Genomic DNA, 144,179 nt, shown 5'->3' on the forward strand with positions numbered 1-144,179 from the left:
GAGGAAGGATGGAAGAAAGAGAGATGCAACCATACCTAACAATTCTCGTTCTAGATGCGACCATGGTTGCCCCTTCTCTTATCTTTCCTCTTACTTTAACATCAAACTGTGTTAGAATTCGGGGAGAGTACAAATTTGAGGATTGAGAAGGGGGAACAATGCGTAACATATTAGACACGTTCTGTAACGTCCCGGATTTTAATCCAAAACATTACTTAAATGTTACTTATTCTTTAGAAAATATGAGTATATTTGCTTTTGAAAATAAGCTAATAAAAGATAATTAATAGAAAAGATGTTTAAAAGGTAACTATTAAAATAAAATAATAGAAATTAAAATACGATCTTTATGCAAATGATGCATGAGATGCAACTTGACCATGATCCAGATATCGCCCCAATTGGCACAAGAATAAATCGCCCTTTCGGCACATAATAAATGGCCCTCTTGGCACAAGAGTAAATCGCCCTTACGGCACCAAAGTAAATCGCCCTTACAGCACATAATAAATGGCTCTCTCGGCACAAGAGTAAATCGCCCTTACGGCACCAGAGTAAATCGCCCTTACGGCACCCTATGACACAACTACATGCCATGCCATGCATGATTCACACTCTTTGAAATCATCACCATTTTCACAACATCAACTAAGATATTCAAACTTTCTTTCAAAATATTCATCACATTCATCAAAGCATTTTCTCTAAAGCACAAGAGAGTCAAATCATAATGCCATGCTATGCCACAAAAGATGAGACCTTTTCATCAAACATGAAATGCAATAAAAGTTATCTATTTCATTCTTTTATTTATATTCAAGTCTTCTCATCTTATTAGGATAAGGGCTCTACGTTCAAATTAGCTTATGAGATTATGAATATATAATTGTACGGAATACCGCCCTTACCTTTGAGTGTTCTTCCTTCCAAAAAGCTCCTGCTAAGATTGTATTCAAATGGAACGCACACGCAAGTCTTTGAGGTGATTAAGCCTTTGCGCTGAGGTGAAATCAATAGTTGCTGCTAATGGCTGGGCGTGGAAGATATTTAGTAGGTTGTATGTTCTAATGGTTTGGATGTGTAGTTTTGTGAATGTCGGATAGATTTAAGATACTAAAGCTGAATTGGAATGAATCAAGGACACGCTACAATCAAAGAGAATTAAAGGAAATTGATGAAAATTTAACAAGTATTGATGGGGAATATTTTGGTCAAGGTAATCATAAAATAGAATGAGGAAATTAGACAGCATATAGTTTTGACTATTGAGAGAGAGTGAGATTGAGAATGTACCTTGCCACAATTTTAATACACTACAAGAGAGTTGTAGTAATACCCCATCATAGTGATTTAATATAGACATTAAGGAGAGTCAAATGTATGATTGCCAATAAAAGAAACGTATTGGTTCACACTCTAGTACTACAGTCTATGTACGTCTAAGGGCTACTTATAAAGTTCTTACTACTAACACTTATGGATTAACTTCACTAGACTCAAACACTCGCTAATCCAACTAAACCGGTTTATTGTTTGCTTTATTTCTAATCTCTAATTCTACTAAAATAAATTAGATTAAAATTTATGTATAATAAATCAATAAAATTATTAAAAATATTGGGGCGTTACACGTTCGATTCAAACTTCGGATACTTTACTCCTTGGCATTTCATTTTCATTTAAAACGTGTGAGTTACAGTCATCAAACTACTCCATCTAAAAAAATAATCAGAAACCATATTTGATCGAACCGTGTAAAATAACTCATTTACATAAATCTAAACTCCTTATAACATCCATTAACTATTTTTTCCAAATACACTATTTATTAATACTACTACTAATTTTAAATAATATTTATTTAAAAGAAAAATCATTTAAATGATGTGACTAAATTGTTTTTCTTTTAAATTTTATCTATGTGTATCTAAATACTTTTGATTTAGTGTTGTGTCCAACAAAGTATTTCTCCTTGATAATCTTAGTTTGATATGAGTAGTACAAAATGAGAAGCCATCATTTTTATTGGAATTATGATACTGCTACGGTTACAAACGAAGGTAGTCCAAGATTCTTACGATTTTGACATTACTATACAATGGAGGTAGTGGAAGTGCAAAATAAAGAGTTATAATCCACTTTATTTATAAAAATAAATGAAGATTGTCATTTAGAAAAATATACACATAATTTGATGGTGTGGTCCATGATGGGCATGGAAAAAGTAGTTTTAAAATTAGTGCATTAATAAAGGCAATCCGGGTATTAATAATAAAGTACTTTGTAAAATCAGAGCTTACATCGAGCTTGAGCTATTTAACTAGCAGTAAAATCAAATAAACATATCCGATTTAAGTGAGTTTGTGATTTTACTTTTTAAAAAATAGGTTTGAAATATATATTTAAGATGTCTGTGATAGAATATTCCTACAACTCAAGGAGTCATAAATCCATGCACATTTTAGAAAATTAATGGCATATTGGTTAATATATTTAAAAAAATTGAGAATGATAGCCAATGTAAATATCATGAATTAACATTTTCTTTAAGTAGAAAAGTGACTAGCAATAATAGTAATATTTTACCAAACAATTTTTAGAAAATATTACACTGTTCAAAAATTGAATGCAAAAGATAATTGTTAATTAATACAGAGCAATGTTATCATTTTTCACTAATAACATTTGCAACTAGGACCATCCCTGCTTGAGGATTGAGAATGAATACTGAATACCAATATACAATGTGGTGTAGTAACGAGTAATATTATACAAAATACATACTTACATGACTTGTGGTGAATGATACAAAATGGTAGATTAAAACAATGTGGTCCTATAGTTATCTTCTACTATGAAAAAATTGTAGGATTTCTATGCAGCAACTATTTGTTCTCTCTTTTTGTGGAAAAAGAAGTAGGATTGAATTAGGTCTTTACAATCTCTATGAAAGCTGGATCAAAATATTGAACTAAGCATGGAGAGCAGCAGCAACTTTCTCCGTCAACTCGTCCACCGCTTCATCATTGGCCTCTGGAATTGCCTCCTCCTATGGAAAAGCAATGCCATTTACAGAATCCGGAGAAAAACACGTCAGAAAGTGCAGATTTAGATATAAACAAAAAGGTCATTTGAAAACATTGATGAGCAAAACCAAAACTTTAAAAGAAACAATAGTTAAACATTGAGCTTATCAGCTGACATAAGCAATCGTGCTACTGTTTGAGAGAGCTTATGGGAAATACTCATGACATGTTCATGATCTATTTTCAGCTTATTTCCATAAGCTCTCTAGAATAGCTTATAGCTTTCTGTGAAAACAGTTCGACTTTATTTTACCTTTTGTTATAAAAATAGCATATACATAGCACTTAGATGATATAAAAGTTTATGATATAAGCGTTTAATTAAGCTATTTGTTCAAGCAGAGCCTAAAAGCATGCAGTTTTGTAATTTGTAGGGACTGAAAAGCGGGTACAAAGACTAAATGAAATTTGAGATAATTATAAGGACCAAAAATATATTTAACATACCGAGAAAAAAAAAATGTAAGATGGAGATTGAAAGGACTAATTTTTAAGGATATCATGTTCACTATATGCACAATTCTGAATACAAAAATAATAACATAGTTGAGAAAAATGTTACCAATTACATTGTTACTAGACAAAACAAGGAAACCAAAATCAACTGTTGAATATATTCTGATGATTTTCTTTCTAACCAAGAAAGGAGGATAGTTGAATACCTCGGGATCTTTACTTTTTTTGACATCTATACATTTTGAACCACTAATGCTGGCACTCTTCAACAGACATCGTGTCATGTTTGACGGTCCATTTTGTGCATCTGCATCACCTGAATTTGTTGCACCAGGAGGGCTATGAAGATTTAATCCGGCTGGCTTTTCACAATCATTATTTTGATTATTCTCATCCTTGGGAGCAAGAACCCGCTCTCTGAAAGAAAAGAGAAAAAACTCCAAATTGAAATTTTCAATGCATGTTATGAAGCAAAATTCCAAGTGTTGTCTATGAAGATTGAAGATACAATGATTAATCTCAATTAAGATTTCAAACCCTTTATGGTAATACAAAATTAAAACTATAAATAAAATAAACCTTCAAAAGAACACACATAATTACCTCGGTAAGGAGGCATGTTGTCTCAGCAATGGAGAGCCTCGTTCACCTTTCCCATAATTGTCTTCAAGATGTGCAAACTGTCGTTTGAACCGATCAACCCCACTGTGTCACAGATAACAGAATTATGGATTCAAATCCAAAGAATACAACAATTTTCAAGATCGTGCATTTCTTATATGAGATGCAAGCATGGGAAATTAACCATCAGCTGTTTCTCATGAGTCAATACTATAATTTGTACAAGAATTGTTTTATCGATAAAAATGGATAATTAGGAGTTGAAATTTTAATAGTATGAAAAACTAAACTTGCATGCTATGATTATGAAGGACAGACACCGGACACGACACCGACACGTCAACGATAAAATTTTGAGAAAATGACATAATTCAATGTAATGACTAATGACAAGTGTCGGATACGATACGTGTCGGACAGCGGGACACTACTTCAATCAAAAGTGCCGGTACAACAGAGCTTGCATGCTCCTACGCAAAAAAGAAACTTGCAGGCTGATGTTTTGCTAATGGAGGCTCTATAGTTCTGCACATGTATTTGTATAGAAAATAAAAAATATCCACCAGAACTTTGGTGCAACAAACTAATAAGCGCTCATTTGATGGCCGTGATAGATATGACAAGAGAATTGGATAAGAACAGGATATGATGAGTTTGATAAGATCTTAACTGGTGTGCACCATATAATATTAAACAACACTATTGATATGTTTGAGTGGAATAGATAATGCATGATATAATAAATTGTGCAAATGACAATTATCATTTTGTGAGATGGCAGGCGGTGGTGGTGAAAAGTGAAGCGTAGTGATGGAAGGTGTCCAGCGATGGAGCGTGCCTGGTGACAGTACTGAAAGAGGGTGCTCTGTGGTAGCAATGAAAAATAATATTAGGTGAGAGAGATGGTGGAGGGTATCGAGTGGTGACAGCAATAAAATGTGTGTTGCAGAGAGTACCTGATGTAGTGGTGGAGGGCGCCTGGCAGTAGTGGTGGTGATAGTTGTAGACAGTGTTGGGTGGCAGAGGGAAAAAAGAATTGGGTAGTAACGGCGGAGGGTGTCGTGTGGTAGCGTAAGATTTCGGCAGAGGAAGCAGTGGTGAGGGTTACTAGGCAACAAGTGCTGCCATGGGGGAAGAACAAGAAAAAGGAAGAAAACGTCGCAAGTAACAGTGAAAAATAAAAGAAAAAAAATTGTTGCGTTACTTTATCCTACTCGTATCTAACTCGACTTGTTCTCCGCATAAAGTTGACGATAGGATAAGCAAACATGACAACCTTATTCTATCCTATTCCCTCACAAAACATAGGAGCATAATAAGATAGGATAATTATTCTTATCCTATCTTCCTTGTCCATGCCGCCAAACAAATCCTTAATGTATACAATACAAAGGATCCTGATAATGGTTGCAAAACTAGGTCAGTTGAATGTCTTGTTTCGTTTAGGAGAGACCATGTCTAGAGACAGGACAGATATGTCATCTAAGCAAATTTGCTTCCACTTATATGCATCAGGCCATAATTTACAAATGCATGCTGGTTAAGCAATAGAGAACTAAGTATTTAGCTTACGTTATAAATTATTTAAAAACCACTATGAAATCATTAGCATTACATCCCTACCTTGGATACATGAAGCTTGTTTGATCTCCACCACTAAGATATTCTTGGAGCATCTGAGGATGATACTCTAAAATCTGTTTAGTGCAAATATATAACAAGTTATTAACAAGGCACAAAGCAGAAGACAAAAAATCAAACCAAGTCATCGAAATGAATGGTCAGACCTCTCGATAAATCAGTTCTCTAACATCATCTTTGGTCAATTTTCTTCTCTCAAATTCAAACTCAAGTTTTGAAATTGCTTGAGTGGATGGTTCACGGTCAACATTTGACAAACCGTGAAAGTAGGGATCAGATAGTGCCTGCAATCACAAGCATGACAAAAAGATAAGGAAGTCGGTGTGCTGCATCAGCCATACTTATTTTACAACTACTTTGTTTGGTGCATTCGACAAGGTTAGTAAATTTCAACCTCTTCAGCTGTAGGACGATCTTTAGGGTCAAATGCAAGTAAACGCTCCAGCAAATTAAGAGCCAATGGATCTACATTTGGAAATTTTTTGGTGAATGGAACTGGTTGCTTTTTTCGCATGCTACTAAGGTACCTTCTAGCTTTCTCGTTTCGAATCTGTAAAATTAAGATTAAAATTATTCACAAGAGGACAAGAGAGAGTTAGTAAAGAAAGCCTGAAAGGCATTTACGGAAACAAATCATATTACATAAGATATCGAGCCTTTTAAAACTGGAAAGTAGAAGTTTATAAAGAATTAATAATTAAATATTATTCAGAGTTGTCAATCGCGGATTGTGGATAATAGCACTTTGTTCAAATTCCGCTGTGCAGCGGTGCTATAGTACCTCTATGTCCGCTATTTGACAATATATTGTACTGAATAGCATATCGTGCAACAAAAGTGATTTGTTCAGATTTTGATATGCTTAAGTGTTATAGTTGCTATTTCACAACACCGACATCGTTAGCAATTAGATTCATCACAGCATGTCATAAGCTTGACTACTGATATTACAAACTACACACTAGATTTGGATAAACTAACCTTTGAAATGGATTCAGTAGGAGGAGTACCAAGCAAATCAGTCATGAGGTCTAACTGGTGCACCACATTTTTCCCAGGAAACAATGGCTTGCCACTAAGCATTTCTGCAAATATGCATCCAATGCTCCAAATATCAATCGCTGGAGTATACTGCAAAAGACAAGAATTTGAAATTACATACATATTTCAATACTTTCAATTTCAATTTTTTATACACCACTATTGTCAACCGTGGATAGCGGAAATAGTAATTTGTTCAATTCCGCTACACTAATACTAGAGTGTTATAGTGCTGTTATAGCCTCTATTTGACCACACTTTGTACCAAATCATATATCACAAAACAATAACGGTTTATTAAAATTTCACTACACTATAACAAGATTTCCACGTAGAAAGTGTTGTATATGCCAATGTCCAGGATTTAAACTTATATGTACGACATTTAACAAGAGATTATTGGACTAATATAACAGGGCATAATTGGACTTGAAGCATTAACAAGGGCTTACTTTTGAGAAAAAAGAACCACATAGTTCAGGTGCACGATACCACCGAGTCGCAACATAGTCCTTAGTACAAGTAAAATGAATCAGCAAGATTATTAAATGGATAATTTTTGAACAAACAAAATAAGTGCAATAGATTGCCATTGTATGCACCATAGAATGCTTACGGTCCAGAATATAGCTGACGGAGCATCATTGAATGAAACACGAGCAAGCCCAAAATCACATATTTTTAGTTTGCAATCAGCATTAGCTAGAATATTTTTTGGCTTCAAATCACGGTGAAACACATTCGCTGCAAGAAAAATATCATCTTAGTTTAAGATCACGGTCAGCACAGGCATGGGACTTAGTTACAAGCACACCTGTATGTGTATATTTCAGGCCCCGAAGAAGTTGGTACAAGAAAAATTGATAGTGCTCAGGAGTAAGATCGTCATTTGCTTTAATTACTTGATGAAGGTCAGACTCCATTAACTCAAACACGACATAGACATCCTTGAACTCTCTTCGTGAAGGAGGAAGCATTATATGTTTAATTTCTACTATATCAGGATGTCGTAGCAAACGAAGGAGTTTAATTTCTCTTAGTATCCGTGTGGCATCCGATACATGCTCAAAAACATCATTGATTTTTTTAATTGCAACTTTTTCCCCAGAAATAGTATCCACGGCAGAAACCACTACACCGTAACTTCCTTTTCCAACCACTTCTTGGACTTGGTACCGACTTGCCTCTCCATACTCGGTAAAAAATTCTACCTCTCCTGCACCCTGCTCGATAACCAGAAACGATTATGTAGAAATAATTAATAACATGTAAAGATAATTTAAGGACCAGAGATTCATTTGATCTTCTCTTTTGAATAATTGCAAATTCTACATTAACAGGAACAGGAAGCATCATGAAACAAAAGGATAATACTATGAACACATTCTTGCAAATTCGCATATACTAGAGATGCCCTTAGTGTTGGCACTTCTTCCGATTGTACATCAAAGTCAGAACACAGGAAATTTCAGAACACATGCCATCAAGCAATGCCTTAAGATAAGCCATTAATGAGAATAAATCAAAGCCATGGTAATTTCTAACAATGACTTTTCCTCTTTATTTTCTATTGCTAAGAAAACATAACAATAAGAATAAAAGACAAACCAAGCATGATAAGGAAAGGAAGGCATGTCTGGATTGGCTTGTTTGAGCTTATACATTGGCATAAGCATTTGTGAAATTGTTTGGGAGATAGGGACTAATTCAATATTTGAGCTTACCTATTGACATAAGCACTAATATCATAAGCGCTTAATTAAACTATTTATACAAACAAAGCCTAACTCAATAACTAATAACTGAATGCTACCTCTTACCATGTAGAAGCATCAAATGAAATCAATGAAAATAATCTCTATCTAACATCAAAATCTTCTAGCATCAAATGAAATCAAACAAATCCAACCCAATTAAATAAATCAATTGTAAATCATAAAACAAAACAAACACAAAAAGGGTTGGTTAAAAAATTGAAACTTTACAACAACCACCGTCACCCAAATAAGCTGAACAACAAAACCAATCAACATTATTGCATTACAAAGTCAAATCACATAAACAAAATCAAAAAAGTTAACTTTTTTATATTAAAAACTCAAAGGGTAGATCCTCATTGAACCCAAAAACAAAAATTGAAACTATACAACAACCACCATTACCCAAATAAGCTAAACTACAAAACCAATCATCAAATCACATAAACAAATCAAAAGGGTCGATCATCATTGTACCAAAAAGCATAAAAATGGAACCTTTTTGAGACGATCCATGGAAGAAGGTATGAAAAGTGAACGTGTGGGAACTTTGAGAAGATTTAAAGAAGAAGGGTCGTTGTAATTGTTGTTGGAATCATTGTTTGAATGAAGAGGGTGATTGGCATTGTTGTGATGATGTGAATGAGAGTTAATAGAAATGGTACGATTAAAGAATCGACGAATGGCATGAACGAGTGTACCTCCACCACCCATATACACTTCCTTCCTCCTCAATCTTCGCCACTCCTCCAACCCAACATTGCATACATTGATTCTCTTTCTCTCTCTTTTTTTCTTGTCAATTTTTTTTTTTTACTTTTTTTCTTCTTTTTTTGGAATTTTCTATGCCCGAATGTTCCGGAGAACAATGATTCTTTGAGTTATTTTTTATTTTTATTCAATTTTCCTGTTTTATGATGTAATAAAAAAAATTAGGAGTAAATAAAAACATATTTTGTGGATATTTATTTAATGGGTCTTGCTGACCAGTGTCATGGCAATGGTTAAGGAACCCAAAAATAATATATTTACATTGAATTCAACAATGTTTTGACTTTTAAAAAGTTAAATTATTTATTTTTCACCATTTCTCAATACAATGTCTATATTTTTATTATTTTAGTCAATGGTACTCTTTAGAATTTCCCTGATTTAATAACCTTTTATATATGGATTATTTTCTAGGGTTAATAGCTTTTTATCCCCTGTAATATAGGTCATTTCTGATTTTTCCCTGTAAAATCTTTATTTTGATTCACCTCTCTAAAATATAAAAACCAATTTTTTTTTTAAGAAATTTTTGTTTTTGCTTGGCCTATTATGGGGTAAATCAAAACAAACATATTTTACAGAGGTGAATCAAAATAAAAAATTTATTGGGGAAAACCAATTTTCTATTTCCTTTCACCACAAAAAAAAAATATGGATTATTTTCTTGGGTTGCTAAACTCGTACGATCTCGAGTAGTTAGGCTATATATCAATACTAGTTTGGAAACCCGTGCCAAGCACGGGCTAGAATTACGATTAAAATATTTTTTTTTTTATTTTATAAAACATAATTGATCCTTGATTATTTTATATCAATATAACACATCGTTTTATTTTATTTTTTTAAAGAAATCAATATAACACATCGTTATTGTATTATGTATTGCATATTATATAAAAATATAAGTATATATACTTATTTGGATTTTTGTATCAATCAACGGAAATGATTTAACGGATGTAAAGCCGAAATATTAGTATTTAAAGTCGGTCCGGTTCCATTGCATGTGGCTCTGGAATAACCAATTTTTTCGTTTTCTCTCAACAAAAAAATAATAATCTTAAAGAAAAAAACCAACGTTAAAGACAAAAAATTGACAAAGAACCGAAAGCGCTACTTAAAATTAAGAGAAAGACGATATGTCCAAGTTTGTAAATATAGATGATGCATTCAATATATAACGTCGACTGAAAGTAAAAACAACGAAAGTCTTAGCAGGCTTACACAGTCAAACACACAAAACGCCAAGTAATCAGGATGAAGTTACGAAAATGAAACGAAACAATGCAAAGTGCTCAATGAGTAGTTGAACACCTAGTTATTGAAGCAAATTAAAAAGGTTCTTGGAAGCCATAAAAACAATCATGATCATCCTTATACATTATCTCCACGGCGCTGCCCTCCTAACATCATCATTAAAAACAGCTTTGGGGATCACCTTGAAAAGAAAACTTTGTCCACTCATTGCAGCAAATTCTCCGGTTATAGGTGAATCAACAGGATTCTACATTTTAAATTATGAGAAGTTAGTTCCATTTCATAAATATAGTTCACTAAGAGAGGCAATCCAAAAGTAAAAACCAAACGTATAGTTGCATCAATGTAATCGACTCACCAAACCATTGGCCTGAATGACATCGTCACATGACTTTCCAAAAAAAATCAGAAGCAACGCGATCAAACAAAATAAAAGAGACAAAAAAAAAAAAAAAACTCGTACACACCTGCGTCATCAGGAACGACTCGTTAAACGTTCCGAAAAACATCACGGTACACAACATTAGTGGTATCAGTACACATGCGGTTTTCTTCATCTAGAATAAGCATTTTCAATCCCTTTTTGGAAGTGACTCTCGACACAGCGACGTACAACTGTCCATGAGTAAAAACTGGTTTGGAAAGATAGATTCCAACACGAGACAACGACCGACCCTGACTTTTATTTATTGTCATTGCAAAACACAAAGCCAACGGGAACTGTCTTCTAGTAAATTTGAAAGGCAGTCCAGGATCACTCGGAACTAAGTTCATTCTTGGAATAATTACCTTTTCACCAGCATTTTTTCCGGTAATAACAGTTGCACCAATAAAGTTTTTCCCAAGATTGTCTACAATCAACCTAGTCCCATTGCACAATTCAGCTGCCTGGTCAATATTCCTCATCAGCATAACTGGACATCCAACATAACTGAAAACAACAATAGGATTTGATATCGGATAGATATCGGAAGGAACACCATTTTTGCCACACAATTTCACTTTGGTGTTAAATTGGAAATTGAGTTTGTACTCGTGCTTTGTGGTGCGATAAGATCCAAGATTCGCAGCAACACCAAAGCCACTCATAGAGTAGACCTTTCCCTCTTGCAGGTCCTTCTCAAATTTGTAGATCAGAGTTCTTCGTACAGTGGCGTGAATCTTGTTTCCCTGAAAACGCCAAGAATAAAACAATCAACAATCAACAACACAACACAAAACACTAATAATAATAATAAATAATGTAGTTTGCTCACAGATGCATCCATGAGAACCATGTCGAGAGAAAACGGATGTGCGTCGCGATTGACGTCACGAACAATCCAAGCACAGACAATCCGTACAACTATGCTCCAAGATTCCTTACCGGACTGATCTCAGATATGTTATCTGATCTTGGAACCATTTGAAAATACCTTTTTTTCTAGGTTGAGAGGGAAGAGAATAAGACAGATGATTTAACAGAATACAACATTAGTATAAATAGGCTAATTGCATAAATAATATCATTGGAAGCAATGCGAAAATAAAAAAATAACATCAAATAGCTGCAACATGATTGGTTAAAAAAAATGATATTGACACGTGTCAATGTAATATTGGAGGAATACCTACAAATGACATAAATTAGTTTTAATAATATTTTATTATTTATTTCAATGCATAAAAAAAAAATGTCAATGGAGACCTAACAAATTAATTTCGGTGCTCATTTTCTTTAGTGAATAATTTTGGTGCAGTGAATAATTTTGATTGCAATCATGGTGCAATAACTTCTCCTATCAAATGGAGATAACATTTTGGGTAAATTCTCGAAATTATGATTGTTGTTTCTATTATAAGCTTTTCCATATTTATTGTATACATAAAAGAAATCATTGGTACATTAAATAACAATTACAAATTATGACTTTTTACACAACAATTTCGGTTACCTAATCAAATTCCAATTCCATTTGTTTTTTTGAAATATTAATCAATCCTTCAAAAAAGACAAAAAAATAAGAAAAAACAACAACGTGTGTAGCAATAATCTACTAATTCCCTCAAAAAATAAATTAAAAAAGTAATCTTTCATATAACAATCATGTAGTTTTTTTTTTATTTGTTAAAAAAAAAATCATGTAGTTTATTGTTTTTTTGACAAAAAACCATCAACACAATTTCGGTGCTCATATTGGAGGAATACATTTTTTATTTTTTCGTGCTCATTTTCTTTAGTGAATAATTTTGATTGCAATCATGGTGCAATAACTTCTCCTATCAAAATATTATAAGCTTTTTCATATTTATCGTATTTATTGTATACATAAAAAAAATCATTGGTGCATTAAATAACAATTTTAAATTATAATTTTTTGCACAACAGTTTTTGTACATAAGAAATAACATTAAATGATCCTATCACTATTAAGTTGCCACGTGTACTTTTTTAAAAAAAAATAGCGCAAAAATATATAATAAAGATTGGTGTAGTTAGGGTATTTATAGGACTTAGGCATTGATATAGTATAAATTAATTGTTGAAATTAAAAACATAAAGTTAGCAGATTTATTGAATGTTTGTGTCTCCCGAGAAGTCAAAAGTTTTCTTTTCAACCTCGAGAAGCTCGGTTCGAGACCTGACAACCATAGCATATTTATTGAATGTCAAACGTAGCATGCTAGTTTTTTTTCCAAGATGTAGTATATTAGTTGTTATCTTAGTATTTTATGCATTAATATGATTCGAAACTTAAATTTTTAACCATTAACGGAGATTAGATTTAGAGAAAGGGTTGTAATCTCACATCAACTCGAATCAAAGTTCAAATCTCTACCCGGAGATGTGTTTACATTAATATCTAACTATATCTAAAATAAAATTACCTTCGATGAATGGAACATGTGAATCATAAATGTTAATAACTCTAAATTTTTTGAAAAGTTATTTCTCCCTAAAATTCTTATAAATAGTAGAAACTTAAGTTTTTATTAGTATTTTTCTACCGTTACTTCTTTTCAACGCATTTGTTGGGAGCCGAATTAAAGGATTGAATGCATAGCTAAAGAGCTCTAAAGAGGTGCATCAAATCACTCACTTGATGAGCAAAACTAAAGAGGTGCATGCAGTGTGGATCTTGATATCATTTTTCGGGGGTGTCAAATATTTGTGGAATATATATTAAAACGTTTCAAACAATATACAATATTGTAAACTGGTATGGAGGTGCAAATGTTTGATTGTAACATAAAGGACGCCTGTTCAATTCCTGCTATGAGCTATTTTTAGTATAAAATATGAAGAATTCGGTAAAAAAAATATAGAAAAAGGGTGCCAAGGGATCGAAGAGAGGACCATTAACTGATTCACAGACTGCATAACCGCTGGAACAACAACACATTACTATTAATATAATGCCTAATATGATATTTATATAAAAGTTGGGGGGTGCAGTGGCACCTGGGGGTCTCTAAAGAGATCCGCCCCTAGGTGCATGCTTTGAAACAAAGGAAAATCACCCTGCGAGGGATGGCGATTTAAGTTTAGTTGATTGATGGGAGAAACCCATTGACGAAGAAACGTCTATTCATCCAACAGACAGCTCACTCACCTCATAAGGGTACTTTTTTTAGAATTTATAAATAAAGGTTTGTAGCCTCGTTTAAGGACATTCTTTGTTTTGACAAGTTTAGAAGAAAAAAGAAAAAAAAAAGTTAGGAGAGAGAAATAAGACAAAAATGAGGTGGAAACATCGTAAATAAGGTCGGTTGATGCAACATTTTATCATCCTCTCATTTATATCGGAAGCTATACATATTGTGTGTAACTAATCTCTCTTTGAGTTGAGATTAGGGGTAATCTATTAGGAATCTAATGTAAATACTTGGTCTGACGAGTTATATATAAATCATATTTTATTATGTCGATGTCTCTATTTATACATTTTATACTTTTTCGACGTGCAATCCGAAATTGATCTTTAGATTTAGGTAATGCTAAACACATACTTCATTTGTAAGGACACGAATAAATGCATTTATAAATGCTAATTACGAGACATCTTATTAGGTTTGCAATCACACACTACCAACCATTTGTTACGAGCACCACTTTTAACAATCAAAATAGTTGAACAATTCTTTTACCAAGTCCTCGTGGATCGATAATTGTAAATTTTTGACACTACTAAATGCAAACCTATCAAATGGTGTCATAGTGAGGACTTGCAAAAATTGAACATTCTACTAACCTGTAATTGTTAGGGTCCGTTTGATGGTCATGATAGGATAAATGCATGATATGATATAAAATTGGACAGAGATATGATATGATAAGGACATGATAAACATTAATCCTATCATGTGTTTGATGTAACACCCCATTTCCCAACATAAAAATTTCGCATAAATAATCAGAGTTTTTCAACATAAACGGAATGTCACATTCTTTTCTTAAAATCATAAATTGAATAAATAACTATTTATCCTTTAAAATTCAAATACAAGATCTTTAATACTTCGCAGCGGAATTTATTTCAATAACTAAAACAGTCTTTGGCATGAAGGCCTCTTCATAAATGTCTCATAAAAATCCAATCTAAAAACATAGTCATAAATCTTCAAAAACAATACGTAAGGAATAGAAAAGCAATAACAAAGTTCTCATCCCGTTACGTATCAGAGCACCTAAGACACACGAGAAGGAAAGCTCACACGACATCAACTATTCTTGGTTACCTGTTAGTTACCCATGGTGGGCAAACAGAAGGGGTGAGATTTCACAAACAATAATATTAAGCATATAATTCATCAATTACATTTAACAACATAAGCATCATCAATCATATTCAATTATTCACTCTGACCTACGTGCAGTAATTTGACTATAACTCAAGTTCTATAAATCCTTTTGAAGTCAAACCAACGGCATTAGAAAGCTAACATTTATACCTACAACTTTCGTGTTTACACCTAAGACCAATTCTGTACCAATCAATACCAGTTTTAATTTCAAATTCGGACAAAGTTGTGCTGAAATTCATAAAAATTCACTGTGACCTACGTGCAGTAATTTGACCATAACTCAAAAACCGAAAATCATTTTCAAGTCAAACCGATGCCACTGTAAAGCTAACACAATTATCTACAACTTTCATGTTTACACCAAAGACTAATTCAAAACAGAAACGTATGAAAAAGACGCAAGAACATGAAACAGGACATGCTGTCAGAGAGCAACTCGGGAAAAACACACTTTTCATCCCAAAATCCCAATTTTAACTTCCCTATGCCCAAATTTGATCCCAAAGTTTGTCTAAACATTTATATAAATCAAAAGAGACTCAAAACCATATAAAACTTGACCAAAAACATTATTTTAGAAAATCATTAATTAACCACTTTTAACCTTAATTCCCAAATTCTCAAAAACGAAAACCTACAACATGTTAAATCCAATTTTCAGAATCAATGACTTAAGATTATTGAATGTTAGTCCCACCCTTACCTTATAGATGAAAATCGCAGCACTCCTATGTCTTCCCCCTCCTCTCGGCTTTTTCTCCCTGTTCTCCAAAATTGATCGTACGTTATGTATTTTTCTAAACTAGGTTTCTCCTATTTATAACCCTTTTTCTATTTTATCTTATTTCTCTTTCTCCCCCAAAACTCTCTAAAATCTCATAACAAACTCTCAACTCAATCTTATTTCTATTTTCAAATCTTAATCTATTAAATAACAACATAAGCCACTTAATAAATCACATAATCAAATAAATATATTTTAAACTCTTCTTAATAAATTTTAGACTCAATTAAATAATTAAATAAATCTAATAATTCAAAGAGGGCGTTACATTTGATGCGCACATGGTAAGAAACAGGATATCATTATAATTAAATGAAAAAATTGCTCTCTTAATTAAGGCTTAAATATGCAAACCGTCCCTGTAATTTGGGCGAATTTTGATTTTCGTCCCTGTAAAAAAAAAAATTTAATTACATCCTTGTAAAATTTTTTTTGTTTTAAAAAGGTCCCTGGCCCCACTTCCTTGGTGATTTGGCAAGGTTTTGGCCACGTGGCAGTGGCAGTTGCTGACTGTGCAACTTTTGCCACGTGGCGGTCCACGTCATTATTTTTTATTTTTTAAAAAAACTGATTTATTTTTTTTTTCAAATTTTTAAAAATTTGAAAAAAAAAAACTGAAAATAAATAAAAAAATCATAAAAAAAATTCCAATTTTTTTTTTTTGAAATGTGAAGAAAAAAATTGGAAATTAGTGTTTTTAAAATCTACAAATAAATTTTTGAAAAATAAAATTAAAAATTATATAATCTCAAAATTTATAACTTTTGAAAATATAATTTAATTTTCAGAATTAAAAAAAAATGAATTTTCGTCAATTTAATTTTTAGTTTTTTTTATGTTTTTTAAATTTATTTTCAGATTTTTTAAATTTAAAAAAAATGAATTTTCAGAATTTTGAAGAATTTTTTTTTTTATTTTTTTTTCCGATTTTTTAATTTTTTTTATGATTTTTATATTTATTTTCGGATTTTTTAATTTAAAAAATGAATTTTTAGAATTTTGAAAAAAAAAAACAAAAATTAATTATGTGGCATGACACGTCAGCGCCACGTGGTAAAAGTTGCACAGTCAGCAACTGCCACGTGGCCAAAAATATTGCCACATCACCAGCGAAGTGGGGCCAGGGACCTTTTTAAAACAAAAAAAAATTTACAGGGATGTAATTAAATTTTTTTTTTTTACAGGGACGAAAATCAAAATTCGCCCAAATTACAGGGACGGTTTGCATATTTAAGCCCTTAATTAATTAAATGTTGTAAAAATTGCATGTTATTAATTATGATAGAAAATACATGCTATCATTATTTTAAAAATGACAATATTTTAAAAATGGTAGAATATCAAGATAATAAATAAGGAATGATCTTTTAATCTCAGAATAATTTCTAACCCAGCCGGTACTCAGGATAGAAATTACAAAGGAAAATCATAATATGATAGGAAAATGGTTTATTTTATCATATCCCTTTGGTGCATCAAACATGAGATTTAAACATGATATGATTAATGTATCATTTCTGTCTCCCGATCCTGACCATCAAACGGACCCTAAAGTTGTATGAGTAATTTTAATTTAGTACATTTTTTCCTTACTTTTGTTAATATATTTTTTTTTTGGTACATATTTGTTTGATAATTCTTTAAAATCTTTTGCTTTATTCTTGACGAGTTTGGTATAGCTTGTTCTGCTTTGTATGCGAGGTAAAGATCCAACCGATCAATTGCTTTACGATTCAGAAATTGAGAGGACGACAAGGAAAAATCTCAAGCAAACCGAACACAAAACCGCACAATGTGAATCATTTATTTTTAATTTATTTTGATTTACCAACAACAAACAATGTGGCAAACCACGATGACCCTCCACCACCACCGGTTCAACAGATGAATATTATACAATCCAAGACAACTAGTTCATGTTCATAGGGAAGGATCTAATCATATGCAAATGGAAATGAAAACGGAAGTTCTGCAAATCTTGTACACTAATATGTTCGCTTAAATGGACCACGAGGACCCCATAACTCATTTGGATAAATTTTACGAGATATGCAGATCATTGGGCATTTCTGACTGTAAAAAAGAGTTAATGTTCATGAGAATATTCTCACGCTTTTTTATCTGAAAAGCCAAAAATTGGTACCTTGATCTACACGTTGTAGTAAGGAAGAACTAGACTAAATTGGAAGAAAGTTCATGAACCCCTTTTATCCTAAATGAAAAGTGCAATATGCAAATATCACATTTGATGTATTCTCTCAACGAGCGATTGAATCTTTATGTGAAGCACGAGAACACAAACAATTGGGACAACTTGCAAATAGAACAATTGAGCATCACAAATAAAGTACAAGGGAGTAAATCAGCGGTGCCTTAGGAATTGGGGGAGAGTGAAACAGTATTGGCAAGTCATGTGGAAGGAAAGGAGCCGAAAAGTGCTAAAAGATGCTCCTGCAGCGAGTTAGAAGCATTGTTGCCTTTTCGGTCAAGTCGGCATATGATAAGATGAAGGGTTTGGTGTTGAGTGAGGTGACGTGGCGGGTAGAAGATAAAAGGGTTTTCCAAGCATTGTGGAAAAATCCGGCACCTCCAAAAGTATTGTCTTTTGCTTGGAGGGTGCTTCTTGATCGTATCCCCACCAAGGATAATCTTGTCTTTCGGAATGTGTTATCTCCGGAAGAGTCCTCTAGGTGTGTCATGTGTGATATGGCGGAAGAATCTTCGGTACATCTTCTCCTTCATTGTCATGTTGCTAGCTTGGTGTGGTGGAGAATTATGTCTTGGTTGGATGCCTACTTCATTATTCCTCCAAACCTTTTTATTCATTGGGAATGTTGGGGGGGGGGGGGGGGGGGGGGGGGAAGGAATAAGATTATTAAAAAGGGTCGTTGGCTTATTTGGCTCTCAACTTTATGGGTGTTGTGGAAGGTTCGGAATGAGAAGACTTTTAATGGAAGAAATTTTGAGGTGGGAGAGATAGTGGAGGAGATGAAGGTGTTGTCTTGAAGGTGGTTTTTGAGTAGAACTAATATCCCGGTGTGCCTCTTCTTTGAGTGGAGTTGGAATCCGATTGTGTCTTGGGAGAGAAGGGAGGAGGTAGGTGTGGCTGGAATCTTGGACGTGTTTTAGCAGAGCTGCAGCTGCTGTTGCTTTGTTGACACGTGCAGTTGGGTGTCATGGGTTTTGGTAGTTGGGCCGGTGGTTGTTGTAGTTGTGCTGTTGTGTGCCGCTGCGTTTTGGGTATGGCTGGTCTAGGCAGTCTGCGGCATCTAAGTCTGTGGGGGTTGGGGTTTTTATGTTTTGACCCTTTCTCTGTGTTCTGTTCCGACTCTGTGCTGCTGCTGTTGGGTCGGTGCTCCTTGGGGTTTTCGAGGGTGAGGCAGGGGTATGCTCGCCCTTTACAAGTATATCTCGACCTCACTGTTTGATACCTTGGGTTCAGGATGTTCCGTGTATGTGCGGCACCCTTTGTATGTCTTCTGTTTTTTTCTATCCGCAAGTATGTTGTGCACCTTGCATTCGCTCGACGTGAATAATATTTACCGTTTCAAAAAAAAAAAAAACATTGTGCAAATTCATGTTTGGTGGCGTCGATCATGTTGAGGAAATCACATAATCCTTCTTAAGTTGATGTTTTAGTGATAACAAGATTATCTTAACATAGAGATCATAATGATTATGAAGTGTGTTGTTTTACAAGAGATTTCTTCTTCTTCTTTTTTTATAAAAAAAATGGGATATTATAAACACGCGATGCAAAGGTATCCAATGAAAAATGATTATGAACATCAAAGGGTGTTAAGAATGACTTCGTATTTGTTAAAAAGAGTTAAAAATAAGATCAAAAGTTTCTCGTTAGCATTTCAGAATTAAGACGAGCTTGACCGAGGAAATAAGAGATCAGATGCAGATCTCGTGTCAATCGAGAAATTATTAAAATTATTCATTCACATGAACTAGATGACTTAAGAAAAAAAATACGAGAAACACTTTAGATTGCATATCCGGAATATCCCAATGGCACGTCAAGAAACACTTTGGTTCAAGTTCAAAGAAGGCATATGTTCAAAAGTTCATAATCAATCTCATATACAAAGTTCAAGATCAAATTTTGAGATCATAATTGAAATCAAGGGTACTTTAGATTGCAAGTCAAGTAGATCAATATTGCAAGTCAAAATTACAACAGATTGAAATCTTGAAGATCACAATGTCCTTCGTAAAGGTAAATTCATTGTACGCCAAATTGAATGATGAAAAAACATAGCTAATGTGTGCTATAAGATCATGTTCTTGGATTAGAAATTAAGATACAAATCACGAGGCATAACAGCTAGTTCTTGAAAAACATGGTCATCAAGGCAAGACATCAAAGAACAAAATAATTGTTAATTTTGGATAAATTTGATCAAAACATTGGATGATATTTCAAAGAATATTGTTAAAAATTTTAAAGATTCTTTTTTCAACTTGGGAATCAAAAGGAGCTTTGTAAGACTCGACCAAAATGTAAATTTCCAAAAACTTCTCATTTGCAAAGAGAAAATGTTCTTTTAAAAAGTGAAGTCAAGGGTCTTAAAATTGGCTTAAAAAAGTTTTGTGAAATCAACAAAATACTTCTCAAAACAATGGTGGAACTCATGCAGGAATGATTAGCAAAACTAGTATTAGGTATCATTTGATCCGGTTTTTTTTTCAGCTTTTCTACATTTTTAAGGAGAAGTTAGGCCAAACACAATATCAATAAAGTACCTTCGAAAAAAATTACATTTTTTAGAATACATAAAATTGAATGGAATGAGCTTTAACTAAAAGTTGTTGAATACTACTTCAAAAAAATACTTCTCTGTAATTTATTTCACAAACACTTCTCTTCAACTCACGCAGACAACCTTATCTTTTATTTTTAATATTATATTTTTATTTGTTTTTTTTTTCCATTTAATTTTTTTTGAACCGGTCCATATAATTTGTTTAAAGGAGGATCAAATTAATTTTATTATCTATTTTTGAAGGAATTTTATTATCTTTTTATCACTTATATATTTAATTTTAATATCGTTTAATTATCACAACCTCACAAATATTTTTATTCATGTTGTCACTGAATGACACCAAATATTTTTATTCCCTTTCTTCAACCTCACAAATATACACACACACATCAGCGTTTAGAGTAATATTTTATGTCTGTATGTCTGTTTTTTTTTTGTTACGTTGATGCGTATAATTTTTTCAGTGTTGCGTAATGCGTACAATTATTATTTTTATAAAATTTTGATTTTAATTAAAAGTACTAGTATAGATGCCTAAAAAAATTATACTTATATATATTTTACATATTTATATTGTAATAAACTATGCATATCTTTTTCAATGACACCAACAATGTAACAAATATAATATCATATAATATAAATTCGGATCTTTTTAAATGACACCAAAAATATGATATTCTTATAACAAAGTTTGTTATACAGTATAATTGGAAACGAAAAAACAAATTATTCGTTAGCTTAACTCAGTTGATATAGACAATGTATAAATATATGCAAGGTCGCGGGTTCGAACCCCGGACACACCAACAAAAATAATAAATTTAAAGTTTTGTACAATATTTTTCCAAACAACATTTTTTTTTTTTTTGGGAGGTAGTGAGGATAACAGGAAAATTTCCTGGATCGCTTGGAGCTCTGTTTGTTTAAAAAAGGAGTTTGGAGGTCTGGGGGTGAGGCAGTTGCGGGAATTTAATTTAGCTTTGATGGGTAAATGGCGTTGGCGGTTGTTGATAGATAGAGGTGGGTTTTGGTATAGGGTGTTGGTGGCGAGATATGGTGAGGAGGCAGGGAGGTTGGAGGTTGGGGGTTGGGGGCCGGAGTGTATCATCTTGGTGGAAGGAGGTAGCGAAGATTAGGGATGGAGTAGGAGAGGATGATGGGGGATGGTTTGCAGGGAGGGTGTCGAAGTTAGTTGGGGATGGTTCGAACACTTTGTTTTAGTTTGACAGGTGGTTAGGAGATGTTCCGTTTAATAGACGTTTTGCTCGTTTATTTGATTTAACGACGGATAAAATGTGTACGGTGGCTGATATGTCTCGATTAGGTTGGGAGGAGGGTGGGGAGGCGTGGGTGTGGCGTAGAAGATTGTGGGCTTGGGAAGAGGAGACGGTAGAGGAGTGTAGGTCTTTACTTGATAATGTTCTTTTGCGTTTGAATGTTTTAGACAGGTGGCAGTGGGATCCAGATATTATTGATGGTTATACAGTGAGAGGGGTTTATCAGATTCTGACAACCTCGGTTTCCAACACGATTGTAAAGACAGACGAATTGGTATGGCATGAGCAAGTACCTTTGAAGGTTTCCATTGTAGCCCGGCGGTTGTTGAAGGACAGGTTACCGACCAAAACAAACTTGCAGAGGCGCGGTTGTCTTCAAGCTACGATTAATACTTGTGTGTCAGGTTGTGGAATAGCAGAATCGACATCACATTTGTTCTTGCACTGCGAGGTTTTCAGTTCTCTTTGGCAGCATATTCGGTCTTGGTTAGGTATATATGGAGCAGATCCTCAAAACTTAGGCGATCACTTCTATCAGTTTATTCATTATTCAGGTTATTCAAAGGCTCGAAGGTCGTTTCTTCAATTGATTTGGCTGCTCTGCGTTTGGCTCTTGTGGACGGAACGAAATAACATGTTATTTAATAATATAGAGACATCTATTGAGAACCTATTAGAAAAGGTAAAATATCATTCTTTATGGTGGCTAAAGGCCCATAATACTATGTTTGTGTATGGTTCTCACAATTGGTGGTCGGACTCTTTATAGTGTTTGGGAATCGACTGATTTTTGGTATTTTTGTATGACTGTTTCTTATCGGAGTGGCTTCTTTGGTACACCTTGTACCTAGGAGTGTTACACGGCCGAAGTTAATATATTTCATTTTGATTTCTTCAAAAAAAAACTTTAGAACTAAAAAAAATAAAGAAATCAAACAACTTTAACTTTTTCCTTAAAGAGCTTTATTTAAACTTTGTTTTAAAATAGTTTTTAGACCGAAAAAAAGTCTGACCAAACGATACCTTAGTCTGAACATGCTAAAAAATCAAAGTTATACAAAAACTTATTCGTACAAGAATTATACAAAAACTTATTTGTACGAGAAAGTGAGAAAGTTAATGACAAGTCATACAACTCATATTATAATAAATACAAACATATTAAATTTGTCTAATTTTTTTAATAAATAATGTATCTGATATATATAGATCAGATATATTAATTATTCAATGAAGATAAATAGTTATTTTTTACTTATAAATGTGATCGGAGAGAATATGTTGCATTACTCGTTTTTGGTTTGATACTAGTATTGCATTCCAAGTCAAATGAAACGCATACATGACATGAGCACCACAAAAGTCTCCTCAGCACCAATGCACGAAAAATACTTGTATAGTCATAAACACAAATAAAAAGTGGTTAGACACACGCACATACTTTATTGGGAAATGCTAACCGGTGCCTCCGGACACTAGTTAAGGATATGAAAAAGGAAATTATATAGTATTTAATGTATTGAAATTATGTAATATATTTATAATAAAGTCAAAAACAGTTTAATTTTATGGTAATAATTCCCTTTTATGATATGCTTAACCAGCGCCCTGGAACACCGGTTAGCAGGACCCTTAAAAAAATTAAAAAAATAATAATTAAATGATGAGACTAAATTCTTTATCATTTATTTTCTTCAATGTATATCTAACTACTTTTTCTTTGTGTTTGTGCTCAAGCAAGACTTAATCCCAATGCACACTGCTACTCGATACTCACAATAAATAGTTGAACACATTTTTTGTAGTTTTGCACCTTTGTGTGTGGTCCACATTGGATAGATAGCGTATGCAAGCAGTAAATGACTAAACAAGGAGAGTTCCAATTCCAAATCAAATTATTTCAATTTTGATTTTCCCAATTTGCCTCTTGTTTTTCAAAAGGGCGGGAGTATTTGATTTCATATGAAATTTGAATTATAGTTTTGGCGAACTAAAATAATTTCAAACCTTATCCAATCCAATGGATGATGTTGTGGTTTTTTTTGTCACATTACGTTACCCTTTCATTAATTCTCTTGGACTTTCCCACTTATTTCACTTTTGATCCTAAATAATTTTCCAATTTATAGTGTCTCAATTAATTAACACAAGCCCACCGTTTTTCTCTTTTTAACCTATGAATGAAATCAATAAAGTTGATATATTAGCAAGTCAAATCTTTTAAAATGATGTAATTAGTACTCCCTCCGTCCCTTAATAAATGACCTAGTTGACAATATGCATTATTGACTTGATATACTTTGACCATATTTTTCTACTAATTCACAAAGATAAATAATATCATGTAAGATGTTGTTGGATTCGTCTCGATGAGTATTTTTAAAATATTAAATTTTTATAATTTTTTTTAGTAGAGAATTGAAGATATCAAAGATAAAACATATGCATTGGTATGTGTGTCAGAGTCAACTAGGTAGGGACGGAGGGAGTAGTATAAATCAATAACATAAAATTTTTGTTAACCGATTTTTAAAGAAAGTAAGTATTTTTTTTTTTTGAAAAAAAGAAAGTAATTATGATAATTAGTAGTTTAACAAAAAGTAAATAATACAGTTTAGATAAAAATTGTTTTTATTCTAACTAAAACTATTATACACATATATTTAATTAAACGACGTCATATTGTCACTCCTTAAATATTTTTTGAGGGATAGTTTTTAAAAATTAAGAATCAAAAACATTATATATAATATGTAATTTATTATGTTTTTTAATAAGAAAGACCAAACGAGTGGTTAGTTTATCGAATATCGTTTAGATGAAATGTCACTTGTCTCTCCTAATTTAAATGATATCACAGGTTCAATCCATGCAGTCTTGGTCATACAGCAACGTTAAAACTCTTTAGGAGAGTTTGCCGCTCATTTGAGTCCCACAAAACTCGAGAGATTAATCTCTGTAATTGCGCGTGCGGAAGATACTCGATTTACACAAAAATTTGAACTACATTCACCTAAAATTTGTCGTATGTTTATCGAAGTAAATCTTGTAATTTTCTTTGGTATAACAAATCTTGTGATTTTAGTCAAATAATTGATGTCTCAATTATATTTTGACAAGCAATGTCTCATTTTATGTAGAGATCACTAAAACCATTACGTTAACCCTTGACAAAAAAAAAAACATTAGGTTCACCTAAAATAATGTTAGATATATTCTGATAAGAATACATGGATTTTGATAAAAACAGGAGGAACAAAGGAGAGAAGGGAAAAAACAAGGGGTAGAAATGCAAAACCGAAAATGGCAAATCTAAGACAGAGTAAACAAATCCAACAGAAGTAAAAACATTAGTTAGAGGTAAACAGGGAAAATGACAGCTATAGAGGGTCCACGTCACTGATCCTAGTGACTAGTGTTGTAATGAACGGTGAAGATGATATCAATTGCCAACCTCATCTATTATCATCACCGTCAATTCGTCATCATGTCATGCGTTTCATTGCTTCACTTTTAAAAGGGAAAAAAATACATTAGAAGTACTGTCAATTTAATTAATCTTGACGTAATTTTTTTTACAAAATTTTGACATATTTAAGAAGGAATTAATTATGTTTTTGGTCCCTATAAATATATAAATTTTTTACTTTAGTCATTCTAAATTTTTCTTTCAACTTTTTGTTCATATAAGATTTTCAATCACTACCTTTGATCTCTATTTTTAAGTTAAATTTTGTATTTTTTAATAAAATTGTGTAGAATATTGTAAAAAATCTTTTTTTAATAAAATATAAATTAAATATGAATTTTTAACCGTAAAAAATATAAAAAATTATGTTTTGTTGAAGAATTCTATTTTTTTTTTGAGAGATTCTTGTAATATTATGAATTTTTCAACAAAATTTTATTCAAAAATATGAATTCTAAATATGAGTTTAATTTAAAAGAGGAACCAAAAGTGAAGATGAAGAATTTATGGAAACTAAAAGTTGAAGAATTTTTTTGGAGGGACTAAAATGAAAAATTAACATAGTTATAAGGACAAAAAACATATTTAACCCTTTAAAAAAAGAAGTTATTTTATGGGAAATGTTAACGAGTTTATTCATAGATTCTTTCAAAAAAATTTTTTATTGTGTTTTTTGAAATATTTAAATTATTATTTTGATAAAATCCAAAAAAGTATATTTTAAAGTCAAATATGTTTGGACTCCCTATAAAAGTCACAATTTTCCAATCAGTTTACATAAATGTTTGTCAAAATTTAGCTCGTATTTTGATTTTAAAGGAACTAAATGCACCGACTAAAATAAGTCAATATTTGTTTTTTTTGTAAAAATACAAAAAGAAAAAGTAAGAATGAATAAATTATGGGAAATGCTAATGAGTGTTGTAAGAACACTCTTTAAGGACTTTAAATAGTAAATTTTTATGGAAAATTGAACATTCAATACATCAAAAATTGAAATTATACTTTTTTAAAGAATAATTTCTTAATTGAGAAACCTTAAAGAGTACTGTTAAGACACTCGTTAGCAAAACCTATAAATTATATATTTGAACAGAAATAAAAAAATCATATTTATAAATGATTAAAACACATCTAACTCAGTTTAAAAAATAAAAAACTCCAACTGAATATTTTATTTTTGCATTAACTAAAATTTTCATCTTTAAAAATTTAGCAAATTTTATTTTGACCAATAAATTAAAATGGGATGCTTTACCCTCCCAATTTATTTATTTTATTTTTTGTCCATTAATTTTCATATAAAAGTCAACATCTATGACCCTTCCATGTTGAAGATGTATCCAATTTTTTTTTTATAAATAAAATGTATCGAAATTATTATTTTTCACCTCTAAGAATAAGAGACTAATAGAAAAATGTAATTTTAATTCAACCTTATCCTAAAAAAAATAGACTAAAATCCTAGGAATAAGGCTAAAATCCTTCAAAAAGCGTTACTTGATTAATTACTTTGTTTGTTGTCTCATCTCATTTGAAATTTAGATTCCAATTTCCAATTTCCACCACACACCTCACACTTATTTCACATTTCCACCTAACCCTTCTATCATCTATCTCTTCATCATATCATATTATATTATAAAAAAACATTTTCACACTCTCTCTCTCTCTAAATACCCTAATATCATCTTTATTCACAATTATTCATTTCATTTCCCATTTTTCGAATATTACTCTCTCTCTCTCTCTCTCTCTCTCCTCATGGACCCATCCTCGATCTCTTCACCAGCTCCGCCTCCTAACACCGTCCCCTTCGCCGTCGAACCCAACAACCACCCTCTTCCACCACCACCACAACAACTTCCTGCTCCTTCTTCATTCAACCACCCACCTTATGCTGAGGTAATCCTCTCTCTCTCTCTCTCTCTAAACCCTCTTTATTTCTCTCTCTAACTTCCTCTTTGTTTTGTTTGTTGCAGATGATATACACAGCAATTGAAGCATTGAAGGAGAAAGATGGTTCAAGCAAAAGAGCAATATCAAAATACATAGAGCATGTTTACAGAGACCAGCTTCCAAATTCAGAATCTCATCAAAATTTGTTAACTCATCACTTGAAGCGTTTGAAATCTGAAGGTTTACTTCAAATGATCAAAAATTCTTACATAATCCCTAGATCCACTTCATTACCTCCTCCTCCCACCACCGCTTCACCTTCTTCCAGACCTCGTGGTAGGCCCAGAAAAGTCCAAACCCCTGTAGCCCAGACCCAAGCCCAAGATAACAATAACAACTTTGTTGTTAATAATAATCCATTTCCTGTTGCTGCTGTTACTAGTAATAATAACAGCAGCAGCAACCCGGCTGCGGCTCATATACAGACACAGGCTCAGCAGAATGCTTCTGCTGAGCCTGTTTGGGCCGCACTTGGGCTTAATGATGAGCCTGTTGCTATTCAGCCTAGTACTGTTTTTGAAGAAAGTAAAAGAGGACGGGGCCGTCCTAAAAAGGGGACGAGCTTGAGTTCTCCAGGCTCGACCCCAATTCAAGGTGGTTCGGGTCCGGTTTCACTATCAACAACACCATCTCGAGGGAGAGGACGTCCGCCTGGTTCGAAAGCTAAATCCAAGAGAAGACCAGGACGTCCTCCGAAGATTCAGCCGGAGACTCTAGTTTCTGGGGCTACTGTTGGTGTTGTTTTGGGTGGTTCGAAGAGAAGACCAGGGCGTCCACCGAAGAATCAACAGCAGAATCCAACTGTGATCCCGTTTGCTGCGCCTGTGCAGGAAGGGACAGTGCAGGCTGGAGTGGAAGGGGTAGCTGTTTTGACTCCGAGATCTAGAGGAAGGCCAAGAAAGAATGTGAATGCTGTTGCTGCTGTGCCTGTTGCTGCGGTTGCTGCTACTGGTAGAGGCAGAGGACGTGGAAGAGGCCGCGGCGGTGTTGCTGGAAGAGGACGTGGTGGTGGTCGTGGAAGAGGACGCCCTAGACTTAATCTGCTGGCTCAATCTTTTGGGAAAAGGCCCGTGGGTCGACCTAAGAAGGTGATTTTTTTTAATCCTTTTGATTGTTCTAGTGAAATTGATAATTTTGTTGTAATTTCTATGTTTTTCTTGATTTTTAGATGAATTAGTGGTTTTGGATATGCAAGATTTACGGAAATAATTTTTGTAGTTAATTTTTTCGATCAAATCGATAATATTGTATGATATTATGTGTTTTTCTTGATTTGTTGTTGAATTAGTGGTTTTAGATATGCAGGATTTATGAAACTGTTTTTTGTAGTCAAAAGTTTATGTTTTTTAATTTTTCTGTTGAAATTGATAATTTTGTGGTAATGCTATGTGTTTTTCTTGATTTGTAGTTGAATTAACAGTTTTAGATATGCAGGATTTATGAAATTATGTTTTGTAGTCAAAAGTTTATGTTTTTTAATTTTTCTGTTGAAATTGATAATTTTGTTGTGATGCTATGTGTTTTTCTTGATTTGTAGTTGAATTAGTGGTTTTAGATATGCAGGATTTATGAAATTACGTTTTGTAGTCAAAAGTTTATGTTTTTTGATTTTTCTGTTGAAATTGATAATTTTGTCGCGACGCCATGCGTTTTTCTTGACTTGTAGTTGAATTAGCGGTTTTTGATATGCAAGCTTTATGAAATTATGTTTTGTAGTCAAAAGTTTATGTTTTTTGATTTTTGTAATTGATAATTTTGTCGTGATGCCATGCGTTTTTCTTGACTTGTCATTGAATTAGCGGTTTTCGATATGCAAGATTTATGAAATTATGTTTTGTAGTCAAAAGTTTATGTATTTTGATTTTTGAAATTGATAATTTTGTCGTGACGCCATGCGTTTTTCTTGACTTGTCGTTGAATTAGCGGTTTTCAATATGCAAGATTTATGAAATTATGTTTTGTAGTCAAAAGTTTATGTATTTTGATTTTTGAAATTGATAATTTTGTCGTGACACCATGCGTTTTTCTTGACTTGTAGTTGAACTAGCGGTTTTCGATATGCAAGATTTATGAAATTGTTTTTTTGTAGTTAAAATTTTGTTTTTGATAATTTTGTTATAAATATAAATATTTTTTCTTTCTCTGGTTTTGAAGTTTTAAGAATGCTTTTGGATGTGCTAGACCTATGAAATTAAGTTTTGTAGTTTTTGTTTTTCATTTTTTTGATTATTGTGTTTAAATTGATAATTTTGCTATAATACTCAGTTTTTCCTGGTTTTTGAAGTATAATGAATGGTTTTGGATGTGCACATTTTATGAAATTATTGTTATTTGTGGATAAAAGTTTTGTTTTTTAATTTTTCTCTTGAAATCGATAATTTGTTACAATATTTAGTGTTTTTCTTGTTTTGAAGTTTAATGAATGGTTTTGAATGTGCAAGATTTATGAATTTTTATTTTTGGCAGTTAAATGTTTGTTTTTTAATTTTTCTGTTTTTTTTTTTTTTGAGAGAAATTTTTCTGTTGAAATTGATAATTTTGCTGCAATGTTATGTTTTTTTTTTCTTGTTCAAAGTTTTTTTCTATTTTGAATTTGGATTGTCCTAAATCTTTGCTGGATTGATTGTGTTAGTAGGATTTATTTATTTCCATGTTTGTATCCTCTTACATTTATGAAGATTTTTCCTTTTTTGGGGTAGATTAACTAGAACTGAATATGGTAATGTCAGGTTTTTGTTAGGAATATCTATGCATTATTTCAGGAAAAGTAAAAGAAAGAAAGAAATTAATATATGCATAGTTGCCATATATATATTGAATTACATTCCAAGATGTATTTGGATGTGATTAACTTTGAAGTGTAATATTTTTGTGAATAAAACACTTTGAAATGTGATTTATCTAATAACCGTTTATTTTATTTGTGTTTGTTTATGTAGTATATAGGTTAATTAAGTTAACTCCTTTTTACAATTTTTACTGCCCAATGTCATCATCTGTGGTTATATAAATAAAACGTTTTAGCTTAAAGAACCTAAGTTCTTTCACTTTGATTTGATTTTTTTATGAACTTTTATTTTGGTGGTGATAATAATAAGTTACTAATCGAGTGATTTGCAAGTGGAAAACTGAGGTTTTTTCACTTTGTAGAACTATTTTGAGATGCAGCAATTTAACATGCATAGATGGATTATGTACTTTAAAGAAAGGTTTTTTTATTTTTTATCATATTGTTGTAATTGTGTTTTTAAAAGCTGTGAATTTTAATCTTCAAATTAAAAGTTTACTTCGTAGGACTGTTGTGACTTGCAGAATTAACATGAGTAGATTTTGCAATCTGAAAATGGATTTTTTACTCAAAAAAACAGTCGACTTTTCTGGATTATGTACAATGCGTACAAGTTGTAATTGAAAATATTTTTATGATTTTAAAATTTGATCCTATATAAAATGCGTACAAGTTGTATTTGAAAATATTTGTATGATTTTAAAACTTGTTCCTAAAATACCATATCAAGTTTTTATGTCTGATTGTTTTAAGGTGAATATTGGATTATACAAAACATGAACAGGTTGTATTTGAAAATATTTGTATGATTTTAAATTTGTTCCTAAAGATACTATATCAAGTTTTTATGTCTGATTGTTTTAAGGTGAATATTGGGATTATACAAAATACAAACAGGTTGTATTTGAAAATATTTGTATGATTTTAAATTTGTTGCTAAGATACTATATCAAGTTATTATGTGTGACTGTTTTAAGGTGAATGTCATCAATTTGCTATTGTTAGCTTTGATAGTTCTATACAAAAATAAGTTTTTTTCTTGGGGTAATTTTTAATTTGAAGGTGAATAAGTGATAATAACGTTAATAATTGAAAGTATTTTGTTGTAATATTGAGTTTTATGCTTTTAAACTGCAAGTTGACTCTCTAGGATTAATATGTCATGTTGACTTTACCATGAGTGAAATATACAGACTTATAATTGAACTTTTTGGACTGGACTGGACTATAGAAAAATATGTACGATTTTAATGTCTGAGTTTCTGTATGTTTAATGTTGTTTTTGTCCTCAAGTTGTTTGAATTGCTCTTGGATTGTTAAATGTCCTCTTATTTTTGCTTTCTAAATTTCTATTTATTATTTTTATTTGCAACCCACATATTTTTTTGCATCGTTTTTAGTGAGTGATGAACAACTTCTGATACTACAATATTTGTATAAACTGATCTTTGTGTTTTATACAATATTTGCAAATTCTATATCATATTTTTTGTGCGGTTTAAATTTGTATTTGTTCCCTGGACTTCTAGTGAAATTATTACTTTGTTGTTTAAAGTTGAAGTTTTTGAAATACTTCATTGTTGTTTGATGTCTTACTTTCTGTTTTGCCTTCTAAGTTTACAAGAAATTTTATTGTTTTCAGTCTATCATATCATTTTTGTGGGATAGTAGTACACAATCCGTATAAAAGGAAGTCTGCAAATATATAGGGGAAAAACATGTAGATTTCCTATATATATATATATATTTTTTTTTTAATGATTTAAAAATATTTGGTTCCCCAAGATGATAAAGTAACTTTTGTGTTGTGTTGTTAAATAGTGGCGCTATAGTGCTACTATTGCTAGCAAAACTTGAATGAATATTTAAAATAACTTTTCTGTTGTGTTGTTAAATAGCTGCGATACACAATATTGTACGAAACATTTTGAAATACTAGTGGCTATAGCATTGTTGCGTAGCGGAATTTGAGTGAACCGCTATTTTCCATTATCCACAATTGACAACATTGCTTTTGCGTCTGAATTATATTGTCTGAACTACTTTATTAATTTTGACTTTGTTTTATATCGGCCTTGTTACATTCATTTTCACTGTATTCCCTATATGATTTATGATTATTATTAGTTAACCCTTATTGTATAATTGTTTTTGAATTTCAACAGTCGCTTAATTTTCCATTGTAAGTTTATCACTATTACACATTTTTATCTTTTTTAGCAGAGATGCTGTGAATTATGGGCTCCAAATTGAAAATGACTGTCATGTAGTGTGTTTGAGTGAGCATTTATCTAACATGATTTTTGAAAGCACAAGTTTTTGTGAAATTGTTTTAGTTAAAATTGAGTTTGAAGTGAAATGACTTGTGCTTAAAATCTTAACTGAACTTAACACATGCTTTAATCTCTATCTTCCTAAGCATTTATAAACCGTTCTTATTTGCATATTTTATTGCTCATATTGATTGGACAGAGAACAACTCCTGCTACTGCTAGTGCTCCGGAAAATGCTGCTAAAGAAGACGATCTCAAGAGGAAACTTGAACACTTTGTAAGCTGAAATAAATAGTCTTTGGTTTCAATTATCAATTATTTCTTTTTATTATATTTTCTGAGCTATCTTATTTAATCCACTGTACATTTATTTGCAGCAAGGAAAAGTTAAGGAATCTCTTGCCGCACTTAGGCCTCATTTTAACCATGAAAGTCCGGTCACTGCAATTGCGGCAATTCAAGAGTTGGAAATACTAGTAGCCATGGATCTTAGTGAACCACTAAAGGATGAAACACTTCCACAGCAACAGAACCTGTCGGCACAAGATCAGCCGCAGCAGCAGCAGCTTCCACAACCACCACCACCGCAACAACAACTTCCACCACCACAAATTGTGGCACACCCACAGGTATTTCCACCACATTATCCATTGTTGTCACAAGAGTACCATTACCAGCAACAGCAGCCGCAGTTGTACCAGCAACCACACCTCTACCAGCCACCACCGCCACAGCAGAACCAGTTTCATCCTTAGGAATCAGCATCAGCTAGGAGGAATTACATGGTCCGTTGTCAATTGGTTGTGAAGCTAGGAAGATTTAATTATGGTCTTCAATTTGATTATGAACAACTTTGTACAAGTGTGTTTTAACATAAGACACATGATGAGGTGACAGATTTGTAAAGCGAGTAGGCGGTAGCAGATCTGAATTTTCTGTGAAAATGACTGTTCAGTTTTAGTTTGTTGTTGTTGTTGTGTTGCACCGTTTTTAGATTGACCCCTTAAGTGATTTTTAGATTTTTAGAGTACTGATGATGATTCTGTTATTCAAGATATATTTGTTTGACTATGACAGCTTAAGTTTAGTCCATTATTGTCCATGCTGTTTGGCCTCTTTTAATCTGTTATTCTCTCTGCTGTTTCTTGTTTGGCTTGTGCAGCCTGATATGCTGTGTCTCTCACTTTCTGCCTCCTTGTTTGAATTTTGTGGTTGTTTTTATATGGTTGATTGATGCTTAAGGTATCAGAATGAGATTTATAGATTTGTTTTCAGTTTCAAACTTTGTGGTTCTTGCTATTGAAGTTTGATGAAACAGTGGATGCCAAAGTAAAAACATCCAAATAATTGATAGTTGCAATAGTAGCAAAATGGCTCCATTTTTTATACAAAAAGAAGGCTCCATTTTTTGTTGAGTTTTTAATTTGTGTGTCCTTGTTTGTTTGAATTCTCTTCTGATTTTGTGGTTGTGTAAACTATTTTGTTTCCTGATATTCAGTGTCACAAGTACAAATTAGATTTTATTATATGATCATAAATATGTTTTAAATGAGTTATGTGTTTGGTTTTTGATGCTAAAAGTTGCCTTTTGTTCATTGATAAATTACAAGTGAAAAGGATATAAAGTAGTTTATGCTTGTATTAATTCATTAAAGATAACAAGAACAATATGTTTGAGACTAAAATTAAATGCTTCCGTTACATCGTTGACACACAAATCATTGATCGAATAACCGATCTTTTAATTGAAATAAAATGAACACCGCAAACGTGAAATCAAACAACGTCGCATAACACATCGCTGCAAAAGTTTTTATAACTTGGTTACTATGATCGGCTATCACTCAACTAGCGCTTACAAGTTGTATGGTCCTAAGAATAAGGAAATGGTATTCAACAAAGATGTAAAATTTGATGAAGCTAGAAGCTAGCACCGGGAAAGAGAAACATCAAATAAAAATGAGAATGAGAGACAATTTTACTTCTATGAACCTGAAGAAAATGATCAAAATGAAGCTGATAATGAAATTGAAATATTCAATTGAATAAAATCAATCCAATTGGTGTTAAAGAATGAATAATTAAATACACACATGAGAATGTCTAAGATGACTCCAATTTTGATTTTGAAGGAGGATGCATAGGTTTTAATTGAAATTGAGTGATTAAAAGACCATCTTCAAGGTTTTTATTGAGTCACATGGTATACAACTGCAACACTGGAGACAAATGAAGGAAGATATATGAGTTCATATCCAATAAATATACAAATTATTCAATTTTTTATAATATATATTTTGTGATATTGGTATTGTGTGTCGTTTGATTATGAGAGATTGTTGGGCATCGACATCTCTCTCTTTTTTGTTGGAGAGGTTGGATATGTATCATGAGATAATGTATTAATTTGTTAAAATTTAACGGTGTTAATAAAGAAGAGAGATGTTTGTCTTTTAATGAAACTTTTAGTGTAAGTTTGAAAAGTCAGCGTTATTTTAAAAGAACTTAGGGGAGGTTGGTGTAATTTTCCGTAAGACTAAATTGAAGCCAAAGTGTGAAATAGCACGAAGGTAGTTGCAAGAGGTTTTTTTTTCCAAAAATATGGTCAGGATTACTACGAGGTATATGCTCCAGTTGCAAGAATTGAATAATCATATTGATTGTTGCAGTAGCTACTTGAAATAAATGGTAAATGTACAAACTAGATCTCAATTCAACTTTTCTGAATGGTGAGTTAGAAGAAGAAGTATATGTGAGTCAACCACCAAGATTTGTGGTAAAAGACAAATAAAGATCAATATATAAGTTGAAGAAAGCATTCTATGACCTAAAATAGACAGCTAGAGCTTGGAACAAGAAAATAGATGGGTTCCTTCTTCAACAAGGATTTGTGAAATGTGTAAATGAGCATAACATATACCGCATAAACACTACAAATAAGAAAAAACTAACTGTGAGTTTATACGTAGATGATAATGACATGATAGTAACCGAAAAAATAGATGACATGATAGTAATTAAATTTCACATTATCACAACTTTTTTTGTGATTGAATTTCAGATACCAGACACACACATATAATTTTAAAATATCAGCATCATAATATGCAGAAAAATAAAAAATAGATATTTGTTAAGGAAAAATTATATAATTACAAAAATTAAATGTTTTGACAGTGTATTATTAGATCTAACAGAACTCCAAGATTCAACGTTTGTTTTTTTGGAGAAAAAGGGTGGCATTTAATTTGGGAAAGATTAGTTTTTTTCCACCATGGGAAAGCTTTTTCTGACCATTGAATCTAATAAAGAACACATCTTTATCATGAACTCTCAGTATCAAATCTCCCCACCTACTCTTCCACCACCACCACCCCCTTCCCCAATAAATGGATCAACCCAATAAATAACCAAATGTGCCAACTGATGTTGAAGTGGAGGCTGCTTCTCCTGATGCTGATGCCTAGTGATTCAGCTTCTTTTCTGAACATGTTCTTGTCTAATGATCCATCAGGGAGCCTCCGAATGGAAAGGACCATTCCATCATTGTAGCAGGCCTTGAATACTAATCCATACCTTGTTCTGCTGAGTACATTCTCTTCGTCGAATTGTCTTGTGGCTTCAATTGTTTCAGCAAGTGTGACTTTGGTGTTGATCCATTTATTGGGGAAGGGGGTGGGGGTGGTGGAAGAGTAGGTGGGGAGATTTGATACCGAGAGTTCATGATAAAGATGTGTTCTTTATTAGATTCAATAGTCAGAAAAAGCTTTCCCATGATGGAAAAAAACTAACCTTTTCCAAATTAAATGCCACCTAAAAGTGAACATAAAACTTGATTACCAAATGTACAACTAAGGGACCAAAATATAAAAAATTGTTACAAGACTATTAAAGAATTTGTAGAGAGATGGGACCAAAGCAATCATTTTTAATTGTGAACTAGAATAAGCAAAGCCTTTGAAAAGTTGTGTATGTTGGGTCCCTATCATTTTGCTAAATAATATAAATGTGTGGTGAAATTTAGAAGCAGCTGTCAACTGCCCTTCATAAAAGATTTGTTAGATGCAGACATGCCATACTTTGGCCATTAGATCCAATGATCAGTAATGAAGCAGCACCACATAACAAATATGAAAATATTTAAGAGATTATGTGTTCAATTGTATATAACTTTTTCTTCATTCTCAGCCTCTAATTTGAGTTGGTGTACTTTTTGTTTCCCTATCCTGTGGGTTTGATACGTCTCTCTCGGAAATGGACCCCCTCAATTAGAAAAAATCTTAAAAAAATTGAGAAAGTAAGTAATTGATCTTTAACAATTGATCTCCACAATATCAATGAGTAAAATTAGTGATAGATTTTAGTTATTGGTAAAGAAAAGATTAATCGTCAAAATCTTCACATTATTTTTTTTCAATTGAGAGAATCCACTCTAAATAAATAAGATATATTACTCATTTATAGAATTAATATTGTCAATTTATCGATAAAACATAATTTAATTGGAAATATCAAAATTATTAGATAAAATACTTTTATCTAGGTTCAAACTTATAACTTTCCAATTTAAATATGCGAGTTTTAATAATTTTTACCACTTTGTCTACCTATTCGAAAAGAAAGTTGATAGTTTATCTACTTGCAAAATCAATTTTTTTTTATCAAACATATATAATCATAATAAATTAGGGTCTATTTGAGTAGACAATTTTGCTAAACACTTATGTATAAACAATTAATTTGAAAATAAATTTTAAATTTAAGTGGATAAACTTGAAAGTTGGACCAACTTTTTGTGGAAAAAGTGAATCCAAACCTACATAATTTGTTTAATACATACCTTTGTCTTACTTGGAAAAGTGAATCCAAACCTACAATAAGTTGATTAGCTGTTTAATTTTTCTTCCAACCAAGTTAATTTTTTATTTAGAAAATCAATCACTTGCAACCAGTTTTATGCTGCAGTCATCTATGACCCTTTTTCTTAATTTAACAACTACCACCGGTATAAAGTCGATCAATTTTGATCGTATTCTTTTGATATTAAAGACAATTTCATTAAGGAAATTTGATATATTTTGGTATCTTAACTTTCTCTCCTTACATATTTTGGTCATTTTCGTTAGTTTTAATTAAAAAACGTTAGGTTTTCTTCATCTTCTTCTCCTCTTCTTCATCTTCGTATCATCTCCATCAATCTTTAACAACAAAAATCCGAGGAAAATTTCAGAAGAAAATCTAATTTTTTGAATTAAAAGTAACAGAAAGGACTAAAATGTGTAACAGATAGAAGTTAAGATACCAAAATAAATCAAATTTTAATTACGGGACTAAAGCGATACTAATTAAATAGTTAAGAGATCAATAACATAATTTAGCCAATCAAATGGTAAGATTGCAGAAGTACAAGACAGAGTCTCTTCCATTCATATGCAATCTAAATTAACTTTAAAATAAAAATACACAACACTTTATTATTTTAATCTCTTTTCCATATTGTTCTCTCTCATCTTGTATGCTTATTTCAATATACTTATTTATCATTGTATCAATCCTAATATGCTACTTATTTCTCCCGTGACTATTTTAGAACAATCAAAAACTATTTTAAAATTTTAATACCTTAAAAATTATCACAAATTTAAGAACCAAACCTACAATTAAACCAAAAGTTTTTACTATAGAAGATGATGTCCAATCTTGTCTTGAAAAGAAATCCTTATACTTCTTTACTCAAATGGGTGATGAGTCATCCTTCCCTTTGTGTTGTGGACCCCACTTTTGTTGCCACCTTTTTCCTTTTCTCTCTCTGTTGCTTTCTTTTCTGTTCTAAATTCTTAATTCTTAACTACCATTCTTCAACGCTATTCCTATTCCTTCTATTTTTGTGCAATACTTAGAAATATATATATATTTTTTCTTTCTCAAATGATTCAAATGCTCAATGATTCCTTATATTCCTTTTTTTGTGTGGTAATAGTAACATATATGTAGTTTAGGTTGTTGAGTTACACATGTTTTGTTTGTTATATGTTGTTGTCTCCTATAAAGGAAACTTCTTCCAACCATTTGGATCACCTTAATTGGACAAAGATTCCAAAGTTTATTGCTTGGTTCAAACCCTGCATGCTGTTCTTTGGTTAAAGTGTTTTTCTTTTTCTTCCCAATAAGGTGGAAAAGAAAAAAAAAGTTTTTTGATTAGTTTTTTTAGCTAGTAACTGCTTTGCATAGTTTTCAGTTTCTTCAACTGTCTGATCTCAAATTAACGGTCGAGATTGTTTGAAAATGATTTTGTTATCGTGTAATTTGGACAGTCTGGTTTCAAATTAATGGCTGAGATCGTTTAGTGCATGTAAAAACTTTAAGAGTAAAAGATATGAAAAACATTCTTAAGAAGTTTCATAGCATGTCTAAGAAATCAGAAAATGAACAAAGGATTGCTTCATCAGAGGGAAACAAGTCAAATCATGGTTCATCATCTATGAGGCTTTTGAGTTCTAGTTGGTTGCATTCAGTTGTTAATAGGAAGAATCTTAGTTCTACATCTTTGAACCAAGGAAAAGTTGAGAGGATGGAAGTGGAATCATCTGATATTGTGAGAAATGTTGGTTTGGATGTTGTTTCGGATTCGGATAGACATGATACGGGTTGTTGTGCAATTGGTTCAAGGGATCATGAAGTGGAGGAAGAGTATCAATTAAAATTGGCTTTGGAGTTGAGTGCAAAGGAGGATCCTGAAGCTGTGCAGATTGAAGCTGTGAAGCAGATTAGTTTGGGGTCTTGTGATCCTGATAATACACCAGCTGAAATTGTGGCATACAGATACTGGGTGAGTTACTTTGTTCATTTTAAGCACATTGACTTTAGGTTGAGGATATTGGAACTTGGAAGATATAGTTTCAAGTTTGATTGTTATGTTATTCTTAAAGAAATATGAGTCTTTTAGAAGTTTGCGGAGAATTTCAGATGTGTTATTGATGATACTATCTCATTGACAGTTTAGAATATAAGAATTTGACTGATATAAAGATATGGGAAGTTATCTAATTAAACTAAAGATTATATTTTTTTTAATTGAAGCTTAAGGGCTTACGATTATGATTCTTTTATGATTTCAAGATTGCTTTCATAAAACAGCAAGTACATATTTGTCATAGAAAAATTCTTCAGATTTGAGTTTGGAAGTTGACAGGCGTTTCTACGTTGGCTTCGCACTACCGAAGAGATTTTGTCTGCCGTTGTTGGGGATTTCCTGCATTTTGTAGCTTCCCCTGATTATTCGTTTGAGTAAAAGGCCATTTTGGTCCTTGGATGTGTGATTTGTTGTCACTATAGCCCCCTGAATGTATAAAAAATATTCACGAACGTGCCTTTTTATAGTCAGTTTAGTTCTTCTATAGGTCTTTCATTGCTAAGTTTGGTTTTCGGATGTCTCTTTTGTTAGTCAGTTTGGTCTATGATTTTATAACTTTGGTTCTTTCAAGGACTATAATGACACGGCCTCACACATTGGACCAAATTTACTATTTATTCTATGTGTTTAGTGTGAATAAGAAGTTGATACTTTCGGAGGAATTCATAATTTTCCCTTGTTTACTGTCAAATTTTCCATCACTAGATTATACTAAATGTTAGTATATAACGTGGCTGGCTTGGTATACTTTGTTGGGTTTGTTTACTTAAATCCTATTATGTGACCATTGGTTTTTAAACTTGTAACCCTGATTTGCTCCTTTACATCAATAATTTCGGTTCTTTTCTGCTTGTGTTTCTCGATGTTTATCTTCAAAAGAAGGTTTAGGTTCTACATGTTGAGGTGATTAGGATTTAGGATTCAATAGATTGCTGTGAATAGCCTGGATTGTTTTAGATGATCCTTACATGAGATGATTTTGAAATAAAATGAACTTATTCTCATAAGTTTCTTGGCTCTAATTTGTCCTAGATATATAAAATTTCTAACTTATCTCATATGTTAGATTTATCCGTGCTTCACAGAATTACAATGCTCTTGGTTATGATGACAAAATCCTGGATGGCTTCTATGATCTGTATGGGATCTTAACCGAGTCAACCACCGCAAGAATTCCTTCTCTTGTAGATCTTCAAGGAACACCAATCTCAAGTAATGTCAAATGGGAAGCTGTTTTGGTCAATAGGGCTGCTGATTCCAATTTGTTGAAACTTGAGCAGAAAGCCCTTGAGCTGACTGGAAAATCGAGACGTGATTTGGAAGTAGTTGTATATGCCGATTTGGTTCACAAGCTTGCATTATTTGTGGCTGATTATATGGGTGGACCAGTCAGAAATCCTGAAAGCATGTCAAAAGCATGGAGAAGTCTTAGTTATAGTCTGAAAACAACTCTTGGTAGCATGGTTTTGCCGCTCGGTTCTTTGACTATTGGATTAGCTCGGCACCGCGCATTGTTATTTAAGGTACCTAGGCTTTGTTTGGACTGCCTTATATTGCTCTTAAAAGTTACTTTAAAATAAATTTTAATATTAAGATTCTCTTGATTTTTGTATTTGTATACTTTCTCAACATTCTTGTTTAGTTTTCAAGAAATTCTGTTATTGCAATAAAATTTACTGCGTTAATAACGAATGTAGGTTCTAGCTGATCATTTGAGTATTCCATCACGGTTGGTGAAAGGAAAGCAATATACAGGTTCTGATGACGTGGCAATAAACTTTGTCAAGATTAACGACGGAAGGTAATTGATATCAAATTTTTTGTTTCGAGTCATATTGCTCTCGTTGTTGCTTTTTGTTGATTTTTCAATCAATCTTTTAAAGACGCTACTATTGACTATCATCTCATTCTTCTCAAATAGCGGCCTGTTCAAATTCTGCTATACAACAATGCTATAGAGCCGCTTTAGCCTCTATTTGACAACATTTTGTAATAAATTGTCTATTGCGGAACGATAGTGATTTGTTAACATTCTGTTACGCTATTAGTGCTATAACACTGCTATTTAACAACTCTGTCTTAAAGTAAGAGTTGCGATGACTTGTTCAGTATCTATAAGATATGTTTGTTGTAAATTTCAGGGAGTACATTGTTGACCTTATGGCAGATCCTGGAACTCTTATTCCATCTGATGCTACTGGATCACATATCGAGTATGACGAGTCCTTTTTTATGGCAAGTCCTTCATCAAGAGACCTCGATTCGTCTCGTGTTGCATCATCTAGCAGTGGTGTTGGAAGTTCATCGGAAGAAACTTCAGATTTTGTGATGTCAGACAGAGGAAACAGATCAAAACATCATCATGCTATGAAGATCATTAAGCAGGAAGCTTCCGGTAGACCTAATCATCGATATGTGCATGCAAGATCGTCTTCATGGAGTGAAGGGAACGGTTCCTCGGTACTGACCAAAATGAAGGCCAAAAACGTTTCGCAATTTATGATTGATACGGCCATGGAAAACCCTCACTTAGCTCAGAAACTTCATGATGTTTTGCTCGAAAGTGGTGTTGTTCCTCCTCCAAATTTATTTTCTGACATTTATCACGAAGAATTAGTTTTCTCAACAGAAGAAAAAGATGAACATAAACAAGGAAGCAAACATCAGGAAACGGAATTCGACGATAATCTTGGTCCTGCTAGATTTAAGCCTATAGAAGGTTTAGGAACTAAATTCCCTCTTAATAAAAGGGAAGGAGTTGAAAAATTTATACCAACTCAGGTAAAATACGGGGAAAATGTCCCAGTTGCTGCAGCAGCAGCCGCAGCGGCAGCAGTTGTTGCATCTTCTATGGTAGTTGCAGTGGCGAGGTCAAGCATTGACTCCAACATTCAGCTTTCGGTCTCAGCAGCCGCTACTGCTACTGCTGCGGCTGTTGTAGCAACCACTGCTGCAGTAAGTAAGTATGAGCATAGCAGTCGAAGTGACGGGGATACCGAGAGTTCTGGAACAAATTTGGATGGTGAGAGAAGATCTGGTAGCTCAGCTGTAAGTAATGGCAGTGCAAAATCCGACTGTTCTTCTCTAGACGATGTTGCCGAGTATGAAATTCTATGGGAGGAAATCACGCTCGGCGAGCGTATTGGACTTGGTATTAACTGTAATTTGTATAAGATTTTCTTGCATTATTTTCTTTGATGGTGCTATTTTTTATTTTTATTTTTTTACAAATGAAAACTTGATTACTTGCAGGATCTTATGGAGAGGTGTTTCATGGTGAATGGAGAGGAACTGTGAGTTTCTTATATTTTTGAACATAATCAATTGTATTATTCTCATCAAAGAATATGTTATACACCTTTGTTTTATTCTGCTTTTTGGTTTGAAGTGAAATGTAAAGTGTTAAGACTTTGCTGCTACAGTAATACTTGTTTATACGCAATTAATTTTATTAAGGCTCTGTTTGGATAAACAATTTAATTGAGTGCTTATAGCATAAGAAATTATCATATAATTTTTTTACGTATAAGTTATTTCTATAACAAAAAATAAACTAAAGGCAAACAGTTTTCATTTAAGCTATATGCTATCATGCAGTGCTTATGGAAATAAGCTGAAAACAGTTTATGGACATTTCATAAGCTCTCTCAAATAGTATCGCAAGTGCTTATACCAGTAGATAAGCACAATAGGCCTATCCAAACATGCTCCAAATGTAATTCTTTTCATGATTGAATGTGTACTGATAATTCTGAGCTTTAGTTTCATTATAATATATACAAAATAGTTATCAATTTTATTGCCATATTTACTGCTAGGTGCTAGCGTACTTGACTACCTACAAATTTTTGTTCAATTTTTTAGGGGCAATTTTATTCCTTATTGTAGATTATTGCATTCACAGCAAAGTTTCATTCTTTGGTTTGTAGGAAGTTGCTGTCAAAAGGTTTCTAAATCAAGATATATCTGGTGAGGCACTTGAAGAATTCATAAGTGAGGTATAAGTCACTTATCCTCCTTCACTACGTGTATGTGTCTATATATAATGTATGAAGAGCCACTGTATTTCTTTTTCAACACATTAGATTATAGAGCAATCATTTGTGGTTTTCAGTAAGTTAATGTATATCTTCATGGTCAGTTCCAATGTCTTGATTATGCTACTGCTACATTTCGATGATGGGAAAACATATTTAACGTATGATATTATTTATATATACCAGAAAACTTACGGTATTTAATTGCAAATAGGTCAGAATAATGAAAAGATTGAGGCATCCAAATGTGGTTCTCTTCATGGGAGCTGTAATTCGACCTCCAAATCTTTCAATTGTTACTGAATATCTTCCAAGGTAACTTGAAATTCTTCACTTTCAAGAGTTTCATAGAGCCCCCCCATTTTTGAATCTTGGAATGCTAAGATGTACATAATCTGTATGCAGAGGAAGTTTGTATAGATTAATTCATCGGCCTAACAATCAATTAGATGAGCGAAAGCGTTTGCGAATGGCCCTTGATACTGTAAGATTATATTGTCTTACCATTTTCAATGCAATGCTGCTGAATTCAGAAAATTATTGCTGTAACCGCCGAATATTCAGGCTCGAGGAATGAACTACTTGCACAACTGCAGTCCAGTGATAGTGCATCGCGATTTGAAGTCTCCAAATCTTCTTGTTGATAAAAATTGGGTTGTAAAGGTAATGTAATCTCATAATTAGAGTTCCTTAGTATGAGAAATGCTATGTATTGACACGACAATGGCTTTTTTTTTGTCTGTTGAATAGGTATGTGATTTTGGCTTATCGCGTATGAAGCACAGTACATTTCTTTCTTCAAGATCAACTGCAGGAACAGTAAGCTATCATAAAACTCTCCATCTGGATTTGTTTATTCTTTCATCCTCTTGCTTAATCGTTCATGCTATTGAAAATCATTCTATATGTTATTGCCTATGCTCAGTTCTTGCATTATCGTTCTATGTGTATCTGCATTGCTGAATAAAAGCTTACTTCATTTTGTATACTATGTTTTAGGCCGAGTGGATGGCTCCCGAAATGTTGAGAAATGAACCGTCAAATGAAAAGTAAGGGGCTGTTGTTTACTTCCTAAATATATTTTCAATTTTCATTTTTCTAGTATTTGCGTTCATTTTAAATCTCTAACATGGAGAGAAGATGAAAGACAAGCTACAAAGAATGCATTTTCAGAAACAGTGTTTTGACAAGTTAAAAATTTATGAAAATGCTAGACCTATTTTCAAAAATTGTAAAAGAAAATGGTGATAGAAATATTTGATCTATATTTTCCTATGTTTATTAGTTGAAGTGAAAATAAGAACACAAGTTGGAAAGTAATGCCCTAATCTGTTTAACTCTTGGTCTTTGTTGTTGTTATTTTTCTTGAGAATAAGGAGGTGCGGCAGGAACCATTCCCGTCTTTCCATGTCTCTTATATTCAAAACATTGCCTTAAAATGTCTTGTTGCATATTTTCTTGGTTTTGTGATCCTAACAAGTGATGATCTATTATCCAGGTGTGATGTTTATAGCTTTGGGATCATATTATGGGAGCTATCTACTTTGCAGCAACCTTGGAGAGGAATGAATTCAATGCAAGTTGTTGGTGCCGTGGGTTTCCAACATCGCCGTCTTGACATCCCCGAAAACATCGACCCTTCCATTGCAGATATTGTCAGAAAATGCTGGCAAACGTTAGTATACTTCATTTTTCATCTTATCCTGTTTAACCGACATTTATGAATCACATTGGTTAATAGTAATAAAAAGGAGGGGGGAGTCTGAATTCTGCATATAATGTCTTCATTGAGATTACGATGAACGAAAACATTCTTAATATTAGTGATTTAAAAAGCGAACTGGACATCGAATTGGCAAGACCTCCAAGTCATAGTTCAACTGCTTTAAACTTCTCAAAAAGGGACGAAATCATGTTCGACCACCTCAAATAACTGAACTGTAGACAGTTCTGGTTCATGGTTCAATTGGTTGAACTGTCCAGTTTGGTTTGTGAATCACTGTAGACAGTGCCGGTTCATGGTTCAATTTTAGTTGTATATTTTTGTTATTACCATATGGAATAATTACATTTTTTGGTGATTAAATTCTACTCTCTTGCATTGCAGAGATTCGAAGTTAAGACCTACATTTGCTGAGATATTGGCGGCTCTAAAGCCATTACAGAAGCCAATTGTCGGTTCTCAAGTGCCTCGACCGACTACATCAGGTAGGCACGGGAAGGCGCAACCACCAGCTGCAGAAAGATAGGAAATAATCATACAACTAACCAAATGTTTGCTCATTTTACTACTAATAAAAATGGAGGACTTTGCTGTATAGTACATTTTAAATGAAAAAATTTGAGTGCTTCTCTTTGTTCTTTTCAATTCAATTTTGTTGCTTTTCTTTTCCTTTTTCTTTCTTTGTTTCTTTATGTTTTGTTGGTTTTCTTTCTGTAATCTCAATTAGCAGTGCAGTCATCTGTAATTTTGATGTTGATAGTTAGTTATGAAATTTTGTAGCTGTATCTTAAACAGTTGAAGTTAATCAATTCTAGAAATGTTTGTTGCTGTAAATAGTGTCCATATAATTTGTATCAATGCCTTGAATAATAGCATGTGTGAGTGTGAGTTAACAAGCAAGTAGTGTAGACAATTATTAGAGTGGGTGCATAGACTAATAGTTTTTTTTTTTTTTTGAGAGAACATAGACTAATAGTTGGAATGCTTTATAACTATCAATGTCATCACATTAGATAGATTATGAGCTGGTATACTAATAATTGTCTCTACTAATTGCTAACTGCTCTAACAAACTCCAAAGTTGACTTTAAATTATGATTACAAATTTACAACTAACCAATGAAGCTCAAATATCCGATACGTCGATATAAGAAAATTTTAAAATTCAAGATACAATATGACGAAGTATTTTAATAAAAAATAAATTTAAACTACAGATTAAAACTCAAAATACTATCTATGGGCTAAAACAGAAATGCAAAAAAATAAGTTGAAAACTTGGAACAAACATACATAGAACAACGATAAGGCACAACAATAAAATTGCCTTCACACGACAATCAACAATAGCATCGTTCTCAAACAAAAAAAAAGAAGACAAAAAACAGACAAGGGACAACAACAAAAATATAAATATAAGTAGTTAAAAAAGTGACAATGAGCCAATTACATACATATATGACATATTCCAAAAAGAGAACACCTTTTCTTAGTCAATTACATCTATCCCAATAATAATAGAAATATCACGTATCCGCGCATATCAATTTTCCACTGCCTATCTCTTGCGTATCCTCGATGAATCTAAAAAGTATCGGACAATTGTTTTTTAATACATTATACATATCAGATACAAATACTGATACGTCATCCATTTTGAAATATAAACTTCATAGCAAAACAAGCAACACACCCATTTTATCCAAAGCCAGTAATGATACTCCGTTCAATATCCATCTTTAAGTATTTGAACTCTCAATCTTTATTGATTTACTATGTCTGCAGCTTAAGCTTTGACTTTGTCTGAAGATGACATCAATTTAATTAGAAACTTATTTTATAAAATCTAAAAAGTTAACTTTTTTAAACACTAGAGGTTTTTTCATACTATTAAAACAAGTATATAAGCTATAATTTGTATGGAATGGAAGAAATAACAAAAAAAATGTAATAGTAATTTGATTTGGGTTTTAGATAATCGATTTTGAATGATGTGAAACCAATACCCAAATTGATAGAGTTAAGGTTTGTTTATTGAACTTTCAAGTTTATCTATTTTTAATTTGTTTAATGTATCCCTAACCCTACTTTGTAGTTGTTTGAGCAAGAGGGTGCCGGTGGAATACGCAAACCAACTCTGGTTGACTTGTGATAACGAGAGTTAAATTTATTTACTTTGCATAAACATGTTTCCTTCAATAAATCCTTAATTTTTGTTTACTATTTTTTAACAAAATTTATGATTTCATCACTAGCAAATAATCCGAAAACATATTCTTTCACAACTTCACACATAATTCATGAATTTTTGTTGAAAATCTATTGTACACATAATATAAGTTCTCTCATTTCCCTCAAATAAAAAAGAAAGAAAGGTCTCTCATTTAAATCTTATTTTATCCATATATAAGACTAATCAGAAATCAAACTCTTAAACATTTTGTTTTAAGATATCCGAGTCTCTTAGTTACTGCTCAGACTTTGTTAACAAATAATAACATCTACTAACAAATTAAAATTATATAAGAAATCAACATTTACATTTTAACTTTAATTCACCCCTTACAAATTTCCATGAGCTTGATGTATTAAATAAAATCCCAAAGTATAAGAAATTATACAAAGAAAAATAATTTATAACAAGTTAATTAATCATACTTGCAAAATAGCAAAAAAATTATGATGCAAGTTCTCATCCTGAACAACAATTGACTTGTTTAGTAGCAGTAACTTCATCAGCTATATGAATTTCCTTCCCATTAGGAAGCCCTAATTTTGTACCATTCATTTTATCTTCCAAGCTTTTATGGCTTATGATATCATGGATCTTAGTAATCATTTCTAAGAATGCATCTTCAACATTTAAATTTTGCAATGCAGAAGTTTCCATAAAACATAAACCTTCTTTTTCTGCAAACCCTTTTCCTTCTTCTTTCTCAACTTCCCTTGATTGACTCAAATCAGATTTATTTGCTACTAGAATAATCACCATGTCTTCATTTCCAAATTCTCTAAGCTCATGTAACCATTTTTTTATATTAACAAAAGTTATTATCCTAGTTATGTCATAGACTAGCATTGCCCCCAATGCTCCTCTATAGTATGAGCTTGTGATAGCTCTAAACCTATACCATAAAATTGTACATATATTAATGAGAATGAAATATAAGATCAAAATTAGGTAATGATCATAATTGAAGGATAACCAATATTTTAAAATAAAGTCAAATAAAAATCATTTTGATGGGATATGGAGCTTATAATGTAAAAAATAGAAAAGATTTTTTTTTTTTTTAGGTGTGAATCAGATATCTTATGCTTGCAATTGCTGAAACTAGTCATTCGAGTCAGATATGACCGTAATGAGACTAATCACTCGAGTCAGGTATATCCTTAGCAAGCATTTTACACAATATTTTGCTCTCTTAAGTGAATGTTCATGTTTGGTGAGCTTTATAAAGAAGATATTGATTATTGAGTTATAGATTGTGGGGTTGGTGACCAAAACCATTTTATGTCACATGGTTTTCCTCGACCTATTGATAGTCGACTTGGTTGTTTTTGTTCTTACTCACAATAAACGATCACTTCCTAACTTTGTTTTCTGGTCCATCGACTGCACATGCTCAATTCTTGTCCTAGACCCACCCCACCCAACCTTACTCTAATCAAAGATTGCATTGAATTGAAAATAACCTGGTTTCAATTTACTACACTTCAACACAGATCTAGACATTTTAAGTGGTGGGGACAAATTAATACAAATAAATTTATTGCATTTAATTCTTGATGATTGATATTCATGGTGAATACAACTCTTTTCGTTGATAAAAGTGGATAAAACTTTTGGGCTATTGCAATTGGCACTCATTCTATCTAAGATAACTCAAGAAGTGAAAATAGCAACATATTTTTTCATATGTACTGGTTTTTTTGTTAATCCGCTGGTTTTATAGGAGGAGGGTTCTAATGATCTAAAGTTTGATCAAAAGTAAATAAATTTCAATAAAAAATTGTTCCATCAAGAATTAAACTAGGGTTTGGGCGAACAATTTATCCTTATAGGATCGTTAACCACTTGAGTTAATAAAAAGATTATTAATCCATCCCATTCTATTTGATAGTTTGAGTCAATTTTTTCTTTTTCTAATTTGAAATAATATCTACACTTCCGCCTAAGAAAAGAGAAAGAAATTGTGCTGAATAGCGAGGATGACAATGAAAACCAATTTAATTTATGTACTAATTCAAATTTGAAAAGTTAAAACAAAAAATGCTTTTAAATTTTGAAAAATACAAAGATTACCGAAGTTAAATGATGTCTAAGATGAAAGAAAATTTGGACGAGGTTTCAGAAAAGCATTTACTTTTTGTTTTTTCTTTTTATGAAAAGGAAAATAAAAATAAAAAAACTAAACACGAGAAAAACGAGTTTCCAAGACATCTGCCATCACATAACTAATTAATGGAGTTGGATATTGAGTTCATGACACGTTGCAACAATCCAACTTATAACCATATTTTGCTAACCAGTCCGCACAATTATTCAAGAAATGATTGAAAGTCAAAATCCAAGGATAATCCTTAAACTTTTGAATATTTTTACTTTTCTTTAACATAATTTAGAGGAATTGAAAAGTACTCTTATAAACATTTTAATTCAAACAAACCTTAAAACGTGTTACATAATTCAATAATACACCCTGTTGATTTTTTTTGGGTGAACCATATACCGTGTTGATGATATAAGAAAAAACCATATTTTCTTTTTGACTGGATAATACCTTCAAATAGTGAGCATATGTTCTAATCAAAACTATAAAGAAATCTCATTATAGTTATTATATATAATCCCATCATCCTAAAACAAAAATTAACAAATTAAATACATAAACCTTTTATTTTGACGAAAAAAATCAAATATAAACCTAATGTCAAGCTTATAATTTAGTTTATGATAATCTCATTATCACCAAGGTCCCACCTGAAATTATTCTAGTTATCGACTTATATATATTTGATTTCACCACAAAATAACTAAAACTTATACTCAATTGGCAACCCTGGCTTTTTAAATAGTTTTTGCTTGTTTATTTTGTACATTTTCAAATTCAAGATATCGTTATCAAGGTCACGTATGAGTAGTAAAGTTGGAAAATTATTAAATGCTGTAAATATTTATTTATTTATTTATTGTTGTATGTGCTTTCCTTTAGTTTTATTTATTCACGACAACATACAAAAGCAAACAACAAACAAAGTTAGTTAACAAAACAAAATGCAGCAACAAACAAAAAGGGTGGGGCCAATGTTTGTGGGATGTAGATAAGGGATGAAAAAGATTAACACTAATAATATAAAGTCAAATAAAGTATAATTCATTTTAAAATCTTCTAGATTAAGAAACCAAAAAACGCCAACTTTGAAAACTGAATATGCTAGTGGCTAGTTTGAAAAGGATGAAACCAACTAAAGCCAACAAAAGAAAGCAAAAAGACTAGAAGTATCATGCAACGGAGTTCATATGCAATATGCATATTAAAAATTCAAAAGGGTTTATGAGGCATAGATACTCCTTAGATTAGACGTATTCGATATCTGGTGTCCGTATCCGTATATGTGCTTCTTAAACCCTTTTGAATATGAACATGCAAAGGTATAGTAATCTAAAGTCAACTGAATATGATAGATAAAATCGGACGATGATTGTTCCATAAATGATTTAAACTTGGGTTACACACACAAATTTGGTTAATTAACCATTGAAACAAAACCTTTGCTAAAGATGTTGAAGACAAGAAAAAGGGACAAAACAATTGAGAAAACAAGACTAAAGAGATGCTCTATTTAAAGAAAACAAAACATAAACATATTAATTGAAAGTAGTTGAAAAAAAGAGTTATTACCTCTCTTGGCCGGCAGTGTCCCATATTTGTGCTTTGATGAGCTTATCTCTAACCTTGATGTTCTTATAACCAAATTCCACACCTATGGTTGGCTTAGAATCAAGTCGAAATTCATCTTTTGTAAACCTTGAAATAAGATTTGATTTCCCAACTCCAGAATCTCCAATTAGAACAGTTTTGAAGAGGTAATCACACTGCTCATCAAATGTATCAGCCATATATAATATTATGATTATATATGATCCTTAATTAATTTATCTCTAAGCACTTCTTTCTCCTCTTTTGTAATACCCTTTAATTCCAAAGAAAGAAGACTAATAGGGAGGTGAGAAACACTTGAAACCAAATGATATTTTTGTTTGTTTATAAAGTATAGAAGGATATATATATATTGCTCAAAAAGAAGGATATATATGGAGTAAGTAATGAGAAGGTGCATGGTCATCATCAAAATTATATGCACGGTGACATATTAAATTATAGATTAAGCAAGGGGGCACTATCAAGTTATTGTATGTGGTAGTACTAGTACTTGCTTTACAACCATAACAGTCACATACAATAAATGAAATAACAAAGTTCTTTTTTGTTACAAAAATAACATAAAGGTTGGTTCAACTTATAATTGATATTAAAATTTGTATGTTATCCTATCAAATTTCTTCATATCTATATGTGCTTAGAGACATTTTTAAATTTATATATATAAATTGAAGAATATCCATGTAAGCAACATGATCCTCTCACATCATTATACTTGCGATATACCCCATCCGATCATTATTATAAACAAAATTAACCTTTTAATTTTATCGAATAATTTATGTATTTGATTTATAACATAGACTATATACATCAATTATTCAATGATTTTAACAAGTTGTTTCTTGCTTATAATAGTTTCAGGAAGAAGTAATTAACAACATCACTATCATTCGGGATGAGAGAGAAAAATGTTGGAGCAAAGGAAGAAGAAATAATAAGTCTTTTGTATTTGGTTATGCAGTTGATTTTTAATAAATTAATTTTGTAAAATGATTTTGACTAAAGGTGAAATTAATGTAATGTGATTTATGTTAAAATATGTAAAAATATATAAAACTAAATGAAAGATAAAATCAATTATATAAGTCTGAAATCACAATTTTAACTTCAAATTAAAACCAATTATGAAAAAAAAAATCAATTATGTTCGAGAATATTAAAACCTTTACTGCTTGACTGCTTGTACCTGGCAATCAGTTGACGATTGGTTGTGCTGCAAAGTTGTGAGCTCTGTGGGATGGATGGGGTGAATCACTTCTTACGGTTGGGAATAAGGGAAGATTTTTGATATAATAAATCGTATAATATTGGAAAATGTTACATGAACACCCTTTATTCCTACATCCCATTATACATCCCATGTATTAGGCATATTTTGGTAAGTTCATCTCACAACCATACTTTATCTTCTATTTATATGGGGTCCAAGTTACCACGTGTCAGAATTTTGTGTGGATGTAAAGGGTGTATTGCCACATGGGGTGATACATGTATCATCACTTTTTTTTTTAATAAATAATGGAGCTGTGGTTAATTGTAGTAGATTGATTGATTGTATTAAAAGTTGAGTGTGTGAGTGCTTTATTTGTTGGAAGAGAGGTGATATTTCGATAATTGAACAGTGGTTTACGCCTTCACGATGCTACGGTGTGACGGAAGCTGAGTCTTTACGGTGGAGAAGAAAAGTGTTTGCAGGCACGTTAGCACTCTAACGTTCAAGTCAATATTAAAAGACGTGGTTATGTACGAAATGTGGTAATAGTGAAGTGTACCTTGAGGGTGACGCTGCATCACTCTTATATAAGCGTTGAGAACGCTAACGGTCCCCGTAAAATGCGGTGCCATCTTTGGAGGCAGTTGGCGATGACATGGACAGTGGTGATGGAGCCAAAGCGCCACACATGACTTCACGTGCTCCCTCATCGTATTTTGCCTTCTTTGTTTTGGACTTTGACTTAATGGGTCTTGCTTTTGTGGGCTTCTAGCCGCTCTGAAACAGGAGGTAATCTAAAAAATTGTTCTCACATCATTGTTTCCTAAAAACACATGAAAATTACCAAAAACCTACAGCGGTAGTTAACTACCGCGAACTTATAAACAGAAAACTGACGATAGTTAATTACCGCTGAATATATTTAATCATTTTCTTATGTTCTTAGGAAACTATTGTTCCTTAAAAAAAAAATGGACACTATTGTTGTGAGAACAACAACTTTAGCTAATCTAAGCATACCCTTTTCTAATTGGTGGTGTCCACTATATGTTTTCGTATAACACTACTTTTTTAATGGATTAGAGTATATCATGTACGAGATCGCTATCATGTACACTTGTTAATAATATTTGGTAATAACATTTAGGCAATTACTCTCTCGTTTTCTTAACTTGCCACCCTAGCTCACTATATATATATTCCCCAAACAACTCCCATATTTTAGGAACTTTTGTTAACCACAGATCCAACTTTATTTGGGAGCTACTCCCCCTCTCACTTTAAAAATCTCATATTGTTTTAGAAGTGTGTTCCTGTTAACTACTTTTATAATGAATTAGAGTATATCATGTGTACTTGCTAATAATATTTGGTAATTGCTCCTTAGACACTTAGGAAATACGGAATGGTAGTTAATTACCGTTTTTTTAGTTTTCTTTGTGAAGATTTTTTTCCTTTTATTTATCTAGAGATAACAGAGGTCTAAGGCAATAAGCTTAACAACTAGCTTGTACGTATCTTACTGGTCAATTTAAATACACACGATTACATGCATTCACCCGGTTCCAATCGAGCATGTTTAGTATCATAGGCAATCGTATTTTTGCAGAAGTTATATATTTAGTTAAAATCACAGTGATTCATCATAATTATGACAAATTTATCGTGAAACTAAATATACACTAAGTTTATTATTTGGGGTTTTACATCAAATTATTTTGTAGGAAAATGCATAAACGACATGGTATATTTCCTTTTGTTTTGTTTATGAGCAAACATATCTAAGTTTACCCTTACTAAAATGTGTATTGTGATTATGTTCTCAATATAATAAAATAAATGTATTTCTCAAACCATTTTAAGATCATCAAATATGATTATCTTTTTAGTTTTATTTATTTGATGGTGAGAGGAAAACGTGAATCAAATCGAACAAGTTGCCCTGTTTTATTCATGTGATGCCAAAGAAACCAAGGAAAACGTGAAAGAAAAGGAGAAGCATAACATAATTAAATTGACGAAGAAATCAAGTGTGCATGAGAGTAATGAGAAAAACACAAGCCCTAAAATTGAAGAGGTGGTGAGCGGACAAGTGATAAAGCAATATCTTCTTTGGTGCGATCACAAAGCGGTATATCCTGGAGCAGCTCGATATAGACGTTGAAAATTTATAATATCCAATGTCAATACCGATTCTAATTCAGGATATTCCTATCTGTCGATCAATACCTCAATATTATGTTCACTCAAAAACTCTTTCCTCCTCTACCAAGTGCTCTCTCTTTTATATCTTCGTTCATATTTATAGTCAAAAAGTAAACTACTCTTTGTGTTATGGAATAAACAATAACTTTTACAATTATTTAATTTCTCCTTTCCAACCACATTTGTGGTGAATGTATTGCAGGCAACAAAAGCAATGGAGATCATGAGTATATAGTTGACCAGTCAATAAAAACTAGGTAAATACTCGAATGGTTTGGAGATAGATTGGTTAGATAGCTAACCGTCTTCCAATTATGCAACACCATGCATGTGGTATTTTTATGTTATATTTTTCTAAAATAAATTTTATCAACATATTGGCTTTTGTTTTCTTGTTTCTTTTTGTTTATCTGACTGCCATGCTGGCAGTAGAAATTATTAAGATAGGAAGAGATATGAATATTAGGGCAATGATGGTTCATTTGTATGCAGAGGAGCAGTGATAGCAATAGCATGTTTAAGATGAGAATGAAAAAAATAAGAACTATAACTTTAACTCAAAGCAGAAAGAGATGTTATTTTGTATCTTTTGGTCTTTTGTTTGTTTCTATTTGTTTCATGTAGGACTTGAACTTTTTTTTTTTTTATCTTATTATTTTAGTAATCAGCAGTGTTATATGTTGCGAAACATGCACTCACGAAGTGATCACGATAACAAATGGACCAACAAGTTGTTATTGGACGGAATACACCGAGACTTGTGGAAATTATGGGAGTCGATTTATGATTATCCAATCCAATATAATATAATATAATTAAAACATGGCAGTTCTGCTTTCGGAATGAATTTGCGAGTGATTTTTAGAGTTAAGTATCATTTTCCTTTAGCAATATTAAGTGGTGTTATTCATAGCAAAGGAACATTCCCCAGATGTTTCACGGATGTAGTACAACCGTTTGATTAGGAAACTTATTGGAATACATGGGCTGTTGAGGTTGGAGGAATGCTTATGCGGTTACATTTTGTGTTATCGTGTATTGTAGTGAGTTTCATTTTTAGGATGGAAAATGCTATTTATCCAGAGAAAGTAGTTTAAGACTATATCACGACAATGTATTCTAACAACTATTCGTGATAAATTTGGGACAAATTGCTTCACTACAAATAGCACAACTCTTTCAGGATATTTAGCATTTTCCCATTATTAAAACTAGACTAATGTGTTTAACAAATTTGGAGTTTATTCATTGTACTCTTGTTAACAAATTTTGCTTGCACTTCAAGAAAACATGAAATTACCGGGCATGTTTATCAGCAGCCGAAAATCCACAGAAGACTTCGACAGTTTTTATGTCATCCGCGGCAACCAAAACAGCCGAAATGGATCTGCCAAAACTCAAATTTTGTTGTTTCCGACAGTTTCATAATTGATAGTGACATCCTTGGAGAAAAATGAATTCATTTTAAGAAAAAACACATGTTTTGTGGCGGATTTAGCTGCCGATAATTTTCAGGGTCTAAAATCTAAATGCATACTGATTTTTCATTTTTAAATTTCAAACACAACCGCTACAGAAGGAACAATAAAACCATCTTAAAGGAACACACACAAAAAAAAAAAAAAAACACCGCTGGAATTGTTTTTACAAGCTCTCGGTAACGTTTCCGACTCTTTTTTAAAATAAATTCAAAACACTAGGCTGCCAAAACGTATCCGTTGCCGTCTTATAAATACTCCTTCTCATTTCTCATCATTCATGCCCATTTCTCACAATTTTCTTCTCTCTCAACAATCTCTTACTAACTTTCATTTTTGAATCTCCTTCCACTCTTTTTTTTTGTTGAATTTTTTGTGAAATATAAAAGTTTAGAGAAACTTTTCAGTCCACCATGTTGCCTGCATGTCATGTGAATAAATTAAGTGTCCATTTAGCACTACAATAGAACACATGAGAGGAGGGTGAAACCTGAAATGAATATGAAGTGAAAAGGGAAACACACATTCAATGTGTGAAGGATTCATCCCTGCATTCGATCGAGTGAAGAGGATAGGGAAAGTTTAGATCATAAGATGGAGATTTAGGGTTGTTCAATGTGTTTTATTGATTTGGGCAAAAATGAGAGTGAAAAATGGAGGAGGAAGAATGAAAAAAATTATTGACGGGTAGTTGTTTTCTTTTGAAATATGCACATAATGGGCCAGTAAAGAACAAAAATAAACAAACATTTTGTTATGAACCTTTATAATTTACATACAACACATAACAATGAGATAGATAGACTGATATAATATAATTTTTCAGAATATTCTTGGGGATTAAGCCTCTGTTTGGTTTGGCTTTTGCAAAGCCAGAATCAATTCTGGAGCATTTCAAAAGCAATTCTGCAATATTTAACATGTTTGGTTTGGCTTTTCAAAATAGCTTTTATCCTCCAAAAGCAATTCTAGTTGAAGCTACAATTCCTAACTTCTTACTTTCCTAGAATCAATTCTACACCCTCAATTCTATTAATTCCATCCCTGCCCTCATTAATTTTTCTAACCCTTCTCCAACCGAATTTTTTCTTTCTGCAGTCTTATTAAAATAAATGTTGGTGAAGAGAATAACATTTATTTTCTAAAGTTTAAATATATTTTTTCTTTCTTTCTAGGTAAGTATTATTTGGTAGATTCTGGCTATCCAACACCAATAGGGTACATTGGTCCATATAGATGTGAACGATATCATCTTCCTGAATTTAGGCGTTCTAACGGATTCGCAAATCATAATGAAGTATTTAATTATTATCACTCTAGTTTAAGGTGCACAATAGAAAGAACTTTTGGGGTATGGAAGAACATATTTGCAATCCTACGTCGAATGCCTAAGTTTAAATTTGAGACTCAAGTTCAAATAGTTGTCGCAACAATGGCTATACACAACTTTATCCGAAGGAAGGCAGAAAATGATATGGATTTTAATGTTTATGAAGATGAAAGCACAGTCATTCATCATGATGATAGCTCATCTAACTTGGATCAATCACAAGTTTTAAATGTAGTTTCGTCGTCAGAGATGGATCGCGTTCGAAACATAATCCGCAATGAAATTATTGAGCACAGGCAAAATAATTAGTATTGTACTTTAAATTATTATATCAATATTTTAGTACTATAATACACATTATGTTAGTTTTGTAATAATATTTTAATACTCTATTGCACTTTAAATTCTATTATCTATTTGTAATTTTTATTTTCATGATGTTAGTATTGTAATACCTTATATTTTAGGACTATATTGCACTTAATTATCTTAATTTAGTAATTTCTATTTATTTGTATTTAACTATGTCTATTTTGGTAATTATACATTCAAAAGTAATTTTGATCAAAACTATCCAAACAACAATCATTCTGTTTAATCAATTCTGCATTATTGCATCCAAACATAAATCAATTCTGTCAGAATCAATTCTGTCAAAATCAATTCTTTCAGAATCAATTCTGTCAGAATCAATTCTACACACCTCAGAACCAAACACACACTAAAATGTGTTTCGTTGTGATTGAAAACATTTTGTTTTAACCAACAACAACCATGCCTTAATCCACTAAGTGATATCAACTACATAGATCAGTATCACAAACCATATTTCAGTTTAACTCATTAATCTCCAAGTTCTTCCTTATAGTTTCTCTTGTTGATAATTAAATCCATCACTTGACATGTAGACAGCACGGTGGATGAAAAAGTTCCACATAAACAAAACAAAAAAAAACTCTCGGTTTTTAGATGATAGGTTATTTCGATCACTAAAACACAATAAACTAGTTGAAACAAATTTATAAGCTGTAAACAAAAAATTGTTGCAAAATATATCTATCTTGATCATATTAACTTATAAGTTAGTATAAACATTCGGGAATTTCTAATGACCACATCCAAAGTAAGGTGTACCGATACTCCTACTTTAAAAATCTTTAAATTAACTATTATTTTTATGAAATAAAGAACTATTTGTTGATATTTATATTTTAGAAAATGTTATTTCATAAGAAAAAATATCATTTTATTTTTTATAAAATTCATACTAATTTTTTTTTTTACATTTTATCGTAAAAATAATCAAAATTCTCTATTATGAGTACTAAAAATTCAGAAAAATTAATTTTTATTTCGTCGACGTTTTTGATAAATAAGATTTAAATATTATAATTATAGGTGATAGAAAGCAATTTTTCTCTTCAAAAAATAACACATTTAACTATTAATTTATTGATTTGGTATATCAATACACTCAAACTTTTGGATGTACCATAGAATTTACCTAAATCGTTATGCAATAAACTGAAAATTTTGCTTTACCAAACAGCACCTATGTCTCTTGTGCACGTTACAATTTGTGTCAATTGTTATCACAAGAGAACCAAACACACATCATATTAACTCAAACATAGAAATCTAAAATAATAATTTAATCAACCTGCTGTAATAATCATGATTAAAGAAAATAGTTAAGAACAAAAGTTTGATTCCAATTACAAATTTGATAATATACGAAATTTCTATTTTCGTCTTCGATTTAGATCTAAGTCTAAAGTTTCAGTGGAGCAATTCGCTCATTATTTATCTATATTTATTCATTTATGTTAAAAGCAAAGCGAAAACGTCTCTTACCGGAGATTCACCGGAACTTCTACCGGCGGCGATAAAGACTGAGAAAATCTCTACCGTCTAACTAACAGATTCGTTAACGGTGTGAGTCTTGACTTTCGCTGTCATCATCTTCTTGAATTCATCAAAGTTAACACTACCGTCACCGTCAGAGTCAACAGACTTAATCATATCTTGACATTCCTCAACGGAACACTTCATTCCAAGACGATCCAGTGCAAGATGAAGCTCTTCCGTCGAAATGAGCCCGTTTTTATCTTTATCGTACAGATCGAACGCATCACGAAGAGCTGAATCGCCGCCGTCGGTGGTGTCGGAGCGGCAGAACGCGGCGAATTCAGATAAGTTGATGAAACCGTCGCGGTCAGTGCTGAGTTCTTCCATGACGCGTCGGAGTTCTTCTTGTTGTGGTACGTCGGATCTGAGTGTTCGGAGTACGGTTTCGAGTTCGTTGACGGAGATCTTGCCGTCGCCGTTTGCGTCGAAGTTGTTGAAGACTTTTTTGAGTTCGTCCATGTCGCCGAGGAGTGGTGAAGGTGTTGGAGTCGGGTCGGATTCAACTGGAATGGATTCGTTAGTTGCCATTGGTTTGAATGTTTGAAGTTTATTCGGTTTGGGATTGGTAGCGTTTGGAGAGAAGATGATAATAATTTACTGAAGGTGGTACTTGAGTTGGTTTTGTCGTTAGGTACTATGGTACAAGAAGACTATGGTCAATGAATTTTTAAACAAATAAAATAAAAATGGAAATCCCAACTAATTTTGTTTTTTTTTTTTGTTAATTTTTCGATTCTCATATGAAGAGTCGTGATAATTTAAAATTCAGCTGTGAGGTAAGTATATTATGAGAAAAAATTATTTTATAAAAATCAATCTGTTATTTGATGAAGTTCATCAACCACTTGATTATTAACATTTCATCTTAATGATTGTAAAAAAAAAAAAAAATATCATCTTAATATCTACAAAAAAAATATGGAGTACGTTTACGAGTCTTAACTCAACTAATAAATATGTTGAAATTACTAGATTGATGGATGTTAAAACTTGACTTCTTCGTTTGATTATTTCATTTTGTCTATATATAACTAAAAAATAACATAAAGTTATTAATTTATAAGAAAGAGAGTTTTGCAAAATAAAGCCAAACAAATTTGTCTTTTATCCAAAATACATAATTGAATTATCTCTTTTTATTATGTCGATGGTTTTTCAATCATCTTTTAAATAATTATTATGTTGATGGTTACACTAATGATTCGACATTAACAATGACGTTAGTTAAGTGGAGTTGTTATAAAAGAGACAACTTAATCCCTAATTGAAAAGGAAAAAAAATAAAGGTTTCTAAAGTCTAGTTTAACTAATAATGTGAATACTAACTCTTAGATGAACAATTTTATCTAAATTTGAACCCAAAACATCATAATCATATGTGTGAATTTTAAATAGTGTCTGTCACTTTATTTATAGACTAAAAATGACAATTAAAAGAAAAAGTGAACGATAACACAAGACGAGGACATTTACACCAAAAATGGAAGAATGTTGTCTATGTGAAAACCCTAAGTCTTAGAGAGGAGACTATTCTAATGGACATAATCAAATATATATGATTTAGTTATTTTAAAAAGACATGATATTTAATTTCCTTTTTCTTGCTATCATTTTTAAATATGTGAGTATGCCCAAATAATAGTTACCATCAACTTCTTCCTTAAGAAAACATGGTGCTTGTTCTCTGTGTGGAGGTCCATTTTGTTTATGTTTTACTATTTCTCATTTTATTGTGTTTTGGATTTTTAATTTGTTTTTGTTGGCTGTATTCTCATTTTGATTCCTTACTTGTTGGTTCTATTCTGATGGTACCATGATATTTTAGATTTTTAAGTTGTATTTGTTGTTATACATAGTCATTTGAATTTGTTGGTATAATTCCTTACTTGTTTGCTGGTTTTGGTGAAGGGATAGTGACGTTTTTTTTTGGATCTGTCTGAAAGCAAAAGCTATTATTGAGGTGTATATATTATGAAAATTCATATTTAATTAGTCCTCACAAAATACAAAAATACAATTTTAGTCCCTTAAAAGTTAGAAAGTTATGAGAATTTGATTTAAGTGAGGAAGAAATAAAGGGAAATGAAGAAGGAGAAAGGTGATTATTTTTTATTTTTTTATTTGAACTTAAGAGCGAGAAGAGGATGATCTTCTGATTTAAGGCTTTTAAAAAATTAGAGATTTAAATTGTCTCCAAAATATAACCATTGCATCTAAATTTACCAAATTTTGGTATTACAGTACATTTGGTATGTGACATAACACCTTTGAAAGTCCAAAAACATCGGTTGGGTCAAAAATTTGATTGAATTTCTAAAGTGTCATTTTCTTCGATAAAAATAGCGGTTAATTTATAACTTATGACCATTTTATAATTATAATTGATGGTTTTTTTTTTGAAGGAATTATAATTGATTATTGATAGCCGATTAGTGATAGTTAATAAATTAGTTGAAGTGTTTGATAAAAATAACGGTTTAATTACCTGATAAATATAAAATGATATTTTTAATCATTACAAAATTACATCAATGAACATTTAGGTATTTTATGTAAATTTTTCTGTTAATTTTTTTTAATTAGTGTTTAAAAAAAATATCTGGGTTAAAAAAGAATTTTGTAATATATTGAGTTTTTTTGTAAAAATTGTGAAAAACAGCAAAGTAATTAAAAAGTATATTGCCTAATTGTATAAATTGTTGAAAATCTTGTTTAACCTATTAGGCATTTTAGTAGTTCACCATAATGAGACAGCAAATCAACTTCATCATGCTAACCTTGGCCAACAAATATATGTGTAGATGATTTGATTTTATGAATGACTATATTGACTAATGACTTTTTTTAATAAACTATTGAATAATGACATAATCGTTACTATAGGCTTATGGTGTGTCCAAGATTTTAATTTATCTGCTTAGACTATAAGTTTCATCACTGGGATGTTTTATTTGAAGTCTTGTATGGTTCATCATTTGAGCACATATATACACAATCAAATTTTTTATTTTCTTTTTACCTTTTTTTTAATGTGTGTACCCAACTAGAATGTCCAAATACTTGAGACCAATCAAATTTTTAATTTTTTTTAATTTTGTGATACCACTTATTCAACTCTGCATATTTTGTTGCGAAGAGACAACAATAAACCAAACCAGCAACAAAATTTACATAAAGTACACATATTGGTAAATCCAAATCACAATGAAATTTATATAAAGTCTATCAATTATAAAACTCTAAAATCAAATTCAAATCACAACAATTGCAAACTCATATTGGCAAATAAACAAACGTACTACTAAGATTTTCATGCCTACCCTACCTAGAGATCATTGTTTTGAACAATTCAACACTTCAAGTTCAACTACTTCCATGTGAATAAAAATCTCAACAACTACCATAGCACATGAATCAGTTACAAACTTAGAATGGTACACACAACAAGACACATAGGAGTAGTTCATTAACCTAGTACAACAAACATTGAAAGTAACAAACTATAAGCTAAATGCTAATTTGATCAATTCAAGGACAGAAAGTGACCAAATAATTAGCCATAGAACAAGTAACAATACTTGTAGGATCATCAAAGGCATAAGAGTAAGCCTTAGGGCAAGCCAACTTAAAGATTCTCGAATAACTAGTGGGCTTACAAGCCTGTGGGCTTCCATAACTACCCGTGCAACAATACTCAGGTGAGTTAAAAGCATAACAAGCACTCTTACAGCCCACCACTTGATTCATGTCACTTGACCTAACTTGAAGGCTCATGGGACACATGACGTTAAGATCCCTAACACAACCGGCGAATTCACATTTTCCGTTACCATTTAATGGCGTTATGGTTAACGGAAGATTGTAACCGTCCACAAGACTAACGTCGTAGAAATCTTGGTCGTTGCCGAGAGTGAATTCGGCTAGTGTTGCCGGTGGCGTGCCACCAAGGCCGTTACATGAGAGTATACCACCGCAGTCTCCAGTGGTGCAGTGACCGTGGCCTGTAGCGTCGAAGGAGCAGTTGTCGCGGGCCCATATGCGACCTGACCAAAGCGGTGGAAGTTGGAGTGTGTAGGCATTGTTAGATGGAAGGTTGAAACCTCCTTGGGCTATGATAGGCTTTCCTGCAGTTGGCTGTAGCCCGGGCCAGATTTGGTGTGGACACTTGTTGTACAGTGTTATTGTTGTTGCTGATACCTCAGTCACTGTTTTAAAAAAACAAGTTGTAAAGTTTCATATCGATTTTAAATGAGTAATGATATTAAAGCATTCATATTTTTATGCACATCTAATACTTTGGTTAATCACGTTTAAATTGTGGTTGGTTCAAGTTACCGTTAAATTTATTGCTAATTCAACTAATGATAAATCACAAGTTCATATTTTTCAACGTAGTCTATATTAGTCATATATTCAATTTAAATTAAATTAAGCATAATTTTGCATGTCATATATTGACCATTAAGAGAAATTGAACGTCCATGAAATTTTATTTTTTATTTTAAAAAAAGTTGGGAATGTGATGTGGTTTAGAAGAGAGAAAATTTGTGTGTGAGAGAGGAGAGGAAGTTACCTGCAATGTTAGAGATGAGGAAGAGGGTAAGGATGAGTCTTAGCATTGTGGTGATTGGAATGAAGAATGAAGTGCTTCTTATGTGTTTGCTACTTGCTTTTGATATATTATAGGGATAGCAAACCGTTGCTTTTATAGGGACAAAGGGTGTGGACCAAGTAAATGGAACTGCAAAACAGACACAACATGGAATGGAGATGGGTTTTTTTTATTATGAGTTGACATTGTTGAAACTAATTTTGATTTAAAGATTTTAGATTATGAAAAATGTGGATGTAATTTTTTATTTGGTTTTAAATACATCTATTTAGAAGGATCTTTAATTTGAAACTCTATTGTTAAAACTATTTGAGCTCTTTAAATATGAGTTTCAATTCAAATTGGGGGATGGTAACTCCAATTTTGGTATAACCCTTGACTAGATAAGGAACCTCTTTGTACTCACTTGTCGCACGTTTATTACCATGATATGAACCAGAGTATCAAGGATCGTGTTGATGGGAATGATTGACAACTTTCCTTCCTATATTCTATGCTTTCCACCAATATTATTAAGATTAATTTGGCTGCTCTTTTTTCTTGTGCATGACATTCGAAGGCTACCAGTGGTTAATAGAATCTCATACTTCGTTGCTCAGAAAAGAAAGTTGGAATTGGATTTGGCGCCTTTGTGTTCTTTCCAATATCCAATTCTTCTTATGATAATTATGACACGACTCTAATCCTTTTATATTTGTTTTTTTCTCTCTTAATCTTATCTCTTTTAACTTATGCCATATTTATAATGATGGTAGTAAAGCCAGTGTAAAAATTGCATTGATTCCTATACTTTTTATTTGCTGACTCAAGTAAGAATTGTTAACTTCTCACCCTGTCGCCTCTGAGGTTAGTGTTTTGGTTTTCCAAGAAACTGGATCTACAATTGGTTAGACTACAAAACTTTTTTTTTTTTTTTTTGACAATTCTTATATTTTTTTTAAACTATACTAAGAAAATTGTGAAATAAAAATAAGTCTTAGTTGCACTTATGATCTCATAGATTATAAATTATGTAATTTTCAACGTCCAGTTTCAATTGAGCAATTTTAACCCCATAATTTACCCCATTTTTTGTTTAAAAGTCCCATACACCGATTTTTTTTAATAAATTATGTTGATGTGACGATTCTTATTTAACAACCAATTGATATATTAATTCTTCCATATTCATCTTATTTATATATCAATTTTTGTTAAATAAAAATTCAATATATTTGTGCCAAATTTTTTTAAAAAATGGTTTGCCATTTTTTTTTTTAAACCAAGTATATTTTAGCAATCATATTTTTTTGTAAGCAACTATGTTATATACAAATTGCAATTGATTTCTGGATACCATTGAATTATAAGTCCGAATTTTATATTTTAAAACATATCCATATAATATGAGAAAAAGGATATGCATTGCCAGTGTAAATTAGTTTTTTTTGTTTTTGTTTTTGTGGTGGCTGGAGTTCGATCTCCAAATCTTGCATATTTTATTTATTGTCTAAACTACTTAAGCTAAACTCATGAGGAACTTGTATAAATTAGTTTTACACTCATGTTGAGTAAAAATAGAGTATTTGATAATTATCATTAAAAAACGGTTATAAAATATACATGTATGTATGGCAAAATGATTGGTTTCCATCGGATGACGATATAAAATAATTATATATGATAGAATATATTAATTATTTTTAGGGGTTTAGAATATATTAATTATTTTTTTTTGCTGGGAATTAAATTTCTTTTTCTTGATAAAAAATAATTTATTTTTTATTTTTTGAGGTGAATTAAATTTCTTTTTATAATGCAAATATATTGGATATAAATGTTTAGGCTTAAAATGCACTTTTGACTCCATATGTTTGCCGTTATAGCAATTATGATAAAATGTAATTGAGGGAAATATGCTCTTTTGGCCTTTTATATTTATAAAAAATTATAGTTTTAATCTTTTTTAGAACACGTGGCAGCTTCTCAGCATAGTTAGAAAAATTAGAGAATCAAATTGCATTGTTTTTGTTAGGTAGCCAAATTTGTTACGGCTGAAAGAAGTGCATTTAAGCCAAATGTTTAAGGTAGCATTGATACTACAACTACAAAGATTCTAGGTACACTTTAGTTGAAGGTTTTTCACTGCGGCCAAAGCACAAACACATACACAGCAATGTCAATTTCTGTATTCAGATCAAAGCACACTCTCATCGTTCCCATTCTCAATTCTCTTCCAATCTCCACTTTTCTCCTTCGATTTTACTCATTCAGTCATCCTCTTCCTTCATTCATCCCCAATGTCGACGACGCCGTTTCATCCTTCAATCGCATCCTCAACATCAACCCTACCCCACCCATCTTTGAATTCGGTAAGATTCTATCTTCCCTTGTTAAGTTGAATCACTTTCACACCGCTATTTCATTTTCACAACAAATGGAACTCAAAGGAATTCAACCTAACATTGTTACTTTAACCATTTTGATTAATTCTTTCTGCCACTTAAATCAACTCAATTTCGCTTTTTCTATATTGGGTAAGATTCTTAAGCTAGGTTACGAGCCGAATACTGTAACATTAACTACACTTATCAACGGTCTTTGTCTTAACGGCGAGGTTAAGAAAGCATTTCACTTCTATGATGATGTTATAGCAAAAGAATTTCAGTTAAATCAGTTTAGTTATGGGATTTTGATTAACGGATTATGTAAATCCGGTGAAACTAAAGCTGCATTGTCTTTGCTTAGAATGATCGAAGGGTTGTCTGTTAAGCCTGATGTGGTAATGTATACTACAATCATTGATAGTTTGTGTAAGGATAAACTCGTGACCGATGCTTATGAGTTGTATTCTGAAATGGTTGAAAAGAAGATTTTTCCGAATGTTGTTACTTATAGTACGTTGATATATGGTTTTTGTATTGTGGGTCAGTTGAAAGATGCTGTTAGGTTGTTTAATGAAATGATGTTGAAAAACATTGACCCGGATGTTTATACTTTTAATATATTGATTGATGGGTTGTGTAAGAATGGAGAGATGAGAAAAGCTAGGAATTTGTTGGGTTTGATGATAAAAAGTGGAGTTAAACTTAATGTTGTTACTTATAGTTCTTTAATGGATGGGTATTTTCAAGTCAATGAAGTGAATAAGGCGAAAGATGTATTCGAGATTATGGTGCGATGGGGAGTGAGTCCTAATATTCACAGCTATAATATTATGATTGATGGATTGTGTAATAGTAAAATGGTGGATGAAGCTGTGAATCTTTTTAAGAAAATGCATTTACGAAATATGGTTCCTAATACGGTGACGTACAATTCTCTTATTTATGGACTTTGTAAATCCGGAAGAATTTCGTATGTTTTGGATCTTATTGATGAGATGTGTGATAGAGGTCAAGCAGCTAATGTGATCACGTACACTTCCTTAATGGACGCGTTGTGCAAAAACCATAATCTTGACAAGGCAATTGAGTTCTTTACAAAAATTAATGATTGGGGTATTCAGGCAGATGTGCACACATACACTGTTCTAATTGATGGATTGTGCAAAGGCGGAAGGCTTAAGAATGCGCTAGAGGTTTTCAGGATACTTCTAATTAAAGGTTATCATCTAGATGTCTTGACGTATACTGTTATGATCAGTGGCCTTTGTAAAGAGGGCTTGTTTGATGAAGTATTGACCTTGCTTTCAAAAATGGAAGAGAATGGTTGCGCTCCTGATGCTATAACTTACGAAATAATTATTTGTGCTCTATTTGGAAAAGGCAAGATAGATATGGCAGAGAAACTTCTTTGTGAAATGATTGCTAGAGGTCTATTGTAAGAGTAAAAGAAGGTGAGATGCTATCTAGTTACAGATTAATTTGTTTGAATTTTTCTGACTACCATCCTATCTTTATTTCCTTTTACTGTCAGACATAAAAATGAAGATGCACTACACAGTGGGCTAACTTTGAATTAAGTTTTTTTTTTTTTTTTTTTTTTTTTTTTTAAAGTTAGAGGCTGTTAGGTACATATTGTTACTGCAAGAATAGTAGTGGTAAATTTGTATTCTGTTTTGTCTAGTCTCGATATCGACATATTGCAGTTGCTCTAGTTTGTTAATATCAGCTCTGTTAGCATATTGTAAGTATACAGTTAGTTACACTGTTAGTGTTATAGCCAGCTATATATAATAATAATAATATCAAAATACAATAATAGTATCAGCTCTCAGCAGCCGTTAAACTGATACCTCATCCACCCCCCTTAAAATATAATCAAACATGGATGTTGATTCATTCTTAATCTGTTGAACCTTTCATGCTTTTGTTTTGTTATTGGGTTCGTGATAATAAATATTCTTTCCACTAAGTTTGGATCCTCGTCTCTTTTTATATTAGCATCTAGTGGGGGGTGTTACTTGAGATCCTCAGGTCAGATTAACTAAGAGCTGCAGAAAGTATACTATAAGCTATTTTTAAGTTTTTTTTTCCTTCTCAATCTACCGGTGAACATCATCGCATCTTCATGATACCTCTTTTTTATTGCAGATTTTGCTATTTTGATGTCTTCAGATCACAACAATTTTGTTCACAGGCTCTTGAATTTGGTCCTTTCCAATTGTAAAGTTTGATTAATTTACAGGTTTATTAGTTATAGCTTCAATATGATTTTCTTCCTACAACCTGTATATAAAAACTAATGCTGCTCATCATAGTCCTCCATAATTGTTGGCCTCACCCTTTGTATTATGGTTCTGATTAGTTTATAACATCAAATAAATTGTTTCGGAAGTTTGGTGTCTAAAGCAAGTTAGTCTTTAGAGACTCAATTTTCTAATTTATATGAATTATTTTCTTATAAAGTTCATTTGCCCTGTATTTTTCTGTTTGATTGTGAAAGCAGCCAAGGATTTCAGTACAGACAGTTATATGATTGGTTTAATTTTTTTTAAACACCTAATGATTGATGTTTTGATAAAAATCAATTTGATTCGTAGAATAAAGCCAAGGATTTCAGTATAGACAGTTATATGTTTGGCTTTTGTCTCAAGGTGTTTGTGTGGGATTTCAAAACTAGAAAAAGTGTGTAGAAAAAAAGATATATTTGTTGGTATTATTCCTCATGGAGGAAAGTTCTATCGGACAGCAGTCAGACCAATGATGTTGTATGGTACGGAGTGTTGGGCGGTTAAGAGCCAACATGAGAATCAAGTTAGTGTAGCGGAGATGAGGTTGTTGTGTTGGATGAGTGGTAAGACTAGACGGGATAGGATTAGAAATGTCACCATTAGAGAGGGAGTGGGGGTAGCACCTATAGTAGAAAAGTTGGTAGAAAATAGGCTTAGATGAGTTGGACATGTAGAGAGAAGACCCATAGATGCCGTCGTAAGAAGAGTAGATCAAATGGAGGAGAGTCAGGTTAAAAGAGGTAGAGGGAGACCTAGGAAAACTATTAGAGAAACAATTAGAAAGGATTTAGAGGTCAATGAGTTGGATTTAAATATGGTTTATGATAGAACACTATGGCGTAATTTGATCCATGTAGCCGACCTCACTTAGTGGGATAAGGCTTGGTTGTTGTATTCCTCATGGATTAGATATAGATATTAGATATCGGCACTAATGCCCTCTGCTGAAATAACATACATCAGGCCAACAATTTGACATATAGATATGTTACAAAAAATTCACTCGAAATTGTAAGTCCTATGTAGTCTCTCCATTCTAGTTTGACTTTTTATGGTTTAAAAAGTGAATCTTTTTCAGTTATTTTCTCTATTAGTACATAATGATTTTTCCTCCTTAATCCTTAGAGTGTGTTTGGATAGGGGATTTTATTAACGGAATGTAATTTTCTAGAGGAGTGGAAATGATCTGTCTTCAAATATCTTTGTTTGGATAAAAATAGAGAATTTGTAAAATCCCCAGAATTTTACAAGGTATTTTGTCTTTGCAAAATTGGAAGATTTCGAATACCATCTTTTGAGAGATAATTTCAAAATTCCCACTAATCTCGTCTATCCCGTGACTCTCACGTACACAGTGTCACACGATTCTTTCTCACGGGCTTGAGCTTCTCTCTTACTCGAGTTTCTCTCTTGCCGTTATTCTCTCTAGCTCTCTCTGCCGTCATTTTTCTCTCTTTGTTCCTGATATTGTTCTTCTCTCGAGCTCCGATTGTTCTTCTCTCTGCATTTTATAGAAGCAGATCAAAAAGTCGTGTTCATTGATTTTCAGTTCGATCCATTTCTGCTGTAGTCTCATGTGTTTTTATTCTTTGGAGGCTTTTGCAATATGAATTTTCAATTGCTTCATCTATGTTTGCTTCAGGTTTTGATTCTTGGGGAGACTTGATTTCAATTTTGTTTTTTTGGAGGATATTGATTTTTGACCTTCAACTCATTGAAGTTCATTGATTTCATCTCAATTTTGTTTTGTTGTATGAATTTATAATTTTAAGTTGAGTAACTTTGGCTTTGCTTCATAGAAAGGTTGTACTATTCTTCATAATTAGAATTTCAGTTTTTTCCTACTAAACTTTGTCCTTGCTGGTACTGTATGCACTTTATTTTTTTTATATATTGTATGACAATCTTAATTAATAAACTTAAAAATGTATTAATTGTATTTCATAAATTTCTTAAAAAGTCAGCCATAAACTCAACAAGTTGGGCTATGTATTGAATGGTCGCTGGTTGTATGCTTCATGTTTTGAATGGCGTTGGTTGTATACTTCATGCTTTGAATGGTTGCAATAATATTATTTTATGGTGGTTGCTAGTTGTATGCTTCATGTTTTGAACGGTCCTGTTATTTGCTGGTTCTATGTTTCATGTCAGTCTTGATGATGAGTTATTTGATGATATATATACCCGTCACCCCAACCATGAATCAGGAAAATACCCACTTTTCTTTTTCACATGGACTTGACTTATGTTAACAGCACGGTGTGTATTTTTTTGTAAGTTACATTTGTGGGAGTCATGTATTGTGTCCGTTCTAAGATGTTGGGGTTTGAATTGTTTTGTCATAGGCAATTGACCTCTATATTCAGGAAGTGTATAGTCTGAGATTTGAGCTATCCACGAAGAGGTGCTCTGATAAGCTGTCTAGTGTCATGCAGTTGCAAAGTTTTAGTTTTGTGTCTTATGTTGCTATACACTTTGAAATTTCTCAGATATCATAAACCTTTCAATAACTGGACTCAATAATTTAAAATATTTATATATTCTGCTGCATTTGAAATAATTTGTTCTCAGGATTCAAATGATTTAACTCGTAAGAGGCATTCAACACAAGGAGATGGAATCCTCAATGATGCTGCAAGATCAAAGATTCTGAAAAAAGAAAGTAGAATTGAAAAGATTGAAGGAATTGCAGTCTGTGATTTATAGCATCAGAGTAGGTAACGTCATGGTTTATGGCATCAGAATACTATGAACCTATAAACCCGTGAAACATAGAGCTCTAGATTTTGAGTTCCACTGTTGGTATCAATGTTGTGCCATATGCACAGAATAGAAATATGTTGCTTTTCCATGATGCTCTAAAGGTCGGACAGACACTGCAGAAAGTGAAGTGAGACTTGGTGAGGAAAGTGAATCAGTCTGCAGACTTCGAATTTGCTTAAATTAGTTTTCCTGCATAAAATAAAATACATCCTGTCTGCATTACTTGATGAGTTGGACAGGGGCTCAGTTGGTGGTTAAACAGAATTGGGTAGCTGTGGTACTGGAAGTTTGAAGAAGCAGTAATTTATGAAGGAAAGGGCGAAATTGAAGATCAAAGCGTTTGGTTTTCTGAACGTGGCTGAAATATGATGAAATATGAGTTAGTGACGTGTCACCTTGATTTCATGGATTATGGTTATTTGAGGGAGTGAAGGCTATGTAGAGATTCATTCAGGAATATTGTTAGAAAGCCTGTTAGAAGAGTTACTCTCTGGTTTAGGAACTCTGCTCTGAATTAGGAGTTAGTTGAATTCTGGTTTACATACCGTTTTTCTGATTTTCCATCTTGTAAGAGCTTTAAGCTCATCCATTTACATTCAATAATACTCTGCGTACTTAAATTTCTGGGTTCTATCACCTAATATGGTAATGTGTAACACAATCATTGATAGTCTCTACAACTGTGGTTGTCAAGAAACGTGGTTCTTTCCATAAATTTGGATGCTGAGCTCTTTGATATCGACATCTATTATTGAGTTCTGTGTTGTTGGTCATGCATGTGTGTTATTTGTTTGCAGCTTGCAGTGATACTACCACTCACTGTGGTGCATACTTTGGAGAACCTTTTCACCAATGAGTCTTGGAAAGGTGTCTGTTTCATTCACTCACATCATTAAAGCTGCAGAGCTTTTCTTTTCTGTCATCCTTTCTGCCATGTTCCTTGGAAAGGTTATAATGCTATTCTTTTCTTTTTCCTTCAACCTGCCATTGCTTATGGTAATCAGTTGCAGCAGTAAATTTGATGATAATGATAAGTAATTTTGTTGCGAATTCGATGAAAATCACACCAATAACAACTTGATGTATGGAGCAAGGATAATCAAGCAACCAAACAAAGTGTATGAAAGTTATAAATACAAGCTAAAAGTAGAAAACAATGGCGAGAAGAACACAAAGAAGATAATAACACAAAAGAATTTGTTGACCCAGTTCGGTCCAAATTGACCCAGTCTGGGGGAGAGAGCAGCCCTCCGATCCGCTATATGATGAGTAACGTTACAAAAGAGAAATCAATGGGTTACAAGAATAAGTCTCCCGCCTAATTCTACCCAAAGTCCCAGCCTCTTCCCCTAACCAATTGACTCAATCCTAATAGTGTTTCCCAAGGTGAATCAACCCACAAACCCTAGTGTTTGTTCCGAAGAGACAAACTCTATACAAACTCTAATTTTGTTGTTGCCTTTCTAAACCCTTGTTTTAGCTCCCTCTATCTCTCTTAAAGTTTAGCCTGATACAAGGTCTATATTTATAGTAAAAGTATAACTCATAAATTTGGAACAAATATCACATTGAAGATACGTTTTTATTTTCTCCTTCAGTGAAAGAATATCTGCATCAAAAATATAATATTCCCTTTCAAAATATATTTGCATTAAATCGTTCTTCATACGATACAAAAATATATTTATTGTCTATAAATATATTTTTAGCACAAAATATATTTGAAACAAATCTTTTATATTTTTAGCAACAATATTCTCCATCCATCAAATTTTGAGTCATACTACAACAATTTGTCATTGATGTTGCAGTGCACTATTGTCAAGTTATTCCTTGGAATCCTACAGTGATTTTTGATTTGTGTATTATGATTTAAACAGATATATCTATATGAGGAAAAGCCTCCGGCTAATGACACATGACATAATTCCATACCTCTATTTTTCTACCATTTTATCTCTATATCTGTGCAAAATGCAGACAACCTTTTGTGTACTGCAGTTCAAAATCATATTAGATAACTTAATACCTCATGCAAGTTTATACAATTTAGGCTAAAATACTGTTTTGGTCTATGCAAATATGCCTCGTTTTGGTTTTAGTCCCTGTATTTTTTTGTTATTTTTGGTCCCTGCAAATATGCCTCGTTTTGGTTTTGGTCCCTGACCCCACTTTTATGATGATTTGCACATGTGGCACATGATGACTGGACCCATTTATTAGAAAAATAGTCCCTGCAAAATCTTTCGATTTTTAAAGAGGTTCCTGCAAAATATTTTACTTTTGAAAATAGTCCCTCCGCCTCCGGCTAATGACACATGACATAATTCCATACCTCTATTTTTCTACCATTTTATCTCTATATCTGTGCAAAATGCAGACAACCTTTTGTGTACTGCAGTTCAAAATCATATTAGATAACTTAATACCTCATGCAAGTTTATACAATTTAGGCTAAAATACTGTTTTGGTCTATGCAAATATGCCTCGTTTTGGTTTTAGTCCCTGTATTTTTTTGTTATTTTTGGTCCCTGCAAATATGCCTCGTTTTGGTTTTGGTCCCTGACCCCACTTTTATGATGATTTGCACATGTGGCACATGATGACTGGACCCATTTATTAGAAAAATAGTCCCTGCAAAATCTTTCGATTTTTAAAGAGGTTCCTGCAAAATATTTTACTTTTGAAAATAGTCCCTGGAGGGACTATTTTCAAAAACAAAATATTTTGCAGGGACCAAAAACAAAAAAAAATTACAGGGACTAAAACCAAAACGAGGATCAAAATCATATTTTAGCCTACAATTTATAACTGCTCCTCATAGGGCTACTACATCGTTGGATGCTTCGTTTGAAGCCATGTTCTATCAGGACTAAATGCAAATTTTGTTGTCTTCTTCCGTTGATGTGTACGATTTAGGGTCTGGTGCCTGTGTCGAATTGTTCAAACTGAACAAGAAACTTCTTGAGAGGGACTTAGTGATCACTCTTGGGTAGAAGACAATATCAGGGAATCTGATTCACATTATGTATAAGTAAATTCTATTAAGCTTTTTGTTAGTGTCCCAGCTCTAGAGATTCCATATAGACTTCACAATTTCCATTTCATCTCCTGTAATAACGATGAACGCATTCGTTTCAAAAAAAGGTAGGAATGACGATCTGGGTTTTACATATGTCTATAAATGTTTATTTGAAAAAATCTATATGTGTTTGTCTTTTAGTGAGCTTAAATGTGAGGTGCTCTGTTGGTTGAGGCATTGCTACTACCTAATTGCATCCTAATTGTTGGTAAACCAGATCTCAATTTATTTTCTTGTTTGAATCCAAAGTTTCTCCTGCTTACAAGAACCGTTTTTCCAAGGTCACATATATCTATAGAGATTCTTACCCAACGACCAACCAAAGGCAAACCAAGACGTACCAATTTGAAGCATCAGAACGTGTGGCCCTCAACAACCCACCAATTGTAGAGTTAGACATTACAAAAGCAAAAGAAAAAAGGCGAGCTCATATTATGGAAATAAAGTTTAAAAAGAGGGAAAATGGAAGGTTTAGAAGAATGTCTTATTAATGAGTGCCTTATAAGACACTCTTTAAGAATTTTAAAATAAGAAATTATTTTATATAAAAGTTAAATAGTTTGATTTTCAAAACATGATTACATATATTTTCATAAAAATTATTATTTAAAGGTTTCAAAGAGCGTCTCGAAGACACTCCTTAACATTTCCCTTATAAGAAAAAAATATAGGGCACCCTTCATCTAACAATTATGAATGGTTCAGAATAAAATCAAACAATGAAACACACAGTGGATCAAACGATCCTCATTTACATCTCTCTACCAAAGACATGCAACCATTGAGTTGTCAACTTAAGAAAATTTGAGGGTTTTTTTTTTTTTTTATTTTTTTTTTAAAGAATTAAGAAAACTTAGACTTCCACCTCATGAGTTATAAGTCTAAAAAAGAGTTGTATAGTTACGAGACCAAAATATAAAAAAATTTTAATCAAAAAATAAATAATTAATTTAGATTAAATTTTCCCTATAAAATCACGAATTTCTGGGGCTAGTCTTTCAAAAGAATTATTAGATTTTAGTCTCTATTTTTTGATTTTATTGAGACTACTTTGAAGTCTCTATTTACATTTTATTGGGACTACTTTGGATCAAAAGCATTATTTTTTTTTAAAAATATGGACTATTCTTACAAATTTCAATAATATGAATAACTAAAATTATCATTAAAATTTAATATTTTAATTTAGAATTATAGATAAATTAATAAAATTGAAAGATTGATTTATTAAACTAGTGTTCCTTAGAAGAAAAAAAAACTTATTAAATTGATGAAACATCACTCATTCAACTCCACATTTTACTTTATTCATAAATACAACAGCAATTCATCTTTTATACTCACTCGCTACTAGATTTCATTCATTCATTCACAACTCACTCACAATGTCATCCTATGTGTTAAGGTACTCGTCTCTCTTCTCATCTTTTATACCCTACGCTTCCGTACTGTGTCACATACTCATGTTTTTAAGCATTTTTATTTATAAAAAGAGGTATAAAAAGAAAAAAAGAAAGAAAAAAAAGAAGGTAAAACTCATTATATTGGCATCATAATTCCACCGAATTAGATGCTCAATGTAAAAGCTAAACCAAATCGAAAATTCATTTACGCTGTCAGTGTATAGAAACGGCATTCACAAACGTTGCAGCCAAGCTCAGTTATCAATGTTAAGGTATTCGTCTCTCTTCTCTGTTCCTTCTACTCTCAATTTGTTTCTTCTTCATCGTCGATTACACATTCAGCCTCTTCCTTCGTTCATTGACAATGTTAATGATGCTGTTTCCTCATTCAATCGTATTCTCCATATGAAGAATCCTACCCCACCCATCTTTGAATTTAATAAGATTTTATCTTCTCTTGCTAAGTTGAATCATTTCAATATTGCTATTTCTTTTTCTCAACAAATGGAACTTAAACCAATTCAACCTGACATTTTTACTTTAAGCATCTTGATTAATTGTTTTTGCCACTTGAATCAACTCAATTACGCTTTTTCTATATTGGGTAAGATTCTTAAACTAGGTTATGAGCCGAATACTGTAACTTTAACTACACTTATCAAAGGTCTTTGTCTTAATGGTGAGGTTAGGAAAGCCCTTTACTTTCATAACGATGTTATAGCAAAGGGATTTTACTATAGTGTTTGGGATCTTCTTGTCGAGATGCATGATATAGGCCAACCTGCTAATGTGATCACTTACAATTCTTTATTAGATGCTTTATGCAAAAACCATCAGGTTGACAAGGCGATTGCATTATTAAAAAAGATCAAAGACCAGGGAATTCAGCCAAGTATGTATTCATACACTATACTTGTTGGTGGACTATGCAAAAACGGAAGACTTGAGGATGCACAAGAAGTTTATCGGGATCTTACGATTAAAGGCTATCATTTAGATGCTAAGATGTATACTGTGATGATTAATGGGCTTTGTAAAGAAGGGTTTTTCGATGAAGCATTGTCCTTACTCTCAAAAATGAAAGACAACGGTTGCACTCCTGATGGTGTAACTTATGAAATTATTATTCGTGCTTTGTTTGAAAGCGACAGAAATGATAAGGCGGTGAAAGTTATTCGTGAAATGATTGCTAGAGGTCTACTCTAAAGAGTAAAACTAGGTAAGATGTTTTCTAGGTACAATTTGTTATTATGAATTTTAATACAACCAACCACTTAAAAATTAAATTGTAAGGTTCATATTGATGTTTAACAATAGTTGATGATCTGTTTTTTTTTTTCTTTCTACTCTTTGCATTCTATTAGTTTTTTGATGTTCAGTAACTGAGATTGTTAAGCTAATACCTCACCAATGGTTTCCTCAAAAAGAAAAATATATACCTCACCGCTAATATATGCAGATATGAACATGAATTCTTTCTCAATCTGCTGAGTCACTAATGCTTTTATTTGATTCTCTGTTTTATTAATGTGGTTCTTGCCATAAAATTTGGATACTTAACACTTTTGATATCAACTTCTAGTGGGGCAGTTACTAGTTGCTTGAGATTCTTAGGCCAGACAGACAATAGATTCGCAAAAAGTTGGTTTGAGTGAATGTTGCCCTAAGTTAGTTGTAAACATATTCATGATTTCTCTTTTATTGCAGGTTGTTCTATTTTTCTCTCTTGTGATCACAGAACAATATTGTTTACATGTTCTTCATTCTTGTTCTTGCTAAATTTCTAGTTTTATAAGTTATATAACTTCAATGCATATACAGCTATAATTGTTGGTCTGACCTCTTGTGTTAAGGCTTCTGTTAGTTTAGAATCAAGTAAATTAGTTGGTAGTTCGGCTTCCTAGTCAACGTATAGAGGTCTAATTAATCAATTAAATACATTTTTCTTACTTCATTTGCATTTTTAACTCTCCCAGTGTCGGAAATCCAAAATCTGTTCAGCAGCTTTTGCCTATCATTATATTTGATTGCAAAAGCAGCTGTACTGTTCTGATCATCAAGACTCTAATCTATTTTAAGTCTCATAATAAAACGTCTGAAGCTAGTCTATAAAACTACAATTATGCAGCTGTATAAGTTTAAAAAAAAAGCAGTTGCATGTTTATCCCTCCCAATTTCTGTTAACTGAATTTGTTGTGCGTGTTTATCATTCTGTTTGATTGGAAAAGCAGCTAAGAGGTTTAGTACAAACTGTTATATCATTGGTTTCAAATGATGAGTTTGAGAAAAACCAGTTTCTTATAGCCTGAGTGTGATTTCTTAAGCTAGGAAAATGTGTTGATTACCCAATTTTGTCTAACTGATCAACCTGGCTTTTGCGAAAAAGATTTTGAAAACAATCATCAAAGAGAAATGGCATGAATATGATTGAAGGTGCTTGTTGGTTGTATGATTAATGCTTAGTTTGTTTCTGAGTTTGATGGTAAACCTGTATTTGGTTTAACACTAGGGATTTATTTAAGGCGTTTTCTTCGGAGCTTTATAAATATAGATATCAATCTACTTTCTCAGTCTCCAATACTAAAGTTATTCATGTGTGTGCCTGTCAATTACTTAAGCACCTAATATATGGTGCATAAATCTAACGACTAATGATATCAACTTATTGATTATAAGCTTCTGTTTTAAGGTCCTACTGTCTTGGTTTTTCAATCGCACCCTTGCTGCATTCACATGAAAACATCTTAAACTATAAGAATTACTCATTTAAATTTCCTGTCAGCATCTGCTTTTACCGGTGAGTCCGTGACCAATTGTTCTTCAATTCAACAATTCACTAGTATGCAGTCTTTTTAGCATATACATCTTCTGATCTTGTCCGAATATCAATTCCTCCGATCAACTGATACAGATGGTCTAACAGTTCCAATGCTTTATTTCATTCGTTTACACTATCATATCAATGTTCACTTTCTCCTTTTTGATTATCAATGCAGACATTATTTCCATACATTTCAAACTAACAAAGTTCATTTGCAGACAAAGCATAATCAATACAAATTATTGAGCATACAAGTATTTGTATGTTCTCATTTGCATCACCACATCTGCTAAAGACCAAATTACCAGCAACAAGTCTTTGCATTCTAAAAGAATTTGTGGGAAGGGAACCATGGAGTAAGTTCTAGTTAAACTCAGGAGTTGCAGGAGATGTAGTGTAGTAGACAGGATAAGGCACTGGGAAGCTGATTGCAATTTGCACAGAGAAATAACCTGAATTAAACTGAATCCAATTGGTGTTCTTAATGATAAAAAAAAAGGCTTCTGATTTTGGATTGAATTTGTCTTAGAATTTGTGTTGTCAGATGGTCACAATTCCAAATACCATTTTGGAAAAGATTTTAAGCATGGGTTGGAATTCACAGGCTGTGAACATAGAGGGATTAAATGAATCTCAGTTAACTGGTGGGATTCACATGTGTTACTTTTTTTTTCTTTCAATAATTTACCTATAAATAATTTAATTTTTCTAAATAATAAGATAAAATTTTATAATTACTATTATTTTAGTTAGTAAACGTGGAAAGATGGACATGTTTTTTCTCGTCTTGACGCTAGTATTATTTAGAGAAGTGTTATTTGAACAATCAATTTGGTGACAACTTATTTGACAATCATACTTTACAAAGAAAAAAATGGTATTGGCACGGAAACCATAGCATTAGAGAGATAAAGTAAAAAATTATGTGATTATGAGAGAGAAAGTTGTTGCAAAAGTTGTCACTAAATAGATGTTCAAATATCATTTCTCTATCATTTATAATAGGAGTGATCAATCTCTCACAACGTCATGAATAGAAAATGAATCCAAACTTAGAGAGGTGATCACAGTTTTAGTTGAAAATGCCTCAAATACAATTACATAGCATCCCATGATAATAAACCTACGAAAGAAAAATAATCATTTATATTTTTTTTATTCCACACAAACATCAAATTATCAAGGAAGTTGAGTCTCGGTGAATGTGCTAGTAGGATATCACGTGATGAATCAAAGTTTGAACCGTAGAGATACTCACATTTTCTGTTTGTGCGAAGGTTTGCTCGAAAATACTTACATAAATTTAAAACTCAATTTTTTTACTCAAAAAAATTTAAAACTTTTGTCAAAATTATTTTATTAATTTTTTGTGATGGCTAGAGTTTGAACCCAGACCTTTGCATATATTATATATTGGCTTATCAATTTTTTTTATTTTTTTGTGATGACCAGATTTTAAACCTAAAACCTTGCATATATTATGCATTGTTTTAACGTTATGCTCACGAAGACATTGATCCTACCAACTAAGTTAAGTTCACGATGATAACTTTATCAAAAAGAAAATTAATAATAATTAAAACTCATTGTTAATTTTCATTATTTATAAATAGACGAAATGATAATAATTATTCTATCATGACGTTCAGAATATAACTAAAAGTTATGGATTTTTTTTTCTCGAGAAAATCACCAGCCTTTTATTATTTGAAAAAGAAGCCTAGCTGTATCTTGGCATCATCAAGAGACAAGAATCGTTCTTCTGGTAAAACTGATTCCAAATCCAAAATCCGTATACACTGTCAGTGTATAGAAACGGCATTCACAAACGTTGCAGCCAAGCTCAGTTATCAATGTTAAGGTACTCGTCTCTCTTCTCTGTTCCTTCTACTCGCAATTTGTTTCTTCTTCTTCATCGTCGATTACACATTCAGCCTCTTCCTTCGTTCATTGACAATGTTAATGATGCTATTTCCTCATTCAATAGCATTCTCCATATGAAGAATCCTACCCCACCCATCTTTGAATTTAATAAGATTTTATCTTCTCTTGCTAAGTTGAATCATTTCAATATTGCTATTTCTTTTTCTCAACAAATGGAACTTAAACCAATTCAACCTGACATTTTTACTTTAAGCATCTTGATTAATTGTTTTTGCCACTTGAATCAACTCAATTACGCTTTTTCTATATTGGGTAAGATTCTTAAACTAGGTTATGAGCCGAATACTGTAACTTTAACTACACTTATCAAAGGTCTTTGTCTTAATGGTGAGGTTAGGAAAGCCCTTTACTTTCATAACGATGTTATAGCAAAGGGATTTTATCTTAACGAGGTTAGTTATGGGACATTGATCAACGGGTTATGTAAATCCGGAGAAACAAGAGCTGCCCTGCAGTTGCTTAGAAAGATTGAAGGGTTATTATTGGTTAGACCTGATGTCATAATGTACACTGCAATCATTGATAGTTTCTGTAAGGATAAACTCGTAATTGACGCGTATGATTTATATTCTGAAATGATTGTTAAGAAAATTTATCCTAATGTCGTCACTTTCAATAGTTTAATCTATGGATTTTGCATTGTGGGTCAATTCGAAGAAGCAGTTGGTTTGTTCAATGAAATGATACTCAAAAACACCAACCCCAATGCGTATACCTTCAATATATTGGTTGATGGTTTATGTAAGGAAGGAGAGGTGAAAAGAGCTAAAAGTGTTTTGACTGTTATGATAAAACAACATGTGGAACCTGATGTTGTTACTTATAATTCTTTGATGGATGGGTATTTCTTGGTTAAAGAAGTGAATAAGGCCACATATGTATTCGATACACTTGCTCGAAGGGGAGTGACTCCTAATGTTCGTAGCTACAGTGTCATGATTAATGGATTATGTAAGGTTAAAATGGTGGATGAAGCTGTGATTCTCTTTAAAGAAATGCATTCCAAAAGTTTGACTCCTAATACTATAACATACAATTCCCTTATTGACGGGCTTTGCAAATCGGGGAGAATCTCTGATGTTTGGTATCTTATAGATGAGATGCAAATAAAGGACTTGGGAGTTAAGCCAGATGTCTACACATATAGTATATTAATTGACAGACTGTGCAAATCTGGAAGAATCGCTGATGCTTGGTATCTTATAGATGAGATGCACGATAGAGGCCAACCAGCTAATGTGGTCACATACACTTCCTTAATAGACGGTTTGTGCAAAAACCATAATCTTGACAAGGCAATTGCTTTATTTACGAAAATGAAGGACTTGGGAGTTGAGCCAAATGTGTACACATACAATATATTAATTGACAGGCTGTGCAAATCTGGAAGAATCGCTGATGCTTGGTATCTTATAGATGTGATGCACGATAGAGGTCAACCAGCTAATGTGATCACATACACTTCTTTAATAGACGGTTTGTGCAGAAACCATAATTTTGACAAGGCAATTGCATTATTTACGAAAATGAAGGACTTGGGAGTTGAGCCAAATGTGTACACATACAATATATTAATTGACGGACTGTGCAACTGTGGAAGACTTATGGAGGCGTGAGAAGTTTTTCAGATACTTCTAATTAATGGATATCTTTAAATGTTTGCACATATAATGTTCTGATCATTGGGCTTTGTAGAGAGGGTTTGTTTGATGAAGCATTGTACTTATGTTGCAAATGGAAGAAAATGGTTTGACTCATGATGTTGTAACTTATGAAACTATTATTCGTGCTTTGTTCAAAAACCGCAAGAATGATAAGGCAGAGAAGATTCTTCATGAAATGATTGATAGAGGTCTACTTTAAGAGTAAAAGTAGGTTAGTTATTTCCTAATTACAATTTTTTATTTTGAATTTGAATACGAGAACCCATTCTTTATTTCCTTTTATTGTCACACATAAAAAGGAAAATTGACCACACAACAAGCTAACTACCATTTTATTTTTGGGACAACAATAATGGATGACCAGTGATCTGTTTTTGCTTATTTTGATTGACTTGACATCTTGATATATGAGTTGGCAAATACTCAGTTACTTATGGTATCGTTCTTTTAGTATTTTAAGTTTTAGTGAGTCAAACAATTATTGTTATTGTCAGATGTAAATCATAACAATAATATAGAATATTGGTAACTCTCAATTGATATTAAGCTAATGCCTCCCCAATTCTCAGATTAGAATATAAAGTATGTATGTATAACTTTATTGTGTATGTATAAAACTCATAAGTACATAACCAATTTATACAACTATTTTACCTTTTATATATGGCAATTATAAATTGGTTGTATCTAACAATTGAAATTATGGAGTTATGATGTCTATTTGCGGATCAAAGTTTGACAACATTAGTTAAGGTTCAACAATGATAAATTAGCTTTGATTTTTGACAGTATAGGTAACAGTCTACTTTCCTGGTTTAATTATTCCAATTAGAAACTATATATTGATGTGCATATATTATCAGTTACTATAAGGGTATTCAATCAATTATATTTACATATCCATGGATGATTACATGTAAGGGTATTGAACCAATTATATCTACATATCCAAGAGATGCAACATACTTGTTTCTTATAGGAAAATGATACTTAATAAGAGAGAGACATTCAATGAAGAAAAGACGAAGTTGTTTTTTGGTATTTGAACTTTGACCGTCTGTGATTTCCGCTAAAACATCTGTGTATTCAATTAAAGTGCAACACGTACTGATTCGTTGTTTTTCATGTGTGTTGGCATCGTACTATGTAGTGGTGATGTTCTTATATCACTTTTTTAACGGTCTATGACACTTTAACATTCATATATTTTTCGGGCTGATCTACTTGCATATCACATTTTCTGGGGTTTTCGTCACTACTGCGATGGGTAGATAAAGATCATCTGATACTTTAATAAAGGTTAAAATTTTAGCAATATTTGTCTGTGCAACTTCTGGTGAACTTTTATAAGGCACTTGTTATGATAATTTATCAGATAAAAAATGAAATAGATTTCTCTGACTTTATTATCCCTGGTAGGATGACTCTGTTGATGTATTTATATGTTTCTAATTTTCTTTTTTCTAATTGAACCGTAATTTCAACTCTCATAGTATATTCTTCTTTAGGTCCTTCCTTTTACTATTGTTTAGCTCTCTAAATTTAGGACCTCACTTATGGTTTTACTATGTATAACTGTTTTGCGTATTTTGAACTGTTTTATCTCTTATTCTTATTCTCTATTTGATATGAATCTGAACTTTGTATATTATTGTTATGATGTAAAAACAGTGCGGTCCCTATTTATATAGATGCATATCAGTAACAGAAAACCAGCTAAGGAATAAATGTTCTGTATTAGAGAACTAACTACTTAGAGGAAGCAAAGTCAAGGTGGTTGAGAATATGAGGAAGGAGCAGCCACTTAAAATCTTAGTGCTATTTGTTTGTCCATCTGTCGATGAACATTGGTTTCTTATAAATTTGACTTTTGAAATGTTTTGTTGGTTTTGATCCTACAACAGATTGGTTTACATGTTAGTGTATTGTTGTTATAAGTTCAAATTTGTGGGACTTTTGAATCCCCTCAATTTGCTAGTCTTGGTATGCAAAAGTCTTCTTGGACTAGGCTAGGCTGACACTACTTTAAAGGAGACTGAAGCACTAGGGAATAAAATTGGGCAGAGTAGTTCACATACCGACATCTAATTTTCCATAAGATATAAGAAATAGATGAGATTTTGTATAAGATTTAATAATTATGAAAACTTCAGTATAATGAGTCAATTAATCTACTTACTATATTATTATTATTATATTTATTATATTATATTTATTATTATTATTATATTTATATTATAAAATTAAGTTCCTAGGATTTTACCATTTTACCCCTATGAGGGGCATTTTAGTAATTTTCAATTGATGGGGTGTGGTTAGTGCCACCTCATCATTTTTAGGGTGCATTTCCCATTTTGCCCTTCACCATTTTTTTAATTATTTTTATAATTTTTATATTTTTAATAACTTTTAACTATTTTTCAATTTTTATTTTTTTTAACTATTTTCTAATTTTTTCTCTCCCAAATTCAGTTGTTTTTACACTGCCGTTGTGGGAGATTAAGATACCGTTTGACCTGGATTTTTTTTCAATGTCTCTACATTTTTAAGGAGAAGTTAGGCCAAGTACAATATCAATTAAGTACTTACTAAAAAAAGGTATTTTTTTTAATGCATAAAATTGAATGGAATGAGCTTTGACCAAAAGTTGTTGAATGCTACTTCAAAAAACTAATTCTCGACAATTTATTTCACAAGCATCTCTCTTCAATTCACGTTGTGAACCTTTTCTTTTATTTTATAATATTATATTTCAATATTTTTTTCTTCCATTTAATTTTTTTAGTCGTTCCATTTAATTTTTTAAAGGAGGTTTCATTTAATTTTATTACCTTTTTTTCAAAGAAATTTTATTATCTTTTTATCATTTATATATTTAATTTAAATATCGTTTAATTCTAACAACCTCACAAATATTTTTATTCACGCTATCATTTAATGATACAAAATATTTGTATTTTCTTTCTTCAACCGCGCAAATATACAGACACACATATTAGCGTTTAAAGTAATACTTTATGTGTGTCTGTTTTTTTTTTTTACGCTAATGCGTATAATTTTTATAAAATTTTGATTTTAATTAAAAGTAAAATTGTAGATGTCTTTTCTTCAAAAAAGGTATAAATTCCTAAAAAAATTATGCTTATCTTTTTCTTATTCAAACTATGCATATCTTTTTCTTATTCAAAAAAACTAAACATTGCAAAATAGAAAAGGTTCGAGGCTGCTCATCAACCTACATCATCCGGTTGTTAAGAAGTTTAAGACTTAGTAAGTTTGTATTATGATTTCACAATACAGTGTTAGAATAACTTATTATTTCACAATCCAATATGATTGTTTTTTGACCATGTTTCTTGAATTGTTGTCGTGACCTTAACACTTCTCAAGCTCAGAGTCAAAGCTTCAGATAGAACTTAAGTCAAAGTTCGACTTCTTCTCAACGTACTTCGTACAACGATTTTTCCAAACTGTCTCAAGTTAGGTCAATTGCTGAATTTATAAACTTAGTCAATGTCTGCTTTTTTTTTTTATGCACAAACATGCTTTGAGTTTTTTTACGCACAAATTAAAAATACATATTGCATTATTCTTTATTTCATGTGCATATTTTGTGTTAGGAAACATATTACATCACTATTTGGAAAACAACTAAATTCAATCCTAACCAGTTTGAATTGTATTATGGGAGTTGCTCCTAGGAGGGGCATTTTAGTAATTTTCTATTGATGGGGTGTGGTTAGAGATGTCAAATGGGCCGGCCGGCCCAGCCCGGCCCGGGCCCGACCCGTTTATGATTGGGCTGTGAATTCTAGAGTTCGGTCCGGGTGGGCCATGGGCCAGTCGGCCTGGCCCATTTATGTTTTATTTTAAAATTTATTCACTTTTTTTTCTATGTATTTTCTTATGTATTAGTTACTCACCATTATTTTTTTTGCTAAAATATGATTGGATGGACATAAAACCCCGGTGGGCCAGCCCGACCCAACTTTTGTATGGCCCAAATGGGCTTGGGCCGAAAAACCCCGAGTGCATTTTTTGGTTAGTTTTTTAGGCCCGTCTCGGCCCAAAAATATGGGCCAATGGGCCGGCCCATTTTTGATAGCTCTAGGTGTGGTTAGTGTCACCTCATCATTTTTAGTTAGTCTATGAAACTTGCAATCTCTTTTATAAACCGAACTATTATGTAACGTTAATCTGCACATTGTTGGTTCCTTCATTGGTTCCAATTAGTATCATGTTAATTATAATGTTGTTTTCCTAATCTCTTGAACAAAATAAAACATGTTTTTTTCATACAGCAAATCTTTATAATGCTTTGGTAAATGTTTTAGAAATGTTCATATATATAACTTCTAATTAACAGTGCAATTTGTTTTGTACCTAGCACTTTTCAAATGAGATATCAATGACATTTCTAAAAGGAACACAGAAAACAATCACACTCATTGATAAACAAGCTCAAAAAAGGTATAAGTGTCGTTTGATAACGACAAAGAGAGTCAGTTATAAAAAATACTTAGGCGGCCAATGGTTTAAATTTGCCGAGAACATATGTTAGAGGTAGGTGATAAGTTAATTTTTGATCTAGAGAAGCCACCGGAAAAATATGCACGTTCAAGTCGTTCCCAAATAAAGATTTGGTGTTCATGATCCGCACTTTCAACATATCACCTTAACTCTAATTCTAGACTAGATTATATTCACTCACTGATGCTACTTCTTTGCTTGATTTCTTTTGATGTAAATATGAGTATCAATCCTTTTTTGGTAACTCTATAACAAAACACTCTTTTTTATAATTTTGGATAATATGTAAACTCACATATCGTTGGTTTCTGATAGCATTCAAGAACCACATAGAACTAAAAGGATAATAATCAAGCCAACATGGACCAAGAATTATGTTCTCAAGTAGTATTGGGCCTTATGTCAGTTTATTTGTCTTTATAGGGGACATCTCTTTGAGACCCAGGCCCATAACTTGTAATAGGTCTAAACACTTTGACCTAGCTATTTAAGAGCTAGTGTGCCTGCTGGAAGGCTATGAATAATTCCAAGTTTTATTTTTTATCTTCTTTACGTGTTGTTTTCTTTCTTTGTTCTTTGGCATAGTTTAGAATTTTGTTGCTACCTTAACCAAATCCATTATTGGTGCTTTCATTGAGAGTTGGACCACGGAAAGGGCTACCTATAGGCTGGATTAAGGTGTTCCACCGAATACTGATAGGTGAGTGAAGCCGCCAAAAAGGAAAGGGCTACCATCGGGTCAGTGTCGATAGAGTGAAAGCCGTCGTGGAAGTCGGCTCTTAAAGAGCGTGGCAATGTTAGGAGTCCCACATCGAGTATATCAAAGTGCTTGATGTGGTACTTAAGCCTTGAGGTTCTCCCACCTATTGGACTAGTTTTTTGGGTTGGGCTCTCCTCATGGGCTTAAGTCCTAACAGTTTCTTTATTGGTTCCAATTGTTTTAATCCTAAATATTATGTTAGTTTGTATTCTCATAAACTGATTATATGCTCTCTTAATCAGCTTATACATATTTTATGATGAATCACAATGTTATGTCATTTTAATATCTCTTCTTTCGAAGAATTTTTTTATCGAATACGTTATTGAACCCGTGCGAAGCTCAGGTTTATAACTAGTAAATTATGAAAACTTCAGTATAATGAGTCAAAATTTATATTGGTAATTTATTTTTTATTTTTTATCAGGTAGCCTAGTGGCTAGATTGGTAATTTTATTATTGAGATAAATTTAACGGTTTAAATTATAAGCAATACATATTTTAGTATAAGTTTTACGGATGTAAAAAGTTGGATCAAATGTAGAAGAAATAATTTTCAATTATATACCAATAATTTTAGTGTATTGTCTCCTAAACCACGCCTTCACACAAAAATGAATCCAAAATTTACCATCCAACCCTACATGGGAAAGTGTATGTCTCCTAAACTCTTCGCAGAAGAATGAGGGTAAATAAATTTTATCTCCACCAAATGTGTAATTCTTTAAGTAAGAGATTTGAGTTATTGATAATAAAAATTAACAATTCATATTTCTATTTTGTTTTTAAAGGTTTTCTCCCTTAGAGATACCTTTATTCGAGACATTAACGAATATTGATGTAGGTACATAGTATCCATTCAAATTATTGAATTAGTCATGTATAATAATACATTTAAACTAACAAAGTTTATTTGTGGACAAAGCATTATCCATACAAATTATTGATTTTTTTCGGTAGAATTATGAAATAATAATAATTATTGCAAACTCATACACATAAATAGATGTGTTAGATTTCATAAAAAATAAAACAGATGTGCCAAATTGAAAACTTTGTTATCGAGAAATAATATTCATACAACTTAGAAATAGTTTATATATATATATATATCAAGAATTACTTACACATGAATAGAAGACAAACGGACAACAAGTTATGCCGCTAAACATTTTTCAATGGTAAAATCAATCTTTATAAACATAACATTCATGGACCTATGAAACGTGACATTGTTATGCATGCCCCTTTAACAACTTCTAGTGTTAGGAAACCGAAAGTGTTAAAAGCAAATGGTATAAAAATATGTTAACTGTCAGAACACATTTTCTCATGTTTGGCCATTTTACTTGACGCAACTTTTAGGTTTATTTGTCCTACCGTAAAAGTCTCAATCCCTAATCCCACAAGTGGTGAAACCCCAATCAAGTCCACACTTGCATGTTTTTCTCATACTCATATGTACACCATAACATTTGCATCCCTAAGTGTTGATCTTCTATTTAGTGGATGAGTCGGTTCACAACTATTTTGTTACAATTTTTAGACAAAAAAATTTCTCATACTCATTGTTTATTGATATGTGATATTTTGACATCCAATTATAGTTGTCCGGGTGGACACCGTATGCATTTTTTTGCAAATTAAGCCTGGCATCCAGTTAAAAAAATAAAAAAATAAAAAGGTACATAGATAGTATGTTTCTACGGTTGTCCCGCAACTTAAGGTTGTTCAAATAACTTTAGCCTTGTTTATTCTCTTTCTTCCTTTTTGGTATTGTTTTTTTATAAATAAGAAGATAAAAGAAGAAGGTAATTCAAAATGTTGTCAATCGTACCTATCTCATACTAATGTATCCCTTAGTAATTTTATAGTATTTTATTTTAGTCAAATTTTAGTGATTTTCTAGAACTTTCTATTATTATTTTGTTTTGTTTTATTTTGGCCTACGGGTTTGTTATTTCTTTCACTATATAAGCAAAACTTATCCAGCTTAAGAGACACACTTTTTTATTCATTAATAATATTCGAGATTTTCTCTCAATTTTTGGTGGATTCCGGAACCTTAATTTTGATAGGTTTGTCGCTTGCAAACTTGTTCTTTTCTATCTAGGTTTAGCGCTTGCTCACCCTACGCTTCCGTACTGCGTCAGTTGGCATCAGAGCCGGTTTTCCCTATTCTTTCGTGAACGTGATTCAATCATGGGAGATCAACCAATTATCAGGGCAGATTTTGAAGGTTTCACTGCAACCATTACAACCATGAATGAGGCCATCAAAGCTCTTGCAAAACAGATGACAACGTTGACGGCTAGGGTGGACGACCTCGCCAACAACAACAACAACAATAGAAACGGCGACCACAATAGAAACATCAACAACCAAAACAACAACAACCGCAACAACAGGGGAGGAGGACCAACTTCGAATATTAGGGTTCGTTATGTCAGCAACCTTTCTGATGATGATTTGAGTTTTGATGAGGAGGAAGTTGTGATCGATGATGGGAGTGAACGTGGGAATCACCAAGATTGCGTTAAGGCTGATATTCCCCTATTTCATGGAACGATGGGAGTAGAAGAATTCTTAGACTGGAAGATCGATGTTGATAGATTTTTCAAAGTCATAGACGTCCCAACCGAAAAGCAGGTTAAGATGGTTGCGATCCGGCTGAAAAGTACCGCAGCTGTTTGGTGGGATAAACTCGTTGTTCAGAGGCGTAGGCAAAATAAATGCCTTATTTGAACTTGGAGAAAGATGAAACAGTTGATGCTTGAAAGATTTTTACCTAAAGATTATGAACAGATTCTATATAAGATGTATATTGAATGTGTTCAGGGCAAGCGATCAGTGACTGAGTACACGGCTGAATTTTTGTGTTTTTCTAAACGTAATGAATTAGGCGAGTCCGAGAATCAGAAGGTGGCTCGTTATATTAGTGGTTTGAAAAGTTCATTGCAAGAGAAGATGGGATTACAGACTGTTTGGACCGTTGCTGAAGCGTCCAACTTAGCTTTGAAGGCAGAATTAATAGAGAAGTCCCCTAGAATTAAGACCATTGCTAGTCTAGAAGAAAGGTTTTATTGGCCGCACTTGAGAAAAGATGTTGGAACCATTGTCAAGAAATGCTACACTTGCCAAGTTTCTAAAGGTCAGTCGCAGAACACTGGTCTTTACATGCCTTTACCCATTCCTGATGACATTTGAAGGATTTATCTATGGATTTCGTGTTGGGTTTGCCTCGTACCCATCGAGGTGTGGATTATGAGTTTGTGGTTGTGGACCGGTTCTCCAAGATGTCCCATTTCATTGCTTGCAAGAAGACTGCGGATGCATCCAACATAGCCAAACTGTTTTTCAGAGAGGTTGTGCGCCTTCATGGGGTTCCTACATCTATTACCTCCGACAGAGACACCAAATTCCTCAGTCATTTATGGATTACTCTGTGGAAATTATTTGGGAACTGGAGTTCTACCGCTCACCCCCAGGCTGATGGTTAAACTGAGGTCACGAACAGGACTTTGGGAAATATGATTCGCTATGTTTGTGGTGACAAGCCGAAACAGTGTGACTTGGCTTTACCTCAGGTTGAATTTGCTTATAACAGCACTATGCATTCTGCTACAGGAAAAACACCTTTTGCACTTGTTTACACTTTTGTCCCTGGGCATGTGGTTGATTTGATTAAGTTGCCTAAAGCTCTTGGAGTTAGCGTAGCTGCTGAAAAGATGGCCGAAGAGATTATGACTATGAAAGATTCTGTTAAGGCCAAGTTAGAAGCTATCGGGTTGAAAAATAAAGTTGTTGCAGATAAACGGCGAAGAGTCAAAGTTTTCAATGGGGGATGATGTGATGGTGATTATGCGAAAAGAGAGATTTCCTATTGGTACCTACAACAAGCTACAACCCGGTAAGTATGGTCCATTCAAAGCGACTCGCAAGATCAATGATAATGCATATGTGGTAGCACTTCCAGATTCCATAAACATTTCCAACACTTTCAATGTGGTAGACATTCATGAATGCCATGTAGATGAAGTCCTTTATCAAGATGAGAACTCGGGGTCGAGTTCTTCAGAGGTGGAGGAGACTGATGTAGGAGGGCTTCCTTAGTAATTTTATAGTATTTTTTTTAGCCAAATTTTAGTGATTTTCTAGAACTTTCTATTATTATTTTGTTTTGTTTTATTTTGGCCTACGGGTTTGTTATTTCTTTCACTATATAAGCAAAACTTATGCAGCTTAAGAGACACACTTTTTTATTCATTAATAATATTCGAGATTTTCTCTCAATTTTTGGTGGATTCCGGAACCCTAATTTTGATAGGTTTGTCGCTTGCAACTCTATTTTCACAAGTTTGTCGCTTGCAAACTTGTTCTTTTCTATCTAGGTTTAGCGCTTTCTAACCCTTCGATTCCATACTGCGTCAGTTGGCATCAGAGCCGATTTTCCCTATTCTTTCGTGAACATGATTCAATCATGGGAGATCAACCAATTATCAGGGCAGATTTTGAAGGTTTCACTGCAACCATTACAACCATGAATGAGGCCATCAAAGCTCTTGCAGAACAGATGACAACGTTGACGGCTAGGGTGGACGACCTCGCCAACAACAACAACAACAACAATAGAAACGGCGACCACAATAGAAACATCAACAACCAAAACAACAACAACCACAACAACAAGGGAGGAGGACCAACTTCGAATATTAGGGTTCGTTATGTCAGCAACCTTTCTGATGATGATTTGAGTTTTGATGAGGAGGAAGTTGTGATCGATGATGGGAGTGAACGTGGGAATCACCAAGATTGCGTTAAGGCTGATATTCCCCTATTTCATGGAACGATGGGAGTAGAAGAATTCTTAGACTGGAAGATCGATGTTGATAGATTTTTCAATGGGGGGAAAAATAAAGTTGTTATAGATAAACGGCGAAGAGTCAAGGTTTTCAATGGGGGGATGATGTGATGGTGTTTATGCGAAAAGAGAGATTTTCTGTTGGTACCTACAGCAAGCTACAACCCTGCAAGTATGGTCCATTCAAAGCGACTCGCAAGATCAATGATAATGCATATGTGGTAGCATTTCCAGATTCCATAAACATTTCCAACACTTTCAATGTGGTAGACATTCATGAATGCCATGCAGATGAAGTCCTTTATCAAGATGAGAACTCGGGGTCGAGTTCTTCAGAGGTGGAGGAGACTGATGTAGGAGGGCTTCCTTAGTAATTTTATAGTATTTTATTTTAGCCAAATTTTAGTGATTTTCTAGAACTTTCTATTATTATTATTATTATTATTATTATTATTATTATTATTAGGCTTAATTGCACTTTTCCCCCTATCTTTTGCCAATTGTGCGATTTTGCACCCCATCTTTTTGCCCCCTTTCTGATTTTGCACCTCATCTCTGTGTTCAATTGCACTTTTGTCCCTTATCTTTTTGCTAATTGTGCGATTTTGCACCCTCACTTATATTTTTTAAGCGATTTTGCACCCTATCTTTTGCCCATTTTCCCCTCTTTTAATGATGATTTTGAACAAAACACAGTTGACAAAAGATAGGGTGCAAAATTGCTCAAAAAAAAAGAGGGGGTGCAAAATCGCACAATTAACAAAAGATAGAGGAAAAGTGCAATTAAGCCTTATTATTATTATTATTATTATTATTATTATTATTATTATTATTATTATTATTATTTTGTTTTATTTTATTTTGGCCCAGGGGTTTATTATTTCTTTCACTATATAAGGAGAACTTATGCAACCTAAGAGGCAAACTTTTTTATTCATTAATAATATTCGAGATTTTCTCTCAATTTCTGGTGGATTCTGGAACCCTTATTTTGATAGGTTTGTCGCTTGCAACCTTATTTTCATAAGTTTGTCGCTTGCAAACTTGTTCTTTCCTATCTAAATTTAGCGCTTGCTAACCCTACGCTTCCGTACTGTGTCACATACTCATGTTTTTAAGCATTTTTATTTATAAAAAGAGGTATAAAAAGAAAAAAAGAAAGAAAAAAAAGAAGGTAAAACTCATTATATTGGCATCATAATTCCACCGAATTAGATGCTCAATGTAAAAGCTAAACCAAATCGAAAATTCATTTACGCTGTCAGTGTATAGAAACGGCATTCACAAACGTTGCAGCCAAGCTCAGTTATCAATGTTAAGGTATTCGTCTCTCTTCTCTGTTCCTTCTACTCTCAATTTGTTTCTTCTTCATCGTCGATTACACATTCAGCCTCTTCCTTCGTTCATTGACAATGTTAATGATGCTATTTCCTCATTCAATAGCATTCTCCATATGAAGAATCCTACCCCACCCATCTTTGAATTTAATAAGATTTTATCTTCTCTTGCTAAGTTGAATCATTTCAATATTGCTATTTCTTTTTCTCAACAAATGGAACTTAAACCAATTCAACCTGACATTTTTACTTTAAGCATCTTGATTAATTGTTTTTGCCAACTAGGTCAAATCAATTTTGCATTTTCTATATTGGGTAAGATTCTTAAACTAGGTTATGAGCCGAATACTGTAACTTTAACTACACTTATCAAAGGTCTTTGTAATAACGGTCATGTTAGGAAAGCCCTTAACTTTCATGATCATGTTATACGAAAGGGGTTTCATCTTGATCAGGTTAGTTATGGGACATTGATCAATGGGTTATGTAAATCCGGAGAAACAAGAGCTGCCCTGCAGTTGCTTAGAAAGATTGAAGGGTTATTATTGGTTAGACCTGATGTCATAATGTACACCGCAATCATTGACGGTCTCTGTAAAGATAAACTTGTAATTGACGCGTATGATTTATATTCTGAAATGATTGTTAAGAAAATTTATCCTGATGTTGTCACTTATAATACTATAATATATGGTCTTTTCATTGTGGGTCAAATGAAAGAAGCAGTTGCTTTGTTTAATGAAATGTCGTTGAAAAACATCAGTCCAAATGTTTTTATTCTTACTACATTGGTTGATGGTTTATGTAAGGAAGGAGAGGTCAAAAAAGCTACAAGTGTGTTATCTGTTATGATAAAACAAGGCGTGGAACCTAATGTTGTTACTTATACTTCTTTGATGGATGGGTATTTCTTGGTAAAAGAAGTCAACAAGGCCAAACATGTATTCAACACTATTTCTCTAAGGGGAGTGACTCCTAATGTTCATAGCTACAATGTCATGATTAATGGATTATGTAAGAATAAAATGGTGGATGAAGCTGTGAAACTTTTCAAAGAAATGCATTTAAAAAACATGACTCCTAATACTGTTACATACAGTTCACTTATTGATGGACTTTGCAAATCGGGAAGAATCTCTGATGTTTGGGATCTTATAGATGAAATGCATAATCGTGGTCAACCAGCTAATATAATCACTTACAATTCTTTATTAGATGGATTGTGCAAAAACCATCAGGTTGACAAGGCAATTGCGTTGTTAACGAAGATGAAAGACGAAGGAATTCAGCCAGATATGTGTACATACACAACACTTGTTGATGGACTATGCAAAAATGGAAGACTTAAGGATGCACAAAGGATTTATCAGGATCTTCTATGTAAGGGCTACCCATTAAATATTAGAATGTATAATGTGATGATTAAATGGGCTTTGTAAAGAGGGTTTTTTCGATGAAGCATTGTCCTTACTCTCACAAATGGAAGACAACGGTTGCATGCCTGATGCTGTAACATACGAAACTCTTATTTGTGCTTTGTTCGAAAACGACAAGAATGATAAGGCGCTGACACTTCTTCGTGAAATGATTGTTAGACGTCTACTGTAATCTAGCACTAGGTGGGGTGCTTTCAAGTTAACATCTGTTATTTTGAATTTTAAAAGGATCATCTAATCTGTCATTCACTCACACCATTAAAACTGCAGAGCTTTTCTTTTCTGTCAACCTTTCTGCCATATATGTTCCTTGGAGAGGTTATAATACATTAATACTATTATTTTCTTTTCCCTTCAACCTGCCATTGCTTATTGTAATTAGTTGCAGCAGTAAATTTGATGATAATTGATAATTATGCATCAAACTAGTAAGGTTTATAATCATGTTTGTGGTTGTCGTGATCATTGATGTTGCGTTGCATTGTCGTCAAGGAGACATCAAAAACCTTGACGTCACACTAAATCGCTGTCGCGTATCTTATCTTTGTGCATGTCATGGCAATGTTTTGGACTTATTAAATCTGTGCTAGCTATTTAAGATTTTCAACCGCGAATTGCTATCAAATCCATTATTTTTGTTCAAGATGCTATCCTTTTAAACATCTTGCTGACTTATTTTACCTACTTATACCAAGGACTAGGTTGCAACTTGGTGGCATCGTACATATGAACTATGCAGTACTTTATTATTAAAAGTAAACATATTTTATTCTTTTGGCCTTACATTCCTCTTTTGCTGTAGTTTGTGTCATGTAATATTCTGCATATTTACATTTTTTGTTTGTTTTTCTAGGCAATTTCCTGTAACAAGTAATGAACCATTGGTGCAACATTATGTTACCCTTTATTTCTCTCTTTAGGTGCTAATGTTGAAGTTTTAGTTATATTGATTAGCATTGAATAATGAATTTCCTCTTTGTCCCTTCTCTTATCTCAAGTAAACAGGTTTAATATTTTTAATCAATAAATAATATAACAAGTAATGAACCATTTGTTGTGGCACCGCTACTGTCTGTACTAATTGAATTTCTGGTTATGCATGATTTATAGTCACTTTCTTTAACTTAATCCACTGTGTGCCCGATTCCATAGTTGAACATTGTCATAGTAAAGTTACATACATTAGTTTTGTAAATTATGGTTGCAATTGAAAACTAAATAGATAAAACTTCAAATTTCTTCTCATTATTGTTTGAGTTGTGATTAATAAAGAAAAGGCTTATAGTTTGTTTATACTTACCGAGACTGTCACCGACGTGCTATAATCAGAACCTATGTTTTTTTAGAAGAAGGAAGCTATGAGGATGTTGTTGGGATAATAATGGGTCTCCTCCTACTTAATTATATAATTGCTAATTGCAAGCAAGAACACGATATGCCAAAGTTTGTTTGTTTTTTTCTTTAAACAAACTTTTGTTTGTTACCAAGGAATAAATTAAAGTTTGTCAGCGAAGAAAAGATATATATTTTGGTTACTTACGGAAAAAAGATAAGAAAAATTAAAGGTTTTTTCAACAAACCTGTTAGATTATAATGATGAATCTTGTAGAGTAGAAATTCTTTACGAAAGATTGTAACATTGTTAAAAGATTCACTATAGTTTTTTTTTTTTTTCTAGTAAAGTTGAAAACATACTTAAAATCTAAATTTTGATTAAAGAAGTTGTAGGAATATATATATATATATATATATTTTTTAAAGATGGATCAGTTGTAGGAAAGTTGAAGATCATAGTTATACTTTGAATAATATGAAGTTGAAGAAAGAGTATATCAATTGTTTGTTACAAAAGAAAGATGGGAAAATAATTTTTTTTTTGGCACAATGAAAATCAAATTTATTGGTAGATTAATTAAAATGAGAGTATAATAGAAAAAAAGCTCTAAAAAGTTGACTTCCTTAATTTAATGTTACTATTCTAAAAAAAAAATTAAATGGAGGGAGTAATTAATTAACTTCTTTGGGTGATAAAAATATATACTCCATCTATTTCTTTTTAACCGTCCTTTTGAAATAGTACATTTCAAATTAAAGAAGTGAATTTTTTGTTTAATTTTTTCTATTATACTCTCTTTTTAATTCACCAATTAATTGCTATTGCTTTTAAACACACTCACTTTTCAATAAATTTGATTATCTATCATTGTCCTATAACAAACTATTGTTACTCTCTCTCTCTCTCTCTCTCCAACAAACTCTTTTTTTTTCTTGCACAGAGTCTATCTCTCTACCATAACAAGCATTCTATTTAATAAGAGCAATAATAGGTAGACACCTTTAATGTATACTCCCCTTTGTACAACTCTAAAAAATTTCAGTTAACCAAATATATGGTCTATGTGACCACATTTTTTTTTGTTGCGTGACCACTATTTTTTCAGAATTTATTAGATGCTTAAGGAGGATGATGTATCTCAATTTACATTTATAATATTGAATTTCAACGATTGGATTTTTTGACAATTAAATTAGATGCTTCAACTTGAACTTCTTGCATATAGTTGCTTAATAAATAATTTTAGGATTATTAGTTATAGCTTCAATATGATTGTCCTCCTACCTCTTGCATATAAAACAAATGATGCTCATCATAGTCCACCATAATTATTGCCCAAGTTCTATTTAACAGTTTTTGTGCATTGTTCTGTTTTATTACAAAATCAGCTGAGGAATTCAGTCGACAATTATATGATTGGTTTAGCTTCTGAATTATATGGAGAAGCTGCAGATAAGAAATTTCGGCAGGGGTTTTGGTTAATTTGGCACATTACTCTTTGGGTGATGTGGAAGTCATGAAATAATATCATTTTCTCCAATGGAGCAATATATACGAGGCAAGTGGTTGATGATATCAAAACTTTGTCGTGGCGTTGGCGTTGGCGTTGGGGGTTAAGTAGCCTTTTTTGTTTTATGAGTGGTCCATAAGATGAAGTGTTCTGCTGATACCTTCTTTGCGCTCTGTTAAAAGATGATGGTATTTCTGTCAGATTTAGATTGAATTGTTTTTCCGTTTTTCCTGCGAACGGTCTATGTTGTACGCTTCGGCAGAGTTTATTTGCTGTCTTAGTTGTTGGTGTTTTTGTCTTGGATGATGATCGGTTCAGCTTGCAGAAAGATAATGCTGTCTTAGGTTTGCTTTACTTCCTTTCCCTTGACTCCCTGTATATAGTTTCAATCTTAATTTTACAGATTCTAAATGAGAAAGTTATATAGAAGGTACTTTGGTAGCCTGCAAAAAAAACAAAGCTGTCAGTTCCATTATTTAACAAATTCAGATCTGTTAGTCACTTTAGTCCTTGACGTTAACTAAGAACGGTGGCTATGTCAAAAACACGAGGCTAAGGAAACAGAATGTAGAGCCACCAAAATTAACTTTTATAGATTTAATTTGTAAATACTCACATGGATGACTTTACATATGTGTTGCCCTTTAAAATCAAAGGGAAGTTTAGATTTTTGAAAGATGGGTGTTTGTGTTGATTTCTATGTTAAAAATGGTCATTGAGAACATGTTAGCATCTCATTTTGTCAACTTCAGTCGCCACATCAACATTTTTGACCAAAGTTGACACCCTTATTCTTATCGGGTACTAGCGTGACTTAAAAAGAGTGGAATGACTAACGTCGAGGACAAATGTGACAATGCATTACTCTTCTAGGGACTAAAATGTTTTTTTTCTCCCTTTAAGATATAACTCTTTTATTCTGCTAAGTAGCTTAGTGGCTGAACTCACACACTTTACGTGTGAAGAAATGGAGATTCCAGGGTCCGAAATCTGACCCTTGTATAATAATGTTCTTACAACTACCGACTGAATTATACTTACAAGCGACAATTGTAGTTTATATTTTATATGAAGTTGTATGAATGATTGAAAAAACCAAAATTAAATATCATGTTAAAAAAGACTAATTTCACTGACATTTTATATCTTGGAGATCAAATTGATATTTTCATTTATTAAGGACCAAATGAGTTTCTATGTTGTTTTTTCTCTTCTTGAAGACCACCTTAGGACTTATTTATGAAAGGGTAACTATTGTGATTCAAAGTTAATGGATCCATTGCAAGAGAAAAAGGAGAAGATGCAATCTTTTAAAGGAAGAGCAAAAGAGAATGAAAATTGAGTTGAGGTACCAAAAATTTATGGAAGATACTAACCTCTAACATTATAACAAATCAGTAACAAGTATATAATTAAGCATTCTGATATTTACTTTCTAATATTAATCAATAAACCTATCTTTATCTCCATTGTAAAGCTTCATTCTTCAAATTTCTGATTCATTTTCTTTTGGAAATCATGCATATCCTTTACTTTCTTTTATCCGTCATCAAACATCTGCGAGGAGATTCACACGCATAAACGTCCTCCATATCTTCTTTTTACTAGCTTCATCTGTATTGTCATTCTGTTATGAAGGTGTTCCATTCCAAGTTCTTTGAAACCTGTATCGTCTCGTCTTGTGGTATGTCATTCTCTAATAAAGTCCTTGTGAGGTCCTTCCACATTTTGGGAGCACTGAAGTGTCACAAACTGCTGCCTGCAGAAGAGGTATCTTGTGTCATTAAAGCAGATTACAGTGTTCACACAAAACAGAATCTCTTGTGACAATTAATTATTCCAACACTTGCATATATGCTTCAGACAGATTTCAAAAACTTAGAAAATTGTTTTGGAAGTATCAAATTATCTAAAATAGAACCTGAAAAAAGAAATCCATTTTATTGATAAAAACATGATTTTGAAACAAAAACAATAAAACAACAAAACTAGATACCAAGTAACTTGATTAGAATTCAGAGTTAAAGGAATCAAAATAAAAAAAATAATAAATTATAACATGTTAAGCTTGCTTAAGGGCTTGAAGCCTTGAACTTAAAGGTAGACAACAATTGCACTAAGATATGCATGAATATGAGTGAGATTTTAGCATGAAACAGTAGCAGGGTAATTTGGTTGCCAAAGATTCAACATTCCCTTCAGAATTTAAGGCTCTAGATGAATATGTACATAGCAAAGGTTAATGAATATGCATAGAGGTCTCCTAATGCATATTCAAATTTCTATTGCGTGTTAATGAATTAACAAGCACATTATTGAGATAAACTAACTGCATAGAATGCTTTGTAGATATATCCGACCACATAGTTGACATTTTCATCTATTCTTTGCAGGAGTTCTAATTCACTTATGAGCTAACCAATGTTCCAGTCACCATACTCTTTTGGCTTGGCTTAATTAAATCTGGTAGGAAGAGGTCTCTTAATGTGAAAGACTCTCAAATAGTCAAACCCTGTCATTATTGTGTAGCTGTAGTAACTGATATTTCAGACTCATTGGAACACTGTTTCATGAGTGTTTCTTCAATATTATCCAAATTATTCACAGATTCTCTTTAATTTAGATACTGTTTGAAGTCGGTTTTTGGTGGCTAGAAAAGGGCTACTTACATAGGGAATGACCGGAAAGGCCGAGTAAAGCATTGTAGAGTGCAGCTGCCGGGATGTCGACTCTCAGGGGAGGTACTACGGTAGGAACAAGGCTATGACGGGGTGCCCATGTACAACATTGAATACTTGAAACCATCAAGATGGGGTAGGAGTTAAAGAAATGAGATTTCTCTCTTCCTTATCTCTCTCAAATTCTCACCTGCTTATTCTATCATTATACATTATCTACAACTAACTACGGCTAAGCTCACCCTTCCTCACTCATTACCTCACTACTCATTTACTTCTTTTTAGAATAGACTTTCCATATTTTAGGGATTCCATATAATGGAATGAAATGTATCATATAAAGAATCGAGATCGATGTTTACTGTTGTTGAAGGTATTGGCTAGAGATGTAAAACAATTAGTAAAACACAACAACAATAATTATAGTATCCCTCGTGTTGGAACTCACCAATATATCATTTTGTTTAGTATAACAACACTTAACAAATAAAAAAACAATAACAAAGGCAGTCTTTCCCATTAGGTGAAGCAGCAAAATAAATGAAATGATAAATAATGTTGAAACATAAATTCAAAATAATAACTATGTAGAATTCAAGAAAAATCTTACCTAGTTCTGATCTTACAATACACCACTCACAATCATTTCACAAAGTCTCTCCGCCTTATCATTATCATTTTTATCAAACAGAGAACGTATAATTATTCTGTAAGTCACAGCATTTGGATAGCAATTATTGTCCTTCATTTTTGATAGCAAAGCCAAGGCTCCATCAATTAGAATAGTGTGTGTGTAAATATTTGGTCGGATACCCTGGTCTTTCAATTTTGTTAATAATGCAATTGCCTTGTCAACCTGATGGTTTTTGCATAAAGCATTTAATATAGAATTGTAAGTAATTATATCAGGTAGTTGACCTCTATCATTCATCTCATCGACTAGCTTTAAAGCATAAGAGATTTTCCCCGATTTACAGATACCATCAATAAGGGAATTGTATGTTACCACATCAGGAATAATGTTTTTGCAATGCATTTCTTCAAAGAGATTCATGGCTTCATCGACCTTTTTAATCTTACAAAACCCATTAATCATTATATTGTAGCTTGAAACATCATGAGTCACTCCCCTAGAGGCCATAGTGTTGAATACAGAAAAAGCAAAAGGGATAAGACCCAATTGACACAAAGAATTGATTATATGTTAGCATTTGTATTCTAAAGTGACAGTTATTTTGAGAAATATAAAAAGTGCTTCCTCATCCTTCTTCGCTTAATGTTTTTACTGTTAGTCCAAACAACATCTCAAGTTGTACATATGGTGCACTTACTTTCACTTACCTCATTCAAGACCCATACGGTATCTCGCTGAACTCTTCCTTTTTTCTACTTTTATTTGATGTTTCTATTTTTAAATTTTTTAATAACTTGATTGTTTTAGAGTTTGAAATTGACTTAAATATGTGGCATATTTTAGTTTATTGTGTTGTTTCTCTTTTAAACCATCATGGTCATTGAACTATTAGGTTTATCTCTCATCAAACATCTGCAAGTAGCTTCACACGCATAAACGTCCTCCATCTTCTTTTTACTAGCTTCATATGTATTTGTCATTCTGTTATGAAGGTGTTCCATTCTGAGTTCTTTGAAACCTGTATCGTCTCGTCTTGTGGTATGTCATTCTCTAATAAAGCCCTTGTGAGGTCCTTCCACAATTTGGGAGCACTGAAGTGTCACAAACTGCTGCCTGCAGAAGAGAAATTAAATTAAGTTTGCAAGTCAGAGATAATTCATCTGTGGATCATTCATTTCCATGTATAATGAGTGTATGTGACAAATAAATTTTCAATAGAAAATACAGAAACAAATGAACAAGTTATAGTTCTAATGAGGTTTCCATTTTAATCTATACATTGATGTTCACTTGATCTCAATATAATATGCCTTTCAAATTTCTATTGCGTGTTAATGAATTAACAAACACAATATTGAGATAAAATAACTGCATAGAATGCTTTGTAGATATTTCCACACCACATAGTTGACATTTTCATCTATTCTTGGTAGGATTTCTAATTCAAACTCATTGGAACACTGTTTCTTCAATATTATCATTGAAGGGTATCCCTCACGTTGGAACTCACCGATCTATCATTTTGTTTAGTATAAAAACAGTTAACAATGAAACAACAATAACAAAAGCATTCTTTCCCATTAGGCGAAGCAGCAACATAAATGAAATGATAAATAATGTCGAAACAAAAATTCAAAATAATAACAATGTAGACATCAAGAAAAATCTTACCTAGTTCTGATCTTACACTAGACCTCTCACAATCATTTCATGAAGAAGTCTCTTCGCCTTATCAATTTCATTTTTATCAAACAAAGAACATATAATTATTTCGTTAGTTGCAGCATTTGGATTGCAATTATTGTCCGTCGTCATTTTTGATAGCATAGCCAAGGCTTCATCAAACAAACCATTGTTACAAAACCCATGGATCATAACGGCATATGCATACACATCAAGATTGTAGCCTTTGACCAAAATAACTTCAAAAACTTTTCGGGCATCCTCTAGTCTTCCACCTTTACACAATCCACCAATTAGAATAGTGTATGTGTAAATATTCGGTTGAATACCCTGATCTTTCAATTTTGATAATAATGTGATTGCCTTGTCAAGATGATGGCGTTTGCATAAAGCATCCAATATAGAATTGTAAGTAATTATATTAGGTGGTTGACCTCTATCATGCATCTCATCGACTAGCTTCAAAGCATAAGAGATTTTCCCCGATTTACAAAAACCATCAATAAGGGAATTGTAAGCTACCACATCGGGAATAATGTTTTTGCAATGCATTTCTTCAAAGAGAAACAGGAACAACATAGTACCTCTGAAACATTTTGTTGAAGAAGCAGAAAAATGAAACATTGTTGTTGTGTCCCAGAATGTCGTTGAGTTATGAAGAAGAAGGAAACATTGCTAGTTTTAGGATGTCTCTTGATCTCAATCTGTGGTCTCTCTTTTTGTCGGATGGAATCGCGGGAAACGAACATTGGGGACCAAAATTATATTTGACACATGACAACTTCCTTTTAAAATAAAATTAGATTAAATTAGACTCCCCTTTCCTAAAACATCATTTTATCAGTGATTCTCAACGATACTTTAAATACTAACCAAATAGATTTTCTCAGTAAATCTGGGAATAAAATTTTCATCCTTATATTCTCAAGAAAATTATTCCCAGATTATATTTTATAAACTTGAAACAATCACTCTATAAAAGAAGCTTGAATTATACTCTCCCTATTCTTTTACGTTAAAATATACATTTCCCTCTCTTAACAAGTAAAATTTATGCTCCTCCCCAATATGAGATTTTGATTATGCTTTATTTTACACAATATATAAATTCACTCTTTTTGTATATTCATGAAAGAAAGAAAGAAACGTGGATATGGTCACTGTAAGGTAAAATTAATCCAATATTTAAATTCACCCTTTTTTTATAATAAATATTTAAATTCACCGAAAACTGATTTGAATACAAAAAAAAAAAAGTGGTGTAAATTATTTAGATGTTAGATACTATACTCAACCAAGGTTGGAATCCAATCTTGAACATGAAGCGTTAGAGTTTTCCGTCTATTTAAATCTCACAAGGTTCGAGGAATTAATCTCTGCAATTGTCTACGAAGGATACCCGATTTACATAAAATATATACTATAGTCAACAAAATGTTGTGATTCAAATAGCACATGAGAAAATACACTTGGCAAAATGTAATTGGTTGAGGTAAATGGACATGTGGCCAGTGTTTTTGCATAAATATGGAAAGGATGATCATTAAGGATTATGAAGAAAAATGATGAAGTCTCTCTCCTCTCTCTCCATTTGGTACTATCTAATAGAGTAATAGTCGAGTCTTAGGGTCTGTTTGATTTAGTTTTCAAAAACTGTTTTTCAGTTTTTAAAAATTAAAAACTAGAAAACTTGTTTGGATGTATGATTTTGTAAAATTGTTTTTAAAAACTTTTTTTCATTTTGGAGTTTTTAAAAGTAAAAAACCAAAACAGCAAATATGGGTTTTGCTTTTCACTTTTGCTTTTCTCTTTCAACAAAGATTGAAAACAGAAAACACGGAGAAAATGTACAATTTTCATTAATGGCAGTTTGGTAATTAAGTGGAAGTTCTATTATTATTTTTTACCTATTCTTATGTTGACGCTCACAGAGGGAACCTATTCTTGTATGAATTGAATTGAATTTTTGTCTATTCTTATACTTCCTCCATCCCATATTTAATTGAGCCAAAAGTTTTTTTTTAGAAAAGGTAAATTATATCATTTCATTAAAAATTAGATAGGTAATACATGCTGGAATATCATCAAACACCTGGAAGGTAGTACTGGATGTGGCTGTTTTAGCTAAAACATGAGCAACCTCATTTGCTTGCCTCCTAATAAACTCGACATGAGAGTTTGTTAAATAATTATTGCAGAATTGGACACTACTGTCCATGATAGATCCAAATTTGGTGACATCTCCGCGACCATTGTTGAAATAATCAGCTACTATTTTTTAGTCCATTTCAAAATCAACATTTAAAAGTTGAAGTTCATGAATCCACCGAATCGCATGGTGAATTGAGCCAAAAGTTTATTTCACGCATATTAAGGAAAATGTATAAATGAAGGAGAAAGAAAAAAAGTTTTAAGTGCTTTTATTAAGTATTTGTGTATTCTCCACTATTATAAATGCAAAGTGGAATATATTGAATTGGGAGTGATGAAAGTAATATTAATTAGAGTTATAAAGGGAAAAAAGTAATTAATATTGTATTGGAAAGTGAAATGACTCAGTTATTTTAGGACATTTTTTTTTGCAATTGACTCAATTATTATGGGACGGAAGGAGTATTAATTTAATTTAATTGAATTTTTGTTCATTGTTTTTTTCCATTATTTCTTGAACAACAGTTTATTATTTAATTATATTCAATAAATAAATAATCATTAAGTCTCCGTGAGCTTAGTTCAATTGATCGGAACATTGCATAATATATGCAGGGCTAAAGTTCGAATCTCGGACACCTCATTTCTTCACATTTAAAATGTGAGTTTCAGCCACTAGATTACTTGATCAAAAAATAAATAAATAAATAACCATTAATTTAATCAATCATGTGTAATCCTTTTTTTTCTTCTTGTTTGATAAAGTGACAAGTACTACCGATACTCACAGATAACTATGAGGTCTCGGGTTTAAATTTGGGTTGAGATATCTAACCTAATATTATCGTTATTATCAACTGAATTACATCATATGAACAATTCAGTTAATTTTGAATGACTAATAAAAAATTAGGTTGTTTCTATCCAATTGAATAAGATCTATTTTTTTTTATCGATTTTTAGACATCTAAATTATAAATCATAATTTCTTTTACTAATATTGTAATATATGGCGGTTTCCTTTTATAATTGGCCTACAAAATACTTACATCTACAGCAACAAGATATCCTATTTAATGTAAAAATACATATATTATCTTTATATAAAAAAATTGATGGAGTTTTAATCAAATAATTAATTGAGTTGATTAACATTTTTTTCTTAAGCATTATTTCAAGATAGTGTTCTTAAGCATTCGCTTGAAATTCAATTCCCATTAAAATATGTATCAATCAAACACATTTTCAATTTTTTAGTTTTTAAAATATATTCATCAAACAAGTTTTTTTATTTTTCATCTCTAAAACTGTTTTCAAAAACAGGATTACCAAACAAGATTTTTGTTCTTTTTCTTCTTAAAAAGACTTCTTAAAAATAGATTTACAAAAGAGTATTTAAAAACTAAAAATTAAAACACAATCAAACAGGCCCTTAGACTTAACCTTCCTCTATATTTTCTTTCTCCATTCTATGTACTAAGAACACCAAATGTTCTCATATATCACTTTTATATTTCTTTCAATAATCAATTCCTAATTATTCATTTTATTCCATCCTCTAATTTGAGAACCATTACACAAAACTTTAATAATCTCTCATAATACTTGAGGAATTAGTCTCCATAGTTACGCACGGAAGACCCGGTTTACAAAAATAAAAAAGACACTATACTCAACAAAACTCTAATCGTCTGTAAGAAAAAACTCTAGTTTAAGAAAGTGTTCATCTAATTTTATACTGTCAATCTATGGAAAATTTCTTTTTAAGCACCTTCAATTTCTAACAGGCACCTTGAAAACTAAAAAATGCAGTGATCAAAAGTTACGAACTGATCCATTGATCGGGAGTTAAGAACCAAAATGGGCTAAAGACATAAACATATGTGACACAATGCATTGACATAACACACACAAACACACTTAAAAACATTCAAAGACAAGACATTCAACATTCATCACATCAAAATTCATTCAACATTCAAATGACATAAAAGTTTGTGCATAGTTCATTCAACATTGAAAAATGACAACATCTATACACATTCAAAATGACAATTAATGTAGAATTGAGATATATATACATCATTCATGACAAACAAATAAGAAAAACAAAAATACATATAGTCATCGAAACGCCCTTCTCCCATGGGAGACTCGACACGGAGTGGACGGCTCAACTGTGTTTCTTTAGCAATTTGGTGCAGAGTATCATCCAACACAAAGTTCCCGTGTGAATTTGGCCCTTCTCCCATGATAGTAATAATGATGCTTGCACAACTATTTTAGCCACCATGTGTGAAATTTTCCATTAGATATTAAATTCTTCACAATGTCAAGATATTAAATTCTTCACAATGTCGTATTTAACACAAAAAAAAAAAGATATTGTACATATACATTCCAGATATTATAATAATATCGCTAGCAAAATCGCCAAACTTAATTTCTTATAACAACTAATGAATGGCAGCACAAAGAACCGTCACCCTGGAAAAAGAAACTATTGCATGACTTGATTATGAAACAATTCAATAGCAGCAGCAACCACTGCTTTTCCTTCATCAGAAATATCAAAACCTGGTTCTTCAATTTTTCTGTTTAAAAGCTTGTCAAGCTCAATGACTCTTAGAAACAGAGAAATGAAGGTAACCAATAAGGCCTACCAGAACTATCTTTGAAGAAAAGAGGAAGCATAATTGGAGCCATAAAAGAACAGATCTGACAAAAACGGAGTGAAAACAGCTACGACCGGAGAGAAGAGACTTCAGAGAAACGAAGAAGAAAATCACCAGAAGAGTGATGAATCTAATCAATTGGACAGAAACAGCAGAAAAATGAGATGTTACCAAGTGAAAACGAGGAGGATACCCCGCCGGAGAAGAGCCAAGTCACTGGAAAGGAGTGTTTGAGGAGAGAGAAGAGAGAGTTCCGGTCATTGTATTACTTCTCTAAGTTCATTTGTGCGCAAAATGAACTTAAGAAATTCTGTCTCACTACTGGAAAAATTAGAATTATGCAGCATAACAAATTCTGCGGGGACAACTATATTTCATGACCTTTCTAGCTCTCAATACTTCTTCCAAGGCATATTTAAGTTGAAATCATCTGTTAAGGCAACCCTTTCATCGAAATTAGTCTATATAATAGTTCAGATCATTCAATGTTTCACTCAAGATAAATAAATAAATGTAATTCAAAGCAGAAAGGTATACTAACATCCAAATCTTCAGATAAGACGGTGCACAACTTTCATCATTGATTGATGGAACTCTCAATGAGGTAAGACAATATCATATAGAGAAATCAAAATGGAAGATATACAAGAAGTATAAAGGTTTTGGTAAACACAGTTAACAAAAACAATAAAAAAATGTTTCTTTTCCACCAGTAGAGGCAAGTACATAAAATGAAATGATGCTATCAAATAGTTTCAATCTTACAATAGACCTCGCATGATCATTTCACGAAGAAGTTTCTCTGCCATATCATTTTCATCTTTTTCGAACAGAGAAAGGATAATTATTTCATAAGTTTTAGCATCTGGAATGCATCCATTCTCTTCCATTTTTGACAGCAAGGCCAACGCTTCGTCAAACAAGCCCTTGTCACAAAACCCTTGGATCATAACGGTATATGCATAGACATCAAGATTGTAGCCTTTGACCAAAAGATCTTCAAAAACTTTTCGTGCATCCTCCAATTTTCCACTTCGGCACAATCCCTTGACAAGAATAGTGTATGTGTTCATATCTGGTCGAATACCTTGGCCTTTCAATTTTGTTAATAATGCAATTGCTTTGTCAACATGATGTTTTTTGCATAAAGCATCCAATATAGAATTGTAGGTAATTATATCAGGTTGTTGCCCTCGATCATGCATCTCATCGACAAGTTCCAAAGCATATGATATTCTTCCAGATTTGCACAATCCATCGATAAGGGCACTATAAGTTATCACATCAGGAAAAATTTGTTTGTGATGCATTTCTTTGAAAAGTTTCATGGCTTCATCCACCATTTTAATCTTACAAAATCCATTAATCATGATACTGTAGCTCTGAACATTAGCAGTCACTCCCCTATGAGACATAGTGTTGAATATACTCTCGGCCTTGTTCACTTCATTTACCAGACAATATCCATCCATTAAAGAGCTGTAAGTAACAACATCAGGTTTAATGCCTTGTTTCATCATCATAGCTAACACATTTTTAGCTTCTTTCACCCTTCCTTCCTTACAAAATCCATCAACCAATATACTAAAGGTATACACATTTGGATTGATGTTTTCCAATATCATTTTATTAAACAAATCAATTGCATCTTTCAATTTACCAACAATGCAAAATCCACTAATTAAAGCACTATAAGTGACAACATTAGGAGAAATTCTCTTTGCAGCCATTTCAGAATATAAATCAAAAGCATCATTAACATGTTTATCTTTACACATGCTATCAATAATCGAACTGTACATTACCGCATCAAGCTGAACCAATTTTCCATCAACCCGTCGGAGCAATTCAAGGGCTGCTCTTGTTTCACCAACTTTACACAAGCCATTAATCAAGGTTCCATAACTAACTTGGTCCAAATGAAATCCCATCGCAATAACCTTATCATGAAAGTGCAATGCTTGATGGATGTCACCTTTGAGACAAAGACCCTTGATGAGTGTAGTGAAGGTTATGGTATCTGGCTCGTAACCGTTTTTGAGAATCTTTGCCAAAACAGAAAAAGCAAAAGGGATGTGACCCAATTGACAGAAAGAATTGATGAGGATGCTGCAATTGACTAAGTCAAGTTTGATTCCCTCAAATTCCATTTTTTGAGAAAGGGAAACAACGTTGTGGTAATGTTTGGATTTGACAAGAGAACCTAAAATCTTACCGAATTCGATGTCAGGTGGAGTGGAATTCTTATGGAGCAAGTGATTGAACATGGAAACAGCATTTTCAACATCATTGGTTGAAGTTGAAGAAGAGGATAAGGAAAAAGAAGGAATGAAATAGAAATGAGTGTTGTTTAGAAATTGAAAAGGATGAAAATTTTTGGGAAGAAAAAGAGAAACAGGAACAACACAGTACCTCAAAAACATTTTGTTGAATAATGAAACATTGTTGTGACGTTGAATTGAATTTATGAAGAAAAAGGAAACATTGCTAGTTCTTCATCTGCTAAGTTTTAGGATGTCTTGATCTCAGTTTGTGGTCTCTCTTTATGAAGAAGAATGAAACAAACATTGCGGAGCAAAATTTGACACATGACAGTCTTTTTATCGGTCATTCTAAAAAATACTTTAAATAGTAAGCAAACACATTTATAGCAATAATGATTCCAAATCCATGGTTTTAACATAAAGTAATTTAATATATATTGGTTCACGTACACATATCTTAGTATAAAATTTAATTTATATTGGTTCATGTACACTAAGCTTGGAAGACGAAATGTCACACCTTGTTGACCAAAGTCATAGATAGCTTGGTTTGTAAGCTAAGTCGTACTATAGATAATTAGATTAGTGTATAAGTCAAAGTATGATGAATATATAATCAATGAACAAGTAACTTGACTAAAATAATGTTTAAATCGAGTTTTCATCCTGGAAGACGAAAGGTCACACCTTGTTGACCACAACCTTAGATAGCTTGGTGTGTAAGTTAAGTCTTACTATAGTTAATTAGAGTAGTGTATAAAGTCAAAGTAGGATGAATATATAACCAATGAACAAGTAATTTGACTAAAATAATGTTTAAATCGAGTTTTCAGCATGGAAGACGAAAGGCCACACCTTGTTGACCACAACCGTAGATAGCTTGGGTTGTAAGCTAAGTCTTACTATAGTTAATTAGAATAATGTATATGTAAAAAATAGGATGAATATTTTTAGAGAGAGAAATAGGGCTTGTTCTAATAGAGTGAGAGTGATAGAAAGTGGATTCTTCCTCATTTTGTTGAGAGATCACAAGTTATTAATGCATTCTTCTCTTTCAATTATTTCTTGCAAGGCTTCCATGACAATGAGTAGTTAAATCTCCTTTGTTGGGATTAGAGGTACTTGATCCTAGCTTAACATGTAATCTTTTGATCTATAAATATATGATTCTAGCATTTGATTTGAAATTGATGTTATTCTTGCACTTTAATGCTTATGTTTGATTTAATTGTGATTGAGAAATACTTTTGAATCTCTGTTTAGAATAATCATCTATCAAAACATAAGTTCTAGACATGGAATTGATGTTTTGATAATCACCTTTTGTATCCAAACTTAAAGCTTTCTTATCATTCAATAGATTGAGAAATCATTTATTGAACGATAAGACCGACTCTTGAATCATTCAATAGTTTGAGACATCGACGATTAAATAATACAATTGATTTCACAATATTGTTTGGACACGAATGGTGTTGTCGAGGGACACGTATGGTCATTAGGTTACGTGTGACGCTTGATCAAGGAACTCTAATCCTAACAAGTTTCACGCCTTATTAATCTCAATTTTATTATTAGCAATTTAGTTACTAAAACAAACAACAAATTATATTTTAACTTAGAATGATATTTAGTGTCGAACGGTCTGTGATATCGCACTAGTCCCTAAGGAGACGATATAAATACTTACTATTGTTTGATGCAAAAATACTACATCAAATATATAATCAATGAACAAATAACTTGACTAAAATAATGTTTAAATAAAGTTTACATCCTGGAAGACGAAAGGTCACACCTTGTTGACCAAAACCGTAGATAGCTTGGGTTGTAAGCTAAGTCTTACTATAGTTAATTAGACTAGTCTATAAGTCAAACTAGGATGAATATATAACCGATGAACAAGTAACTTGACTAAAATATTGTTTAAATCGAGTTTTCATCTTGGAAGATGAAAGGTCACACCTTGTTGACTGTTATCATGGTTTTTGGGTGCCAAGCCATTAATTGGACTTGAACCTTTTGACCGTTGATATTCTCTATTTTTTCTTGGGAAGGGCAAAATTGAGAAAAAACCCTTAGATTCTAAGTTCGGGGGTCGGTTTTACTACGGGAAGGTGTTAGGCACCCGGAGTAACTATAGTCCTCTATAGGAGCCGTTTTCCTAAGTCTATATTCACACTTATTTTTACTTACTTTTGAAAATGGGAGGTTTATTTAGTTAAGAATGGGGGTGAGAAGAAGTAGAATTTAATTTTATTTCGGCTTGGATGAGTTTTGACTCATTGCCTACGTACCCTTTTAAGGGATCAAAACCGTTCGTAGTTCTTGCTAAAAAACTTGTTTTTGTTTTAATTGTTTGATTTTAAGTTTTGAAAATGGTTTTGAAGAAGGAGATTGGGAGGCTTCATGAGCATTAGATTTAGCAAAAAAGTGAGGTTTGATTAGTGATTAGAAAGAAAGTCTAAATGGTTAAGATGAATTGAATTTTTCTTAAGAAAAAAGAAAGGGAAAAAATGAAGTGTTGACTTCATACTTATTATGAAAATTTTTGAAGTGAAGTTCAATTGTTTTTTTTTTGAAAAAAGATGGATTTTCTCTAAGTGTTTGAAACCTAAGCGCTTATCTAACCATACAATCCTATGCATACATCTAAAGTGAGTGTGTGCGTGTCGGTGCGTCATAGTGTCCATAGTCCATATTACAAAAATTGCCTAAATACATTCTATGGCCCCTTTGCCAAGCTACAAAACAATGATGACAAATTACATCTCTAAAATGAATTAAAACTTGTAAAAATTAATGCCAGGCTAAAGAAGGTGGAGGGGGTGCTAAATGAGATGCATGAAATATGGAAATAAACTTGTTAGTGAAAAGAAAAAACATAACAAGTACTAAGAAATAAAAGCATGCAAGATGGCACAAAAAGTTAACAAAATGACATTAAACCCTAAAAACTTAGGTATGAAACCTAAAGCACTCTTGGCCTCTAATTCTCATGCTTTAACAAATTTTGAAAGTGTTTTCTTTATCTCAAGTTATAGCATGGAATTATTGGAAGCATGCAAGCATGGTCTCATGCCATATTTTCTAGAACAAACTTGGCATCTTATATCTTTCAAAATATGCATATATTGTTCATAAAATTAAGCACTCATGAACCAAATCAAAACAGCAAATCAACATGAAATTATAGGCACAAATCTCTCATATTAACACATCAAGTAGCTTTTATCACATATTCTCACATCAAGGACAAATGTGTGAAGAAGAATTCATAACAAATAATTCAAAGAGAATTAAAATGCTATGAATTAATTATACAAAAATTTCATAGATCCTTAATGTTCAAAAATGTCATAAAAACACTAAGAAAATATCAAGAAACATGTGATAATTTTTGGAGATTTTTTGGAGAAAATTTTAAGCATGCAGGGGTTCAAACAGCAAAGAAATATGGTGCAAATAGCAGGAAAACAAACAAAAACGTAAAAGAACAAAGCCCAAACCAAAGGCCCAATACACTAGAAGATCCGGTTGCACAGGAACCATACGATTGATCCAGGATTCTGAAACCCTAGATCAAACGGCCAGGAATCAAAGGGGAATGGACCGGACTGGACCGGTCCGGTTCGCTGGCTTATAAAAAGGAAGGAGCTCCGGTTTATTTCATTTTGCTGCTCTCATTCTCTCTCTAACTCTTCTCTCTTCTCTCATCTCTCACCTCTCACTAACCTCGCCGCCGGCGAGGATGAAGCTACGGCGGAGACCTTGAAGGTCCGCCGGAAACTTCATCTTCTCCGGCGAGTTCATGCAGTTTCCGGTGACCTAAATTTCCAGATTTCAAAGATTCTTACTTCATTTGATTCGTCCTTTAACCCTAAACACGAATCCAGCAGTTGTTTTTTCAAATTCAAGTCGAAACGATGTAGATCTGGAAATTTGCCGTACGGCTTTGAATTTGATTTTGATTTTTTGAAAGATAACGTTTAGATCCTTGAAGATCTACATCATTTCGTTGTTTAACACCTCTTTGATGTTTGTTCTTGCTTTCAAAACTTAGATCCTTATGGATCTAGGTTTTGTGTTTACGGTTACGGTTTTGGCTTTGAATTCTGGAAATTTTGGATCTGTTTTGCTTGCGTGATTTTTAGGTTTAACAGTGATATTGCTTTTGAAAAAGATTATGAGTTTTACCTAAGGTTTTGGTTGAAACCTTTAATGGAGAAATTCTTTGGAAAACTTCAATCTCTGATGCTACGTGATTTGGCTTTGAATCCGGAAATAAACCGGTGTTCCTGCTGGTTTCTTGCTTTATCGTCTTCTTCGCCGGTTTAAACCTTCATTATCTTTCTTTCTTCTTCGTCTTCCTCACTGTATCTTCGTGATCGGTGCTGGAGTTTGCCTTTGGCGAATTCGCACCTTGAATTGCGAAGATACTGATTCAATGATGATGATTCTTCAAAGAATCACTGAGAATCCATGAAAAATAGCTTGAATTTGTGTAGTTTCTGTTTCTGGAAAAGGTTAGGTTTACGCCATTGATGAATGTTGAAGCTTTTTCTGTTTTGATTTGTAACTGACAAGAGAGAGTGTGACTCTGTGTTTATGAGTTGGCACTTGATGAATGGAAAAACGTGTGAAAATCAATGCCACTGTGTTGCTCTTATAGCTGACAAGTGTACTGTTTGGCCAATGGAGAACTGACACGTATCCTGGACTTGCTCACTTGGGCGCTGCTTGCTATTTTTATTTAAGGACCAATCTGCAAATTGTGAAAATGACAAGGACTGGACTGCAAAATTAAAAAAACTTGGAATGAAACAAATAAAAAAACAGTTTGGACAAAAATGCAATTTTGGGACCTCAATTGAGGGACCAAAATGCAATTAAAAATAAAATTTTGAATAAAAAACAAAATTTGACCAAACGTAAAGTGAAACAAAAAATAAAACTGACAAAACGGACTAAAACGAACCAATGGCTTAAATGAGGTACTTCAAAGTAACCTCCCCATGCCAAAATTTTATGTGAAATGACCAAAATGCCCCTAGGGCTAAAAAAAAATGACCTAAACAGACTCAAATTGACTCTGACACTGACTCAGATGCAAGTTTGAAATGAATTTAAACAGGGTTTACTGATGAAATGTTAAAAATGAATTTGAAAAGACTCAGAGACAGTCACAAGGATGAAAATGGGTCCCACTGCAGGAAATGACCAAAATACCCTTCTGCATGACTTTTTGCAAATTTTGAAATAAACTGTAGAAAAAGCAATGTAATGATTCAGAGACACTTTTGAATGACTTACAAGACAAGTAAAGACATTTTGAAAGGTTTTATGCAAGAAAAACATAGGTAAAATTGTGATTGAAAATACTGCGAGGTGGAGACAATTCGAACTGTGCAGTTGAAATTTGTTAATTGACAAAGTTTGAAATGAAGTTGGGCCCAGTATTTTTAGGTCCAAAAACAGGGTATAACAGCTGCCCCTATTTAAGTTTCTTTGTCTGGAGAGTCAAGAGACGGAGTCTTTGGCTTGACAGGACGAAGATACTTAAATATTTAGCATTTGCACTGTGTTTGGACGTAAAAATACGCCTACCCATTTTCAAATAATATGCATGCCATGCATCATTTGGATTATGAATGCAAGACCTCATGGGGATTGGGATTAACAAAATATGTCGTATCCATTGCGGGATTGGTAGACATTGACAAAGATAGTGAATAGCAGAGTGACGGGAAACTAGAAACAAGTTGGACAGGTACAAGCTGTTCTTGGATTAAAACTAGCCACTTGACCGGGAATGAAACAAACAGATAACTGCGAGTTGTTCTTATGGATTCGAACTGGTCACTTCACAGGGGATAGAGGTTACTGGACAAACATGAGTTGTTCTTATGGATTCGAACTGGTAACTCACTTGGGGATATTGGAAAGTGCGAGTTGTTCTTATGGATTCGAACTGGTGACCCGACTGGAAAAAAGAGAAAATTGACAAATACGAGTTGTTCTTATGGATTCGAACTGGTGACTCGACTGAAAGCAAGGCAAATAAACAGGTGTGAGCTTGTTCTTGGATGCGAACTGGTTACTCCACCGGACAGAAACAGATAGACAGGTACAAGCTGCTCTTGGATCGAGCTAGCCACTTGACCAAACGGAAACATATTGACAGGTACAAGCTGCTCTTGGATTGAGCTGGGCACTCGACCGATAACATAAGCAAATTGATAGGTACAAGCTGTTCCTGGACTTGAACTAGCCACTTGACCGAACAGAAACATATTCACTGGGGATTGGTTTGTTGGCACAATATAGATTGAGGTTGACTTGACGTCGATTTAGTTTGAAAGGTGAAAATTAAGACTGATGTTATTGGCTCACAAGGTTTTGACAGAGAACCTAACATGAGTATCGGATTGAGACTGATGTTGACATTGGAAATGCAATATGCATGGATGATATAACAGATTCATTAATATGCATGGGTACGTAATATGCATGATTATGCATGTATGAATGCTTGTAATGCATGACTATTGGCATTTTGTAGGCACGACTTCACGGGGAAGGCAAGACATCAGAGTATTGGGCACGTAGTGGCTCGTGCTATATTACACATTCTTGGAAATCCTCTTTGGAGATGACGTCGTTGGGAGACGTATCAGAGCCAATTGCTGAGGGCAGGTAGGTATGCAACTTGCTGGAGATAGAATCTTGGAAGACTTTACTGGGGAAAACGCCGTTGTGCTGGGCATTCCGGTGCTGGGTACGTTGTGGATATCGCATCTGTGGTCAATGCTTTTTGCATGTTATCTTCTCAATTTTCATTCATTTTTGCATCCCATTTTTGCCTGGATCGCCCTTTCGGGTTTTCGATCCACCGGGGAAATAAATTCTTTTCAATGCCCCATTTTTGCCTGAACTGCCCTTTCGGGTTGTCAATCCAGCGGGGTGCTCATTTTTGCCTAAGTCGCCCTTTCGGGTCCTCAACTTAGCGAGCTCATTTGTTTTCATGCATTTTCATTCTGTTTTTCATTCTTGCCATTGACCACAGACTATCCTGGAGGAGAACCTGCCGGTAACATACATTGAAATAGACGTTCACATACCCTCGCTCATGCATGTTTCATTTGATTGTACTCTGTTGCTCAGGTTTGCTTTTCAAAATAGACAAAAAGTTTTCAATTTTCAAAAATGTTTGTTTCAAGCATTGTCATTATCAAAATAGAAAGAAAATGTTTTGTATATAGCTTTGAAAGTAGAAGAAAATAGAATTTCAAACAAAAGCACAAGCTCAAATTGATGTATAAGAGTGGTGGTCAGCCAAAGGCGTGACTCCACGGATTCACAAAGCTTGGAAAATGGTAATTTTATTGGTTGGTGGTACATTGAACACAACAATCATTACATTTCCCAAAAACTTTGAATTCACAAGTACAGAAGCTTTTTGATGAAGACGGTCATTAACAGCTACAGATGCCCCAAGGGAGACGGTGGTTGGCCAGATATAGTTACTTGCCTTTTGTTTCAATCTCATTTTTGCATGAACCGCCCTTCCGGGTTTTCGGCTCATCGAGACGCTCATTCTTGCCTGAGTTGCGTACAATCTCAGCGAGCTTTTCATATTTGTTTTTTGTCCCTTATTTTTGCCTGGACCGCCCTTTCGGGTTTTCGATCCACCGGGAAGCGCATTTTTGCCTAGGCCGCCCTTTCGGGTTTTCGACCTACCACGCTGTTCTTTTCACATTTCTAGGCAAAGTATTTCTTGACTATATCGGCATTCACTGGATTTGGAAGTTCTACACCATCCATGTGTGTAAGAATTAAAGCACCACCGGAGAAGGCCTTCTTGACAACATAAGGACCTTCATAGTTAGGCGTCCACTTGCCCCTTGGGTCGGGTTGCTGGCTTATCCTCCTTTTCAATACAAGTTCCCCTACCTTGAATTCTCGAGGATGGACTTTCTTGTCAAAGGCAGTCTTCATTCTTGCTTGATATGACTGTCCACGAGCCATGGCATCCATACGTTTTTCCTCAATCAAATTCAACTGATCATACCGGCTTTGGCACCATTCAGCCTCGGATAACTTTGCTTCCATAATCACACGGAGAGATGGGATCTCCACTTCTAAAGGAAGAACTGCTTCCATACCATATACAAGAGAGAAAGGGGTTGCCCCGGTTGAACTGCGCACAGTAGTACGGTAGCCATGCAGAGCATAGGGTAACATCTCATGCCAGTCCTTGTAAGTGGTTACCATCTTCTGGATGATTCTCTTGATATTCTTATTGGCGGCCTCAACTGCACCATTCATCTGAGGTCTATAAGGAGAAGAGTTATGATGCTCAATTTTGAATTCTTCGCAAAGAGCTTGCACCACATTGTTGTTCAGGTTGGTACCATTGTCGGTAATAATCTTGCTGGGAACACCATATCGACAGATGATGTTGTTCTTGATAAACTTAGCTACCACTTGCTTGGTCACATTGGTATAAGATGCTGCTTCAACCCATTTGGTAAAGTAGTCAATTGCCACTAAGATGAAACGATGACCATTTGAAGCCTTCGGTTCAATCCTTCCGATCATATCGATGCCCCACATTGAGAACGGCCATGGGGATGACATAACATTGAGAGCGTGCGGAGGCACATGAATCTTATCAGCATAGATTTGACATTTGTGACATTTTCTGGCGTACTGGTAGCAATCATGCTCCATAGTCATCCAGTAGTAACCTGCCCGTAGCAACTTTCTTGACATGGTATGCCCTGTAGCATGGGTCCCGAAGGTACCGTCATGTACATCATGCATTAACCGCTCTGCTTCATGTTCATCAACACATCTTAACAATACCATGTCATAGTTTCTCTTGTACAGAATATCTCCATCTAACAGGAATCTACTGGCCAATCTTCTCAAGGTCTTCTTATCTTGTTTGGAAGCACCCGGCGGATACTCACGGCTCAGCAAGAACTGTTTGATGTCGTAGTACCAGGGTCTATAGTCAACCACATTTTCACCAGCCTGATCGATCATATCCCCAATAGCAAACACATGCGAAGGTCTTTCAAGGCGTTGCACTTTGATTAATGGCACATCATTCCAATGGTTTACTCGAAACATGGAGGATAGAGTAGCAAGAGCATCAGCCATTTGGTTCTCATCACGAGGGATATGGTGCAACTCAACCTTTGTAAAATATGTCAGCAAACGTCTCGCATAATCACGATAAGGAATCAAATTAGCATGGTGGGTCTCCCATTCACCCTTTATCTGATTGATGACGAGCGCAGAATCTCCATAGATGTCGAGGTGTTTGATTCTCATGTCAATTGCCTCCTCGATCCCGAAGATACATGCTTCATACTCAGCCATGTTGTTGGTACATTCGAACAGGATTCGGGCGGTAAAGGGAATGTGATGCCCCTGCGGGGATACAATGACTGCCCCAATTCCCTTACCATAAGCATTGACAGCACCATCGAAGACTAAACCCCACTTGCTATTGGGATCTGGACCTTCATTAATCAACGGTTCGTCGCAGTCTTTGGATTTCAAATACATGATCTCTTCATCAGGGAAGTCGAATTCAATTGGTTGGTAATCGTCAAGAGGTTGATAAGCAAGGTGATCGGCAAAAATGCTACCTTTGATTGCCTTTTGAGTTTTGAATACAATATCATATTCAGACAAAAGCATCTGCCAGCGTGCAATCTTTCCAGTAACGGCAGCTTTCTCAAAGATATACTTGATCGGATCCATTCTGGATATCAACCAAGTTGTATGATTCACCAAATAATGACGCAGGCGTTTAGCGGCCCAGGCCAAAGCACAACAAGTCTTCTCAAGCATTGTATACCGAGTTTCACAATCGGTGAACTTCTTGCTTAGATAGTAGATAGCATGCTCTTTCTTTCCGGTTTCATCTTGTTGACCAAGTACACATCCCATGGATTCATCAAATACTGCCAAATACATGATCAAAGGCCTTCCTTCCACGGGAGGGACAAGGATAGGTGGTTCCAGCAGGTAATTCTTGATGCTATCAAAAGCTTCTTGGCATTCGTCATTCCAAACAACAGGCTGGTTCTTTCTAAGTAGCTTGAAGATCGGCCCGCAGGTTGCAGTCATATGAGATATGAATCGGGAGATGTAATTCAAACGTCCCAAGAAACCTCTGACTTGCTTCTCTGTCTGTGGAGCTGGCATTTCTCGGATGGCCCGGACTTTATCAGGATCGACTTCAATGCCCTTTTGGCTGACAATGAAGCCTAATAACTTTCCGGACCTGACACCGAATGTACATTTGTTGGGATTCAATCGCAGCTTGTATTTTCTCAACCTTTCAAACATCTTTGTTAAATATTCAACATGCTGCTCCTCATCTGTTGACTTCACAATCATGTCGTCCACATATACCTCGACTTCTTTGTGAATCATGTCATGAAACAGAGTAGTCATTCCCCTTTGATAGGTAGCACCAGCATTGATTAGGCCGAACGGCATCACTTTGTAGCAGAAGGTACCCCATGGAGTGATAAAAGATGTCTTTTCTCTATCTTCCGGAGACATTTTGATCTGATTGTAACCGGAGAAACCGTCCATGAAGGAAAACACCTTAGATTGAGCAGTATTATCAATCAAGCACATCAATATGAGGTAACGGAAAGTTGTCTTTTGGACTGGCCTTGTTCAGGTCTCTGAAGTCAACACACATCCGGACCTTACCATCCTTCTTTGGCACAGGCACAATATTGGCAACCCATTCGGGATACTCAACTGTCATGAGGAAACCCGCATCAATCTGCTTTTGAACTTCACTCTTGATCTTGAGAGCCATATCAGGATGAGTCCTTCTCAATTTCTGCTTGACGGGAGGACATTCAGGCTTGGTAGGGATCCGATGCTCCACGATCATAGGGTCTAGACCTGGCATATCTTCATAGGACCATGCAAAAATATCCGGATATTCCCGGAGAAGCTGGATGACCTTCTGTTTAACCCCTTCCTCTAGCGTAGCACCAATCTTGATTTCTCGCTTGTTTTCCTCGGTACCTATGTTGATAAGCTCAATTTCTTCCTGGTGAGGCTGAATGGCTTTCTTTTCTTGCTCAAGTAACCGAGTAATCTCATATGGTACGTCATCACCTTCCTCATCTTCGGCTTCATACACAGGGAATTCAAAACTTGGAGGAACCGTAGGATTACTGTGTTCAACGGGTTTATTATGGTTCAACCTGCATATAATGATTGGATGATTTTAGAAAGAGTTTTTTTTTTTCATGCAGATTTTTGAAATTAATAAGAAAATACAGACGTTTTGGTTTTTTCTGGCATTACCATTGTTTCCAAGGGAAAGAGCACTAAAAAAAGGTAGTCGTGGAAGAAACGACAAAATTTTATTAATCAACGGCAATGCCGAAACAAACATGCCCTTACAGAAAATATCACTCTCGCTTTGGGCAGAGCGAGAGGATTGTTATTTTGAAAACAAAGCATTAAAGCAACAAGACACATTACTCAGAAACATGCATGATTGAAGGAATGTCAATGGCATCCCAATTTGTCGCAATGCCTCCTGGTGTAACAAATGCAGGCCTGAGACCAGATCCAGTGGCTTCTTCAGAGATAGCATTAACAAACCCTGCACTGTGGAAGACTCCCGAGGAAACCCTTGATGACGGGGAGAACCCGAGACCTTCTTTACGCTTGTTCTCACAGAGCTGTATCATCTTGCCCCAGCCGGCAGTCTGACCTTCTTGGATGGCTCTCTGAGCATCCTTCAATGAAGCCATAGCAGCCCCAGCTTCCTTAGACTCTGCACTTTCAATGGTCAAACCTTGGAAAGCAGTTCCTTCAGCAGACCCTGCTTCAACACAAGAAAAAGAAGACAACTGGCTGACTAAGTATGCTTCTTCACCATGGATTGTAACGAGTTTTCCATTTTTCACAAATTTCAACTTCTGATGTAAGGTGGAAGTAACCGCACCTGCATCGTGTATCCACGGTCTCCCCAGCAGGCAACTGTAGGATGCATTAATGTCCATCACTTGGAAGGTAACCAAGAAATTCTCAGGGCCAATGGTTATCGGCAAGTCTATCTCCCCCAGCACATTCTTTCGAGATCCGTCAAAAGCTTTGACCAAGAAAGTACTTCTTCTCAAAGGGGTCCCACGGTAGCTCAACTGATCTAGAGTTGTCTTGGGCATTACATTGAGAGAGGAACCGGTATCCACCAACACATTTGATATCATGTCTGATTTACAATTCACCGAGATGTGCAGAGCCAGATTGTGACTCTTTCCCACTTCCGGCAACTCTTCTTCACTAAACCAGAGGTTGTTACAAACAGTAATATTTCCCACTATGCCACCAAACCGATCTACCGTAACTTCGTGGTCAACATATGCCTGCTCCAGCACTTTCAACAAGGTATTCCTGTGAGCCTCAGAGCTCAAGAGTAATGACAATACAGATATCTTCGAAGGAGTCTGCAGCAATTGATCAACGATCTTGTAGTCGCTCCTCTTTATTATCCTCAGAATCTCATCTAAATTTGAATCCTCTATAGATTTGCCTGACTGGTTCACATCTGTAGCAATGGGTGAAACAACGGTTGGAGTTGCTTCTTCAACTGGTGGAATGGTCGGCGTAGCTACTTTCTTCTGAAATAACGGCGGACGGACCTTCCCGCTTCTTAGCGCTGCAGAAGTCCCTTCGGCAATATTGCTTACTGTGGAAAAAGAGGCTAGAGGCACCTCTACTCCATTTTCTATCATAGTAGCATTGTACTTGTATGGCACTGCCTTGTCCGAAACATAAGGAATTGGTCCTGGCAACCTTATCACCAAAGGCTCGGCATTCTTCTTCAAAGGTACACTCTTGACAGGCGGATCGTGAAAAACTGGCACGACCACGCAAACATCACTGACAGTCAGAAGATTATCATCCATCAAGCTTTGGATGTCGTCTTGAACAAAATGGCAACCCAGAGGATTACGAAGGCATCCTAGACACTTGGCATGATCATGGCTGAACAGAGAAGCTTTGCACAGCTTGATGTGTAAAGGCACCAGAGGAGTTGCGACGTTGCGGACATCAAGTCTAGGAACTTCCTCACACACTTCGATCATATTCACAGCGGCATGATTTGGAAGAGGATTGTCAAGGACATGTGGAACATTATTCTCAAAAGTCAGCTTCCCTTGATCAATGAGTTTCTTCACGATATACTTCAGAGCATAACACCCCTCGACATCATGACCTAAGGCACCTTGATGAAAGTCACATTTGAGATCAGACCTGAACCTTGGAGGCAACGGATCAGGTGGTGGCTTGCCCTGTCTAGTTGTACAATAACCTCTCTGGAGTAAGGTTGGAAGAAGTTCTGCATACAACATTGGTATAGGAGGAAAAGTTGGTCTAGCATATTGCTGCTGCTGCTGTTGTTGTTGTTGTTGTTGAACCGGCAACTGTTGTTTCATCTGTTGGGCAATTGCATTGACGGGCACTTGAGGCTGGCCCTGTGGCAAAGGGTACTGATGATAAAACGGTGGGAAGAACGGATGCTGAGAATACGGCATATATGGGTATGACGGAGGCATTTGAGCTGCATTGATAGGAGCAACGGTAGCCATGGATTGACCGGCTCCAGCTGACACCATCCCCACTTCCGTTTCTTTCTTCTTGTGGTGTCCATTACCATACCTCTTCGACGCACTTGCAGAAGATTCAGCTTTCTCAAACACAATGATTCCATCCCTGACGGCTTCCTCAAGACGGGTTCCCATAGTGACCATCTCCGAAAAGTTGTTCGGGGCAGCGATGATCATCCTCTCAACATAATCTTTCTTCAAGGTCTTTAAGAATGTCTGGGTCATTTCTTCTTCATCTAAAGCAGGAGTGATACGGGCAGCTGCCCCTCTCCACCTTTGCGCATATTCACGGAAACTTTCCTCCTTTTTCTGAGATAGGGACCTGAGGGACTCCCTGTTCGGCTTCAATCGAGTGTTAAACCCGTAGTGACTCCTGAAAGCGGTGGCTAGCTCATCAAAGGTGTGGACATCATCTTTGCTCAGACTAGTATACCATTCTGCAGCATCTTCCATCAGACTGTCTTGGAAGTAATGAATCATAAGGGAATCATTGTCCTTGTAGTTGCCCATCTTCCGGACATATTTGACAATATGATTTTGAGGACAAGTCAGCCCGTTATATTTGTCGAACTCCGGGACTTTGAACTTTTTTGGAACATCTACCTTCGATACCAAACAGAGATCCTGGGTTTTAATGGGGTCTCCATTTCCCCTGTTGGCCTTAATTTCCCGTCGGAGCTCTTTGGCAAGTTCTTCCATTCTCTCTTCCATAGTTCCGGTCGTGGCAATACTCCCGTGGTGCGCATTAGCATGAACAAACAGAGGCACCGTATTCACAATAGGTTCGGTAACAGTTGTTGCAGCTTGAGTCAAGGCGGTACTAACAGGAGTTAAGTTTGCCCCTGGGATCGGGCCATTGTTGGTAGTACCAGAGGTCCCTGCCCCTGTGTTAGCAGTATAGTACAGCGGAAGCCCGTAAGGATACCCGGATGGCATGATAGAGCGGGGATCAGTTGTTACGGTAGGAGTCACATTTGCAGCTGTAGAAACTACAGGAACTGGTTGTTCCTGAGCAGCCAACAGAGCAGTCATAGCATCATGAGCTTTGGCCAATTCCTCCCTTAAAGACGCCAATTCAGTACGAAGCTGTGTGTTCTCTTCTTCCATAGCCCTTTTCTTTCTTCTATATTCTCTGGTTCGATCAATTCTATCAGGTTCGTAAACCCTCTGAGCACGAGCCACTTTTCACACTGTGGCAGAGAAACCAGGAGGTGGTAAGCACTTGGAAGCCTTTGTGACCAATGCATGGTGCATATGATGCATGATATGCAAATGCAAATGCGAAAGACTCATTTTTTTTCATCGAAGGATTTTTAAACAAATTAGAAATCTTTGCAAATAATCAAAACTACATAGCGTTCTCAAAAGAAAGAATCAAGATAAACAGATGAAGCCCTCAAGCATAGGAAGTAGTCGGAGGATCATCGGACTCGGAATCTGAATCACAGTATCTGGTAAAGAAATCTCGTCGTCCTCGAGCTCTCTTGGAATCCCTCATAAGCAGCTCATCTTTCTCTTCCAACTCCTTCCGGGCCTTAGCTAGCTCTTTCTTCAACATCAGATTCTCATGAGTCTTCTGCTCATCTCTACCATCCAAAGTCATGATTAGATTCTCGGCTTGATTGTACCGAGCTTTCCACACTTGCTTCTCACGACTCTCCATGGCTAGATGCTCCTGATACATATCCTGAGTCGCGGGAAGTAGAGGTAGAGGCATAGACGGAGTGGATGAAGACACGTATCTCATAGCTGGATAAGGCATACCAATCTCCTCAGCTCGATCTATCACCCACTGAGTATAGGCCTCATGAGCAACACCAGATCTCACACCTAGATGCTTCACACTCTTCCTTCGAACCTTGGACCAAGCATCCATGAAAGCTTTCCTTTGTCCGGTAGGAGCATTCGTGTAGAAGAAGAACTCTGGAGATGTAGCAAGATTGATGGGCTTCGACTTCATAGGGAAACCAAACTGTCTCATAGCAAGCTCGGGATTGTAGTTGATTCCTCCACGAGTACCAAGAAGAGGTACGTTGAGAAAGTCTCCACAACCCATAATGATTTCCTTCACCTGAGCGGCCGGAGTGAGCCAGACAACCTCATTAGGAGTGAGGGCCATAATCTGCTGCGAGTAGGACCAATTCTCCGAGTTGTCATGGAAGGAACTCGGAAGGTGCGAAATAAACCACCTATACAAAAGAGATATGCAGCAAAGAATATACCCACGGCCCTTGAGAGTCCTGTCATGAATGGCGTGGTAGGTATCCGCTAGCAAAGTAGGAACCGGGTTCTTGGAATGAAAGATCTCGATAGCATTCATGTCCACGAAGTTGTCGAGGTTCGGGAAGAGAATGAGCCCGTAGATAAGCAAAGCAAGAATAGCCTCGAGTGTGTCCTGACGAGTAGTACTGAGATTAGCCTGATCAAGAAGATACTTCGAAGTGAAACCCCGGATGTGAGACTTGGTAATAAGATGGTTGGAGACGTCGGAAGTCTTGAGGTAGAGATCCTTAGCAATAACCAGAGGAGTAAGAGAAATCCCGGAACCGGCGAAAGGCGTCTTCTCGGCTATAGGTAAACCTACTAGATTGGAGTAAGCCTCGAGAGTAGGAACCAACTGGAAGTCCGGGAAAGTGAAGCAACGGAAGCTTGGATCATAAAACTGCACTAGAGTGTGCACTAGCTTCTCGTCCACATCGGTTCGGAGCAAAGTAAGCAATCCCCCATATCGGAGTCGGAACCCTGTTTGACTCTTGACCTTGAGTGCCAACTCTCTCAAACTAACCAAATCCACTTCCTTGAACTTGTAGCACTTAGTCTTCTTCATACCTGTGATTATTTACAAAAATTTCCATTTGTTTAAACCCTTCGATGAATGCATGAAAAAAATGTTTATGCATGAATGCATGTATGCATGATTGTGTTGTTTAGTTACAATGTGGGTTGAGATTCAAAGTAACGGGGCCACGGATGGACACGGCGTCCGGTGAACTAAGGCTTTGGATAGTAGTAACCAAGGTTCTAACACAGTTCCCAAACTGCGACCTCTCTCACATATATCATGGTAGTACAGGACGACACCCGTTCCATGATTATTTGTGAGAAGGTCTAGTTTGAGTGTAGTATCGCGTGACGACTAAAGTTTGAGACAACACTCAATTTAGCCACCGCACTACGTCCTAAAAAGGCTAGGATGGGTTTGGTAACTACGGTTCATAGCTTCGTCGAACAATTGAAAGTGAAGTGCCTAAGCATGACAACACACGCCGACAATATCACCTTCAAAATGCCTCAGCTATGTGAGATTGATCGCATAATCCAATACACGAGGCAACCCCCGGATCGAATTGTCGATTATATCTCTACCTAAACATAAGTTCACTCAGCCCGGGTTAGGACTTTTGATATTCTCACCCCACAGGTTGAATGAAAGTAAACAAATATTCACATATGTAAGCAATAAAATAAAGTGTAAATATAAACTAAGGAAAACTAGGCGCGACCCGCTAAAAAGAGTCCCCAGTGAAGTCGCCATTTCTGTTATCATGGTTTTTGGGTGCCAAGCCATTAATTGGACTTGAACCTTTTGACCGTTGATATTCTCTATTTTTTCTTGGGAAGGGCAAAATTGAGAAAAAACCCTTAGATTCTAAGTTCGGGGGTCGGTTTTACTACGGGAAGGTGTTAGGCACCCGGAGTAACTATAGTCCTCTATAGGAGCCGTTTTCCTAAGTCTATATTCACACTTATTTTTACTTACTTTTGAAAATGGGAGGTTTATTTAGTTAAGAATGGGGGTGAGAAGAAGTAGAATTTAATTTTATTTCGGCTTGGATGAGTTTTGACTCATTGCCTACGTACCCTTTTAAGGGATCAAAACCGTTCGTAGTTCTTGCTAAAAAACTTGTTTTTGTTTTAATTGTTTGATTTTAAGTTTTGAAAATGGTTTTGAAGAAGGAGATTGGGAGGCTTCATGAGCATTAGATTTAGCAAAAAAGTGAGGTTTGATTAGTGATTAGAAAGAAAGTCTAAATGGTTAAGATGAATTGAATTTTTCTTAAGAAAAAAGAAAGGGAAAAAATGAAGTGTTGACTTCATACTTATTATGAAAATTTTTGAAGTGAAGTTCAATTGTTTTTTTTTTGAAAAAAGATGGATTTTCTCTAAGTGTTTGAAACCTAAGCGCTTATCTAACCATACAATCCTATGCATACATCTAAAGTGAGTGTGTGCGTGTCGGTGCGTCATAGTGTCCATAGTCCATATTACAAAAATTGCCTAAATACATTCTATGGCCCCTTTGCCAAGCTACAAAACAATGATGACAAATTACATCTCTAAAATGAATTAAAACTTGTAAAAATTAATGCCAGGCTAAAGAAGGTGGAGGGGGTGCTAAATGAGATGCATGAAATATGGAAATAAACTTGTTAGTGAAAAGAAAAAACATAACAAGTACTAAGAAATAAAAGCATGCAAGATGGCACAAAAAGTTAACAAAATGACATTAAACCCTAAAAACTTAGGTATGAAACCTAAAGCACTCTTGGCCTCTAATTCTCATGCTTTAACAAATTTTGAAAGTGTTTTCTTTATCTCAAGTTATAGCATGGAATTATTGGAAGCATGCAAGCATGGTCTCATGCCATATTTTCTAGAACAAACTTGGCATCTTATATCTTTCAAAATATGCATATATTGTTCATAAAATTAAGCACTCATGAACCAAATCAAAACAGCAAATCAACATGAAATTATAGGCACAAATCTCTCATATTAACACATCAAGTAGCTTTTATCACATATTCTCACATCAAGGACAAATGTGTGAAGAAGAATTCATAACAAATAATTCAAAGAGAATTAAAATGCTATGAATTAATTATACAAAAATTTCATAGATCCTTAATGTTCAAAAATGTCATAAAAACACTAAGAAAATATCAAGAAACATGTGATAATTTTTGGAGATTTTTTGGAGAAAATTTTAAGCATGCAGGGGTTCAAACAGCAAAGAAATATGGTGCAAATAGCAGGAAAACAAACAAAAACGTAAAAGAACAAAGCCCAAACCAAAGGCCCAATACACTAGAAGATCCGGTTGCACAGGAACCATACGATTGATCCAGGATTCTGAAACCCTAGATCAAACGGCCAGGAATCAAAGGGGAATGGACCGGACTGGACCGGTCCGGTTCGCTGGCTTATAAAAAGGAAGGAGCTCCGGTTTATTTCATTTTGCTGCTCTCATTCTCTCTCTAACTCTTCTCTCTTCTCTCATCTCTCACCTCTCACTAACCTCGCCGCCGGCGAGGATGAAGCTACGGCGGAGACCTTGAAGGTCCGCCGGAAACTTCATCTTCTCCGGCGAGTTCATGCAGTTTCCGGTGACCTAAATTTCCAGATTTCAAAGATTCTTACTTCATTTGATTCGTCCTTTAACCCTAAACACGAATCCAGCAGTTGTTTTTTCAAATTCAAGTCGAAACGATGTAGATCTGGAAATTTGCCGTACGGCTTTGAATTTGATTTTGATTTTTTGAAAGATAACGTTTAGATCCTTGAAGATCTACATCATTTCGTTGTTTAACACCTCTTTGATGTTTGTTCTTGCTTTCAAAACTTAGATCCTTATGGATCTAGGTTTTGTGTTTACGGTTACGGTTTTGGCTTTGAATTCTGGAAATTTTGGATCTGTTTTGCTTGCGTGATTTTTAGGTTTAACAGTGATATTGCTTTTGAAAAAGATTATGAGTTTTACCTAAGGTTTTGGTTGAAACCTTTAATGGAGAAATTCTTTGGAAAACTTCAATCTCTGATGCTACGTGATTTGGCTTTGAATCCGGAAATAAACCGGTGTTCCTGCTGGTTTCTTGCTTTATCGTCTTCTTCGCCGGTTTAAACCTTCATTATCTTTCTTTCTTCTTCGTCTTCCTCACTGTATCTTCGTGATCGGTGCTGGAGTTTGCCTTTGGCGAATTCGCACCTTGAATTGCGAAGATACTTGTCATACCCCAAATTTTGACCACTTTTTCTATTTTTACCAAATTTTATTCGTATTTTTAAAAAAAACCAGAATTTTCGTTATTTCAGACGAAATTCCGACAGGGAGGTATTTTAAAATACCTCATATTTGGTTCCGAATCGGGCCCCCTTCTCTCAATTTCCATTTGTTATTTATTTAACTTTAAATTTGTTTTTCTAATCTTTTTTATTATTATTATTTTTTATTATTTTATCTCATTTCATTTTTTTTCTCTTCTTCTATTTCCTGTTATTATTATATCCATAAAATTAAAAGTTTTGTCCGATAATATCCAAAAAAAACAGCTCACGCCAGCTTAATACATCATGTCCTGTCCCCTTGTTCCCAAGCCAAGGCAAACTTTGTCTGTCCTTTAACAAAACCGGTTGTCTCATTCCAGCTCTATATATACAACACACCAAACCAGCAAAAAACGGACTTGGCCCCACACACACAAGAAGAAGAAACGAGAAAATTCCAACCGTAACAAATGTTTCAACACAACAATAACTGCAAGCAATTTTCGAATCATCACATAAACACCAAAAATCACTAAACCGAATCGCTCTAGCCCAAAACCGAACCGGTTTTTTTTCACCACAATCCAGACGTGAATTTTTCATAAACAAATCTTAAACACAAAAAAAATTTCCAGAAACCAAAACCACAACATCAGAATCACGTACCCCCACCGGTTTCGAATCCAAACCGGATCTACCAAAAGGTAGTATTACTTTCTTCAGATCTAGGTCAAACCGTTGAGTTTTGAACATTTTTGAGTACAAAATCGGAAAGAGGGAGAGAAAAGAAAGGGAGAGGACCAAAAATAAAATAAAAAAGGACACGTTTTTTACTCCGGCGCGGTGGCGCCGCCGCGATGACTCGCCGGCCGCCGCGCCGGAAACTGAGTTTCACGGTGGTGTTCTTGGAACCCACCGGAAACTTCATGAGAAAAAGAAGAGAGAGAAGAGAGAATACGTGAGAGTGGGAGAAGAAGAGAGAGAGAAAGAAAGAAAAAATGAAGGAAAAAGGAAAGAATGGGTATTTATACCCCTCTTCTTCAACAGATCCAATCAAGGCCGTTGATCAAATCAACGGCCGAGATTTGTTCCCCAAGGCCCAATCCTCCTCATTTTATTTCCTGCACCCCCATTTACTGCTCATACACCCCCAGCATCTCATTTTTTTTTAATTTCCTTTTCATGCATTTTTTTAATTTTCTCTCTATTAATCCAGAGTGCTCTGGTCCCCCGCATTTTTAATTTCTTTTTCATGCATTTTTATTTTTCTCTCTATTAATCCAGAGTGCTCTGGTCCTAATTACCTGTTAATATTATATTCTTGTTCAATTTAGTTATTCTCCAGAACAATCTGGTCCTTGTTAATTAAATTAATCCAGAGTGCTCTGGTCCAAAATTAACTGTTAATATTATATTTTTTAATTATAATTATTCTCCAGAGTGCTCTGGTCATTGTTAATTAAATTAATCCAGAGTGCTCTGGTCCTAAAGTAACTATTAATATTATATTTTTGTTAATCCAGAGTGCTCTGGTCCAAACTTAAATGTTAATATTTATTTATTTTTGTTTAACTTAATTACTCTCCAGAATATTCTGGTCCATGTTAAAATAATTTCACAATTTAGCTTAACTTCATTTTTCTCATTCTGCTTATATAATGTTCATATTTTTATTCAAAAACAACAAAAACATTCAAATATCAAAAATTCATAAAAAGAACTTTTCACAATAAACCTTGATCTTAAATCAAGTGACCGTCTTCTTATTTTATTTTTCTTAATCAAATTTCCAATCAATTCTAATTCAACTTCAAGTCAATTTTCTTCAATCTAAAAAACACAAATCAATTCTCATTTGCCACTTGGCTTTTTATTTCAAAATCTTTTTCAAAACTAATAAAAAACACTCAACCAATCAAACGTCAATTTCTACCCCGAACTACGAGGTTTTGATCCCTCACGGGTACGTAGGCAGAGGACCTTGTCCTTCCAAATCAATTAAAAAACATTTTCCTTTTTTTTCTCTTCAATTAAAGTCAATTTTCTTTTCCTTTTCAACTCATCATTCAATTCCATTTTCATCTTTTCAAAAGCAAGCAAGTTATAGCACAAGAAGTTAAATAAAATCAAGAGGTTCTCGTAGAGTACTACGAATATTTAGGGTGCTAACACCTTCCCTAAATATAACCAACCCCCGAACCCTAAATCTCTTCGAAATGGGTTGTTTGGAACTTTTTCCCCTAAAAAAAATTTGTTCAGTCGTGAGTAAAAAAGTGAGTCAAAGTCAATCAAGCGGCCTTGACATCCAAAAATGGCGCGACAGAAATGGCGACTTCACTGGGGATTCTTCTTAAGAGGGTTGAGCCTAACTTGGCTTTATTTAATTCTTTGTGCTATTGCTTGCTAAAAAAAAAAAATCAAAAAAAAGATGAAAATATGTGTATATATGTTTTTCCCTTTTTCTTTCTTTTTTCCTTAAATGTGAGTGGTGAGATAAGTCCTAACCCGGGCTTGAGGGAAATATAAGATAGGAGTGGCGGAATCATAGTGACATTCCGAGAGTATTCTCGTGTTTTGGAACATGTGATATGGCCACACTTAGCGGAGGAGCTTAAAGTGATATATGTCGGCGTGTGATGTCACGTTTAGACTTTATTACTTTTAAGTTTCCATTGAAGCTAAGGACCTTTAGTAACCCTTAACCCATCTTTGGCTTTTAGGACGTAGTGCGGTGGCTAACCAAGTGTTGTCTTGGAATTAGTCGACACGCGACGCTACACTCAAACGAGACTTTCCTACAAACGTTGTTGGACCGGGTGTTGTCCCGTCACCCAATGAAATTTGGAGGGGGTTGTAGACTTTGGGAACTTGGTAGAACCTGTGATACAAGTACAATTTAAACCATAGTCCTTACCAAATAGCATTGTACCCTTGACTCCAACTTTATGGACTCAACCTCACCATGTTTTCTAGCATAAACATACATACATGCATAATTTTTTTTTTTTTCCCATTCATTAAACATCGAAGGACTTATATAACCTTGTTGTAAACATCGTAGATATGGAGAATGCTGTAAGGAGAACTCACAGGTATAAATTCAAGAAACCAGATTTAAAGAGCTTAAGAAAGCTAGGGGGGATGGTGAAGAATCCAGAACACTTTCGAAACCGGTACGGATATCTGCTCAATATTCTTAGGACGGATGTAGATGAGGGGCTCATTAACACTTTAGTCCAGTTCTATGATCCACTCTATCATTGCTTTACATTCCCGGATTACCAGCTTGTTCCCACACTTGAAGAATATTCCCACTGGGTCGGTTTACCAGTACTCGACCAAGTACCCTTCCATGGTCTTGAACCCGGTCCTAAAATCCCAGCCATTGCAAATGCCCTTCACCTTGAGATAGCTGATATAAAGAACAAATTCATCACCAGAGCCGGTATCCAATGTCTACCTTACAACTTCCTCTACCAAAAAGCCACCATTTGTTTTGAAAGATCCGAGACCGATACTTTTGAGGCTATCCTTGCTTTGCTCATCTATGGTATTGTGCTCTTCCCGAATATTGACAAATTTGTCGACATGAATGCCATCCAAATCTTTCTAACCCAAAACCCGATTCCTACCTTGCTTGCCGACGCTTATGTTTCCATCCATGAGCGCACTGATAAAGAGCGTGGAACCATCATTTGTTGTGCACCTCTACTCCACATCTGGATCACCTCACACTTACCTCGCCCTAAGGTTAGACCAGAGTATCTCCCTTGGTCTAAGAAGCTCATGACCCTCACCCCTAACGACATAGTTTGGTTTAACCCAACTTGTAACCCTGAGTTTGTCATTGACAGTTGTGGGGATTTCAACAACGTACCTCTTCTTGGTACGCGTGGAGGAATTAGCTACAACCCGGTTCTAGCTAGACGACAGTTTGGATATTATATGGAAATGAAGCCCGTATACCTCATCCTAGATAGGGACTTCTTCCTCTACAAAGAGGACGATGCAAATCAAAAAGCACAATTCGAGAAAGCTTGGTGCTCCATTGTTAGGAAAGATAGAAATCTGTTAGGAAAGAGGTCGGTTATCGCCCATGAAGTTTATGTCCAATGGGTCATCGATCGGGCTAATAAATGGAAGATGCCTTACCCTCGCCAAAGGCTTGTAACCTCAACCATTTCAGATATACCTTTACCTTTACCTCCTGAGTCCTTGGAAGGATACCGAAAACAGTTGGACATTGAAAGGCGTGAGAGGTCCATGTGGGAAGTGAAGTACCGCAAAAAGAAACAAGAGTATGATACGGTAAAAAACCTACTGGATCAGCAGATTCAAGCCAATCGCAGGGAAAGGAATGAAAACTCTAAGCTGAAAGCCTCTATCCAAAAGAAGGAGGATTTTCTCGACAAGATTTGTCCTGGGAGAAAAAAGAGGCGCATGGATCTCTTTAATGGTCCACATTTAGATTCCGAGGAGTAATCTACTTCAGGGGCTCAAGAATTTCCCAAAATGTTCTTATCTTTTCTGTTTTCGCTTTCTTTTATGTACTTTGGAGTCTATCCCTTGGCTCAGTTTGTTGAAAGGGAATTATCTTGTCAATGTATCCTCTATCTTTTATAATGTTTACGAAATTACTTTTATAAGTCCTTCGATGAACAAAAATGTTTTTTGCATAACATCATGCATCATATTGCATTCATAAAAAGTGTCAAAACCAAGTCTCATACTCTCCTCATTTCTGTCTCAGAAAAAAGCAAAGTGGCCCGGCGTATTCAGTACAAACCTACCCGTGTTCACCGTACTCGAGCATACATCAAGAAGAAGATGGCAACTGATGAACAAGAGAACAGTGACCTTAGGGAGGAGGTTAGTAACCTCAAGGAAGGTATGGAGAAGATAACCGCAATGATGATTGACATGATGGCCGCACAGGCACAAGCCTCTCAAGCGCAAAATGCTCAGACCACTCAGGCACATGTTGAAGCTTCTCAGTCTGCTGGTTCTCCTGCAATCCAGCCAATTCCTACTACTTCTGCTGATGCTTCACAACCAATTCCTACTGGTTCCACCGCAGCTGTTGGTACTACACAACCTTTGGTGACTGACATGTACAATTCAGGCTTCCATCCCGTTGGACCTTCCGGTTTCTCTTTCCCTCCTCAGTACTGTATGCCGCCAGGCTACCCGTGGGGCATGCCTCTCGCAACTAATGAAGGTTTTCGTCATAATGCGCCGGAAATGCAGTTCCCTCTTGGCCAGCAACAAACACCGTTCTACCAGACCGGCCAGCCTTTTCCTCAGGCTACTATGACTTATGCCGGACCCCTCGTGCATGCTGCTCAGCAAGAGGAGGAACAAGTGTACCATTCCAATAGTGTGGCTGGTGATGATAGAGTGGGTAACTTAGAAGAAAAGTACGATGCGGTACATAAAGAGTTGAAGAGTATCCGGGGTAAGGAAGTGTTTAGCCATAATTTGAATGACCTCTGCTTGGTTGCGGATGTGGTTATACCTCCTAAATTTAAAGTGCCGACCTTTGAGAAGTACACGGGGAATACTTGCCCTGAAATTCACTTAATCATGTATGTTAGGAGGATGACGGCTCATAGGAAGAATGAACCTCTACTCATCTACTGTTTTCAGGACAGTTTGGCTGGTCCCGCACTCACATGGTATATGAATTTGAAGGGTATCACTACTTTTGAGGAATTGGCTAATGCCTTCATCCAGCAGTATAAATATAACTCTTATCTGGCCCCTAACCGGAAAGAGCTGCAAGCTATGACTCAGGGTGATAAGGAATCTTTCAAAGAGTATGCCCAGCGCTTCATTCAGAAATCTGCTCAAATTCGTCCGCCTTTGGAAGAAAGAGAAGTGGCTGATCTGTTCTATGAGACTCTGAGCCCTTTCTACTCAGAGAAGATGCTTCTTTGTGCTTCACAGAAGTTTACCGACATGGTAGACGCGGGTGTTCGTATCGAAGAATGGGTCCGTAAGGGACGGGGTAGTAAAGATGGTGCCTCTTCAGGTAGTTATTCAGGAAGTTTGACAAGCGGGTCATCCAATGGTAATAGGAAGTTCGGAAATGGGTACCCAAAGAAGAATCCTCAAGAGGTCGGCATGGTGGCTCATGGCGGATCCCAACCTGTATACCTCAACTACCCCTATGTTGCTAATATTCCATCACCCATCCCAGCTCCACAAAACCCAAACTATCAACCACAAAGGCCTCAAGCCCACCGTCCATATTATCCACCACTATATCAATCACAACCTTATCAGCCACAACCGTTTTACCAACAACCATACTATCCCCTTCCACCACAACAACAACAGCCTCGTCAGCCTCGTCCTCCACCACAACAACCACAGCCTCGTCAGCCTCGCCCTCCAAGAAATCAATTTCCTCCTATCCCTATGCTGTATGGAGACTTGTTACCCTCCCTGCTCGCTAGGGGTCTTGTTCAAGTTAAACCACGTCCCCCGGTGCCGAACCCTTTACCTCATTGGTATCGCCCAGACCTTACTTGTGAATTCCATCAAGGGGCACCAGGGCACGACATTGAGCACTGTTACCCTCTCAAAGACGCAGTCCAAAGATTGATTCACAACAAGGACTTATCCTTCAATGACCCTGACCCTGTTGCTCCAAACAACCCTCTACCACCTCATGGGCCGACCGTTAACATGATTGAGAATTATCAGGAAGATGATCTCGTCACCAACGCTCAAGATGTCAGAACCCCGATGGTTCCAATGCATGTGAAGATGTGTAACGTAGGTATGTTTAGCCACGATCATATCAATTGTGAGGTGTGTTCTGCGGATCCCCACGGGTGCATTCAAGTTCAAAATGATGTACAAGGGTTAATGGATCGAGGAGAGCTGGTTGTCACAAGAGAAGATAAAAGTATTTGTGTTGTAATTCCTGTGTTTAAGGATAGGGTGAAACCAATTGGTGTTGTTACTCCGATATTCAAAGACAACGCCAAGATGGTTGTCAATCCTCTAGCAATTTGTGTGCCAAAACCCGAGTTGTTCTTCTCGCAGAAGGCTATTCCATATAGCTACGAATCTGCAGGAATAGAGGATGGTAAAGGGGAACTTTTGAGTCCTTCAACTTCGGTAGATAACATTGCTGAGAGTAGTCAAATTCTGAGAAGTGGACGTATTCTTCCGGCCATTGTACGAGCAAAGAACAAAGCTCCGGTGATAGAGTCAGGCCCAATACCGGATCCTAGCAAGGGTAAAAGTGTGGGTCAACCCAGTGGAACCGATGATGATGAAATTTTGAAACTGATCAGGAAAAGTGATTATAAAATAGTGGACCAGTTGTTGCAGACTCCATCCAAGATTTCTATCATGTCGCTATTGACAAGCTCGGATGCTCACAGGGAAGCCTTGATGAAAGTGTTGAATCAGGCCTATGTAGACCATGATGTGACTTTGGGTCAATTTGGGAGCATTGTTGGAAATGTGACTGCATGCAACAACCTAAGTTTCAGTGATGAAGATCTCCCAGTGGAAGGGAAAAATCATAACATGGCCTTACATATCTCTGTTATGTGCAAAACAGATTCTCTGTCCAATGTCTTGATAGACACTGGTTCTTCCCTCAATGTAATGGCGAAGACAACCTTTGATAAATTGACGTATTCAGACGGATTTATTAGGCCCAGTTGCGTGTCGGTAAGGGCATTTGATGGATCCAGGAAGACGGTGTGGGGAGAAATAGATTTACATATCACTATTGGGCCCCAAGAGTTTAAAGTTACGTTCCAGATAATGGATATTCAAGCTTCCTACAGCTGTTTACTTGGTAGACCATGGATTCATGAAGCAGGGGCAGTAACATCCACTCTTCACCAAAAGCTAAAGTTTGCGAGTCATGGAAAGCTTGTTACAGTGAGTGGGGAATCAGCTCTTTTGGTTAGCCATTTGTCGTCCTTTTCCTTCATTGGTGGTGAAAGTCCGGATGGAACGTCATTCCAAGGGTTCTCGGTTGAAAGCGGTACTACAAAAGGTGAAACATGCATGGCCTCTCTAAGGGATGCTCAGAGAGTAATCCAAGAAGGAAAAGCGGAAGGCTGGGGGCAATTAGTACAGTTGCCCGAGAACAAGCGCAAAGAAGGTTTGGGTTTCTCTGGCAATAAGCAAGTGGTGTTCGACCCAACTAGGGGCACTTTTCACAGTGCCGGATTCATTAATACACCACCTGAGACTAATGCAATTTTGGAAGATCAATCAGAAGAGGTGGCACCTGACTTTGTGACTCCTGATGGAAATTGCTGCAACTGGATTGCTGTTGACATCCCTTCTGCGATACCTTTTTCTAAGTAATGTGTTTGTCTTTGTTTTTGTTTTTTAAGAAAACTCCTTTCATCCTACCCCAGACGAAAGTGAAATCTTGCAGGGTTTGTTTTTACTTTAAGTTGTTTTCAGTATTAATAAAAATTGTCGTTTCTATCACGACCGTTATTTTATTTTAGTGCTTTTTCTAAAAAATGGTAATACAAAAAATCAAAAACTTGTTTTTTTTTTCTTTAAAAAAAAAAAACAAAAAAAAAAAAAATCAATTTCAAAGGTCTGCATCCACTATTTTTGCTAAAAATCAATCATGAATCATATGCAGACTAAGCATAAGTGAGCCCGTTGAACGTAGTGACCCTATGCTTCCGCCCAACTGGGAGTTCCCTGTTTATGAGGCTTGGGTAGAGGAGGATGAAGAGATTCCTAATGAGCTCAGATGGATGTTAGAACAAGAAAGAAAAGCCATTCAGCCTCATAAGGAAGAAATAGAATCGATCAACCTGGGTACTGAGGAAGATAGGAAAGAGATTAAGATTGGAACGTCATTAGAGGCATCTGTCAAGAATAGGATAATTGAGCTTCTCAGAGAGTATGATGATATATTTGCGTGGTCCTACAAAGACATGCCGGGGTTAGACCCTGATGTTGTTGAACATCGTTTGCCTCTAAAGCCCGAGTGTCCTCCAGTCAAGCAGAAGTTAAGAAGATCTCATCCAGATATGGCTCTCAAGATCAAAGAGGAAGTGCGAAAGCAAATTGACGCAGGTTTCTTGATTACCTCTGAATATCCTCAATGGTTGGCCAACATAGTGCCCGTTCCGAAGAAAGATGGTAAGGTCAGAATGTGTGTTGACTATCGGGATTTGAACAAAGCTAGTCCGAAGGATGATTTCCCTTTACCTCACATTGATGTATTGGTTGATAGTACTGCTAGATGCAAGGTGTTCTCCTTCATGGATGGGTTTTCCGGGTATAACCAGATCAAGATGGCTCCGGAAGATAGAGAAAAGACGTCTTTCATCACGCCATGGGGCGCTTTCTGCTACTTAGTAATGCCATTTGGATTGATAAATGCTGGCGCCACTTACCAGAGAGGCATGACTAAAATATTCCATGATATGATACATAAAGAGATTGAAGTATATGTGGATGATATGATTGTCAAGTCAGGCACTGAAGAAGAACATGTTGAGTATTTGTTAAAGATGTTTCAACGGTTGAGAAAGTACAAACTCCGATTAAATCCTAACAAGTGTACCTTCAGTGTTAGATCTGGCAAGCTCTTGGGTTTCATTGTCAGTCAGAAAGGTATTGAAGTAGATCCCGACAAAGTCAAAGCTATCAGGGAAATGCCGGCTCCAAAGACAGAGAAACAAGTTAGAGGCTTTTTGGGAAGATTGAACTACATCTCCAGATTCATCTCCCATATGACTGCCACATGTGGGCCGATATTCAAGTTACTCCGTAAAGATCAGGGGATCGTTTGGACGGAAGATTGCCAGAAAGCTTTTGATAGCATCAAAAGGTATTTGTTAGAACCTCCGATTCTTGTCCCTCCAGTTGAAGGAAGGCCGTTGATCATGTACTTGACTGTGTTGGATGATTCTATGGGCTGCGTGCTTGGTCAACAAGACGAAACTGGAAAGAAAGAGCATGCCATTTACTACTTGAGTAAGAAGTTTACTGATTGTGAGTCCCGATATTCTATGCTTGAGAAAACTTGTTGCGCTTTGGCATGGGCCGCTAAGCGTCTCCGTCACTACATGGTTTACCACACTACTTGGTTGATATCCAAAATGGATCCGATCAAGTACCTTTTTGAGAAGCCGGCGTTAACAGGAAGAATTGCTCGTTGGCAGATGTTATTGTCTGAATATGATATTATGTATCGCACTCAGAAAGCCATCAAGGGTAGTGTTCTTGCTGACCATTTGGCTCATCAACCAATTGAAGACTATCAGCCTATCAAGTTTGATTTCCCAGATGAAGAGATCATGTATTTAAAGATGAAAGATTGTGATGAACCGTTGTTTGGTGAAGGTCCTGATCCAGACTCTAAGTGGGGTTTGATTTTTGATGGAGCCGTCAATGTCTTTGGTAATGGAATAGGGGCAGTTATCCTTACTCCTAAAGGTACTCACATCCCTTTCACTGCAAGACTCCAGTTTGATTGCACGAATAATATTGCAGAATATGAAGCTTGCATCATGGGCATTGAAGAAGCCATTGACTTGAGGATTAAAAATATTGAAATATATGGAGATTCAGCTCTTGTGATTAACCAGATCAAAGGAAAATGGGAAACTCACCATGCTGGAATGATACCTTACAGAGACTATGCCAGACGTTTATTGACCTTCTTCAACAAGGTAGAGTTGCACCACATTCCTCGGGATGAGAATCGAATGGCAGATGCCCTAGCAACTTTATCTTCAATGATCAAGGTGAATCGAGGCAACGACATGCCTCTAATCAGTGTCAAGTTCCTTGATAGGCCCGCTTATGTGTTTGTAGCCGAAGCAGTTTTTGATGATAAGCCGTGGTTTCATGATATTAAAGTATTTCTTCAAACTCAAGAGTACCCTCCTGGGGCATCCCGTAAAGATAAGAGAACTCTAAGAAGATTGTCTGGCAATTTCTTCCTGAGTGGAGACGTCTTGTACAAAAGAAACTTTGATTCAGTTTTGCTCAGATGTGTGGACCGACGTGAAGCAGATTTATTAATGCATGAGATACACGAAGGCTCGTTCGGGACTCATTCTAGTGGATATTCAACGGCTAGGAAGGCATTGAGAGCAGGCTACTACTGGATAACGATGCATGCTGACTGTCATCATTATGCCAAGAAGTGCCACAAGTGCCAAATTTATGCTGATAAGATTCATGTTCCACCGTCTATGCTCAATGTTATCTCTTCTCCATGGCCGTTCTCTATGTGGGGCATTGATATGATTGGTCGAATCGAACCAAAAGCTTCCAATGGACATCGTTTCATACTAGTGGCTATTGACTACTTCACCAAATGGGTCGAAGCGGCATCTTATGCCAATGTGACCAAACAAGTAGTAGTCCGATTTATCAAGAACAATATCATATGCCGTTATGGCATTCCCAACAAGATCATCACGGATAATGGCACAAATTTGAACAATAAAATGATGAAGGAATTATGTGATGGTTTCAAGATCGAGCATCATAACTCTTCTCCTTATAGACCTCAGATGAATGGTGCGGTCGAAGCTGCAAACAAGAATATTAAGAAGATCGTGCAGAAGATGGTGGTTACCTATAAAGACTGGCATGAGATGTTGCCCTACGCTTTGTATGGTTATCGTACTTCAGTACGTACTTCAACAGGGGCAACCCCTTTTTCTTTGGTATATGGGACGGAAGCGATACTTCCGGTAGAAGTTGAAATCCCGTCATTGAGGGTCTTGATGGAAGCTGAGCTGTCAGAGGCTGAATGGTGTCAAAATAGGTATGATCAGTTGAATTTGATTGAGGAAAAACGCATGGCTGCTTTATGTCATGGACAGCTATATCAGACAAGGATGAAACAAGCGTTCGATAAAAAGGTTCGACCCCGTGAATTTAAAGAAGGTGACCTGGTGGTCAAGAGTATCAAGTCTTTCCAACCAGACCCTAGGGGAAAGTGGACACCTAATTATGAAGGTCCCTATGTGGTGAAAAGAGCTTTTTCTGGTGGTGCTTTAATTCTTACAACTATGGATGGAGAGGAGTTACCTCGTCCTGTGAATTCTGATGCAGTCAAGAAATACTTTGTCTAGATATATATGTAAAAGAATAGCTCGGTAGGTCGAAAACCCGAAAGGGCGTCCTAAACAAAAAAAAAAGAGCGTCTCGATGGACTGAAAACCCGAAAAGGCGGTCCATGCAAAAGTTAGAGACATAAAAAAAAAGGGATTATCCTGATAGGTTGAAACCCACAAGGGCGATCTATGCAAAAGTTAAGGATTATGACAAAGTAACTGCATCAGATGAAACATCACTCACTTGGGGCACTTTAGCTGTCAGAAGTTCTCCGATATCAAAGCATCATAGGCAATGGAATTCAAAGTTGTTAGAGAAAGTAGCGGTTATTATGTTCAATGTACCTTCCCCATATTAATTACCATTGTCCACATTTTGTAATCTGTGGTGCCATGCTTTAGCTGGTTACCATTTCTTTTAAATCAACTCGAGCCTGTGCCCCTTTATTTGAAATTCATATTTATTCTATGTGCAAATTTTCTTCCATTTTTACTGTTAAAACTTGAAGTAAAAACTTTGAAAATTCTTTTAAAAATCTTTATGTTTTCTTTTGGAAAAGAACAAAATGATGACAAATATATTATCTTTAATTCATGTATCATAGAAGCATGTGTCAACATTCGATTCAAAAGCATGTAGATTCATTTGTATGGACATAGTCATTGCTAAAAAAGGAAAAAAAAAGAAGAAAAGAATACCAAAAGAAAAACAATGACTATTTGAAGCATAAGCTTGCAAAAGCACCTCAGTTTCAGTTCAGAAATGGCGACTTCGGCTAGTGTTTTGATTTTTGAGCTAAACTGTATCAGTGTTAAGATCGTTGGGCTTTATCCCACCAATGGTTTGTTTGAAGGGTTCTACCCCGACAATGTTTGGCTCATCTCTAGTAATGGTATTCCCGTTGAAGATTTATGGGTGTTTGTGCTGTGATGTTGAGCCACTTCTTTTTGGACCTGCCCAACCTTGTCTCAACAGTCTTAACACTATACTGTCATTCGAGTATCAGTCATATTCATTCATTCATGCATACATAGCATGTATATAAATGTCATTCATACATGGTTGCATTATTACCCAATGTCTTTTTTCTCTTGTATGTCATAAGAATATCATCCTCAATATGTATGTTTCAAAGTTTGCCACTAGTTAATTTCAAGGGGCAGGTCCCGCTAAATATTCGTCTTTACCTAATTCACGGTAATAGGCAGGATTTCTTTCTTTTACATATTCGTCTTTACCTAATTCACGGTAATAGGCAGGATTTCTTTCTTTTGCATATTCGTCTTTACCTAATTCACGGTCATAGGCATGATTTACTTTGTTGCATATTTGCCCTTACCTAATTCACGGTAATAGGCAGGATTTCTTTTTGTTGCATATTCGCCTTTACCTAATTCACGGTAATAGGCAGGATTTCTTTCTTTTGCATATTCGTCTTTACCTAATTCACGGTAATAGGCAGGATTTCTTTCTTTTGCATATTCGTCTTTACCTAATTCACGGTAATAGGCATGATTTACTTTCTTTTGCATGCTCGTCTTTACCTAATTCACGGTAATAGACATTACTTTCTTTTGCATGCCCGTCTTTACCTAATTCACGGTAATAGACATTACTTTCTTTTGCATGCCCGTCTTTACCTAATTCACGGTAATAGACATTACTTTCTTTTGCATGCTCGTCTTTACCTAATTCACGGTAATAGACATGATTTCTTTGCATATCCGTCTTTACCTAATTCACGGTATTAGACATGATTTCTTTGCATATCCGTCTTTACCTAATTCACGGTATTAGACATGATTTCTTTGCATATCCGTCTTTACCTAATTCACGGTAATAGGCATGATTTCTTTTGCGTATTCGTCTTTACCTAATTCACGGTAATAGGCATGATTATTTCCTCCAGGGTCGTCTTTACCATTTCTAAAGGTAATAGACATATGTTTATCTTTCTTGTGATGTCATCTTTATCAATTCTAGAGGTAATAGACACGTGTTTACTTTCTTGAAATGTCGTCTTTACCAATTTAAAGGTAATATGCAGTTTTTCTTTCTCCCCAGTGATACTTGTCATTCTG

The 144,179-nt window shown here is 34.3% G+C and overlaps 14 protein-coding genes and 3 long non-coding RNA genes across 17 annotated transcripts in view; 8 read left to right on the forward strand and 9 right to left on the reverse strand.

Annotated features, from left to right (window-relative positions):
• Window positions 1–1,323, reverse strand: part of LOC120580870 (pentatricopeptide repeat-containing protein At3g22470, mitochondrial) — a 2,938-nt gene extending 1,615 nt beyond the window's left edge. Inside the window, exon 1 of the mRNA XM_039835069.1 lies at window positions 1–1,323. This exon is cut by the window's left edge and continues 1,615 nt beyond it. The gene's annotated coding sequence lies outside the window, so the exon portion shown is untranslated.
• Window positions 1,324–2,606: 1,283 nt separating this feature from the next.
• Window positions 2,607–9,444, reverse strand: LOC25496743 (mitogen-activated protein kinase 9). Its single transcript, XM_013597443.3, has 11 exons — window positions 9,101–9,444; window positions 7,660–8,068; window positions 7,462–7,589; window positions 7,298–7,357; window positions 6,786–6,935; window positions 6,199–6,354; window positions 5,951–6,088; window positions 5,787–5,860; window positions 4,146–4,247; window positions 3,749–3,959; window positions 2,607–3,049 (listed from the first exon to the last, which is right to left on the reverse strand). Exons 1-11 carry the CDS (start codon window positions 9,314–9,316, stop codon window positions 2,972–2,974), a joined length of 1,722 nt encoding a protein of 573 aa, XP_013452897.1. The 5' UTR covers window positions 9,317–9,444; the 3' UTR covers window positions 2,607–2,971.
• A 17,980-nt stretch (window positions 9,445–27,424) lies between these two features.
• LOC25496745 (translation initiation factor IF-2) lies at window positions 27,425–33,865 on the forward strand. Its single transcript, XM_013597445.3, has 4 exons — window positions 27,425–27,628; window positions 27,706–28,770; window positions 32,943–33,020; window positions 33,121–33,865. Exons 1-4 carry the CDS (start codon window positions 27,488–27,490, stop codon window positions 33,496–33,498), a joined length of 1,662 nt encoding a protein of 553 aa, XP_013452899.1. The 5' UTR covers window positions 27,425–27,487; the 3' UTR covers window positions 33,499–33,865.
• A 4,712-nt stretch (window positions 33,866–38,577) lies between these two features.
• On the forward strand, window positions 38,578–46,250 carry LOC25496747 (probable serine/threonine-protein kinase SIS8). The gene is made up of 13 exons (XM_013597447.3): window positions 38,578–39,572; window positions 40,742–41,179; window positions 41,354–41,457; window positions 41,798–42,807; window positions 42,909–42,949; window positions 43,586–43,654; window positions 43,908–44,008; window positions 44,099–44,177; window positions 44,258–44,356; window positions 44,444–44,512; window positions 44,693–44,742; window positions 45,192–45,368; window positions 45,801–46,250. Exons 1-13 carry the CDS (start codon window positions 39,120–39,122, stop codon window positions 45,940–45,942), a joined length of 2,832 nt encoding a protein of 943 aa, XP_013452901.1. The 5' UTR covers window positions 38,578–39,119; the 3' UTR covers window positions 45,943–46,250.
• Window positions 46,251–47,934: 1,684 nt separating this feature from the next.
• LOC25496748 (ras-related protein RABA6a) lies at window positions 47,935–51,773 on the reverse strand. Its single transcript, XM_013597449.3, has 2 exons — window positions 51,323–51,773; window positions 47,935–48,541 (listed from the first exon to the last, which is right to left on the reverse strand). The coding sequence occupies exons 1-2, from the start codon at window positions 51,538–51,540 to the stop codon at window positions 48,109–48,111; spliced, it is 651 nt and encodes a 216-aa protein (XP_013452903.1). The 5' UTR covers window positions 51,541–51,773; the 3' UTR covers window positions 47,935–48,108.
• Window positions 48,698–51,316, reverse strand: LOC120575938 (uncharacterized). The gene is made up of 2 exons (XR_005642187.1): window positions 49,910–51,316; window positions 48,698–49,860 (listed from the first exon to the last, which is right to left on the reverse strand). It is a non-coding gene; the product is annotated as an uncharacterized lncRNA (long non-coding RNA).
• A 7,453-nt stretch (window positions 51,774–59,226) lies between the features above and the next one.
• LOC25496749 (probable calcium-binding protein CML27) lies at window positions 59,227–60,143 on the reverse strand. The gene has a single exon (XM_013597450.3). The coding sequence runs from the start codon at window positions 60,027–60,029 to the stop codon at window positions 59,505–59,507; it is 525 nt and encodes a 174-aa protein (XP_013452904.1). The 5' UTR covers window positions 60,030–60,143; the 3' UTR covers window positions 59,227–59,504.
• Window positions 60,144–62,879: 2,736 nt separating this feature from the next.
• LOC25496750 (thaumatin-like protein) lies at window positions 62,880–64,172 on the reverse strand. The gene is made up of 2 exons (XM_013597451.3): window positions 64,075–64,172; window positions 62,880–63,706 (listed from the first exon to the last, which is right to left on the reverse strand). The coding sequence occupies exons 1-2, from the start codon at window positions 64,118–64,120 to the stop codon at window positions 63,030–63,032; spliced, it is 723 nt and encodes a 240-aa protein (XP_013452905.1). The 5' UTR covers window positions 64,121–64,172; the 3' UTR covers window positions 62,880–63,029.
• A 2,001-nt stretch (window positions 64,173–66,173) lies between these two features.
• LOC25496751 (pentatricopeptide repeat-containing protein At1g12620) lies at window positions 66,174–79,573 on the forward strand. The gene is made up of 4 exons (XM_039827107.1): window positions 66,174–67,915; window positions 71,339–71,458; window positions 76,199–77,234; window positions 79,055–79,573. Exons 1-3 carry the CDS (start codon window positions 66,269–66,271, stop codon window positions 77,219–77,221), a joined length of 2,790 nt encoding a protein of 929 aa, XP_039683041.1. The 5' UTR covers window positions 66,174–66,268; the 3' UTR covers window positions 77,222–77,234; window positions 79,055–79,573.
• Window positions 79,574–80,509: 936 nt separating this feature from the next.
• On the forward strand, window positions 80,510–82,716 carry LOC120580845 (putative pentatricopeptide repeat-containing protein At1g12700, mitochondrial). The gene has a single exon (XM_039835003.1). The coding sequence runs from the start codon at window positions 80,690–80,692 to the stop codon at window positions 82,394–82,396; it is 1,707 nt and encodes a 568-aa protein (XP_039690937.1). The 5' UTR covers window positions 80,510–80,689; the 3' UTR covers window positions 82,397–82,716.
• A 941-nt stretch (window positions 82,717–83,657) lies between these two features.
• Window positions 83,658–84,618, forward strand: LOC120580846 (uncharacterized). The gene is made up of 2 exons (XR_005646613.1): window positions 83,658–83,743; window positions 84,116–84,618. It is a non-coding gene; the product is annotated as an uncharacterized lncRNA (long non-coding RNA).
• A 9,289-nt stretch (window positions 84,619–93,907) lies between these two features.
• LOC112422896 (putative pentatricopeptide repeat-containing protein At1g12700, mitochondrial) lies at window positions 93,908–95,371 on the forward strand. Its single transcript, XM_039827108.1, has one exon. The coding sequence runs from the start codon at window positions 93,908–93,910 to the stop codon at window positions 95,369–95,371; it is 1,464 nt and encodes a 487-aa protein (XP_039683042.1).
• Window positions 95,372–97,955: 2,584 nt separating this feature from the next.
• LOC120575919 (uncharacterized) lies at window positions 97,956–101,060 on the forward strand. The gene is made up of 2 exons (XR_005642164.1): window positions 97,956–98,558; window positions 100,608–101,060. It is a non-coding gene; the product is annotated as an uncharacterized lncRNA (long non-coding RNA).
• Window positions 101,061–101,514: 454 nt separating this feature from the next.
• LOC25496755 (pentatricopeptide repeat-containing protein At1g09900) lies at window positions 101,515–102,033 on the reverse strand. Its single transcript, XM_024786574.1, has one exon. It carries the CDS (start codon window positions 102,031–102,033, stop codon window positions 101,515–101,517), a length of 519 nt encoding a protein of 172 aa, XP_024642342.1.
• Window positions 102,034–103,209: 1,176 nt separating this feature from the next.
• LOC25496756 (pentatricopeptide repeat-containing protein At1g09900) lies at window positions 103,210–103,761 on the reverse strand. The gene has a single exon (XM_013597457.1). The coding sequence runs from the start codon at window positions 103,759–103,761 to the stop codon at window positions 103,210–103,212; it is 552 nt and encodes a 183-aa protein (XP_013452911.1).
• A 4,981-nt stretch (window positions 103,762–108,742) lies between these two features.
• LOC120576114 (pentatricopeptide repeat-containing protein At1g12300, mitochondrial) lies at window positions 108,743–110,458 on the reverse strand. Its single transcript, XM_039827109.1, has one exon. It carries the CDS (start codon window positions 110,456–110,458, stop codon window positions 108,797–108,799), a length of 1,662 nt encoding a protein of 553 aa, XP_039683043.1. The 3' UTR covers window positions 108,743–108,796.
• Window positions 110,459–134,697: 24,239 nt separating this feature from the next.
• Window positions 134,698–143,028, forward strand: LOC112420047 (uncharacterized). Its single transcript, XM_039827110.1, has 5 exons — window positions 134,698–138,353; window positions 138,650–140,525; window positions 140,613–141,504; window positions 141,670–141,952; window positions 142,908–143,028. The coding sequence occupies exons 1-5, from the start codon at window positions 134,698–134,700 to the stop codon at window positions 143,026–143,028; spliced, it is 6,828 nt and encodes a 2,275-aa protein (XP_039683044.1).
• The last annotated feature ends 1,151 nt before the right edge of the window (window positions 143,029–144,179 follow it).

The sequence above is a fragment of the Medicago truncatula genome, chromosome 6, assembly GCF_003473485.1.
Source record: "Medicago truncatula cultivar Jemalong A17 chromosome 6, MtrunA17r5.0-ANR, whole genome shotgun sequence".
In the NCBI taxonomy this organism is placed as follows: domain Eukaryota; kingdom Viridiplantae; phylum Streptophyta; class Magnoliopsida; order Fabales; family Fabaceae; genus Medicago; species Medicago truncatula.

Coding starts and splice junctions, on each gene's coding strand:
- LOC25496745 (XM_013597445.3), top strand. CDS start 27,488: ATGGACCCATCCTCGATCTCTTCACCAGCTCCGCCTCCTAACACCGTC. Junction 27,629..27,705: donor ACCACCCACCTTATGCTGAG/GTAATCCTCTCT, acceptor TGTTTGTTGCAG/ATGATATACACAGCAATTGA. Junction 28,771..32,942: donor CCGTGGGTCGACCTAAGAAG/GTGATTTTTTTT, acceptor TTGATTGGACAG/AGAACAACTCCTGCTACTGC.
- LOC25496756 (XM_013597457.1), bottom strand. CDS start 103,761: ATGCATTGCAAAAACATTATTCCCGATGTGGTAGCTTACAATTCCCTT.
- LOC120580845 (XM_039835003.1), top strand. CDS start 80,690: ATGTTAAGGTACTCGTCTCTCTTCTCTGTTCCTTCTACTCGCAATTTG.
- LOC25496743 (XM_013597443.3), bottom strand. CDS start 9,316: ATGGGTGGTGGAGGTACACTCGTTCATGCCATTCGTCGATTCTTTAAT. Junction 7,590..7,659: donor CCTGAAATATACACATACAG/GTGTGCTTGTAA, acceptor TTTTTCTTGCAG/CGAATGTGTTTCACCGTGAT. Junction 5,861..5,950: donor GAGAACTGATTTATCGAGAG/GTCTGACCATTC, acceptor TGCACTAAACAG/ATTTTAGAGTATCATCCTCA.
- LOC25496750 (XM_013597451.3), bottom strand. CDS start 64,120: ATGCTAAGACTCATCCTTACCCTCTTCCTCATCTCTAACATTGCAG. Junction 63,707..64,074: donor CCTCATCTCTAACATTGCAG/GTAACTTCCTCT, acceptor TTTTTAAAACAG/TGACTGAGGTATCAGCAACA.
- LOC120576114 (XM_039827109.1), bottom strand. CDS start 110,458: ATGTTTTTGAGGTACTGTGTTGTTCCTGTTTCTCTTTTTCTTCCCAAA.
- LOC112420047 (XM_039827110.1), top strand. CDS start 134,698: ATGCATCATATTGCATTCATAAAAAGTGTCAAAACCAAGTCTCATACT. Junction 141,505..141,669: donor GATGAAGGAATTATGTGATG/GTTTCAAGATCG, acceptor ATCGTACTTCAG/TACGTACTTCAACAGGGGCA. Junction 141,953..142,907: donor CTGGTGGTCAAGAGTATCAA/GTCTTTCCAACC, acceptor AAACTGTATCAG/TGTTAAGATCGTTGGGCTTT.
- LOC25496747 (XM_013597447.3), top strand. CDS start 39,120: ATGAAAAACATTCTTAAGAAGTTTCATAGCATGTCTAAGAAATCAGAA. Junction 41,458..41,797: donor GTCAAGATTAACGACGGAAG/GTAATTGATATC, acceptor TGTAAATTTCAG/GGAGTACATTGTTGACCTTA. Junction 44,513..44,692: donor CAAGATCAACTGCAGGAACA/GTAAGCTATCAT, acceptor ACTATGTTTTAG/GCCGAGTGGATGGCTCCCGA.
- LOC25496748 (XM_013597449.3), bottom strand. CDS start 51,540: ATGGCTGATACATTTGATGAGCAGTGTGATTACCTCTTCAAAACTGTT. Junction 48,542..51,322: donor GACACTGCCGGCCAAGAGAG/GTAATAACTCTT, acceptor TTTATGGTATAG/GTTTAGAGCTATCACAAGCT.
- LOC25496751 (XM_039827107.1), top strand. CDS start 66,269: ATGTCAATTTCTGTATTCAGATCAAAGCACACTCTCATCGTTCCCATT. Junction 67,916..71,338: donor TGATTGCTAGAGGTCTATTG/TAAGAGTAAAAG, acceptor ATTTGTTCTCAG/GATTCAAATGATTTAACTCG. Junction 71,459..76,198: donor AAAAGATTGAAGGAATTGCA/GTCTGTGATTTA, acceptor TCAATGTAAAAG/CTAAACCAAATCGAAAATTC.
- LOC112422896 (XM_039827108.1), top strand. CDS start 93,908: ATGTTAAGGTATTCGTCTCTCTTCTCTGTTCCTTCTACTCTCAATTTG.
- LOC25496755 (XM_024786574.1), bottom strand. CDS start 102,033: ATGGCCTCTAGGGGAGTGACTCATGATGTTTCAAGCTACAATATAATG.
- LOC25496749 (XM_013597450.3), bottom strand. CDS start 60,029: ATGGCAACTAACGAATCCATTCCAGTTGAATCCGACCCGACTCCAACA.